General features: G+C 32.0%; 1 protein-coding gene and 1 long non-coding RNA gene across 2 annotated transcripts; one reads left to right on the forward strand and one right to left on the reverse strand.

Moving 5' to 3' along the window:
- Nucleotides 1-28081: 28081 nt before the first annotated feature.
- On the forward strand, nt 28082-28817 carry LOC143051321 (uncharacterized). Its single transcript, XR_012970703.1, has 2 exons — nt 28082-28144; nt 28725-28817. It is a non-coding gene; the product is annotated as an uncharacterized LOC143051321 (long non-coding RNA).
- Nucleotides 28818-52264: 23447 nt separating this feature from the next.
- On the reverse strand, nt 52265-113822 carry LOC143050732 (uncharacterized). Its single transcript, XM_076223854.1, has 3 exons — nt 113705-113822; nt 54093-54264; nt 52265-53199 (listed from the first exon to the last, which is right to left on the reverse strand). The coding sequence occupies exons 1-3, from the start codon at nt 113820-113822 to the stop codon at nt 52728-52730; spliced, it is 762 nt and encodes a 253-aa protein (XP_076079969.1). The 3' UTR covers nt 52265-52727.
- Between the last annotated feature and the right edge of the window lie 30357 nt (nt 113823-144179).

Consider the following 144179-nt stretch of genomic DNA (forward strand, 5'->3'; position numbering starts at 1 on the left):
CCGTAGGTGGCCTGTTGCAAGGCAAAATTTATGTCCCTATCCAATTTACCCTCATTTTCCAGTGGCAGTCCAAATTTTCCCGACCATCATCCCAGATGGCCTCTATTGTATCAGCCTACCTATTGTATTTATTTTGAACTTGTTCTCGTCCTGAATATGCATGAACTATTTGCCACTGGACGTTAAGCAACCAATCAATCAATCAATTCACCATCTCCTGGTGGTGAATAAATAGTTAAAAAATCATCATGCAAATGTAATATGTTTGAAACTTTGTAGTTATGTTTTGCAGTGTGGCAAACAGCTTGTGACACATGATCAAACTTGTTTGGACTGGAACGACAACCAAAAGGTAACCTAAAAAAGAAATAATACATCTCACACCATTTTATACAGAAAAGTGACCATTGATTAGAAGAAATAGGACAAATTTTAAATGCTCGGGTATATCGTTTTTACAAAGCCATGAGTTCCTTCCTAGACCCAAGATGATATCTATGGCATCATCAATCTTGACATAAGACAATGAACAATCATTTTTATCAATTAAATCTTTTATGTTCCTCATCATTGTGAGGGGAAGACAAATCTAAAATTAATCGTTACTATAACACATATCTCAGATTGAGGACAAATAAATTGAAATTATATTTACCCTCATTTGGACATTTCTTTCCTCTCTACGCTGGACAGCTAACTCTTCCCTTGTTGGTAATGCTGGTCCATACACAGGCCTTCTATTTATTCTACGACCAACATTTCATGGACCTCGTCCACGAAACTGGCGACGTCCACGACCACGTCCCCTACCTCTGGTAGGCCTTTCTGGACTTGAGGACGATTCCCGACCATCGCCGTTGTTGGAAGATGGAGATTCAGATCTACTGTTTCCTGACTGTCGTGAAATCTACATTGCAATAAATGAATTTGTTTAGCTAAAATTAATTTTCAACGTACATTGATATATAAAAAAGAAAACAAAAACGAAAGACTAAAAAGATGTAAAAATAGAGCACTAAAAAGTGAAAAAGTATATATATATATATATATAATATATTACGAGAATCGGAGAAAGAGTTTGGTACAGACTAACTTGTACAAAACCTGGTTCAAATTATAACTATTATAAAACTAAATCTTAGTTGTACACAACAAATACATATATTGTTCTTTTCAAAAGCAAATATAAGATAAATATGGGCCGCCTTTTAACACAACCCAAACTCTTTAGTACTTCTACTTTTATATTACAATTATTTAATTGCTTATCGAAAACTCAAATATTACGCAAATTAATGGCAAACCTTATCACATAAAACTGTTCTAAGTTAACATACTAAGCTATTATGTGAATTAGTTGTCGTATAAAACAAATTATCATAAACACAGCCCAAAAAGTATCAAATATCACACTATACATTAGTGGTAAGTTATGTGTTCATGTCAACACACTATATCTGTTCTTTTTTAAATTTTATAAAATAAAGGAAAATGTGGTTATAATGTCAATGAGACAAAACAATTTTTTTAATCACTGTATTGAAACGGGTTTTAAAGGTCATAGAACTATGGACAATATACAAACAGCAGCTTCAAATTTTATTTTATTTTATTCAATGTGTTTAAGCACAATTGATTCATACTACACAATAGTCGGCTAAAACATTTCAATATCTTACTCACATATTTGAAATACTGTAAAATGTTGTCAGCAACTGTGACAACATAGGCTAAATGAAGAAAAAAAGTATCATCCTCATTCCAATAAGGCTATAGAAAAAGCATTAAAAATACAATTTCAATCTGATGATGCAGAAATTACTGTTCTATTTCCGATTGAATCTGGAATGAAATCCTTAATCCAGTGGTAGCACTTCTTTAGTCTTGATGTACAAAGCCTGTAGGTCCACTACGATTCCTTCAAATAATGTCGACCCCAAGGGTGACTGGGGTATAGAAATATGGTCACTTGGTCTTCTCCCGACCGGCAGTAAAACGCTTGCTGAAGTGGGGCGTCCGTTTGGCTGTGCGGGATGTATCAAGTTCGCAGTCACGTCCGTCAGAAGGGGACGTTAAATCCGATGCCTCGTGTAAAGAGAGTGCCACGCTCTTTGCACGTTAAGAACCCTTGCAACAACTCTTTGAGGGGTCCGTAGGTGGCCTGTTGCAAGGCAAAATTTCTGTCCCTATCCAATATACCCTCATTTTCCAGTGGCAGTCCAAATTTCCCCGACCATTACCCTAGATGGCCTCTATTACAACAACCTACCTATTGTATTTATTGTGAACTTGTTCTCGTCCTGAATATGCATGAAATATTTGCCACTGGACGTTAAGCAACCAACAATCAATCAATCAATCAATCAAATAATGTCTCAGAGCTAGTTCTGTATGTCTTTATTTAAATGAGCGCATCTAATAATGTACGTTCCAAAATTAGAGGTGTAAGCATTTACAGGTTGGCTTATAGCATGCTCTGTATCTATTTCTTCCCATGAAAAAGTTCTATTTCACCCGTTTCGCCATCATCGTTAGGTGGGCCAAGATGAATGTTCAAATGACTAAGGTTCACTAATGCCACAATGACAATCGAGTCTAGACTAAACTGATGACAGTCTCTGTATGACATTAACAGGTAATTTGCAATACTCTACTTAAATTTCAAAATCTTCTTTAAAAATATAAGTGAAGAGTTTCAATGCCAAATGCTTTATGTTATCCCAAAACTTCGCTACCATAATTCACTATGCTTGACACATATACATGTATCAAATAAAGACAGAAGTGTTTCTGTATTAAAACAGTTTTCTTGAATTTTACTGAATAAACTAAAAACAGCTTTTTACCTTGATTTGACAATATTTTCTGAGTGTTCGTAAAAATACCATGATTATAATTTAACAGCATACCTAAATATATAAATACATCACATAACTCAATATTCTCTCTATTAATGAACCATTTTCATCTGGTTTGATAACACCTCTGTTTTTAAATACAACAATATTAGTTTTTAGCATATTTATATGTGAATTATACCCTTCACAACATATTAGTACAACATCTTTCATTTATTGAAAGTAACTTTATAAATAACAAAATATACACATACCGCGTTATCGGCAACATGATGAATGTGTATGGCAACATAATAAAAAAAGTATTAATTTGCAAGTTTCATCAGACTTTAACTAGTTTTTCATATATATCTTACTTTCAAGAACTAAAAGATAGCATTACATTCCTTAAAAACAACTCCATTAATTTAAGTTCAAAATTCAAATGGTTGTCTGTTTAATTTTGTTTTACTGTTTCTTGATATTTTATCTACAGCTTTGAAACTAATATAAGGAAATACAAAAAGCATCTTTAAAATGCTGAATATTGATATTATAAGACCATCACAACTACTTAATAATATAATCTTTTATTTGTCATATAAGTAACATTATACTTGTGTCTTAAACAAAATTAACAACAACAATAAAATAACTGAGTTGAACACACGCATATCTATATATATTTAATACAATATATATTTTGAATTTGAATGTTCATAGTTATTTTCTATACTTCTTTTGCACCTCATTATTTACATCCTTTTCTTTCTCCATACATAGTTCGTTTGCCAACTCATATGGGCACATTGTTGTCTTCAGGAGGAAGTATATGATTGCCTCCTTGTGTAGAACAAAGGTCACATAGTTGTCAGCAAAACTAAAATTATAAATAAACAGAATTTAAACTTCAGCTTGTAATGGTTAAACATTTTTATTCCTATGTGTTTGTATGTAAAGTCATTTTAAGACATCGACATATTTATGCATCAGATCTTTTGCTACATCAATAGAAAACGTAACCGTGGCGTTTTCGTCATGAACCTTACCAAATATGAAACTGACTAACGGCTATACGGCTCCATAGGGAGTCACCACGTCACGGTGTTAAACCAATCACAGCGTCATAATTAAATAACCACAATGCGATAAAAATTTTGATGTACCGATTATCAGGTTGTCTGCATGTTTACATTGTAAAATAACATCACAATATGAGGCTTTTTGTCGAGTGAGCGCAGTTTACAAACGACATTTTGGAAGCATGCATTTTGTCAAAACTTTCAAAGCCTGTTAGTGAGATTGAGATATTTTTTTCTGGCAAAAATTGTAATTTACAACATTTTGGAAGCCCAGCGACGATAGGCTTTAATTGTTATAAGAAAATAAGCATCCCTTATAAATCGACAGATGAGCAACAAGATTAAACTTACAATTTATATTTCAAAACAATATTACTATTTCAATATTTTTCAGCTTTCTTATTCTTCTGCCGCCGAATCTGAAGGGAACCTGGTGGTTGTATACAAGTTCTTCTGTCAAATACTTCAACAGAGCACTAATAATCTGCAAAAAAAACATTAAATCACGAACATTCAAGATATATACTGTGAAGACGATTAATGTTTAAGACAGTCTATATATTATAAAAAGTCAAGATACAGTACCGACACATTTGAGTTCAGGTAAGTGAAGTACTAGGAAAAGAGAGAAGCATTCACTGATATGAGGCAGGCATTACCTGTAAATGAGAACGAAGTCTGTATGAATTATTTATTTGTAACTTAAAAATATTTGTCAAAAAAAAAAAAGAAACGGAAATACCGTAACGTTTCCAATTTTGGTTCTGTTGTTAGGGATTTTAGTTGTGACGTTATTTAAGTTATGACGTCATATGCTATGTAAACAAAGAAACGCTATCATCAAGTAACGTTTTTTTCATATGAAGGAATTATTAAAAATGAAATTGGTTTTCCGTTCCTTCCTGTTTATACAGGCTAGAGTGATAAATATATATTTTACTCAAAGAGTCGTACAAACGAGACCGGAAAAAGGAAGTACATAGTAGATTTCTGCGCAGGTCCGGGATTTCAAAACATGACATAAAAAAAATTGAACGATTTTGAGTTCATTAGTACAATGAAAAATTCGGGAAATTTTCCCGATTTTTTTTTATTGAATTTTCTACTGTTATTAGGGACTTCGTCCCCATATTAACGCCGTTTCTATTGATGTGTTCAACTTTCATAGTTTTAACTTAATAGATTTAAGTTGAAATTAATTATCATTACATTGAAACAAAGGTTGAAACGTTTATTCGAAGTATAATTTTTCAATCATTAACGAAAGTGAAAAGTGAAATAATAATTCGCTTTTAGATGACACTATGTTCGAATAAATTAAGCTAAAAAACAAAAACTGTAAACTATTATCTTGCCTGAATTATTCAATTGCAAGTTGTTTAAACTGAATACTGGGGGTTGTCCCTTTTCCGTAAAAGATTTTACTTTTGTTTTTCTCATTGTGTTTTTTTTATATATATATATATATATTGCGTACAGCATATATTAACAATATCAACGTAAAATTGAGAATGGAAATGGGGAATGTGTCAAAGAGACAACAACCCGACCATAGAAAAAAACAACAGCAGAAGGTCACCAACAGGTCTTCAATAAAGCTAGAAATTCCTGTACCTGTTGGCGTCCCTCAGCTGGCACCTAAACAAATATATACTAGTTTAGTAATAATAAAGGTCATACTAATATCCAAATTGTACAGAAGAAACTAAAATTAAAATAATACAAGACTAACAAATTTGTTAAAATAATCTGAGGAGCCATCGTACTATTATGTGTTATGATAACAAAATGTGAAGGTGGTGATCATATTGAGTATAATAGTACATTGGGCAAATTGTTGTTTTACTTTCTCATTGACATTTAACTCTACAAATAATCAAGCAGACCATTTTTCTTAATATCATTTACTACAAACTTTTAATACAATAATATTTCTAAAAAAAATAATTGTGAGCTGCAAAATTTTCAGTAGAACTCGCACTCAGTTTTAGTAAGGTTTATGTTTTTACTTTCTAAAAATGTGTATTTTTAGCCTTGCTAATAACTGATGCGTTTCTTTTTTTAGCATTCTTTTTAATGACATACAAAACAGTTTCATTAAAATGGAGGTTTTCTGATGTTGGACTTAATGTTTGTGCCTTGGCCAAAAGATATATGTGTGCATTCACAACACTTCCTTTTTTTGTCATCAAATAGTTGAATCTACGCCCAATATCTGCAGAGGGTTGACCTGAAATATATAATAAAGAAATCAATAAAGGTGGTAGTTTAAAAAATAATCTTTGATCTTAAAGTTGATTTTAAATCATGTATAAATCTATATATTAATCTATGCTGCATCGTACATGTGCAATGTTTCAGCATTTATCAACTCAGTCAAATGCTTTTTAAATGCAGTCATAGATAGTATCGTTTCTCCTTTCCCCAATAAATGCACTTGTGCACATAGTCACCATGGCTTAAATGTAAAATAGAGTACCTTGCATTGTTTGTCTTGCTTTTGCGAACAGCATTACTATTACATTTTGAATCCACTAATTAATATATATTTAAAAGCAAACATAATCATTGATGAAAGATTTATGCAACACATTGCAGGTGAGCGATTCAAGCTCTTAAGAGCCTCGTGTTCTAGTAGCAGTTAACCTCGAGAAATTTACATGTTTGACTGACGGACTCTGTGCAGGTTGTAACAAAGAATTCTCTGATTTGAAGCAACACCCAAAAAATATTTAGGTTCCTTTGGAGTCATTAATTATTGTCGGTATATAACAAAAACATAACATTGGTGATATCAAGTAAACAATATTAACTAAATCAAAATATCAAATTTTAACAGGTAACTTCATTTCAATTGATTTGTAATCAAAATTTCTTCTTCTTAGTTGTCTGGACTAGTCTCATTTCTTCAAGGGTCATGGTCTCCCTGTAATGATCATGAACGAAAATTAATACGTTTAAAGTGTACAAATCATTTTTTCAATGTGATCACCATCATTACAAGTAAACAAATTAGATCTTTGCATTCAAAGTTCATTATGAACAATTAGAGAAGTATTGTATTTTTTCAAACACGTGCATGTATACATGTATTTTTACCAAGAATCATTAATACATTAAATATTGTTACTAATAAGCTTCTAGATGATTCATAAATAACCACTCTTAGTATTGTGTGTTTGCTGTTTCGAGATATAGAATATTGATAATTAATCATAAAATAACAATCGCTATAAGGCTGAAAATTTTGGTCAATCAACCCCAACCTTTTTAAGATCAGGTCTGTATCTTGTATAAATCAGCTATTCATCGGCTCATGGATAATATTTAGGTTGGTGTGATTCAACTTGAGTGAGTACTTTAATAAGTTGCATGAACTATCCAAAAATCGATAGTAACGATCTGTTTACATACATCTTATTAATAATTACATTTTGCTGTTTCTCAATCGTTCTTTTTTTTTTATGGTCATCCTTCTCAATGCCCTGTTGATATTCGAACAGCTTCCTTCCTACCACTACAAAAGGAATTCGATCAGAAGGAATGCAGTATCATAAATAAATGACAAGAGTGACTATATACATTTGAATAATTGGAAAAGTGATCTAGTTCTTTGACAAAAGAATAAAACTGCGTATAGTTAATGTTGTTATCAGCTTTAACGTCTACTGTTAATCTAACGAAAATATATGTGTCGTTCCAAAGTCAGCTGTTTTTCCCCTTTTTCAAATGCTAGAAGACTTAATTGTATCGTTACACTAGTTAAGTGTGAAATGTAATTTTATGGTTTCATTATTATAAAGTCAACAATCCTAACTCTAAACAGAGAACAACAATGTTCTTAACAATAAAAAGACACTCCACAAGTTCTTTATCATGTGTTTGTAACTTTCCATGGTCTTTGATCAGTCTAGTCTTCTTCATTCTCTGTGTTTTTATTAATCTGTCCTCAGTTTGGTATTTGCTGAAAGTCCCAGCTTTGGGATTTTTATAGGCCATAGCCTCTACTTTGTCCTTCATACGCTTTACTCCAAACATGTCTTCCTCGTTCCCAGAGCTGCAGCTACTTCTACGATCTCCTTCTATCACATATCGTTGTTGTGTGTCCTGAAATTTACCCAAACATTATAAACTGTTTTAACATGTTCAATGATAACTTTGTTACCTACTATTTTTTAATGTTTCTACCCCCAGGGATTTTACATGTTTTATTATACATCATGAAAACATTGTACACAGACATTATCTTTTTGACAAACAGTGGTGCATTTGTGTTTCAAGTTGCTTATGTTCAAGTTGCATGAATTTGATTACTTATAAAATCTTGGATCTTAGAAAAAAACCCATCAAACTAACATTATTTTCCATTAAAAAAAACCAACATTTTATTAAGTCCAAAGTAAGGAATAAGAAATGTATGTCACGGAGCTGTTTTAAGGCACTGGCTTTTAAGACTAATGTTCAGATATACAAATTTATTATAAACAGGTTCAAAAATATTCACTTCAATTAATTACATTGTTAATACAGAGACACGTTCATTCTCTTTCACTAACTATCTTCAATTCTCCCGCATCTACACATTCATTCACTTTTATCATCACCAAAGCCCTGGCTACTTCATGACTTTCTCACACATTAAATCGTTATTCATTTCAAGATCACACAAGCATAGTGACAGAATATAAACAATTAACAGAGACATAAATTATACGGCTTTTTATTAGAAATGATAATCAGTTAAAACACAGCTGCATCATACATTATAAATTTAGCGGTCAATCAGACAGTCTGCTAAAGTTCATGAAAATAATAAATCTATAAATACTTAACACACTTGAGCATAGCAAATTAATGTGGGCAATTAAATACAGATCTGAGATAAGAATTAAATATGCAAAGTTTCACCCTAAGACATGTACACTGAATTTTTTTTTATTGGTGCAATTCTTTTTTCAAATTTCAAATATATATATATATATATATATATATTGCAGAACACATACCTAATTGAAATGTCTAAAACCCGTATTCTGAGTCTGTCAACGTTTTTCAACTTGACAATTGTATGCCGGACAACAAGTGTTAAGATTACAGACAATACTACTGCCAATATTGGAAAGATGACCATTAGAGCTGGAAGGACAATCTCATCCATGCCTAAGCTATAAAAAAAGAAACGTGCATAATATCATTCATGCATTTATTTTGCATTTTTTAATAGTATGCTCATTAGTTCACACAAGACACACACTAAATATAAAAAACGGGGGAGGACATGCTTGCATATTTTATTACATTGGTCATGTTAATTTTCGTTTGATACCAAATTTCATGGGTACAGGAACACCATGTATTTTAAAGTTCAACAAATTACAAACTTTCTATAAGAATAAGTGCAGACTTTTGAAAAAAAAAATATATATATGAATATGCAAGTTTTATTAAACCTTGAAAATTGATACCAATGAAAAAAAAGTGATCTTCAGTAATCATTTTATCTGAATATACACAACAAGCACAATATAAACTTTTCAATCCGACAAAAGTAATACACCTGATCCACAAACCATGCCTCTTTTGGGGAGACATATAATATTCATAGATATTTTGTTATGTTTACAATACTGGTTCCCAGATATGATCTTTAGGTTTTATCTCATTGAGAAATAAGTTGGGAATGTAACCATTATGTATACACACAGTCATAGGGGCATTTTAATTCTGATGGTCACCAAAAGTGAAGGGAGGGGTAGTACAGAATTAAAGTAAAGTTTAAACTCGTGAAGTTTGAACCATTTTGATACTGAAAATATGCAGAACAGTCCTGTGTTGACCTTAGAATAAAATAGTACTGCATAGTTTTTGACGTAAAGGGAGTTCCTACGGGAAATTTCAAGGGTTATACCTCTAATTATAGAAATCTCAACAACAATGCGTTTTACCATATTAAGTACTGAATACAGATCAGGTTGAATATGGGTTGCATGACGACTTTGACTGTTCTAGAGTTATGCCCCTTTATAACAATCTATGCAATCAGGGGCATTACATGTATCCCATTCTCCATTTATCCTGTTTACTAAGTAGTATCTTTCACAAGCATATGCATGCAGACAAGAACCAATAAATATCAATCTACACACATACACAACAGGAGTAATAAGTGGTGCATCGCATACATTCAAATATTATGATGATATACCTCATCAGCATCTTCAGCATCTTCAGCAAGACCACTTTTTATGACATCTCTTATCTAAGCTAAAAAGGACAAATACCTTTGTCATTTTTCCAGCTTTAACTTTCTTAAAGCATATTGTAGAGTAATCAGGTGTTTCTCCTTCTGGTAACATTTCCACACAATAACTTATCTCTTTTGCAATTTAAGAAATAATTCCTTCATGTCATGCTCTATGCTCATTTTGACATGGGTAGGCATTATATTTGTCGATATTTTACACTGAGCATTAAAATGAGCATGGAGCATGACACGAAGGAATTATTTCGATTCTAATAGGACAAATACAGTATTTGTATAGGTCGAAGCGTATGAAAATACCGTAAAAATGTTAAGCTGTTCCCGTTTCCTCCTCGAGGAGTCTGTACATTAAATTACATATAAGTTTGAAAAATACGAGCAGGATAAATATATGTTGTTCGATATAACATATATTATAAAAGTTTATGTAAGCTACTTGAATATATATATTTTATAGGATAACGGTGGAAATAACTTAATACAAACAGTAAAGTGCGCATGTGTCAAACATATGTTGTGCTCATTAGAACAAATGCGTAATAAGGACGTCATACTAGAATTTGGATTTTGTTTGATTGATGTCATCAAATTTGTTTCTCTCTTGAGGGAAACTGGAATTTGGTAGCTCATATTAGTAATATATATGTCGTCATTTAAGTACTGTGTCTTTTAAAGGAACACTCTTTTTTCTGATGCTCTTTCTATTGAATTAACTAAGTCAAAATCCAAAATATGTGTATCTATAGAAAAATGTTCATCTTTATGTTCCCAAAGGTAGTTTTTCTCCCTAATAATCAATCTAAATGCATCTATTGCTGGATATATGTCAAGACCCCTTCAAGATGTATCTGCTGGCAAATTACCTTACAGTGAATAAAGGTTGACTCTTTAAGTCTGTAGTACAGATAACTCGGTTCTGTTGGTAGGACAATAATGTATTTAATTAACCTTCTTTTTCTTTTCTTTGTCAATCAAGAAATACAAAACAGAAAACAACAAAACCAGAAATGACACCAATACCCGTTTCTCCCTCAACATGAAAAAAAAATGCCATTGAAATAGCTGAAAACTTGTATACTTTATTTTGTCGCCATGGATTACCACTGGAAATGATTAGCGATAATGATGGTGAATTTCATTCCAAGTTATTTGGTGTTATATATGACATATATGGATACAAACTTATTATAAAAAAACTTATAATCAACAGGCAAATGGCAAACGTGAAAGCTATAATCAGTCTCTTCAAAACATGTTGAACAAAATCGTTAAGGAGGAAACTAATCTTTGTCTAAGTATTGATATCTGTGGAGATTTTTTTCTTTACCAAATTTGAGATCAGAAAAAAATTAGGGATCTTTTTTAGATGCTTTCATGGGCTCTCCCCGAGAGAAATGATACGTTGTACTTAAAATAACAAAAATATTAAATAGTGATGCAATTGTTAATCTACAGATTTCATCAAAAATATTTTATTATAATAAGCTCTTTGTTTGTGGGTTGAAATGATACGTCCGCTTTTTCGTCCATAATCCTTCTGGCAATTCTTAAATTAAACTTAGAATTCATTCAGTACACTGCGTTTGGTTGATCGAAGTCGGGTCCCTCCACCAAATATTGCGTGGCACCTTTTGGTCATAACTTTGGGACAGCTGTGGTTCCATTAGGAACATAATGAATCCAGACTTTGTAAAGAGACTACATTTTATTGATGTTCTATTATAACTGGGCTGCATTATACAGTACAACACGTGCAAGATTAGAACTATGGGAAAATCCTGACATATTCACATTGCACATGGTTAAACTAAACAAGATACCGGATACATAAATACTTGCGGTCTAGCCACTGGACTGTACAGTTTCGATGACAAACGTTTTTTGAAAAAAAATTAGTACAACGTTATGCTTATGGACATTATAAAATTCCATTTGTACAAAAGTGTTGTAATGTGTACTGTTGATATGTATGAAAAAAAATAATTATATATATTGAATTTGGTTTATTTCTACTATTATGAACTACTGTGAAACGAACTATAAAATGTCACATTAATTGGTTGAAAAATTCCATGGGATCGAAGTTTTCTTCCCCTTTTGTGTTTTTGCTAGGTTGTCCACAACGTGGTAACGTGCTTGGTCTCTTGTTAGACAATCCAAGGACTCTAATGGGTTGTTCCGGATAAGTTGGGGTTGTTGAATTTGAGGTGGCTGAGGCTGCTGAGTTTGAAATTGTTGCAGCTATTGTTCCTTAATACTAGTAAACATTGTTTGCAATTACTCAAAATGTGAATGGTTGTGTAAATGCAAACACAAATAAAAGGTAACATTAACTGACAACAATTAATCTAAAAAATAAACACATTTTAATTTATAAAAAAACTTACCTCAAATTGTTTGAAAAGCTGCCCCAAGCCTTCTTTCATAATGGTGAACTCCAAAATCTCATCCCAGCCAAGAGAACCTATATTGATTTACTTAATTTTTATTTGTTATTTCCTTCTGGCTGACGACCCATGTCCTTTCCTCAGTTTTACTTTTAGGGCATATATAGAATGCAGGCAAATGCAGTAACATCATCTCAAATGACATGTCTCCTAGCAAAGGACTGAATCCTGAGGTGTTAACAGAGACTGTCAGACACAACCTTTCCTTTTCCTGCTTGGTATGCAATCTTTAATTCACATACTTATTTTTGCTCAATAGGGTCCGCCACCTTTTCCACTGAATCTTGAGAAAACTAAACCCCATTTCTGCATCATCCCATTCTGATTGTAAAAGCCTAGCAGGTTGCCCACCTCTTTGGGTATTAAATATTGTTAATCTGCATACAAGTACATCTCTAATCTCAGCATATTCATTAGAAGTTATAAATTGGAATTTGGTTTTAATTTCTTTGATTTTATTTTCCAGCCATTCTTTTAACATCTTAACATCATCCTCATCTGGAAGGCGAGCTGGTATCCTCAATTCTTTCTGTCTTGGTACAGTTATTTTATATTCTGCATCCAAAAATATACCTGGCCAGCAAAATTCCAATAGATCTCCGAAGCGCTTAATCTAATCAAGAGATGAGATATTGATAACTCTTTTTGTTAGCTCTCTTCAATTCAAGTAGATTTTCGTGTAATAAAGGTAATATTAAAGATTTTTCCAGTAGTTTGTTTTATCAAGTCTTTCGAAGATCGAAATTATCTGGCATATTGCAAACAATCATAAGTTTGGTCAATGTTTAATTTTTTCCAAATTTTGTACTAAAATTGTTGCTTATTGTCTGCTTGAGGTTTTTCTCACATATAAGTGTTGCCGTCGTATATGGTCGTTGATACGTGATATTACTTTTTTTAGGTTGTACATGAATAAAGACAGCAGTAGTATACCGCTGTTCAAAACTCGTAAAACTATTGACAAAAAACAAAATTGGGATAACAAACTAAAACTGAGGGAAACGCATAAAATTTAGAACAACGGCACAACATTAAAATGTAACACACACAGAAACGGACTAAGCATTAGACAAAATCCGATGAGAATAACAAAAATAACATGAAAACCAAATACATGAATTTGGGATAGAAAAGTACCATCACACGTCTTATAGTATTGTGGATATACACTCCAATATAAGAGAAAAGAAACGTCACAACGGAAACACAACGTTAAAGTGTTACACTCACAGAAATGAACTATGATATAACAACGGTCATATATGATGAATGAGTTGTTATAGCGTTTCCAATTTCTGCCATCTTTTGTTGATTTAAATCCCATGCATTCTACTTTACTGTATGATACTCTAAAGGTACAATTCCCATCGATGTTGCATGGAATTTCTTCTTGATTTCAATGTCATTATCTTTAGGAAAATGTCAATACCTACTTTTGAAAGGTGGCAGCCGTCATGTCTGAATAAATTGTGCTTTGATAGCTGGATACCTCGAAATATATTGGCCTTCGGTCTTTATAAACGATCTTACGACACACTTGACTCTTTTTCTGGGTATTTCTACTCACTTTGGTCTTAATGTTTCATACCAATGGTAAAAAGTCTGACCATATAATTCTGATGTCAGGTGCAAAAAGCTTTATTCTCAAAATTGAACAGTTGATGTTCTCTTTTAGTTTACCTTAGCCGTATTTGGCACAACTTTTTGGAATTTCGGATCCTCAATGCTCTTTAACTTTGTAATAGTTTGGCTTCATAAATATTTTGATATGAGCGTCACTGATGAGTTTTATGAAGACGAGACGCGCGTCTGGCGTAATAAATTAAAATCCTGGTACCTTTGATAACTATTAGCTCTTTTGATTTCATAAATTTCAAATCATTTGCACCTAGGTGTATAAATAAATAATAAGGGGCTGGCCACTTCTTAATTTCGCTTTTAAAAGATGAATCCAGATCTTTCCATTTCATTCCTGATTTAGTTATCCATTTAACTTGTACTCCTAGCCTATCCAAATTAAGGTTGTTCCCGACAGATCGGCTAGCAGCTGTTATGCCAGCCCAATGGGGAATAGAAGATCCCATTATCCAAACAGATGACTGCAGCTCATGACCTACTAACCAAAAACTATTTAAGGAGTTTGTTAAAATGTTGATTACTAATAATCTATATGTATATATAAAAAAATTGAAAATTTGAAATTATTTTCACCAAGGAATACTTATGTAACTCACAAATGCACTTGACGTCCACCTACCCAAGTTTTAATAGCTTCAGAACTATTTTGTTTCCCCAGCGCCCAACATTTAGGAGTAACAGCGAAAACTCGCTCTAGTTCAAACAGATGTATACAAAGTTGATTATGTTTATATTTTCTTCTGCACTTCAGACATTTAAATAAAATTCCCTCAAATTTGATTTGATTTGTTTTGCTCTACGGCTTCTTCAAATGTGGTCGCTTTACCGGATCGCACGAACAGACGCTTAACGGATGGAATACGTTTTACATTGACAAAACTTTTATCCGTTGGTTGTCTGTTCATGTATGACGTTTGGATTTGACTTCCCGTTCATTTGGTGCATATCTTTCCACGCCTCATTTTCATAGCATTCTTACTTATTTCTTCTATTTCAGAGAGTATTTTATCACACGCATCCTGGATACCTCGAGCTGATGGTGGTGGTAGATTTGTACTTAAGCAAAGTCGGATGTAACCTGCTGCAGCCATTGGTGTTTTACTCAGTTCAACGTTGTTTTTTGCTGATCTCCTGCACGATTTGTTGGTAGCAATTTATCAAATATCCAGGAATTTGTTCTTTCACAGAATAGTCGTTAAAAATACCGACAATATTTACAAAATCAAAACCTTTAATGACATACTTAATTTGATATGATCTTCATAATGTTTTGTCTTCTGCTTTTTTCAAATAAGCGATGAAAATTAAGAAAAAGAGTTTGTAGTACCTAACTCATGTATTCTAATGTTCAATCACTGATTATAGAGAATAATTCAAAACATAAAAAAATTAAATAAATTTATGTATCAACACAACTAATAAAAATAGACAATAACATCCTGGATTACTCACAATAAATGAATTGAAGGTAAACATTGACAGTTTTCTATTCCAAAATATACACCTCTCTATACATTCTGCTTTAACTGGCTGCACTCTGATCGAGGTACTTTACTTCCAATTGCATCTACGTTTTATTGAATATAGTAACTAACAAATCTACTTCTTTCTCCCCACACCGCCCTGTCTGTCTGGAGCCCATTTCAAATAGTGTGCTGCTTTGTCAGAAACCTATAGTTCTGTTACTTCACGGGTCTTTATCTGACATCTACTAAATCAAAGTTTAAAACAGTCAAGTTTAACTCTGTTCAACAAATTTAACTATTATTATAACTTCATAAATATGATAAAAGTATATAAATTATAAGCATCCGAACTGGTGAAAACTGTCATCAAAGTATAAACTTCAAGAAAACCTACAAATTCAGTAAACATTAGCACGTCTTAATTTTTCTAATCGGATTTTAAGTTGAAAATTTTGTAAACCATGAGTTCTACATAAAACTTCTCAAATTATTGTCAATTATTTTGTGAAAAAACGTCTAACTTTAATTATGCTGATAACAAACAAGTTAATTAAATCATAAATAAAGGCAAAAGTTGTATACAGCTGTACAAACTCATAAACCCATGGACGAAAAAAAAAATCGGGGTAACAAACCAAAACCGAAGGAAACGCATTAAATACAAGAAAAGAACAACGACACAACATCAAAATGCAACTCACACAGAAACGGACCAAGCACCAGACAAAATCCAACGAGAACAACAAACATAACATCAAAACCAAACACGTGAATTTGGAATAGTACTGTGACACGTCTTACGGTAATGTGAACCCACACTCGAAAATAAGAGAAAACAAACTACACAACGTTAAAATGTATCACACAATGAAATGATGACTTGGTATAGGACATTTTTAAAGGAAAAAAAATGTGGGTTGAACCTGGTTTAGTGGCATGCGAAACCTCCCTATTTTGAGGCCATGTGAAATAACATTAAAATGACAATACAGTATAATTAAATAGGAGAACACAATTGACAAAGACACATACGAATAATAGTTAACACATGTGAAGAGACATATTATTCATCTCTTTATAAATTCGTGAAAGATATATTCATTTTCATTATACTCCTAACGGCTTCTGTGAAACGGTTAATTAATTTCATATGCTGATGATTAAAACGACGACCTAGATAATTTGAAAAAGGAATAAAACATCTGGTGATTAAAAATACGACATCTTTATATACTGTCTTTCAATAACATGCATGCCAGATATACATTATTTTATCATAATTTAGTGTTTAAAAATAATTGACGTTGAAGAGGCGGAGAAAATTTAAGAAACTGACTGATAGAAAATCCTCTAAAATGATTCATCTAAAAACAATAGCTCTAGAAGATCATCTGTGGGATAAGTTATTAAACTTGTTTCTCCTTTAGCATTCTAAGGGTATATCTTTATTACCAACTATCTGGTTTAGGGAGAGATCTCTCACCCTTCCAGATGCAAGATCTGGTTCAGTTCTTAGGAAAATGTGATGGTACACATGCCAGCCCCCTTTTCAATAAAAAAAACCCCAAAAAAACGGACTAAATCATATTGACATCTACGGATTGACTACGCCAAGTTATCCTTCCGATTGTCTTGCCGGTCAGAGTAGTCAGATTGGTCGTATTAAAATCAAATTTTGGTCTTAAATCATGAAAATGGCAAAAACTGCTAAAATAAAAAAAAAACACGCAGTAATTTCTGAATTTACACCTCTTGACGAGATTATAGCCAGAGAAACATGTCTACCAGTTCCTTGACTCCCACTTTATCCTCAACTATTTGTTTCCTTCTGTAGGAGAATGTCAGGTTCATTTTAGTGTTGATGGTGCTTATATCAATGTCTGAAATTGACTTTTTATGTTCCCTTTTCAACCAGTTGTATATGGGCTTGCTAGGATATAGAATCTTTAGACACTGGTAATGGTTGCAGAAATCTTGCCAACCCCCAATCAAGCACACTTGAATCCTAAGTTTGTGGTTGGGGATTTTTATTGCTTTTTTATACTTCTTGATATCACCTCAGGGTGTTTTTTATCTATTCTTTTTCTTGCATTGCAAAATTTAAATACCAATTTATCTTTCTAAAACTCCCGAAAGTACAAATAGAGCAAAAAAAATTATGGTCAGTTCATTTACACCTGATTGTAGAATCAAAAGTACTTGTAAAACTGGTATGTAATTTTCAAAATGTATTTAGGCCTTATAAAATTGTTAGCTTTCACTTAATAACAAACATTTGACTTCAGTGGATAGATGTCACTAATATGCCACATCCTTGATTCTTATCTACAGCATCAAAATGTCGGTTCATAACTGTCTATATTTTGGTTTAAATATGAACTTTTCATTAAATCCTTACTGTGGCTGACTTTGAAGGAAGCCTGTTTGAGAACTTGGAAACCGATGAGAACCCCACCCCTAAACCATATACATTAATGAATAGGACAATATAACAAATAAAATGAAATTTAGGGGAAGTTCCTAGGGTCAACCTACCCCTTCCTGTTTGAGAACTTGAAAACCGTTGAGATCCCCACCCCTCAACCATATATATTCATGTATGGGACAAAATAACAAATCATTTACATTTATTATGGGCCAGTCAGTCAGACCTCAACTTGTACTACTAGCAGTTAACTAAAACCAATGTTAACTACCAAGTAGAACAACTGCAATCATTGCGAACTTGTATCACCGCAGACTTACCATAAAATATACATTGATACATGCATTGCTTTTGAAACCTAGATTACAAACAAATTTGCCTTAATAATTAACTCATTAGATTAACATATATTTACTATAAATGAATGATTAATGTTGAAGCAACATTGCCATTACATTTGCCTTGGTTTTTGGCTAGCTGCCTTCAGCGCTTACAGTGCTTTGATTTGAGAAGATTAATATTCAACAGCATAGTGAATTGCTCAAAGGCAAAAATTTATTTAATCAAAATCCAAATTCAGAGCTGTATCCAGCTTGAATGTTGTGTCCATACTTGCCCCAACCGTTCAGGGTTCAACCTCTGCGGTCGTATAAAGCTGCGTCCTGCGGAGCATCTGGTTAAAACAAATTTCCCTTTTGATATCCTTCTCTCTACATAAAAATAAATAAATGACAAATGAAATGAAATGTACAATATTCACTTCCCCAGCAGAATATACAGCTTCACCTGGACAGGATGATTGATCAGGGTGATTACTTGCTGTTGATCCTGACGGATAATAAAAAAATATAAACATTGCCATTTTCAAATCGATTCTATCGCTAATACTTTTAAAGAAACATGCAAATAAAAGAAATTGCGTTAAGGGGACATAACTCCTAAACGGGGTAATGAAATCTTACGCAGCCTCATATTGTAATATATCATGATGAGATCCAGATAAGGTCATGGTATCTTTAACAACAAGGGGAAGGGGGTGGTGGTCCTGTCGAAAAAAATCATACAGGGGATGATGAAATCCTACACACCCTCATCTGGTAATACTTCATGATAAGATCTACTGATGGTCCAATTTTTTTCATATTGGTACTGATAACTGCAATAGAAGCAGTAGGAGGGCGTTTAATTGGAAATTGTAATGGATGACTTGTTTACTGAACTATAAACTTTTTATAAATTTAAAATTCTGGAAGGCTATATGGATTTAAAACTGGTGAATTTATATAATTATATTATTTAAACAGAAAAATCAATACAGTTACTCCTCTCAGTCATTTTTTTCTTTGTCATTCTAGTGTTGTTTTTTTTTTGGTTGTGATATTGCAGGCAATATTGAATTAGTCGTATTCCAAATGAGAAAAAAGTTGAATACGATGTTAATATATATCTTTATTGCAAAATTACACCCATTAGCCAGAGCTTGTCTCCGGCAATGACACCCTGGTTGTGGACTGGTCCACGACGGGCTCTGCCACAACCGTGTATTCATCCATGGCAATGGTAATTCGGTTTGCCTGGCTGAGGTGTCTAAGAAGGGATAACATCACCCTCCAATACAGAACAACCACTGGACTGTTGAATGGGTGGATTGTATACACCCTACGCTGTGGCAATTTCATGGCTGAACAGACAGCCTTGAGCGGGGGCATATCAACTCCCTGGATTCTAACTCCTTCTGGGATACAGGCATTTCGCTGGAGCCATAATACAAAATCAGTAGCAGTAACATCCTCTCTCCCCGTCAAACATCTGGCAAGGAGAATGACCATCTGGCCTCTGAAATGTTGGAACTCTCTGTCCTGCAAGATTTGTTGGGAAAACTTACTACCGAACATCCCTGACAAGTGGTCAGCTAGGGCATGCTCTGAAGTCTGGAGCTGGCATGTCAGTTAACTGCTAGTAGTCTGTTGTTATTTATGTATTATTGTCATTTTGTTTATTTTCTGTGGTTACTTCTTCTGACATCAGACTCGGACTTCTCTTGAACTGAATTTTTACAATTTAAAGCATATTTTAAAAATAAGACAATAAGTCCTTTAATATACTAAAATTCTTGACTAAAGCAAATTGATTTTTTTGTTGAAATAGTTAATATTGAAACACAGGACATCTGGTGCCGTCAATTTTGTTTTCTACTAAGATTGGTCCTGATTTTCTTAGATTTGTTATATTTTCACCCTGTCTTGTTTTTGTCTGCATTTTCCGACAATACTGGAGGTATTCGTCTCCATTTGTGTCAACTTTTAGTGATGTATCACCCCAACATAAATTATAATGTTAAGTTACTCCTCTTAAACCAAAATGGTAATTGTTATTAATATATACTGCGTTTGTAAGAGAGCGAGGGCTATTGGACCTCATAACGTTTTTCATGTAAAATGTGTTGAGATCGTCATCTGTCAAAGGGTCTGCAGCATTGGGTTTATTACCAAGACTAAGTGATTTTAAGTTTTTAAATTTTGCGCTCAGAGTATCACATCCACTTTGATTTCACCTAAATTTTACTTCCTAAGAGTTCGGATGACTCAAATGTTATACCTGCAGATGAATACATGAGCTTTTCTGATGAAGATATTGCCGAAATTGTTGTTTTCAAAGATATAGCTTTGTGCATAAATCTTAATCTATTCCTTTAATTAAGTTTTTTTTCTGTTTTATCAACTCATGATTGTTTTGAGTAAACTTCCCATTTCACCAGTACTTCTGTCTTTTGTTTTTCTTCTTCCTTTGTTTTCAATGGTGTAAAGTTCATCTAAGAATAAAAAAGAAAAGAATTTAGTACAGTCAAGCAATAATTCGGAAATACAGGACTTGAATAAGTAAATAACGTATCCATGGGATATATGTATTCATTTGAAAAAGTTATAATTTGGAAACAGTGAAAGTGACACTACCCGCTCGATTATTTGTGTAGTTAAAAGCATAGTGTACAAGTGTCCTAACGTTTAATCAATGCTCACTATGTGAAGTATAAAGTCAGACATCTTATAGCATTGTTACATAGTGGTTGTCCATATTTTTATTTTATTGATTTTCAATTTTAAGATAAAACAATGTACACACGCACGTGATAAATTTACTGACTGAAGGTGTAGGTTGAGATGGCTGTTTTGAAGACTCAATAGAGTCACTCATAACAATACTCAGAGGTATTAATTGTTCGTGGAAAGAATGATTATTGGCATTTATTGTGTTTTGCAGGATGGAATCTGATAAGTGACACGTGCATGTTCAAGGACTGTCGGATCGATTCTATTAGTTTGTTTTTGTGATTGCGATGAGATGGTATGTGATTTTGTTAAACATGAAAAGGCGTGCATATGTTTCTTCTGTGTACAAGGTCTCTCAATTTTAAGTGATCAATCATGCCACTAACACATTAGAAAACATCAACCAGCATCGTTTATCTCAGTGTGTGAGGTCTCTTCAATTTAAGTGATCAATCAGTAAAAGAATAAAAGAAAACAGGACTTTATTCAGATAAAAAAAATTCAAGAGGAAAGGTTAAGTAAGTACGTAAATTACTTGTAGATAAACCCTTCTGTAGGTTCAAACAATCCCTGTTTTGAAGTATCCAATACAAGTTGGCTCTGCAAAGCGATGTCCTCGGAAGATAAGTCTGTGGATGTACGAAAATGAAACTTCAATATTGCAGTAAAAGTAACCGGAAATAAAAAAATGTTTTTAAGTATTTTTCTTCCAGTGTAAAACTATGATTCAGGAATTCACCCTATTTTTAGCACAATAAACGCAATTATTTTTATATGTATAGTGAAAATAAGTAAAAGTCAAAATGTGACATGTCTGGAAAAACTTTAAATAAATGCGTGTTTAACAAAAAATAAGGTGACAAACAATGTAGCATGGATAATTTTTTAGTGGGGTCGGGGTGTCTGTCAAATCCCTAATCAATTTCTGAAAATAATTCAGATGATCCATTTAAATTTCAAAATGGGTCAAACTGTCAATAATTGTTTTTTGTTTTCTTGATGAGTTCAAGGTCAAACGGTACCTGCTAGACAAACATATACAATTCTTTAGTACAAATACATAAGTTGACCTAATGCATATAGTTTAAGAAAAAAACCATACCAAAACGCAAAAAGACAACATTGAGCAGCGAACTGTGAAAATGAGATTAATGTGAAATCAAACATGCGAGACTGATATTAACATCATGAAATTATTTTGCTACACCAAATATAATTGAACAATCCACTTTTTTGTAGATATTTTTCTCTGCCATAAATTCCAGGATATTGCCCGGTGGATTTCTATGAAAAAAAACTTGCTGAAGTTCGTTATATGTAAGCATTTCTTTATTGTGCATCGACTTGTTGCAACTGCAATTTGACCAACCTGATACATTTGTGCACACTCAATGCTTTATACTCCGTCCATAGTTAAGCCCTGTGTTTTTTAGCAGTAAGGGCAAATGCTAATCGGATTGGAAACTGTATTTTGCATATAACATCGATTTTCTTGTTAGCATCATAAACAGTAAAAGAAAAGACTTTAATATCATTCGTGTCATTCGAAATAAACATCAACTGTTTCATGAGTTATGGCTCGTAAGATGCAGAGACCCCAAAGGACTCTCAACTGATGGTAGATACAGTCAAAGATATGGTCAACCGCAAGAGGATTAATAAAGTGCATGTATGGTCTAATAATGCAGACTGCCATAAATGCACATTCACCATTTACGCTCTTTTCTTATTTCTGTATTACAGATCTTATCAATACCGGAGAACTGTCCTCATAGTTCGAAGGGTGAAGGTATGGTGCATCACTCTCCAGTATGATGTCCTCTAGGCTCATCTCGCAAACCTGTGGCCGGAGTTGTTATGTATATTCCATTAATAGTAATGGAGAAATTCCAAATTTGGTGTTCGGAAAGTACCGCTTTATATTTTCGTATGTTCTTTTATCTTGCGAGAAATAGTGCCAGTGAACCCCATGATCCCTGTCATGTATCTCTGACATAATATCCAAGTACCTGGCAGGTTCTGTTTTTTTTTTGTCATTATTTATTTTTTTTCTTACGGAGCAACAAACTGCATGCTTTTCATAACAATAATTTTAATTGTTAAAAACTCTTGTAAATTACCGATAGCAATCTCTGTATTGATGTCAAGTATTGGTCTTGTTCTCTGCTTTCCTTTTTCATAATGAACTTCCCCTGAATTTGATTTTGTTAAGCATTCCACAATCACAAGTTATATAATTTATAGATAACATAGCGCATACTATTTCTGAAACAACTCCAGTAAATCTCAATTCTTCACTGCAAAATTCGCAGCCGTCCATCAATCTCGTGTTGCAGTTCTGCTTGTTCAAAAACGCTCCATTCTCCTGGACTCCACACTTCAGAAATTGTTGTATCTAGCAGTAAACTGTTACGTGATGTTGTAGCAGAATTAAGCTTGTTTCACCTATCACTTTTTCGGCGACGCGATTTTTCGGTATCCTTTACAAAACGTCCTTTGATGCGGGACGCCATTTTGAAATCTGCTAATTTCGCAAAATGGACCGTGATAGTTTGCCGTTTTTGTATAGGGGCCCAAAAGATAACGGCATAGACCTTTTATCTCACAATACCCGATGCGCTAGATAATGCATCTAAACAATAGGCTGTTTGATCTTTTAGGTACATACACATTGTCACATGTAATTAATGTCCAACTTGCCATTATGTCTTCATTCCTTAACAGTCACTAATGGCTTAATTTTGTTTTTTCATCAAGTACACCCAAATATTATCGTATTTAGACAGAAATATGGTCATCCAAATTCATATACTCTTTGTTGACGTTTGAGTCGCACACTTTGTGTTTCAAATTCAAGTTGCTAGGAATATTGCTGATATAATCCTGAAGTACAAGTTTTTGAAAATAAACTCTGAAACAGCTGTCCTCACGAGAGCCCTTTAAAGCCAGATTGATTGACTTATACGGATAAAAGCATGCATGCCATGGGGGAGAATAAAGTGAAGAAAAAGGCAAATAAATGAAACCTATGCATGTATTTTTTTAAGCTTATTAATATGAATGATTCTTTTATTTGATTGATGATGGAAGAAAGCCAAATACACTTTTGTAATCGTCCAAAACTTGGTTCATATTTTGGCATGTGACACATTGCAAAGCGTGAACACGCATGTGACAAAATCTAGCCCAGTCACGTCAGTAGCTTCGAAACAGAGGTGGCTCCAGATATTTTCATAAGTGGGGACCCCTTGACTGCTGAAGAGGGGCCCCCGCACCAGTCACGCTTCAGTAGCAATCATTTTTTTTCCCAAAAAAGGGGGAGGAGGGGCTTGTGGGCCCCCTTAATCCACCTCTGGAACTCTACTTAAAAAAAAAGACCATAAGGGATATGGTTTCGCAGCTAGGAATAAATGTTCTGGTGCATTTGATTTCTTCTTATGCAAATGTATGAATAGTTTGTAATAAAAAATAACGTTATTTTTTAAGACACAGTATGATACTTGCAATAGATTTTGCAGGGAGGGTCTGGACTACTGTTAATTTTCTGATGGGCTTTATAGACTCTGGTTGGTGAATAAGAAATTTAAGATTTATTGCAGTCTGTACTACTGTTTTTTGTTTACTATAATGTCTGAACCAGTGGTTCTCCTGAATGGAGATTCTGTATAGTTTAAAATCTTCACTGGGGATTTGCACTTTGCTGCGGAGTCTATCATGGTTCGTTTTTTTGCATAAAAGTACACCACTCGTTTGTAATTTGACGTATTAGTCTGTAAAGTAAAGTCAAAATACTTCGAATTTGTTCGTGAAATATTTATCGGGGACAATTCATGGATGAAGCCTTGGTATTATTCGCTATCAGTTCCACTCGCTGTTCTTTTACTAGCCATTTTGTTCGTCGATTATGGCGGGAAATTTGTCCAACGAATGCCGAGTCTAAAGTCGGTTGTTTACATACGTGAATCTTTTGAAATATTTGCAAATTAAACTTTGTTTTTCTTCACATTTCGTTGAAGAATACAATAAAATAAAATGTATGTGAAGTTTTCGCCAAAAATATTAATGTAGAAATTAAGTTTTTTGGCACAGTGACTGATGAAGAAGCAATTGTTTATAATAAAACAGTACAAATTTGCTATGGTTAGAACCTACGGGAGCAGTACTAATAAATAGAATAGGTATGTCTTGTCAGAATAGAGGCCATTTGGGATGATGGTCGGGGAAATTGGAAAATGAGAGACGTGACTGCGAAATTGATACATCCCACACAGCCAAACGAATTGGGCTGCACCATTAAAACTGCACGCCAAGAAATAGACTTATGGTTGATTGATTGTTATCCTATTTTGGCTGAAAAAATGTCTGAAATCCAGGATCACTGGTGGTCAGTTGTTAAATTGTATTTATTATATAATCAATTTAAATAAAATTTTATTGGAAAAAAAAACTGTCAAATTAGATTTGGAGTCAGATTGCATTCTGGTTCCCATGAATCATGGTTATGGCTGAATCCATCCCATTGAATCAAGTACTCTCGTGAGCTTCCAACTGTTCTAGTGGCAATGATGCCTTTCATTCCCCATTCTGAAAGAAAAATAAAACATTGTAGTTATATGAAAAATAAACCTCCACGTAAAAGTACTATATACATATTAAAATATATGGTGTATATATTTAAAAGTTAATATCCAACGGTTAAAAGTGTTTCGAACGAGGTGATTAAATTTAGTTGTCCAGTAACTACCAAAGCATATGCTAAACTATTTGATCTTGTGTTAAAAACAGGACACAATTTAACTTCATGGAATTCTGCATACACAACTTCAGTACATAAATCTGGAGACAAATGTAATCCAAGCAATTACAGAGTAATTTCTTTAATCAAATGTATATCCAAACTATTTAGTATTAGTAGTATCTTAAATCAAAGAACGATTAATACTATGGAGAAAAAAAATAACTGATGCCCAGTTTGGGTTTAGAGTTAATCATAGATCTGCAGACAGTGTATTTATCCGTAAAACTTTGATTAATAAATATATTCATAAAAATAAAAGAAACCGTTATGTCTGTTTTGTAGATGTTTTTTAGATCTTAAGGCTTTCGACTTCCTTTGGAGAATTGGAATGCTTTATAAATTAGCTAAAATGGGTGTAGAGAAACATGTGTTTAAAATAACAAATCATCAGTTTATTCTTACTGAAGCATCTTTAAAATATAATGATAAACATTCTAGATTCTTTCTTATTGACCGAGGAGTAAAACAAGGGGACAGTATTAGTCCCACACTCTTCAATTTATTTATTAATGATATAGTTACAAAAATTTACCATAAAGGTTCAAAACCCTTGAGAATATTAAATTCTGATATAGGAAGTCTTTTGTGTGCCGATGACCTTATAATTTTGTCCGAAAGTAAAGAAGGTCTTCAAAAATAACTTATAAAATTACTGTGAAAATTGTCAGTTATGTCTCAATACTAAAAAAAAAAACTAGGGTCATAAATCAGAGAAGATTTTTGTAAAAGTTAACGACGACGGACGCCAAGTGATGAGAAAAGCTCGCTTGGCTCTTCGGGCCAGGTGAGCTAAAATGAAAATAAGTCTATTAAGATTACTGTAGAGCAATATACTTTATCGAGGCTTTATTGCTGACCAATCCCCTTTTTACCCTGAATACATAAGATTACCGGTAAAATGAGGAAATGATTTTGTTTGTATTTGCAATAGCTAGTAGTATCCAAAAAAATCTGAAAAATCATCTTTTTGTAAGGTCAAAATTCCAATAGATATTCAAAGATTCCCTTAAATTAAACTGTTCAGGTCTGGTTTAGCCTTTACTAAATGTACCAAATACAATGTTAGATTTTGCTTGGAATATAAGAACAAATCAATTCTTATACAAACCCTATGAATATAGTTATCAAAGGAACCAGGCTTATAATTTAGGACGTAAGACACGCGTTTCGTCTGAAGACTGACATGAATTTCAAAAAAGAAGCTGTGTATAAACATTAATATATATGTACCTGATCATTACCCTAAAACATCTGGTCTAAAATGCCAAAAACATCTGTCCATCTATCTAGGAGTACATTATTCTTTAGGTGAGGTTTCATCATTTCGAATTCTTTTCCAATCTGTTTAAAAAATCATGGAGTACTATTTCTTAAATGACGTACATATAATAATTAAACAATAGACATATACCTTAGTATTTTACCAGTATTATAATAATCATGATATTTCCTAAGATAAATATAATACTTTTGTACATACATAAAATTGCAACACATACTATATAGCGTGTTATTTTCATGGGGTGAACATTTTTGTTTATTTTTTGCAAATAGAACAAAATTGCCAAAATAAATTCCTTCAATTTAAAAGTGGACATCCAAAACATTTTGTATACTATTAAGTGAAAATTGTGAAATTGTTATAAGAAAACTTTGAAAGTACTTACAAATTCTGGAATCTTTATGATCCGATATTTTCCCACAATGCTTTGCATATTTCCATCATTTTCAACAGTCTGGATGAACTTTCTTCTTTGTTTGAAAGTAGACCGTTGAAGTTTAAGGATTAATGCCTTGTTTTGTTCTTGTTTGGGTTGTGTCAGCTCCTCTGCCAGCATCTTGATCGCTTCTGTTTCTGTTTCAATTGATGTACATTGTTCTAAAAATAATTATAAGAAAAGCAGATTATTATAATAAAATTAAAATTCTGGCTCAATATTGCAAGATGACTAAACTAAAAACAGACAGACAGATGCTTAAAATTAAATTCAAATGTATTGGAAGTGTTCTGGCTCCAAATCCGGAATTGTGGTTACCATTTTTGACTCTAATTTTTGAATCATCACTTTACTTCCTGCTTGTTTTGAAAACAACTTGAGATACACTTTACATGTTATTTCCTTACTGTCTCGTAACGTGGTAAGCTTTTTATATCTATAATATTGTCAAATATATTTTATTCTACCCCCGTAAACATTTTTTATGAGAAATCGTGACTGTTTATTTAACGCATCATGTAAATGTAGCGGAATTTGATGAGACTGTTATTAAAGTGAGAGGGTTAGCGCTATAGAACCAGGTTTAATCCACCATTTTCTACATTTGAAAATGCCTGTACCAAGTCAGGAATATGTCAGTTCTTGTCCATTCGTTTTTGATGCGTTTTGTTTTTTGATTTTGCCATGTGATTATGGACTTTCCAAATTGATTTTCCTCTGAGTTCAGTATTTTTGTGATTTTACTTTTTTCGTAAAGTTAAATTTTTTGATATGACATGTGTGTGTTTAATTTTACACGCCAAATTTTAAATCTATGGAACGCCATTCGGGACATTTATGTATAAGTATACATGTATGGCATGCAATTTGGGATAAAATTTGTAAATGTGTTATATGTTTTTTGGGTTATTTTCATTGTATTTTTGAGCTGATAAACATGTTGTTTATGCTTTATTGATGTTTTGATCATATTGTAAAGTTGTTAATTTTTTTCCTTTCAGTTTTTACCATACTTCTTATTGGAATGATGTACTACGCACCTATTGGATGTCATTTTCGGTGCTTTATGTGAATAAAGTATTAACATTCTATAATTTGTTGGTTATCTGGTTGTTTACCCTAGAAACAGCACAGGAAGATATAAAAAAAAAACAAGAGTTATAAATCCATCTAACATAACTACATGTATGTACCCAAAGTGTCCATGTACAAACCAGGCTACCCACTCAAAATAAGACTAATGAATGCTTAGTCACCCAATGGATTTTGTTTTGCATGTTTTACATTAAAAGTATGTGCTAAGACACAATATTCAAGTGTTAACAACGGTACTACAAAAACTATCTTGACTGCTGTACCTGTGGAATATGGTTCCAAATCATATCGCCTGGGACCTTTCTATTTAGTAGGTGGACCATCATCCGAATGCACACGTTTACTTTTTTTTGTTCCATTTCCAACTTATGTTACGGACTTTTTGTGAAAGTCTTGCTGTTAAATATGCATTAAAGACAAAGCAAAGAAATAAAATTTTATAAATTACAATACAGGAGGTGACTCCCGGCCTCAAAAATTAACAATTACATGTACATGTAACGCAAAAAAACATAATTTTAAAAGGCATGTATCTAAACAGTTTTAAAAAAAAATCCTGCCTACCCACACCTTGCTTGGCAGGATCGGGATTGGGGATTAGTGTATTCCAAACTTTTATTGATGTACATGTATATTCAAGTCATTCAAAACATATACTAGTATGCGGAGGGGATGGACAGAGGTCTCCTTTATTTTTCTCTATTTTGTTTGACAAACGTCCACTAGAAAGTCGGAAAGACTTTGTGATAATGTCACCATTGTATTTTATATGTATTTTGTTTGCTGTCTCATTAACATCATTCCAACAGGTACTGGTATTCTCTAGGAACTCTTAAAAACTATGTAAATATATTTTATTAAAAAATTCTCTATACATATAACAACGAGAAATAAAACGACAAATACAAATAACCTCGGGTATAAAAAGTTTATTTAACAGGTTATCCATAACCAAACATCCAAGGTCAACACTCATACAATCATACCATATTACGCGTGAAATAAAAATGCTCAAGCAGTTATTGCATTCACCATCTATGGTATTTAAATGCTAGTACAGTATAAGAATATAAATACATCCAGCACGCCATATCTCTGGTATTCTTCTATGTTGACGTCTTTTATGTGTGCTGGTCTGAGATGTCTGTTGTTTTTTACAAGTCTCAGCAACTGTTTCATTTTTCTATTCCATACGGGACCGTGAGCGGAATAATCGGACAAACCATGTACAAATAAATAAGCATGAACAAATTCATGGACAATTATTGCAAAAAGTTCTTCCATATCACTTTCATTAATTGTTGCATAAACATCACTCAGTATAATTCAATATACATAAAAAAAATTGTGGTATCGACTATTGTAGTGGCAACAATTGTTTCTTTTTCTTCGTGTAGTCTATTAGACCAAAATAGTCCTCATTTGCTGGCTTTAATTTATCGTCCGTAATTATGTTGTTGAAAAAGTTATACATAATCGACGCTGTCTCATTTAGACGATGAAGTTGATGAGGATCAATGCCTTCCCTGAATTGTTCCAAATAATTCCTTTTTTGTTGGTTTCTCTCTATGATATACTTTATTTTGACCTTCTGCTCAGTGTTTGTTTTTTTCTTTGGTCGGGTTGTTGTCTCTTTAACACATTCTTCATTTCCATTGCCAATTTTACAATGGTACGTAAATTAAGATTTTATCCGAAAGACGGATTTATACAACTATTGAATATTGTAAATGTTCAATGCATAAATGTGCAGATCTAGATCGAACTTGCTTTGCTTGGTGGCGAAAGTACGAATATAGAAAAATCACAGATTTGTATTACAACTAGAAAGTCCTAGAAAAAAGAAATCATCAGAATTTGTATATTGTTAGTTATTCTGTACATGCATAACTATAATGCGAACCCGAAGTTGTGAAATCGCAAATAAGCGTGAATTATTTGGAAAAGCGACGGTTCTATGAAAACCTTTTGTCAATTTCAAGTTATGTTTCAACATCATTGTAATATATGTCACTGGACATTAAAATTCAATCCTTTATTTCGTCTTCGTCAAATAGTGCTGTTGGGTTCTTTTTATAATTATTACATACTAGTATACATGAATACACCACAAGTTATTCCTATGTAATCTCATTTAGATATTTTGTAGTTTAAACATATAATATTGTTCAAACCAAATGGATTAGATATTTAGTGCATGCAAAGTGAAATTTAAAGATGAAAATCGTATTAGTTCGATAATGCTTCAAACTAAATATAAACTGAAAATTTTCCGGAAAAAAAAGTTTACGTTTCCGCAAATAAATATCTTACTTTTCCGAAAAAAAAATAACTATTCCGCAAAAAGATAATTATTACTTTTCCGCAAATAATTAAGAAATAACTGTTGATCGGAAGCAAGCCATAATAAAAAAAATCAGATTGATTGGAATAAGCCCGTTAAATAAATGTGTGCAAATGTAATTAAAAGTTGAGTGAAAACGTAAAACATTTTAGTTCCCAAATGCGTACAAACATAGTGCGCCCATTAATCATGTTAAAAGGAGATGTGGTACTATAGTATATGAGTGTTAATGAGACCGCTCTCCACAAGAGACCAAAGTAAGTCGGCTATTAAAGGCCCCGAGATGAGCATATTATCCTGTCTGAAAAAAAGGATTCATTAATACTTTTATTATTTTGTAGTCATGATGCGAGATCCTAAGTATTTATTACGTACTTCTGGAATATTTGCTGCTGCACAATAAGAGAGGCAACATATAACGTGCAATGGGGATTTCAAACTTATAAGCCGAAAACATACCGACAATGCCAGGCAAAATAAAACGAAAAAGCACCTGAGTTCTTTGAAATGTCAAAATTGTCTTATTTTGAGCAGGGATTTTCTATACTAAGTCCCTGTTTTGAGGAACTTCGTGTAACACAAAGTAGTAGAAGTAGGTCCAACATGGTTGATGGTATAATTTTATATGTTTGCAGTAAACAAAATATAGATTAGGCGTTATAATGGCCATGATAAAATATAATATACTGGGAGTTTTGTACTGTGTAATTCAAGGTTTGTCGTCCTTTACTCTTACGATTGTGAGGTTCTTTATATAAAATTCAGGACTAATAAGAACAATATAAACATCGTTCACTTTTTAGACGAAGAAAATATTTACGAATATAGGAATAAAGTGACTTCCACGAATTGGTCCTGATAAGAATAGTGACATTGAAGAAGTTACTGAACTCACTAACACTAATCAGGTTGAGAGTGCCATTGTCTGTGCTGATGATCTTACTGATCAGGTTAACAAGACTGAGAGTGCCAATGTCAGAACTGCCAATCTTGTGGAGACTACATATCATATTGTATCACTTGATCATCATTCCATGATGACAATAATCAACTGGCCATAATTGAACATAAAAATTCAGAAGAACACATTGACATTATTATTGAAAAGGCAATGGAATACTGTACAGAAAATAATATGCAAGATCAAGTAGAAATACCGAGATATATCTTTAAACGGTGGTTGTAAAAGGAAGACAGCTAGAAATAGCTGATCTGCCACAATGTGACGAAGGAGAAACCAGCTTTATAATGGTTAATAGGAGCAATAAATTACAAACAGGATTTGATGAAATAAATTCCATAACAAATAAAAGTTTAAGATTGACATTGGAAGTGCAGTTTTATAACACTACTCCTTAAAATATTTACTGTGATAATTCTATTCATTGTAAGTATCTTCGCATTATGTTTAAATAGCTTAGTCTGGTAATCGCTGTAGTGATTTTATATATGTCGGTACGACTCCGATAAGAATTTAGATGTATCTAAATTGTACGGAATTTTCATTTGTAGAAATACAGAGAAAATCAAGTTTCAGTTTTTCGTCGTTTGGAGGATATAGGGAGTTTTTTTTCTGTATCGTCCTTAATATGTTGGTTCATCGAAAGAGGCAATTTCTACCACACTGGTACCTATCTGTGATAAGGTGAGACTTTTGGTGCTCTTTCAAATATTTATATTTTCCCGCTATCGTCAGACTTGATATATGTATCTTTAAAATTTCCACATCGTTTGGGAAGACTATCTCTTCCAATATTGGTTGACCATGTACTGGTGTCTTAAACAAATTCCCCCTCTTTTGGCAAGTCCTGTCTTAGTTTCACTTGCCAAATATGTGAGGGTAACTAAAATCTTCTTCAATAGTTTTCACTTGCATAGCATCTTTCCTTTGTAATTTCCAGTAAGTTACATATTTTTTATCTTTCTTAGGTGGTACTAACAATTTTGGTGTTCATTCTTATATGACGTGTTTCTTTAGCTTTGTAAAGAAACCATACTTTATTATCTAATAAAATTAGTTTGCACATGGGTATATTGACTACGGCAGAAAAATGAATTTCATCAAATTGGTATGCATTTAATGTATTCCATTAACTTAAAACACTTTCAAACTCTAAAATGAGTAACTAAACCCCTAGTAGTAGTAGAGGATGACCCACTTACTTCCTTTAGCTTCGTTAAAAGATTTCGTTTGCCATATGGACAAACTCTACGACGTAGTAAAGTGCTTATTGCAAAAGCTAATCCCCGATGCCTATATTTTGTCCCATAGTGTGTCGGGAAAGGCCGCCAACTCTAAAACTGGGAAAAACCTGCATTTGATTCTAGACTTTATAGTGCTTTCGTAACAATGGTTAAAGAAAAGTTTCCGTCAAAAGAAATTACAGAGAAATTACATTCTGTCCAAATATTGGTAAAAAATGGAGAGAAAAAATTGTAGGTGTGGAAAGTTTGAAATGAAATAAAAAGTTGATCAATCTTACTGATTTTTCAAGTTTTTGAGCTTTTGATTGGTAAAAGGGCAAAAATACACTTATTAGTTGCAAGGCCAACTGTGTTCAAGACATCTTTGCAATGTCTGTCCATATCTTGGTCACTCTCTATTTGAGGTACTTGGAACTATCTGAAAGTAAGTTTGATAAGAGGTTTGTCGGTACATCAAAATGCGAACAAATTATACTGTATGTCTAACCGATATTTTTCGATTTTTCACACGACATCTATCCAGTTTATATTTGGTGTGTATTCACCACAGACAGCCATGGTCATACATGGTATATCATGGTTAACCATATTCTACCAGCATATTCAGCTATGTCACTATAAGCAGTGAAAAAACATGGCAAGTCATGGTCAATCATGGTTATTCATGGTAAACTATATTCTAGCAGCATATTCAGCTATGTCACTATAAGCAGTGAAAAAAACATGGTTATTCATGGTCAACCATAATATTTCATTGTTAACCATGGGTGGCGGTGACCCATTGTCAACCATGGTATTCAATGGTTAACCCTGCATAGGTCAACCATGGTTATAAACTGTGGTGCCAATTAACATAACATGGTTTTCAATGGTAGACCATGGTTGTACAGTGATGGGATATCATGGAATAACATGGTTTTCCTTCAGTCTTGGAGATATATGGAATGAGGCTGACAGAAGAAGATTTAAAAAACATTGTCGAACCCTGCTATAGAACATTGAACCATATATATTTAAGTAAAGCTCCACATGTGAATGAGGATCACTTTTTTGTGATCTCTTGCTTATGCATCAGAGACCGTTATTGTGAAATTTGTAGGACAATACCATCTAACTGCAGATAAGATAATCAACATAATACGTTACAACCACTCAGAAGAACCAACACTGAACTTACTTGAGGAACGTGCCAAAAATTACTTTGAACATTCTTCACTGCAATTGAATAAATCTCAGATCAGTGCATTATTGGGATTCTGGACCACAGCAGTGACCCTTTGTTTTCACCAGATGTGAGGTTTCTTTTAATTCGACAGGACTAAAATGAAGACTTAGAGCAAACATTACAATTAAGTAGACTGAACTTTTCTAACAAAGACTCTGATATTTATCTTAGTGATTGATTGAAGTATCTTCTATTTTGATTCTGTGTAAAATGGATAATCAAATTATGTTCATTTATTATTGTATTGTGAAAAAAATAGTTATAAACAGTGTTGTTCGGTAGGGGGGATGTTTACAGAAAAAAAAAATTGAATTGTGCATTAAGTACATACTTTATTCGTAGAAAGTTTTATATTTATAAATAGTTATCAAAGGTAACAGGATTATAATTTATATTTATTATGTCCTTTTAATTAGCTAATCATAAAAAAATCATTTTGCTACCAACGAAACATTTTCATCATATTCTTTCTTTGCTCTGTCAAAAAGGATGATATGACATTCAGAATTTACGACAAGTTAAAGGAAAACTACTTGAACTATCCCGAATTCTGTCGACATAAAGTTTAATGAAATGGGGGACATACCAATTTCAAAACATTATAAGGTTAACCAATGGAGGCCTTAAAGTCAGGGTTCAGACTATCACCACACCAACTTCAGACAGATCTCTGTACGTCATTGACAGACCACAACTACTTTCAGACGACCTACTGGACACAATCACTTGATACAGCATTTATCGGTTCACTTCAAAAAGACCCGAATGCATCCGATGAGTCCAAGCCTTCACCACCAACTAGTCCAGAGAAACCAGACAGTGACCACTTTGATGAATCCCACGAGTCAAATTAGTCAACCTCTTCAGACTCCTCTCATCAAATCATCACAGAACCAAAGTGTACGAGTTTTCAGAGCTCCATGAGGTCATTGCTTACACGAGTCGTATGCACAGAATGTGGAGTTGATAACCTACAATGGAGCATCAATGGAAGTAAACTTTCTCTGAAGGTCATCAGACATTTTGGGAATCCCTGCCATTAGTCAAGAGCAATCCAGCTGGTAATTTCATGGTGGCAACAGCGATAGTCGTAAAAAATATATAAGTATTTTGGTACATGTCATATGGTCAATTGCTTTGGAACAGACTTGAAAATATCCCGGTCGTCAAAAGTCTATAGTTTTTACAAGAAAAACAAAATTCAGAAGGATAGTTTCTTGACACCAAACAAATAGTTTAATTTTACAGAAGGGGCAGGGAAAGATCTTGCTAGAAGAAAGATCTGGGAAATCTGGTATTTAGCAACAGCTTTACACTGCCGGGGTATATCAAGGTAAAACAGTCAGCTTGATAATAAATCTTCAGTAATATATTTTTCACTAAAAACAAACACATGATTTATCCCAAAACACATTGCTTCTAATATTCTATATTTGCCTATGTCATATTTTTTACAAAGGATATGAATTAATGAGGGTTAGTCAATCTTAGAACTATTTCAAGATATAAAAAAATATTTGGAACTCATACATTTTTTTTTATGTTTTACTGAAAAGCAGAAGAGTGTTTACTAAAACAAGATAATTGAAAGACGTTTGATACTCTAAATCACCATTTATTTAAAAAAAAAAAAACAAACTCATTTTCCAATCACAGCAATGTTTTTAATGTTAATGTCACCTCTGTCATTGTCTTGACTACATGAATTTATATTGCAAATAACGACACAATGTTACTTTAATAACAAGTATCAACTTTGAAGATCTGTACGAGGAAAAACAAGGAGAGGAAGAGGAAAAGGAAGAGGTGCCCCAACAAATGTCCGGGGCAGGGGGAGAGAAGGGAAAACAAGACAAAGGGAAGCGTAGATATGGTTTTACTTTATTCATTCATGAAATATTTGCTTATTGTTTAGATTAAAAGATGTTTGGTTAACATAAATGAAAAAGTTTTAAAACAGGTTAACTTAAAACGCCATAGGGCAAAATCAAGGTCTCTTACAATTGAAAAGTGTTTCAAATATGATTGAGATTTAGTATAAAAAGTTTTATTATAATTGTTTGTGTAAACTTAATTAGAGTTTAGATAAATACTTTTTACTATAATTTCATCGCAAGTCTTTGTTTTGAAGGAAAATGTTAATTAACTGCAACTATTTAATTTTAGAATTAGTGAAAGTGAAGAGGATGAGAATATGTCATTTGAATCTGGGTAAGTCAAACTTACTTTAAGATGACCTTATGTTGGAATTGAGACTATTTCAAATATAACTTATAAGAGTTAATTTTACGCCCAACCTACAATAGTAGAGGGGCATTGTGATTTCTTGTCTGTGCATCTGTTCGGATCTCTGTACTTCAAAAAACATGCTACAGAGTTCCTTCCAGACTTCAGAAATGCAAATGAGCTTTTCAAAGAATTTTTTCAAAAGAACCTTAATCTCAATGTTAGAAAAGTCCATGAATATTGGCTAAGCCATATTAGAGACAAGGTCCAAGTTAGAGTTTCATATGAGGATGAAATTCCTCCAACTATAGGTGCATTGTACTATCACTGGAGACGAACATGTCTTATTTCAAAAATGTATGACTTGTCAACAAACACTGTAATGAACTTGCCATCCCTCCAAGATATTGGTTTTTCCATTAAAGATAATATTCTTTTTACTCTTTGAGATGATGAGACTCACATTAAGTCCGTTCAAAAGCATGTCGATTGGCTCTTACGAGGTTGCAAATGCAAGAAAGGTTGCATAAAAAATACATGCAAATGCTAGAAAAGTAATAATGAATGTGGTCCTGGTTGTTCGTGTATGAACTGTAAACATTGCAGTAATAATTATGTTTCAAAAACACTGGAAATAGAACTTGAAGAAGCGGCACTATTTATACAGGATGAGAATGATGATTCTGATGCTGAAAGCATTGCAACTAAATAATTGAGGTTGATACACTTTAATGACTTTTAAATAACTGTTTTTGTAAGGATTTATGTTTAGTAAAGCAAGGCTCTCCCATTGAAGGTGTTTTGAATGAAATTGAAGCCAACTGTATATATCATGTAAGATAGTTTAAATGATTTACACAGTGTAGATACTATTCTGTACGCTATCCGGAAGTCGCGATTTTCGAAGCGAGAACTTTTTGGATCACATTCTAAACTTGATGGATAAACTGAATTAAACGATAAGTTTATCATCTGTACATTGTTTAATGATTAATTCAGTTGACATCAATATTCTCAAATGGTTTAGAACTAAATACAGCAAATTCATTATTCGTATCTTTGCCTTAATCAAGAGATTTTCAGGTGCATCACTGAGAAAAATCAGACGGTGAACCTAAAAACAATCGTTTTACCCTCTTAGTGTAAAAATTAATGTATGAACCAGACTTTATTAACTGAAGTTTGAATTATTAAGGTTCAGACACTTTTATGACTTTTTAATAACTGTTTTTGTGAGGATTTATGTTTTTGTTCAGGAAAGCAAGGCTTTCCAATTGAAGGTTTTGTAACTAAAATTGAAGCCAACTGTATATATCATGAGGAAGAAAAATTCTGCTTTTCGATTTTTGTAATTCATTCATTCTGAAAGTTATTTTGTTGGTTTCTTATATTGTTATTGATAAATTGTTAAATCTAGTTACATAAGATTCATCAAGTAAAAACATTAACCAATATCTAAGGCTCATTTATCAGAGTAAATGATTTTCATTTGTGCCGCATTTACTAATTTGTTGCCTCCACTTCTTAAATAAAACATGAACAAAATGACCTAAATCATGTTCATGTATTTTGCTTGCTAATCATGCCAATTTAACTTCCAAAATTTAAAACTTATTAAGACCAAAATAAAGGATTGATTGATTGATTGTTGGTTGCTTAACGTCCAGTGGCAAACATTTCATGCATATTCAGGACGAGCACAAGTTCACAATAAATACAATAGGTAGGTTGAACAATAGAGATCATCTGGGATGATGGTCGGGGAAATTTGGACTGCAACTGGAAAATAAGGGTATATTGTATAGGGACAGAAATTTTCCCTTGCAACAGGCCACCTACGGACCCCTCAAAGAGTTGTTGAAAGGGTTATTAACGTGCAAAGAGCGTGGCACTCTCTTTACACGAGGCCCCAAGTAATGGAAATTCCAAGATATTCATATATTTCGTATTTTATGGTTGTACATAAACAGTGTTAGGGATGCAACATAATCAGTTGAAAATGTTGTATATTTCTTTGTATGCTTAAAAGCAGAATTGATAGAAAAATATGACTAAAATTATACATATAGTTATTTTCAGTATGTCTGTCATGACTGTCATTAAAAATGAAACATTTTAAATCATGGAAAGAAATAACCTTTAATTTAATTATCAAATGATTATATTATTTAAAAACTTTAACCTACATTTTATAATTCATATAATTTCTTCCAACTGTTGTAAATGGAAAGTGTCAGGAGTGCAACAAAATCTGGTTAAACACGGTGTTCATATACCATTTTTTTTTATTTATTATTATTGATATTTGAATATTTATTTTTTGGTGTACGCCTTCTTTAAGGGTTACTCTTACATGGAAAGTAATTTATCTACATTTTCTTATCATTTGTTATCATTATAAAACCCAAGCCTCCAAAAAAAAATGAGAGAGAAAACGACAAAAGAAAATGTAAAACAAACTGTATTTATGCCAGAAACTAATAACTATAGTTACTGCAATTATTTGCAGAGGAAAAAAACTGTCAATCTCTGTTTTGAATTCTTTTCAAAATTTATCAAGCAATGTATTCATGTTATGTTTTTTTTTTTTTTTATATATCCTGTTAATACAAATGATGAAACTTTTTTAATCATTTCTTGATTATTGCCCTCTTAGATTTTACAAACTTTAATGAAAATACAACCTAAAATTACCAAAGAAAAAGTATTTCAACTCGATTGACAAAAACATTCAGTTCCTGTCTCATTTATTTTGAAATCACTTTCATCCGCCATGTCCATTCTCACCAGATGTTGATTTTGGAGAGAAATTTTAGGTGTAAACAGTTTGTCTGTCCATCTGTCAGTCCGACTTATCAGTTTCTCTCTTTATTATTTATTTGTTCTTGAAGATATTGATTTGATATTTGGTATATAATTTTATAATGACTCCATTCCTATCAATTTCGAATTTTGTATTAAGTCTGATGATTTTGTCCAGAATTGTGGTTTTTGGACTTTTGTTTTGGCACGACTACTTCATTTTTGTCTGTTTTATTTATTTTGTACATTAATCAGGTCATTAGTTTTCTGATTTCAATTGTTTTAATTTTGTCAGTTAGCATGGTTATGGCCTTTTATATCCTACTATGCAATACGTGTTTCACTCACTACTGAAGGTCGAACAGGTCTTTGTAAATTTTTGTGACATTTAAATTTAGTCTCATGTGGAAAATTGTTTCATTGGCAATCATGTACCACATCTTTTTATTAATATTTATTTCATTTATACTAACCATGAAAACTTAACTTTGACTATTGAACCCTAGAACTGAGATGAACCGGCCAGGTAGTCATGTAACATACAACAAATATAACAAGATAAGAAGAGGGGCTAAATAGTATGTACATGTACATTGTACCTTAACAAAGGGATAAGAGGTCAGTCTCATGTGTCTATATCTAGACTCAATGTTCTGATAGGCATACATAATCTGATGTACAGTAGCTGTCGTTTGTTTATGTAATTTATACGTGTAATTAATCCAGACAAGATACTGGATTCTAAGAAAAGCCATCTTTATACAGAAGTGGAAGTCAAAAAAGTGTATGGGCTAAGAAGAAAAAAATATGAAAATAAATTAAGACCATAAAAAAAGATTCAGAGAGATTAAATAGAGCCAATAGCGACATAAAAGTCCAGCTACACAGAATTAAGACGGCAAAGGAAACTTCCTATACAAGTGAACAGGAAAAGTTCTCCAGAATAACCCACAACCACCTAAGAAAATGCCAGTTGTAAAGAGACCAGAAAAACCTCGTACAAGATCACGATCAATGTCAAAAGATAATGACAAAAGTGACAGCAGGAACAAGGCTGACAGACAATGGGAGAGACAGATCATCGTCAAGACCAACTGACAAGGGGAGAGACATATCATCGTAGAGACTGACTGACAATGGTAGAGATGAATCACCGTCAGCACTGATTGACAATGATAGAGACATATCATCGTCAAGACTGACTGACAATGGTAGACATATCATCATCAAGACTGACTGACAATGGTAGACATATCATCAAGACTGACTGACAATGGTAGACATATCATCATCAAGACTGACTGACAATGGTAGACATATCATCATCAAGACTGACTGACAATGGTAGACATATCATCATCAAGACTGACTGACAATGGTAGAGACATATCATCATCAAGACTGACAATGGTAGACATCATCGTCAAGACCAACTGACAATGGTAGACATATCATCGTCAAGACCAACTGACAATGGTAAACATATCATCGTCAAGACTGACTGACTGACAATGGTAGAGACATACCATCGTCAAGACTGACTGACAATGGTAGAGACATATCATCGTCAAGACTGACTGACAATACTAGAGACATATCATCGTCAAGACTGACTGACAATGGTAGAGTCAGATCATCGTCAAGACCATAAAAAAAGATTCAGAGAGATTAAATAGAGCCAATAGCGACATAAAAGTCCAGCTACACAGAATTAAGACGGCAAAGGAAACTTCCTATACAAGTGAACAGGAAAAGTTCTCCAGAATAACCCACAACCACCTAAGAAAATGCCAGTTGTAAAGAGACCAGAAAAACCTCGTACAAGATCACGATCAATGTCAAAAGATAATGACAAAAGTGACAGCAGGAACAAGGCTGACAGACAATGGGAGAGACAGATCATCGTCAAGACCAACTGACAAGGGGAGAGACATATCATCGTAGAGACTGACTGACAATGGTAGAGATGAATCACCGTCAGCACTGATTGACAATGATAGAGACATATCATCGTCAAGACTGACTGACAATGGTAGACATATCATCATCAAGACTGACTGACAATGGTAGACATATCATCAAGACTGACTGACAATGGTAGACATATCATCAAGACTGACTGACAATGGTAGACATATCATCATCAAGACTGACTGACAATGGTAGACATATCATCATCAAGACTGACTGACAATGGTAGAGACATATCATCATCAAGACTGACAATGGTAGACATCATCGTCAAGACCAACTGACAATGGTAGACATATCATCGTCAAGACCAACTGACAATGGTAAACATATCATCGTCAAGACTGACTGACAATGGTAGAGACATACCATCGTCAAGACTGACTGACAATGGTAGAGACATATCATCGTCAAGACTGACTGACAATACTAGAGACATATCATCGTCAAGACTGACTGACAATGGTAGAGTCAGATCATCGTCAAGACTGACTGACAATGGTAGACATATCATCGTCAAGACTGACTGACAATGGTAGACATATCATCGTCAAAACTAAATGACAATGGTAAACGTATTGCCGATAGTCAGTTTCATATTTGGTTCATGACTTCACCACCAAGGTCACGTCTACTATTAATGGGTGCCGTTTTCTATTGTTGTTGTAGTATTTCAATGTTTATTATTCTACAATTTGGCCATGTATATAATGTACATAAACTAGGGCAAAACAAAAGTTTTTGTCTGCTGCTATTATATATAATTCTGGATACTAGTAACTGTTAATTTCTTCAACTGACTTTACAAACACACAAATAGGTATTGAAATGTTTAACCATTACATGCTGAATTTACATGCTGAATTTAAATTATGTTTTTTTTTCAATTATAGTTTTGCTGTCCACTATGTGACCATTGTTTTACATAATGAGGCAATAATATACTTCCACAAGAATACAGGACAATGTGAGTTAGGAAACGAAAATGTATGAAGACAGAAGTAGATGCATATAATGAGGTGCAAAAGAAGTATAGAATATAAATGTGAACATTCAAATTAAAAATATTCTACTTAAATTATATTGTATTAAAGTAGTTATGATGGTCTCATAACATCAAGTTCTTATTTTTCCGTTTCTGTTATTATACCTAATTATATGTATATAACTGTGAAGTAGCGGAAGTTTCATATCTGCAAAATAATGTTTAAATATATCAATGTCTTAAACTGACTTTACAAACAAACAAATTGGAATAAAAATGTTTAACCATTACATGTGAAAGTTTAAATTTTGTTTAGCTCAATTTTAGTTTTGCTGACCACTATGTGACCTTTGTCGTACATAAGAGGGGATGTCAGTCTGGTGTACCATATTGGGGATTGACTGCTTGAGGCCGTCTTTGACCAAACTAGGGACGACGTCATGTGCTCCGGAAAGGTAAGGATATCCTGCTCCACATGTGGCACTCGTCGTGTTGCTTATGTAATTGCAAATCCAGTAAAAAGTCTCAATTCGGTAGGTCACATTAATGAATGGGAAGGGTATTGTAGTTACGACGCAAGGAATATATCCGATATCATTTGTGAAACGGTTATTCTATAACGGTCAACCATAACGGTCAACCAACTCGTGATGGCGTTTGTAAATTTTGCGAAGTGAAAGTGGGTCGACTCACAAGTACACCGTCAAAGAATGCCATGTTCAGGATATCTAATTGGGGATCTGTGTCAACAAGATCTACCACAGGGAAATATCAAGCCAAGGAATGGGTACTGCTACAATACATATTAGGAACAGCCGTATACTAGTAGCAGGATCCGATTTTTGACGTAAAGGTAAAGATTGCATTTGTTTAATTCATCGGTATCACAAAACACTGAGCTTACTTGTTACTCCACTTGCCACTGTGTTTCATGCCAACTGCCCATACAAAAGATATAATCAAAATTTGACAGAGGTCCATGCACTGATTTCTAGACTACTGGACAAATTTCAAAGAAAAAAATCCCAGAAAATTTTATGGACTTGACAGAAAATTTTAGCACTAGATAGCAAGATGAATGCTAGAGTGCTCATTGATGTTGTGATCAAATAACAATACATCCAAGTGTGTGCTACTACAGTGATGATTTAGGAATAACAGCTACACACGACATTGTATACATATCGAATGACCTCACCCACGATGCAAATTTTGTAGATCATTGTATTAAAAACTGTGTGAATTTCTTGCGAAGAAAAAGATTTCCATATCGATCTTCTCAGATTTCTGAATGGTCTGTTACTTGAGTGTCAGGTTTCAGCCAAAGGCTTCTGTGAAACACTGAAGGCTAGACAACTTAAGCTGTATAAATTCCTTGTGACTAAGGAAGTATGTAATTCATATTTTATAGAATAGTAAATTGATTACATCTTAGTTCACCCAGTACTGTGGATTCGTTATTATTCATTAAGTACCAATTTTTGTGGATTTTGTGGGCGAAAGTAAACCACTAAATCAAATGTACAACGAATGAAAAAATTACTATAGATTTGTTTACAAACTGCCCCAAAAGCACGAAATATAATGTCCACGAATATGTTAGTTTTCGTTTTATAGAAATGAGCGTGCCCTGGTATCCCATGACTAAGGTACAAACTAAGTACAAACGGGTGTATAAGTTGTTTTTCTTCTTTTTTTACATGTTTAATAAATACATAAAATAAATACAAACACTAAGGTGACTTCCGACACTAACAGAAGTAACTATATCTTATCGGTTCGTATTTTCTCCCTTACAAAACCACTAAGCGGGAACAGTCTGTCGTCTGGTAAACAACTTCTTCACAATGACGTTTCGTTCGCAAAATCGTGGAAAGTTTACCAACAAAGTAAGTTATTTTAGATCATTCTTTTTGAAAAAAGAAACATCGTTAAAACAGAAATTTCAGAACATAAGTATGCAAAGAAAGACGACGATTTATACACAATATCAATGTTCGCAGATATCAATATCGGAGCAGACGTTATTTTACCATCAGACCCGTCTCACAATGATAGCTGGAAGGAGGGGAGGCGTGTTATTGAACTGTTTGAGCCGACTTGAAATTTGGTGGGCCAATTATATAATTGCAATTGCCCTTTGAACCTTATTGACACTGGGAGTGAATTTCTTTTCGTCTGCTGTGGTGCTTTTTCTATGGTTTTTATGTATGACGTCATTTATCATTAATCTCAATTTAGCATTTTTTATTGATTGTTGGTTGCTTAACGTCCAGTGGCAAATATTTCAAGCATATTTAGGACGAGAACAAGTTCACAATAAATACAATAGATAGGTAGATACAAAAGAGGCCATCTGGGATGATGGTCAAGGAAATTTGGACTGCCACTAGAAAATGAGGGTATGTGGATAGGGACAGAAATTTACAACAGGCCACCTACGGACCCCTCAAAGAGTTGTTGCAAGGGTTCTTAACGTGCAAAGAGCGTGGCACTCTCTTTACACGAGGCATCGGATTTAACGTCCCTCTTCTGACCGGACGTGACTGCGAACTTGATAATCCCGCACAGCCAAACGGACGCCCCACTGCGGCAAGCGTTTTAATGCCGGTCGGGAGAAGACCAAATGACCATATTTCTATACCCCAGTCACCCTTGGGGTCAGCATTTTTTATATGATCCACCAATATACATATGAATAGAAACATAGCGTCAATGGTAAATACATGTTAGGATAATAATTTATGACCTTCTTTGAGCCTTCATTTCATATGGTTGATTAATTGATTGTTGGTTGCTTAACGTCCAGTGGCAAATATTTCATGCATATTCAGGACGAGAACAAGTTCTCAATAAATACAAAGGTAGGTTGATACAATAGAGGCCATCTCGGATGATGGTCGGAGAGATTTGGACTGCCACCGGAAAAAGAGGGTATATTGGATAGGGACAGAAATGTGGCCTTGCAACAGGCCACCTACGGACCCCTCAAAGAGTTGTTGCAAGGGTTCTTAACGTGTAAAGAGCGTGGCAGGGGGGTATAAATATGGTCACTATTAATCTTCCTTCCAACGGCAAACATCATATTCTTTAGTTAAAGTTAATTTTAATTTTAGTGGTGTACATAGTACCAGACCATTAAATAGTAATCGATATTTGTATTAATCCTTTTATTCTTTTCTGTCAAGAAAATAATTAAATAAACTATGTCCTTTTACCATTTACTAGTGAATCTATTTCATTCCTTTTAATCTGTGCGTTTTAAGATATTTTGATTAACATTATTATATGCTAAATTTACATTAAATAGAAGGTGTAAATTTTTATGATAGATTTTACACTAATACATGGTTTTAAGACAACAATATTCTTTAAGGATTGTACAATATTAACAGTATTAAATAAAAATAAGAGTTTTTTTGGGTTTGTTTACCGTGTGACACTGGTGCTCCGATGCGGAGGAATTTTAATACTTAGAGAAGAAGAATGACAAAATTATTTTAAGTCTACCTGTGCGAAATTTGAAACGCGCTATTTAACACCATTGGATTATACATAGACAAAAACATAAATGCCAAATGAGGATGATAAAATTGATGTATACTACCGTGTGACACGGGTGCTCCGCTGCGGAGGAATTTACGAAGAAAAGAAGTATCATATGGCTTTATAGTGCTTCTTCGTTACATTTATTGTCTTTATAGTGAGTAAAATGTTACAATGTTGAAAATTTGTTCAGTATTATTGTGTGTTTACTTTTCATATAAAAATTTCAGTTTTTTATATTAAAAAGGAAGTAAAATTGTTACCAGGCATTATTAGTTATCAAAGGTACCAGGTATATAAGGGATTAACCTAATGTAATATATAACGGGAGTTTCGGCCAGGTCAAGGTTTAGTGTAACCATCCCACTCTGATTGTAAAAAAATAATCAGAAATACTATTGTCGTTCTATGTATTTAATTTAACAAAAATATGCGAGACCCAAAAATGTCTTCCTGGTTTCCTGTATGGTGAAGCGAAAATTCATTACAATAATACATATTGGTTATACGAAGCACATTTTTTTTTACATAGATTAGAAAATACATATGAGGCTTTAATATAAAACCGACCGTACAGCGGTTGCCAAGGTTGAGCGTCCATTTGGCATTGCGGGATGGTGGGATGTTTCAAAGGTAAACGGACAGAAAGTTACAGGACATAAGGCAGCAACCATTTGATTTTGGGGGGGGGGGGGCTATGGTTTTTTTTGGAAAAAAAAGTTTGTTTCCAGGTTTTGGTGAGAAAAAAAAATTGTTTTGGACACTGAGAAAAACAAATTGTTTGTTTCACCCTCAGCTGCCACTATATGTAATGCTAAAATTGAAAGAAAAAAAATGTTTTCGGTTTGTCGCTAAAAAAATTAAAAAAAGTTTGCATAGAAAAAAACCCATACCCCCCCCCCCCCCAGAAAATCAAATGGTTGCTGCCTAAAGTAAAAGGACATTAAGGTAGCACTACAGTCAGAATTTTCTGACTCCAATCAACAGTCTTTAAAGATTAATTTCTCCAAAACTACTCAATGGATTTATAAATTTTTTAACTCATTTTAAAGCTGAAATATAACTCTTACTTAATCTATATATAAATTAATGATTGGTTTGATTAATCTCAAAATATAGCTCCTTAATTGCCAAAAAAGTGGTCTTCCAACTTGGATGAAAATGGCTCATTCATGTTAAATGGTAGTAAAAATTTGTTTTCATCCCTTTAATCAACCATATACAATCTCCAAAACCATGTCTTAGATTTTTGATATATGCCTCCAGTAAGAAGATATATTGATTTAACTGCTGGGTGCCAAACCTCATTTCACCTTTCATCTTTGGAGACCTATACATTCATTTAGAAACAAATTATCCAAAAACTGGGACATGGTATTGTAGAAAATACACCCTATAATCATATATATCAAAGTCAAGCCAAAGGGGGTACCCATAAAGTTTCTATTTTCATTTTTTCCTTACAATTCTCATGAAAAATTGTTCTAAAAATGACCTAAAAACTGAATTTCCCCCCTCAGAACCCCTATAAAGTCAATATAAATACAAACATTCCACTGGGAACACCACAGGAGTGTTCTGGTACCATTACTATATCAATAAAACCACACACTTTGTGTCTTTAACGCTCTAATGCTGTAAATTTTGCATTATATGTAAACTATATCGTATGTTTTTCTTTGTTGTGATGTTATGCTATTGTTTCAGAAAAAGGGAGAAGGTTTGGATCCATTAAAACGTTTAATCCCGCTGCAAATGTTTGCACCTGTCCTAAGTCAGGAATCTGATGTACAGTAGTTGTCGTTTGTTTATGTAATATATACGTGTTTCTCGTTTCTCGTTTTGTTTATATAGATTAGACCGTTGGTTTTCCCGTTTGAATGGTTTTACACTAGTAATTTTGGGGCCCTTTATAGCTTGTTGTTCGGTGTGAGCTAAGGCTCCGTGTTGAAGGCCGTACTTTAACCTATAATGGTTTACTTTTTAAATTGTTATTTGTATGGAGAGTTGTCTCATTGGCACTCACACCACATCTTCCTATATCTATGTCCAACACTAACTCAGCATTTGGCGGGAGTTTGACGTCACAGATTTGACCAACATCTGTGATGTAGTAATTAAATATAGACAAAGCTCCGCCTCTTTCCAGACAGTCTAAGATAACAGAATAACATGTTTGACCAGCTGCATTATTAATGTTTAACACCATTATTCTCTATATATAAAGAATAATTTTCATTTGAAATTTAAAAAAGAAATAAACTTTGTCTGAAATTAGCTAGACCATTAAAAGTGTGTTTCAAAAAAACATGTTCATAAAAAGATCAAGACAACCCTCTTCTTGAAAATACACTTTCGAACATGATTTTTTTTAATTTAATGGAACTGAAAAATGACACTTAAACTGAAAATAAGTTAAAATGCATTAAGCTGTTCATAAAGAAAACTAAAGAGAAGAAATTTATACAGACAGTCAGAGATTTCAAAAATACTTTCCCACTCTTTTCCATAGTATTTTTTTTTCATTTTTGGAAGATTTTTTTCCTTTAGATTTTTTCTTTTTCTCTGTTCACTGCCATGTTATACATATAAGGCATAAAATGTGCACCTGAATATCGGTATCTTGTTTTGTAACCCCCATTGACATAATGGTTACATTGGTTACATTGGTTACACTGGTTACACCCATGCAATCCCCGTTACCATGACAACCCTTTGCATGGAGAAACAGGGGTCAATCTGATTATAATGGTTACATACATGGGAAATCAGGTTACAATGGTTACATACATGGGAAATCAGGTTACAATGGTTACATACCTGGGAAATCAGGTTACAATGGTTACATGCATGGAAAAATCAGGTTACAATGGTTACATGCATGGGGAATCCTGGTTTCAATGGTTACATATACGGGGTATCTGGTTACAATGGTTACATGCATGGGGAATCTGGTTACAATGGTTACATACATGGGAAATCAGGTTACAATGGTTACATGCATGGGAAATCTGGTTACAATGGTTACATACCTGGGAAATCAGGTTACAATGGTTACATGCATGGGGAATCTGGTTTCAATGGTTACATATACGGGGTATCTGGTTACAATGGTTACATGCATGGGGAATCTGGTTACAATGGTTACATACATGGGAAATCAGGTTACAATGGTTACATGCATGGGAAATCTGGTTACAATGGTTACATACATGGGGAATCAGGTTACATGCATGGAAAATCTGGTTACATGCACGGAGAATCTGGTTTACAATAGTAACATGCATGTGGAATCTGGTTACATTGGGTTACGTGTACGAAAAAACTGGTTACAATGGTTACACGCATGGGGAATCTGGTTACAATGGTTACATATACGGGGTATCAGGTTACAATAGAAACATGCATGGGGAAGCTAGTTACAATGGTGAAGGGTAGGAAACCCTAACATATTTTGGGAAGTCGGAACGGCATTTACTTGCAAATGCATCGGAAGTGTGTGTACGGGGATTTCGACAACAGCTAGTTGCAGTCGGAAGATTTTTGACATACAAACGAAGACAGAACGTACCAAGGACCTACAATTTGTTTTTAATCGATTAAAAATGGATGGTAAACGACGAATCTGTTGAATGTTTTTATTTTTTTAAGTAACCTCTCCATGTGACTAATTAACCTTGAACAGATCATGCGCAATGTACGCCGTTTCAATCTGAATGCGTGCGCAGGTTTCTAAATAGAAATCGGTTACGTGGTAAATCGGTAAAAGTTCCGTAGAAACGCAAATTTCGATATTAAGTATCCGATCGAGTCTTCAATAATTATTATGACGGCATGAGAGTAACAGCGGATGAATTGTAAATGAAACAACTACATTATTTTGGCAGCTCATTAAAATGTTTTACTGATTCTAACATAGATTAAAATCATTTTGACCATTACAACACAAGATGTTGATAACTATTGTGGGTAGTAGACTTAAAATAACAGATTCCAATGTCGATTCTTCTCATTATGTTACATGTATTATTATTATATGAGATTGACTTTAAACAATTGGTAGAATAATATATGCATGTATAGTGTATTATAACTGCAGATCAAGAATGATTAAATCATAGATCTATACAATAGGCATTATTTATGAATATTTAGGTATTAAAAGTGCTTAAACTTGATACACAAAATTAACAAATATTTTTTTTTATCAATAATGCCGTTAGTTATCTCTTTTGAATTGTTTTTCATTGTCATATTGGGTCCTTTACAGCTGGTGATGTGGTATGGGATTTGCTCATTGTTGAAAGACTGTACAGTGACCTATATTTGTTAATGTCTGCAGTGTCATTTCGGTCTCTTGTGGACAGTTGTCTCATTGGCAATCGTAACACATCTTCATTTTATAAGAACCAAAAATGAAAAAAGTTAAAACACTGCTTTTTTAAATATAGAAATGGGGTGATATTTAAGAATTTAACTTACAATTCCAAGATAACAACTCTCTTTGAAAATTTGCACCGAAGTAAAGAAACTAATCAACATTTTTGTCAAGCCTTCCAGCCAGTTTTAAACAGTGTTGTGTCCAGAAATTTTCATGAGTATGGAGGGACCGACTGACTGCCTAAAAGGGGGCTGCTGCGGTCAAGTTTCAGTGATTCCCTATATAATGAAGGAAATGTTTTCCTCTTTGTTGTGATTTTATACTATTGCTTTAGAAAAGGTTTGGTTCCCTTAAATTTTAAAATCTTATTGGTATTTTCATATGACCTTAAAAGTGAAAAGGTCATTTTAATTAAATCAATTCGACTAAACCGGTGGAACAACTGATAACCTTAAACCAAGCTGTCTGTCCTTAAGGATTACCAAAACAATTGATTATGAGATGTAAATTGGATCTCAATTCTCAATCTAATACCAAACATAAAAACAATAATCTTATGAGAAGATGGTAAGCTGCAAACTTGAGGAGCAAAAACTGTGCACACCAGTAGGATTTGATTTGGACTCTAAATGTCTCTTGAAAGACATTAGATTTTCGTGTAGGCCATAAATATATAGAAATAAAATAAAAACTATAACACAATTTTCCATAATGATCTTCTTCATTGTAGTAATAAATTACATATATATATATACATACATACATACATAAAAAATACATGCATTCAGCAAAATACATAAGGAGAATAAATTATAACAATAATAAAACATACAGTGGATATCTACATTGAAGAAGAATGTTAATTGTATTTACAGATTAAAGCTATTTAAGGTGGTTGCCTAACACTACAGGGAGATAATTCTGTAAAGTCAGCTAAACGTTTTAAATATATGTCGTGTTGTAAAAGGAATATTAAGCTTCTCAATGATCAAATTGGTGTTTTTTAATTTTCTGCATAACCAGTGTAATGGTTGGTTCAAAACTTTTTTAAATTTAAATTTTTCTGTTAAATTATTTACTTTGAATTTACTTGACCAAATTTTATGAAAATTAACAAGCCAAATCAATTTCAGTGAAAGTGTTGGATACCACCTTAACTAAAAACAAGACACATATTGTTATAATTTTGACACAAATCTGCATATTAGAATTGCTTCTTATATATGGTAATTAAATAATAAAATATTTAAAAAACATTCAATAGTTTAGATAGAATATTGTTCATTCCTTCATCAAAACTTATCTTCAGTTAATTAAAACTTTCATGTTAGCACCTACACTTCATCTTGGAAACTACCAGTAGCTCCTTCAAAAATTTACAGCAACAAAACAAAATGTATACAACTTCCTTCTATATCAGTGTGATTATATCAATTTCAGATCTCATATATATGAGTATCATATTTTGAATGAACCTGCAGATAGGAATAGCCTTGTCTAAAAATTTTAATGCATTAAGGAATACGATTGAGATGTACTGGGATTTAGTCATATCTTCAATACCTATCAAAATAACTATGTAGAGCACCCAACTGCAAAGACAAACACTTTCCTTCAATTAAAGCAAGGCTTACAAGTAAATTCAAGAATGAATACAATGACTAGAATATAATATATTAAAATACAAGGACAATAACTTTTTCTATAACTGCACAAGGGACATTGATGTACCACTTATATAATTCTTTTGCATAGTATATTGAGATATACAAATATATATATATATATATACATCTTTTAAATTAGTGGCACACAGTTCTTAACAATAAATGGATAACAACAATTGCCATTGTATATTTAGACCTTCATATATGCAAGAGGAGACAGTCTTTGATTAGTAACCTAAGTGAATTAGTAGTCAAGTTACCATAACATGCTGAATTAATAAGGGACAAAATCAAAAGTTCAATGCAGGAAAAAAACTTTTTTTTTTTTTGCTGACCCTCCCCTACCCCCATTCTTAACTTAATTTGGGATAAATAGATTTACCTATATGGCTATATGTAAAATTGATCTTCAATTAATAAAACTTTCAGCAATGTGGACCCCCTCCCTCACCCCAAAACTATTTGAATTAAGTTTTTTAGCCTACGTCGACCTTTTATGTTGTCCGTAAAGTGTTCAACTAACTGATACTATCTACACAATAATTTTATAACATAGTTCAGTCTTTAACCGCTTTCTTCTGTAATGTTATATTGATACCAGGCAAGGGTGGTGATTTCCCACGTAGACGACATGAACCCGAGTACTTATTCCGCCTTTGTATTTGTCTGTGGATATAAAACAGATGGTGCGTTTGTGTCATTGAATTTGCAATTTTCTTAAACCTTGAAAACCAGGAAAAGGTCTGCTCTGCGATCATGGTGTTATAACTTTCTGGTATTGTTGACGGATCATAAGTGACTTTACATCGGGCATCCTTGTGGTTTTGCAGATCTAATCTGTCAACACTCTTTTTAATCGTCTTCCACAGTTTGTTTAGAGGTGCTTTAATACAATCAAGGTGGCACATGTTGTCATAGGCTAAAATCAGTGATTTCATCCTTGCCTCAAGCTGGTCGTCTGGCACTTTACTCAGCTCCAGTAACAAACTGCGAATGGTTATCATGAATACCTGGCAAGGTCCTTCTGACCTAGAAATAAGTTAAATAAATTACATAACATAATGTACATACTGTAAACATTATTGTGTAATACAAATGTTCATGCCTTGTTCAAATAAAACAAAAGGAATCAAAATATTATATACGTCTCCAGAAAACCAAATGATAGTGCTTAGTCCAAGACATTTAAATTCATATTTTTTAACAAATTGCACTTACGTTTTGCTATCCAATACCAATCTAACAATTTTTTAATACTGTAAATCAATAAACTATGTCCTGCGTTTCTCCTAAATGACCAGACCAAAGTGCAAATTTTAATTTTTGACTATTTCCTTCCAAATGATGTTTAAATTATATTATAAATTTCAAAATGTAAGTTTTTTTAAATGTAAATTTTCCAATAAAATAAAAATCATTCTTATTTTTACATTTACAGTACAACAATTTACATGATTTATATTGAATTCAAGGTTCAGGGCAAACATGTGAAATGTTAAATATGTTCTTACATACCATAGAATTTCCACTCATAGGTATATTTAATAGTTGGGAGTTATAATTCATACATTTCTTTTACTTTAATAGTTAGTCCTGGGAACTGCCTTGCCAATGTCGACCATAAACAATTACTTTCTTAAATATATGGGTTGAGAAAAACTGTCTTACTAGCATTTATAAATTTTATAAATTATTTATAATTGCAACATGTTACAATGCCAAATGTTTCTATTGTGTAAAAAAAAATCGCTCCTGAAATAAGTCAGTGGCTGGAAATTGCATTCTCATCCTCCGGTTTCTCTTAAGGCTCAATATATCATTGAGGTCTATCTTCACCATAAAAAATGGAATTGTGTGCAATGTTATAGTTTTTGAATTTCTGTACTGATTACAATAATTAACTTTTAATGTTGTTAACTTACTTGAATAAAGGTTCAAAATATTGAATGTGCCCTCCTCCAGTGACACATACAAAATGGCCACGGCTCCTTTGTCTTAGTCGTGCATTCTCACCAGTGTCTTTGTTGCATATGGTGTATGTGGAGGTTGATTGCCAGTCGGAAGGGCTCACTTGGCTAACAATTTGTTCTGTGTCTAAAAGAAATACAATAGGTATAACTTATAAAATTAAAATAATACAATACTAACATAGGCCAGAGGCTTCTGACAGGTGCAAAAATGCCGCAGGGTTAAACATGTTTGTAAGATCTCAACCCTCCTCCTATACCTCTAGCCAATGTAAAAAAATTCTTAAATGTTCATGGTGAATAATATTCCATTAAATGTTCATGGTGAAATTATAATCCGGGTACCTTTGATAAATATTTACATTTCAAATTAATATACATTTAACCCAGGCCAATTGTTATTACTTGTATAATATAGAAATGTTCAAATCACAATATATGTATAAATGAAATTGTATATGACTTTATGACATGAGATTCCTTGCTTTTGTACAGGAATCTGATGGCATATGTATGTATGTAGGTGTAAATAACTCTATAACATCAGATTCTATGCTTATATACAGGAATCTGATGTCATATGTATAAATATAAATGTTTATGACTCTATGACATGAGATTCCTTGCTTATATACAGGAATCTGATGTCATATGTATATATGTAGATGTAAATAACTCTTATGATATGAGATTCCTTGCTTATATACAAGAATCTGATGTTATATGTATATAGGTAGGTGTATATAACTCTATGACATGCGATTCCTTGCTTATGTACAGGAATCTGATGTCAAATGTATATATGTAGGTGTTTATAACTCTATCACATCATATCCCTTCCTTATATACAGAAATCTGATGTCATATGTATATATGTAGATGTATATTACTGTATAACATCAGATTCCATGCTTATAAAGAGGAATCTGATGTCATATGTATAAATGAAATTGTATATGACTTTATGACATGAGACTCCTTGCTTTTGTACAGGAATCTGATGGCATATGTATATATGTAGGTGTAAATAACTCTATAACATCAGATTCTATGCTTATATACAGGAATCTGATGTCATAAGTGTAAATATAAATGTTTATGAATCTATGACATGAGATTCCTTGCTTATGTACAGGAATCTGATGTCATGTGTATATATGTAGATGTAATTAACTCTTATGACATGAGATTCCTTGCTTATATACAGGAATCTGATGTCATATGTATAAATATAATTGTATATGACTTTATGACATGAGATTCCTTGCTTATGTACAGGAATCTGATGTCATATGTATATATGTAGGTGTATATGACTCTATGATATCATATCCCTTGCTTATATACAGGAATCTGGTGTTATATGTAGATATGTAGGTGTATATAGCTCTATGACATCATACCCCTTGCTTATGTACAGGAATCTGATGTCAAATGTATATATGTAGGTGTTTAAAACTCTATCACATCATATCCTTTGCTTATATACAGTAATCTGATGTCATATGTATATAGGTAGGTGTATATAACTCTAATACTTCAGATTCCTTGCTTATATACAAGAATATGATGTCATATGTATACATATAATTGTATATGACTTTATGACATGAGATTCATTGCTTATGTACAGGAATCTGATGTCATATGTATATATGTAGGTGTAAATAACTCTATAACATCAGATTCTTTGCTTATATACAGGAATCTGATGTCATATGTAAAAATCTAATTGTATATGACTCTATGACATAAGAAACCTTGCTTATGTACAGGAATCTGATGTCATATGTATATATGTAGATGTGTATAAGTGAATGACATCAGATCCCTTGCTTATATACCGGAATCTGATGTCATATGTATATATGTAGGTGTGTATAACTCTATGACATCATATCCCTTGCTTATATACCGGAATTTGATGTCATATGTATATATGTAGATGTATATAACTGTATAACATCAGATTCCATGCTTATATACAGGAATCTGATGTCATATGTATAAATATAATTGTTAATGACTCTATGACATCAGATTCCTTGCTTATGTACAGGAATCTGATGTCATATGTATATATGTAGGTGTAAGTGACTATATAACATCAGATCCCTTGCTTATTAACAGGAATCTGATGTCATATGTATATATGTAGATGTATAAAACTGTATAACATCAGATCCCTTGCTTATATACAGGAATCTGATGTCATATGTATATATGTAGATGTATATAACTGTATAACATCATATCCCTTGCTTATATAACGGAATCTGATGTCATATGTATATATGTAGTATTTATAACTGTATAACATCAGATTCCATGCTTATATACAGGAATCTGATGCCATATGTATACATATAAGTGTATATGACTCTATGACATAAGACTTCTTGCTTATGTACAGGAATCTGATGTCATATGTATAAATATAATTGTATTTGACTGTATGACATGAGATTCCTTGCTTGTATACAGAAATTTGATGTCATATGTATATATGTAGATGTATATAACTGTATAACATCAGATTCCATACTTATATACAGGAATCTGATGTCATATGTAGAAATATAATTATTTATGACTCTCTGACATGAGATTCCTTGCTTATGTACAGGAATCTGATGTCATATGTATATATGTAGGTGTATATGACTCTATGACATCATATCCCTTGCTTATATACAGGAATCTGATGTTATATGTATATATGTAAGTGTATATAGCTCTATGACATCATACCCCTTGCTTATGTACAGGAATCTGATGTCATCTGTATAAATGTAGTATTTATAACTGTATAACATCAGATTCTATGCTTATATACAGGAATCTGATGTCATATGTATAAATATAATTGTATATGACTTTATGACATGACATCTCTTGCTTATGTACAGGAATCTGATGTCATATGTATAAATATAATTGTATTTGACTGTATGACATGATATTCCTTGCTGATATACAGAAACTTGATGTCATATATATATGTAGATGTATATAACTGTATAACATCAGATCATTTACTTAAATACAGGAATCTGATGTGAAATGTAAAAAGTAAGATGTATATAACTCTATGACATCAGATCCCTTGCTTATGTACAAGAATCTGATGATATATGTAGGTGTATATAACTCTATGACATCACATCCCTTTCTTATATACAGGAATCTGATGTCATATGTATATATGTAGATGTATATAACTGTATAACATCATATCCCTTGCTTATATACCAGAATCTGATGTCATATGTATATATGTAGGTGTATATAACTCTATGACATCATATCCCTTGCTTATATGCAGAAATTTGATGTCATATGTATATATGTTGATGTATATAACTGTATAACATCAGATTCCATGCTTATATACAGGAATCTGATGTCATATGTATAAATATAATTGTATATGACTTTTTGAAATGAGATTCCTTGTGTATGTACAGGAATCTGATGGCATGTGTATATATGTAAGTGTAAATAACTCTATAACATCATCTCCCTTGCTTATATACAGGAATCTGATGTCATATGTATAAATATAATTGTATATGACTCTATGACATTAGAAACCTTGCTTATATACGGGAATCTGATGTCATATGTATATATGTAGATGGATATAATTGTATGACATCACATCCCTTTCATATATACCGGAATCTAATATCATATGTATATATGTAGGTGTATATAACTCTATGACATCAGATCCCTTGCTTATATACCGTAATCTGATGTCATATGTATCAATATAATTGTTTATGACTCTATGATATCCGATTCCTTGCTTATTTACAGGAATCTGATGTCATATGTATATGTAGGTGTAAGTGACTGTATAACATCAGATCCCTTGCTGATATACAGAAATTTGATGTCATATATATATATGTAGATGTATATAACTGTATACCGGAATCTAATATCATATGTATATATGTAGGTGGATATAACTCTATGACATCATATCCCTTGCTTATATACCGGAATCTGATGTCATATGTATAAATATAATTGTATATGACTCTATGACATGAGATCTCTTGCTTATGTACAGGAATCTGATGTCATATGTATAAGTATAATTGTATTTGACTGTATGACATTAGATTCCTTGCTGATATACAGAAATTTAATGTCATATATATATATATGTAGATGTATATAACTGTATAACATCAGATCATTTGCTTAAATACAGGAATCTGATGTCAAATGTAAAAAGTAAGATGTATATAACTCTATGACATCAGATCCCTTGCTTATGAACAGGAATCGATGTCATATGTATATATGTAGATGTATATAACTATACAACATCATATCCCTTGCTTATATACAGGAATCTGATGTCATATGTATATATGTAGATGCATATAACTGTATAACATCAGATTCCATGCTTATATACAAGAATCTGTCATATGTATAAATATAATTGTAGATGACTTTTTGAAATGAGATTCCTTATTTATGTACAGGAATCCGATGGCATGTGTATATATGTAGGTGTAAATAACTCTATAACATCAGATTCTATGCTGATATACAGGAATCTGATGTCATATGTATATATATAATTGTATATGACTCTATGACATTAGAAACCTTGCTTATATACGGGAATATGATGTCATATGTATATATGTAGATGTATATAACTGTATGACATCACATCCCTTGCTTATATACCGGAATCTGATATCATATGTATATATGTAGGTGTATAACTCTATGACATTAGATCCATAGCTTATATACGGGAATCCGATGTCATATGTATAAATATAATTGTTTATGACTCTATGACATCAGATTCCTTGCTTATGTACAGGAATCTGATGTCATATGTATATATGTAGGTGTAAGTCACTGTATAACATCAGATCCTTTGCTTATATACAGGAATCTGATGTCATATTTATATATGTAGGTGTATATAACTGTTTAACATCATATCCCTTGCTTATATACAGGAATCTGATGTCATATGTGTATATGTAGATGTATATAGCTGTATAACATCAGATTCCATACTTATATACAGGAATCTGATGTCATATGTATATATGTAGTATTTATAACTGTATAATATCAGATTCTATGCTTATATACAGGAATCTGATGTCATATTTATAAACATATAATTGTATATGACTCTATGACATGAGATTTCTTGCTTATGTACAGGAATCTGATGTCATATGTATAAATATAATTGTATTTGACTGTATGACATGAGATTCCTTGCTTATATACAGAAATTTGATGTCATATATATATATATGTAGATGTATATAAATGTATAACATCAGATCATTTGCTTAAATACAGGAATCTGATGTCAAATGTAAATAATAAGATGTATATCACTCTATGACATCAGATCCCTTGCTTATGTACAAGAATCTGATGTCATATGTATATATGTAGGTGTATTTAACTCTATGACATCATATCCCTTGTTTATATACAGGAATCTGATGTCATCTGTATATATGTAGATGTATATAACTGTATAACATCATATCCCTTGCTTATATACAGGAATCTGATGTCATATGTATACATCAAGGTGTATATAACTCTATGATATCATATCCCTTGCTTATATACAGGAATCTGATGTCATATGTATATATGTAGATGTATATGACTGTATAACATCAGATTCCATGCTTATATACATGAATCTGATGTCATATGTATCAATATAATTGTATATGACTTTTTGAAATGAGATTCCTTGTTTATGTACATGAATCTGATGGGATGTGTATAAATAAAATTGTATATGACTTTATGACATTAGAGACCTTGCTTATATACGGGAATCTGATGTCATATGTATATATGTAGATGTATATAACTGTATGACATCAGATTCTATGCTTATATACAGGAATCTGATGTCATATTTATAAATATAATTGTATATGACTCTATGACATTAGAGACCTTGCTTATATACGGGAATCTGATGTCATATGTATATATGTAGATGTATATAACTGTATGACATCCCATCCCTTGCTTATATACCGGAATCTGATGTCATATGTATATATGTAGGTGTAGGTGACTGTTTAACATCAGATCCCTTGCTTATATACAGGAATCTGATGTCATATTTATATATGTAGATGTATATAACTGTTTAACATCATATCCCTTGCTTATATACCAGAATCTGATGTCATATGTGTATATGTAGATGTATATAACTGTATAACATCAGATTCCATGCTTATGTACAAGAATCTGATGTCATATGTATATATGTAGGTGTATATAACTCTATGATATCATATCCCTTGCATATGTACAGGAATCTGATGTCATATTTATATATGTAGATGTATATAACTGTTTAACATCATATCCCTTGCTTATATACCAGAATCTGATGTCATATGTGTATATGTAGATGTATATAACTGTATAACATCAGATTCCATGCTTATGTACAAGAATCTGATGTCATATGTATATATCTAGTTGTATATAACTCTATGACATCATATCCGTTGCTTATATACCAGAATATGATGTCATGTGTAAAAATAAAATTGTATATGACTTTATGACATGAGATTCCATGCTTATGTACAGGAATCTAGTATCATATGTATATATGTAGATGTATATAACTGTATAACATGAGATACCATGTATATATTCAGGAATCTGATGTCATATGTATAAATAAAATTGTATATGACTTGATGACATGAGATTCCTTCCTGATGTCATATGTATATATGTAGATGTATATAACTGTATAAGACCAGAATCCATGCTTATGTACAGGAATCTGATGGCATGTGTATATATGTAGGTGTAAATAACTCTTGAACATCAGATTCTATGTTTATATACAGGAATCTGATGTCATATGTATAAATATAATTGTATATGACTCTATGACATTAGAAACCTTGCATATATACGGGCATTTAATGACATATGTATATATGTAGATGTATATAACTGTATGACATCAGATCCCTTGCTTATATACCGGAATCTGTTGTCATATGTATATATGTAGGTGTATATAACTCTATGACATCAGATCCCTTGCTTATATTGCGGAATCTGATTTTATATATATAAATATAATTGTATATCACTCTATGACATGAGATTCCTTGCTTTAATACAGGAATCTGATGTCAAAGGTAAATAGTAAGATGTATATAACTCTATGACACCAGATCCCTTGCCTATGTACAAGAATCTGATGTCATATGTATATATGTAGGTGTATATAACTCTATGACATCATATCCCTTGCTTATATACAGGAATTTGATGTCATATGTATATATGTAGATGTATATAACTGTATAACATCAGATTCCATGCTTATATACAGGAATCTGATGTCAAATGTATAAATAAAATTGTATATGACTTTATGACATGCGATTCCTTGCTTATGTACAGGAATGTGATGGCATATGTATATTTATAGGTGTAAATAACTCTATAACATCAGATTCTATGCTTATAAACAGGAATTTGATGCCATATGTGTAAGTATAATTGTATATGACTCTATGACATTAGAGACCTTGCTTATATACAGAAATATGATGTCATATGTATATATGTAGATGTATATAACTGTATGACATCAGATCCCTTGCTTATATACCGGAATCTGATGTCATATGTATATATGTAGGTGTATATAACTCTATGACATCAGATTCCTTGCTTATATACCGGAATCTGATGTCATATGTATATATGTAGATGCATATAACTCTATAACATCAGATTCCATGCTTATATACAGGAATCTGATTTTTTATGTATATATGTAGGTGTATATAACTCTTTGACATCATATCCCTTGCTTATGTACAGGAATCTGATGTCAAAAGTATATATGTAGGTGTTTGTAACTGTATGACTTCATATCCCTTGCTTATATACAGGAATCTGATGTCATATGTATATAGGTAGGTGTATATAACTCTAATACATCAGATTCCTTGCTTATATACAGGAATCTGCTGTCAAATGTATAAATATAATTATATATGACTTTATGACATGAGATTCATTGCTTATGTACAGGAGCTGATGTCATATGTATATATGGAGGTGTAAATAACTCTATAACATCAGATTCTTTGCTTATATACCGGAATCTGATGTCATATGTATAAATATAATTGTATATGACTCTATGACATGAGATTCCTTGCTTAAATACAGGAATCTGATGTCAAATGTAAATAGTAAGATGTATATAACTCTATGACATCATATCCCTTGCTTATATACAGGAATCTGATGTCATATGTGTATGTGTAGATGTATATAACTGTATAACATCATATCCCTTGCTAATATACCAGAATCTGGTGTCATATGTATATATGTAGGTGTATATGACTCTATGACATCATATGCCTTGCTTATATACAGGAATCTGATGTCATATGTATATATGTAGATGTATATAACTGTATAACACCAGATTCCATGCTTATGTACAGGAATCTGATGGTATGTGTATATATGTAGGTGTAAATAACTCTTTAACATCAGATTCTATGTTTATATACAGGAATCTGATGTCATATGTATAAATATAATTGTATATGACTCTATGACATTAGAAACCTTGCATATATACGGGCATTTGATGACATATGTATATATGTAGATGTATATAACTGTATGACATCAAATCCCTTACTTATATACCGGAATCTGTTGTCATATGTATATATGTAGGTGTATATAACTCTATGACATCAGATCCCTTGCTTATATACCGGAATCTGATTTCATATATATAAATATAATTGTATATCACTCTATGACATGAGATTCCTTGCTTTTATACAGGAATCTGATGTCAAATGTAAATAGTAAGATGTATATAACTCTATGACATCATATCCCTTGCTTATATACAGGAATCTGATGTCATTTGTATACATGTAGATGTATATAACTGTATAACATCAGATTCCGTGCTTATATACAGGAATCTGATGTCAAATGTATAAATAAAATTGTATATGACTTTATGACATGAGATTCCTTGCTTATGTACAGGAATGTGATGGCATATGTATATTTATAGGTGTAAATAACTCTATAACATCAGATTATATGCTTATAAACAGGAATTTGATGTCATATGTGTAAATATAATTGTATATGACTTTATGACATTAGAAACCTTGCTTATATACAGGTATATGATGTCATATGTATATATGTAGATGTATATAACTGTATGACATCAGATCCCTTGCTTATATACCGGAATCTGATGTCATATGTATATATGTAGGTGTATATTACTCTATGACATCAGATTCCTTGCTTATATACCGGAATCTGATGTCATATGTATATATGTATATGCATATAACTGTATAATATCAGATTACATGCTTATATACAGGAATCTGATTTTATATGTATATATGTAGGTGTATATACCTCTATGACATCATATCCCTTGCTTATGTACAGGAATCTGATGTCAAATGTATATATGTAGGTGTTTATAACTGTATGACATCATATCCCTTGCTTATATACAGAAATCTGATGTCATATGTATATAGGTAGGTGTATATAACTCTAATACATCAGATCCCCTGCTTATATACAGGAATATGATGTCATATGTATTAATATAATTGTATATGACTTTATGACATGAGACTCATTGCTTATGTACAGGAATATGATGTCATATATACAAATATAATTGTATATGACTCTCTGACATAAGAAACCTTGCTTATGTACAGGAATATGATGTCATATGTATATATCTAGATGTATATAACTGTATGACATCAGATCCCTTGCTTATATACCGGAATCTGATGTCATATGTATATATGTAGATGTATAAAACTGTATAACATCAGATTCCATGCTTATATACAGGAATCTGATGTCATTTGTATAAATATAATTGTTTATGACTCTATGACATGAGATTCCTTGCGTATGTACAGGAATCTGATGTCATCTGTATATATGTAAGGATAAATAACTGTTATGACATGAGATTCCTTGCTTATATACAGGAATCTGAAATCATATGTATAAATATAATTGTATATGACTTTATTACATGAGATTCCTTGCTTAGTTACAGGAATCTGATGTCATATGTATATATGTAGGTGTATATGACTCTATGACATCATATTCCTTGCTTATATAGGAATTTGATGTTATATTTATATATGTAGGTGTATATAACTCTATGACATCAGATCCCTTGCTTATATACCGGAATCTGATGTCATATGTATATATGTAGATGTATATAACTCTATGACATCAGATCCCTTGCTTATATACCGGAATCTGATGTCATATGTATATATGTAGGTGTTTATAACTCTATGACATCATATCCCTTACTTTTGTACAGGAATATGATGTCATATGTATATGTGTAGGTGTATATAACTCTAATACATCAGATTCCTTACTTATATACAGGAATCTGATGTCATATGTATAGATATAATTGTATATGACTTTATGACATGAGATTCCTTGCTTATGTACATAAATCTGAAGTCATATGTATATATGTAGGTGTAATTAACTCTATAACATCAGATTCTATGCTTATATACCGGAATCTGATGTCATATGTATATATGTAGATGTATATAACTGTATAACATCAGATTCCATGCTTATATACAGGAATCTTATGTCATATGTCTAAATATAATTGTATATGACTCTATGACATGATATTCCTTGCTTATGTATAGGAATCTGATGTCATATGTATATATGTAGGTGTATGTAACTCTTAGACATCATATCCCTTGCTTATATACAGGAATCTGATGTTATTTGTATATATGTAGATGTATATAATTCTATGACATCATATCCCTTGCTTATGTACAGGAATCTGATGTCATATGTATATATGTAGGTGTATATAACTGTATAACATCAGATTCCGTGCTTATATACAGAAATCTGATGTCATATGTATAAATATAATAGTATATGACTTTATGACATGAGATTCCTTGCTTTTGTACAGGAATCTGATGTCATATGTATATATGTAGGTGTATATGACTCAATGACATCATATCCCTTGCTTATGTACAGGAATCTGATGTTATATGTATATATGTATGTGTGTATAACTCTATGACATCATATCCCTTGCTTAAGTACAGGAATCTGATGTCATATGTATATATGTAGATGTTTATAACTCTATGACATCATATCCCTTGCTTATATACAGGAATCTGATGTCATATGTAAATAGGTAGGTGTATATAACTCTAATACATCAGATCCCTTGCTTATATACAGGAATCTGATGTCATATGTATAAATATAATTGTATATGACTTTATGACATGAGATTTCTTGCTTATGTACATAAATCTGAAGTCATATGTATATATGTAGGTGGAAATAACTCTATAACATCAGATTCTATGCTTATATACAGGAATCTGATGTCATATGTATAAATATAATTGCATATGACTCTATGACATTAGAAACCTTGCTTATATACAGGAATCTGATGTCATATGTATATATGTAGATGTATATAACTGTATGACATCAGATCCCTTGCTTATATACCGAAATCTGATGTCATATGTATATATGTAGATGTATATAACTCTATGACATCAGATCCCTTGCTTATATACCGGAATCTGATGTCATATGTATATATGTAGATATATATAACTGTATAACATCATATTCCATGCTTATATACAGGATTCTGATGTCATATGTATAAATATAATTGTCTATGACTATGACATGAGATTCCTTGCTTATGTACAGGAATCTGATGTCATATGTATATATGTAGGTGTAAATAACTCTTATGACATGAGATTCCTTGCTTATATACAGGAATCTGATGTCATATGTTTAAATTTAATTGTATATGACTTGATGACATAAGATTCCTTGCTTATGTACAGGAATCTGAAGTCATATGTATATAAGTAGGTGTAAATAACTATATAACATCAGATTCCATGCTGATATACAGGAATCTGATGTCATATATATAGATATAGTTGTATATGACTCTATGACATTAAAAACCTTGCTTATATACAGGAATCTGATGTCATATGTATATATGTAGATATATATAACTGTATGACATCAAATCCCTTACTTATATACCGGAAATTGATGTCATATGTATATATGTAGATGTATATAACTGTATAACATCATATCCCATGCTTATATAGAGGAATCTGATGTCATATGTATAATTATAATTGTATATGACTCTATGACATGAGATTCCTTGCTTATGTACAGGAATCTGATGTCACATGTATATATGTAGGTGTAAATAACTCTTATGACATGAGATTCCTTGCTTATATACAGAAATCTGATGTCATATGTATAAATATAATTGTATATGACTTTATGACATAAGATTCCTTGCTTATGTACAGGTATCTGATGTCATATGTATATATGTAGATGTATTTAACTGTATAACATCAGCTTCTATGCTTATATACAGGAATCTCATGGCATATGTGTAAATATAATTGTATATGACTTTATGACATGAGATTCCTTGCTTATGTATAGGAATATGATGTCATATGTATATATGTAGGTGTATATAACTCTGTGACATCCTATCCCTTGCTTATATACAGGAATCTGATGTTATATGTATATATGTAGGTGTATATAACTTTATGACATCATATCCCTTGCTTATGTACAGAAATCTGATGTCATATGTATATATGCAGGTGTATATAACTGTACAACTTCATATTCCATGCTTATATACAGGAATCTCATGTCATATGTATAAATATAATTGTATATGACTTGATGACATGATATTCCTTGCTTATGTAGAGGAATCTGATGTCATATGTATATATGTAGGTGTATATGACTCAATGACATCATATCCCTTGCTTATATACAGGAATCTGATGTTTTATGTATATATGTAGGTGTTTATAACTCTGTGACATCATATCCCTTGCTTATATACAGGAATCTGATGTTATATGTATATATGTAGGTGTTTATAACTCTGTGACATCATATCCCTTGCATATATACAGGAATCTGATGTCATATGTAAATAGGTAGGTGTATATAACTCTAATACATCAGATTCCTTGCTTATATACAGGAATCTGATGTCATATGTATCAATATAATTGTATATGACTTTATGACATGAGATTCCTTGCTTATGTACATGAATCTGAAGTCATATGTATATATTTAGGTGTAAATAACTCTATAACATCAGATTCTATGCTTATATACAGGAATCTGATGTCATATAAATAAATATAATTGTATATGACTCTATGACATTAGAAACCTTGCTTATATACAGTAATCTGATGTCATATGTATATAGGTAGATGTGTATAACTGTATGAAATCAGATCCCTTGCTTATATACCGGAATCTGATGTCATATGTATATATGTAGATGTATATAACTGTATAACATCAGATTCCATGCTTATATACAGGAATCTGATGTCATATGTATAAATATAATTGTATATGACTATGACATGAGATTCCTTGCTTATGTACAGGAATCTGATGTCATATGTATATATGTAGGTGTAAATAACTCTTATGACATGAGATTCCTTGCTTATATACAGGAATATGATGTCATATGTTTAAATATATTTGTATGTGACTTTATGACATGAGATTCCTTGCTTATGTACATGAATCTGAAATCATATGTATATAAGTAGGTGTAAATAACTCTATAACATCAGATTCTATGTTTATATACAGGAATCTGATGTCATATGTATAAATATAATTGTATATGACTCTATGACATTAAAAACCTTGCTTATATACAGGAATCTGATGTCATATGTATATATGTAGATGTATATAACTATATAAGATCAGATTCCATGCTTATATACAGGAATCTGATGTCATATGTCTAAATATAATTGTATATGACTCTATGACATGAGATTCCTTGCTTTTGTATAGGAATCTGATGTCATATGTATATATGTAGATATATATAACTGTATGACTTCAAATCCCTTACTTATATACCGGAAATTGATGTCATATGTATATATGTAGATGTATATAACTGTATAACATCATATCCCATGCTTATATAGAGGAATCTGATGTCATATGTATAATTATAATTGTATATGACTCTATGACATGAGATTCCTTGCTTATGTACAGGAATCTGATGTCACATGTATATATGTAGGTGTAAATAACTCTTATGACATGAGATTCCTTGCTTATATACAGAAATCTGATGTCATATGTATAAATATAATTGTATATGACTTTATGACATAAGATTCCTTGCTTATGTACAGGTATCTGATGTCATATGTATATATGTAGATGTATTTAACTGTATAACATCAGCTTCTATGCTTATATACAGGAATCTCATGTCATATGTATAAATATAATTGTATATGACTTTATGACATGAGATTCCTTGCTTATGTATAGGAATATGATGTCATATGTATATATGTAGGTGTATATAACTCTGTGACATCCTATCCCTTGCTTATATACATGAATCTGATGTTATATGTATATATGTAGGTGTATATAACTTTATGACATCATATCCCTTGCTTATGTACAGAAATCTGATGTCATATGTATATATGTAGGTGTATATAACTGTACAACTTCATATTCCATGCTTATATACAGGAATCTGATGTCATATGTATAAATATAATTGTATATGACTTGATGACATGATATTCCTTGCTTATGTAGAGGAATCTGATGTCATATGTATATATGTAGGTGTATATGACTCAATGACATCATATCCCTTGCTTATATACAGGAATCTGATGTTTTATGTATATATTAAGGTGTTTATAACTCTGTGACATCATATCCCTTGCTTATATACAGGAATCTGATGTCATATGTAAATAGGTAGGTGTATATAACTCTAATACATCAGATTCCTTGCTTATATACAGGAATCTGATGTCATATGTATCAATATAATTGTATATGACTTTATGACATGAGATTCCTTGCTTATGTACATGAATCTGAAGTCATATGTATATATGTAGGTGTAAATAACTCTATAACATCAGATTCTATGCTTATATACAGGAATCTGATGTCATATAAATAAATATAATTGTATATGACTCTATGACATTAGAAACATTGCTTATATACAGTAATCTGATGTCATATGTATATAGGTAGATGTATATAACTGTATGAAATCAGATCCCTTGCTTATATACCGGAATCTGATGTCATATGTATATATGTAGATGTATATAACTGTATAACATCAGATTCCATGCTTATATACAGGAATCTGATGTCATATGTATAAATATAATTGTAAATGACTATGACATGAGATTCCTTGCTTATGTACAGGAATCTGATGTCATATGTATATATGTAGGTGTAAATAACTCTTATGACATGAGATTCCTTGCTTATATACAGGAATATGATGTCATATGTTTAAATATATTTGTATGTGACTTTATGACATGAGATTCCTTGCTTATGTACATGAATCTGAAATCATATGTATATAAGTAGGTGTAAATAACTCTATAACATCAGATTCTATGTTTAAATACAGGAATCTGATGTCATATGTATAAATATTATTGTATATGACTCTATGACATTAAAAACCTTGCTTATATACAGGAATCTGATGTCATATGTATATATGTAGATGTATATAACTATATAAGATCAGATTCCATGCTTATATACAGGAATCTGATGTCATATGTCTAAATATAATTGTATATGACTCTATGACATGAGATTCCTTGCTGATGTATAGGAATCTGATGTCATATGTATATATGTAGGGGTATATAACTCTTAGACATCATATCCCTTGCTTTTATACAGCAATCTGATGTTACATGTATATATGTAGATGTATATAATTCTATGACATCATATCCCTTGCTTATGTACAGGAATCTGATGTCATATGTATATATGTAGGTGTATATAACTGTATAACATCAGATTCTGTGCTTATATACAGAAATCTGATGTCATATGTCTAAATATAATTGTATATGACTCTATGACATGAGACTCCTTGCTTATGTATAGGAATCTGATGTCATATGTATATATGTAGGTGTATATAACTCTTAGACATCATATCCTTTGCTTATATACAGCAATCTGATGTTATATGTATATATGTAGATGTATATAATTCTATGACATCATATCCCTTGCTTATGTACAAGAATCTGATGTCATATGTATATATGTAGGTGTATATAACTGTATAACATCAGATTCTGTGCTTATATACAGAAATCCGATGTCATATGTATAAATATAATTGTATATGACTTTATGACATGAGATTCCTTGCTTTTGTATAGGAATCTGATGTCATATGTATATATGTAGGTGTATATGACTCAATGACATCATATCCCTTGCTTATGTACAGGAATCTGATGTTATATGTATATATGTATGTGTGTATAACTCTATGACATCATATCCCTTGCTTAAGTACAGGAATCTGATGTCATATGTATATATGTAGATCTTTATAACTCTATGACATCATATCCCTTGCTTATATACAGGAATCTGATGTCATATGTAAATAGGTAGGTGTATATAACTCTAATACATCAGATCCCTTGCTTATATACAGGAATCTGATGTCATATGTATAAATATAATTGTATATGACTTTATGACATGAGATTCCTTGCTTATGTACATAAATATGAAGTCATATGTATATATGTAGGTGGAAATAACTCTATAACATCAGATTCTATGCTTATATACAGGAATCTGATGTCATATGTATAAATATAATTGTATATGACTCTATGACATTAGAAACCTTGCTTATATACAGGAATCTGATGTCATATGTATATATGTAGATGTATATAACTGTATGACATCAGATCCCTTGCTTATATACCGAAATCTGATGTTTAATGTATATATGTAGATGTATATAACTGTATGACATCAGATCCCTTGCTTATATACCGGAATCTGATGTCATATGTATATATGTAGATATATATAACTGTATAACATCAGATTCCATGCTTATATACAGGATTCTGATGTCATATGTATAAATATAATTGTCTATGACTATGACATGAGATTCCTTGCTTATGTACAGGAATCTGATGTCATATGTATATATGTAGGTGTAAATAACTCTTATGACATGAGATTCCTTGCTTATATACAGGAATCTGATGTCATATGTTTAAATTTAATTGTATATGACTTTATGACATAAGATTCCTTGCTTATGTACATGAATCTGAAGTCATATGTATATAAGTATGTGCAAATAACTATATAACATCAGATTCCATGCTGATATACAGGAATCTGATGTCATATATATAAATATAGTTGTATATGACTCTATGACATTAAAAACCTTGCTTATATACAGGAATCTGATGTCATATGTATATATGTAGATATATATAACTGTATGACATCAGATCCCTTACTTATATACTGGAATCTGATGTCATATGTATATATGTAGATGTATATAACTGTATAACATCATCTGCCATGCTTATATAGAGGAATCTGATGTCATATGTATAATTATAATTGTATATGACTCTATGACATGAGATTCATTGCTTATGTACAGGAATCTGATGTCATATGTATATATGTAGGTGTAAATAACTCTTATGACATGAGATTCCTTGCTTATATACAGAAATCTGATGTCATATGTATAAATATAATTGTATATGACTTTATGACACAAGATTCCTTGCTTATGTACAGGTATCTGATGTCATATGTATATATGTAGATGTATTTAACTGTATAACATCAGCTTCTATGCTTATATACAGGAATCTGATGTCATATGTATAAATATAATTGTATATGACTTTATGACATGAGATTCCTTGCTTATGTTTAGGAATATGATGTCATATGTATATATGTAGGTGTATATAACTCTGTGACATCATATCCCTTGCTTATATACAGGAATCTGATGTTCTATGTATATATGTAGGTGTATAAAACTTTATGACATCATATCCCTTGCTTATGTACAGAAATCTGATGTCATATGTATATATGTAGGTGTATATAACTGTACAACTTCATATTCTATGCTTATATACAGGAATCTGATGTCATATGTAAATAGGTAGGTGTATATAACTGTAATACATCAGATCCCGTGCTTATATACAGGAATCTGATGTCATATGTATAAATATAATTGTATATGACTTGATGACATGAGATTCCTTGCTTATGTAGAGGAATCTAATGTCATATGTATATATGTAGGTGTATAAGACTCCATGACATCATATCCCTTGCTTATATACAGGAATCTGATGTTTTATGTATATATTAAGGTGTTTATAACTCTGTGACATCATATCCCTTGCTTATATACAGGAATCTGATGTCATATGTAAAAAGGTAGGTGTATATAACTCTAATACATCAGATTCCTTGCTTATATACAGGAATCTGATGTCATATGCATCAATATAATTGTATATGACTTTATGACATGAGATTCCTGGCTTATGTACATTAATCTGAAGTCATATGTATATATGTAGGTGTAAATAACTCTATAACATCAGATTCTATGCTTATATACAGGAATCTGATGTCATTTGAATAAATATAATTGTATATGACTCTATGACATTAGAAACCTTGCTTATATACAGTAATCTGATGTCATATGTAATTAGGTAGATGTATATAACTGTATGAAATCAGATCCCTTGCTTATATACCGGAATCTGATGTCATATGTATATAGGTAGATGTATATAACTGTATGAAATCAGATCCCTTGCTTATATAGCGGAATCTGATGTCATATGTATATATGTAGATGTATATAACTGTATAACATCAGATTCCATGCTTATATATAGGAATCTGATGTCATATGTATAAATATAATTGTATATGACTATGACATGAGATTCCTTGCTTATGTACAGGAATCTGATGTCATATGTATATATGTAGGTGTAAATAACTCTTATGACATTAAAAACCTTGCATATATACAGGAATCTGATGTCATATGTATATATGTAGATGTATATAACTGTATGACATCAGATCCCTTGCTTATATACCGGAATCTGATGTCATATGTATATATGTAGATGTATATAACTGTATAACATCAGATTCCATGCTTATATACAGGAATCTGATGTCATATGCATAAATATAATCGTATATGACTCTATGACATGAGATTCCTTGCTTATGTACAGGAACCTGATGTCATATGTATATATGTAGGTGTAAATAACTCTTATGACATGAGATTCCTTGCTTATATACATGAATCTGATGTCATATGTATAAATATAATTGTATATGACTTTATGACATGAGATTCCTTGCTTATGTACAGAAATCTGATGTCATATGTATATATGTAGATGTATTTAACTGTATAACATCAGATTCTATGCTTATATACAGGAATCTGATGTCATATGTATAAATATAATTGTATATGACTCTATGACATGAGATTCCTTGCTTATGTACAGGAATCTGATGTCATATGTATATATGTAAGTGTAAATAACTCTTATGACATGAGATTCCTTGCTTATAGACAGGAATCTGATGTCATATGTATAAATATAATTGTATATGACTCTATGACATGAGATTCCTTGCTTATGTACAGGAATCTGATGTCATATGTATATATGTAAGTGTAAATAACTCTTATGACATGAGATTCCTTGCTTATATACAGGAATATGATGTCATATGTATAAATATAATTGTATATGACTTGATGACATGAGATTCCTTGCTTATGTACAGGAATCTGATGTCATATGTATATATGTAGATGTATTTAACTGTATAACATTAGATTTTATGCTTATATACAGGAATCTGATGTCATATGTATATATGTAGGTGTATATAACTCTGTGACATCATATTCCTTGCTTATATACAGGAATCTGATGCTATATGTATATATTTAGGTGTATATAACTTTAAGACATCATATCCCTTGCTTATGTACGGGAATATGATGTCATATGTATATATGTAGGTGTATATAACTGTATAATCATATTCCATGCTTATATACAGGAATCTGATGTCATATGTATAAATATAATTGTATATGACTCTATGACATTAAAAACATTGCTTATATATAGGAATCTGATGTCATATGTCTATATGTAGGTGTATATGACTCAACGACATCATAACCCTTGCTTATATACAGGAATCTGATGTTATATGTATATATTAAGGTGTTTATAACTCGGTGATATCATATCCCTTGCTTATATACCGGAATCTGATGTCATATGTATATATGTAGATGTATATAACTGTATAACATCAGATTCCATGATTATATACAGGAATCTGATGTCATATGTATAAATATAATTGTATATGACTATGACATGAGATTCCTTGCTTATGTACAGGAATCTGATGTCATATGTATATATGTAGGTGTAAATAACTCTTATGACTTGAGATTCCTGGCTTAAATACAGGAGTCTGATGTCATATGTTTAAATATATTTGTATGTGACTTTATGACATGAGATTGCTTGCTTATGTACATGAATCTGAAGTCATATGTATATAAGTAGGTGTAAATAACTCTATAACATCAGATTCTATGTTTATATACAGGAATCTGATGTCATGTAAATAAATATAATTGTATATGACTCTATGACATTAGAAACCTTGCTTATATACAGGAATCTGATGTCATATGTATATAGGTAGATGTATATAACTGTATGAAATCAGATCCCTTGCTTATATAGCGGAATCTGATGTCATATGTATATATGTAGATGTATATAACTGTATAACATCAGATTCCATGCTTATATACAGGAATCTGATGTCATATGTATATATGTAGATGTATATAACTGTATAACATCAGATTCCATGCTTATATATAGGAATCTGATGTCATATGTATAAATATAATTGTATATGACTATGACATGAGATTCCTTGCTTATGTACAGGAATCTGATGTCATATGTATATATGTAGGTGTAAATAACTCTTATGACATGAGAATCCTTGCTTATGTACAGAAATCTGATGTCATATGTATATATGTAGATGTATTTAACTGTATAACATCAGATTCTATGCTTATATACAGGAATCTGATGTCATATGTATAAATATAATTGTATATGACTCTATGATATGAGATTCCTTGCTTATGTACAGGAATCTGATGTCATATGTATATATGTAGGTGTAAATAACTCTTATGACATGAGATTCCTTGCTTATATACAGGAATCTGATGTCACATGTATAAATATAATTGTATATGACTTTATGACATGAGATTCCTTGCTTATGTACAGGAATCTGATGTCATATGTATATATGTAGATGTATTTAACTGTATAACATTAGATTTTATGCTTATATACAGGAATCTGATGTCATATGTACAAATATAATTGTATATGAATCTATGACATGAGATTTCTTGCTTATGTATAGGAATCTGATGTCATATGTATATATGTAGGTGTGTATAACTCTGTGACATCATATCCCTTGCTTATATACAGGAATCTGATGCTATATGTATATATTTAGGTGTATATAACTTTAAGACATCATATCCCTTGCTTATGTACGGGAATATGATGTCATATGTATATATGTAGATGTATATAACTGTATAACATCATATTCCATGCTTATATACAGGAATCTGATGTCATATGTATAAATATAATTGTATATGACTTGATGACATGAGATTCCTTGCTTATGTACAGGAATCTGATGTCATATGTCTATATGTAGGTGTATATGACTCAACGACATCATATCCCTTGCTTATATACAGGAATCTGATGTTATATGTATATATTCAGGTGTTTATAACTCTGTGATATCATATCTCTTGCTTATATACAGGAATCTGATGGCATATGTAAATAGGTAGGTGTATATAACTCTAATACATCAGATCCCTTGCTTATATACAGGAATGTGATGTCATATGTATAAATATAATTGTATATGACTTTATGACATGAGATATCTTGCTGATGTACATGAATCTGCTGTCATGTGTATATATGTAGATGTATATCACTCTATAACATCAGATTCTATGTTTATATACAGGAATCTGATGTCATATGTATAAATATAATTGTATATGACTCTATGACATTAGAAACCTTGCTTATATACAGGAATCTGCTTTCATATGTATATATGTAGATGTATAGAACTGTATGACATCAGATCCCTTGCTTATATACCGGAATCTGATGTCATATGTATATATGTAGATGTATATAACTGTATAACATCAGATTCCATGATTATATACAGGAATCTGATGTCATATGTATAAATATAATTGTATATGACTATGACATGAGATTCCTTGCTTATGTACAGGAATCTGATGTCATATGTATATATGTAGGTGTAAATAACTCTTATGACTTGAGATTCCTTGCTTATATACAGGAATCTGATGTCATATGTTTAAATATATTTGTATGTGACTTTATGACATGAGATTGCTTGCTTATGTACATGAATCTGAAGTCATATGTATATAAGTAGGTGTAAATAACTCTATAACATCAGATTCTATGTTTATATACAGGAATCTGATGTCATATGTATATATGTAGATGTATATCACTCTATAACATCAGATTCTATGTTTATATACAGGAATCTGATGTCATATGTATAAATATAATTGTATATGACTCTATGACATTAGAAACCTTGCTTATATACAGGAATCTGATGTCATATGTATATAGGTAGATGTATATAACTGTATGAAATCAGATCCCTTGCTTATATAGCGGAATCTGATGTCATATGTATATATGTAGATGTATATAACTGTATAACATCAGATTCCATGCTTATATATAGGAATCTGATGTCATATGTATAAATATAATTGTATATGACTATGACATGAGATCCCTTGCTTATGTACAGGAATCTGATGTCATATGTATATATGTAGGTGTAAATAACTCTTATGACATGAGATTCCTTGCTTATGTACAGAAATCTGATGTCATATGTATATATGTAGATGTATTTAACTGTATAACATCAGATTCTATGCTTATATACAGGAATCTGATGTCATATGTATAAATATAATTGTATATGACTCTATGACATTAGAAACCTTGCTTATATACAGGAATCTGCTTTCATATGTATATATGTAGATGTATAGAACTGTATGACATCAGATCCCTTGCTTATATACCGGAATCTGATGTCATATGTATATATGTAGATGTATATAACTGTATAACATCAGATTCCATGATTATATACAGGAATCTGATGTCATATGTATAAATATAATTGTATATGACTATGACATGAGATTCCTTGCTTATGTACAGGAATCTGATGTCATATGTATATATGTAGGTGTAAATAACTCTTATGACTTGAGATTCCTTGCTTATATACAGGAATCTGATGTCATATGTTTAAATATATTTGTATGTGACTTTATGACATGAGATTGCTTGCTTATGTACATGAATCTGAAGTCATATGTATATAAGTAGGTGTAAATAACTCTATAACATCAGATTCTATGTTTATATACAGGAATCTGATGTCATATGTATATATGTAGATGTATATCACTCTATAACATCAGATTCTATGTTTATATACAGGAATCTGATGTCATATGTATAAATATAATTGTATATGACTCTATGACATTAGAAACCTTGCTTATATACAGGAATCTGATGTCATATGTATATAGGTAGATGTATATAACTGTATGAAATCAGATCCCTTGCTTATATAGCGGAATCTGATGTCATATGTATATATGTAGATGTATATAACTGTATAACATCAGATTCCATGCTTATATATAGGAATCTGATGTCATATGTATTAATATAATTGTATATGACTTTATGACATGAGATATCTTGCTGATGTACATGAATCTGCTGTCATGTGTATATATGTAGATGTATATCACTCTATAACATCAGATTCTATGTTTATATACAGGAATCTGATGTCATATGTATAAATATAATTGTATATGACTCTATGACATTAGAAACCTTGCTTATATACAGGAATCTGCTTTCATATGTATATATGTAGATGTATAGAACTGTATGACATCAGATCCCTTGCTTATATACCGGAATCTGATGTCATATGTATATATGTAGATGTATATAACTGTATAACATCAGATTCCATGATTATATACAGGAATCTGATGTCATATGTATAAATATAATTGTATATGACTATGACATGAGATTCCTTGCTTATGTACAGGAATCTGATGTCATATGTATAAATATAATTGTATATGACTCTATGACATGAGATTGCTTGCTTATGTACATGAATCTGAAATCATATGTATATAAGTAGGTGTAAATAACTCTTATGACTTGAGATTCCTTGCTTATATACAGGAATCTGATGTCATATGTTTAAATATATTTGTATGTGACTTTATGACATGAGATTGCTTGCTTATGTACATGAATCTGAAATCATATGTATATAAGTAGGTGTAAATAACTCTATAACATCAGATTCTATGTTTATATACAGGAATCTGATGTCAAATAAATAAATATAATTGTATATGACTCTATGACATTAGAAACCTTGCTTATATACAGGAATCTGATGTCATATGTATATATGTAGATGTATATAACTGTATAACATCAGATTCCATGCTTATATACAGGAATCTGATGTCATATGTATAAATATAATTGTATATGACTATGACATGAGATTCCTTGCTTATGTACAGGAATCTGATGTCATATGTATATATGTAGGTGTAAATAACTCTTATGACATGAGATTCCTTGCTTATATACAGGAATATGATGTCATATGTTTAAATATATTTGTATGTGACTTTATGACATGAGATTCCTTGCTTATGTACATGAATCTGAAATCATATGTATATAAGTAGGTGTAAATAACTCTATAACATCAGATTCTATGTTTATATACAGGAATCTGATGTCATATGTATAAATATAATTGTATATGACTCTATGACATTAAAAACCTTGCTTATGTACATGAATCTGAAATCATATGTATATAAGTAGGTGTAAATAACTCTATAACATCAGATTCTATGTTTATATACAGGAATCTGATGTCATATGTATAAATATAATTGTATATGACTCTATGACATTAAAAACCTTGCTTATTTACAGGAATCTGATGTCATATGTATATATGTAGATGTATATAACTGTATGATATCAGATCCCTTGCTTATATACCGGAATCTGATGTCATATGTATAAATATAATTGTATATGACTTTATGACATGAGATTCCTTGCTTATGTACAGGAATCTGATGTCATATGTATATATGTAGATGTATTTAACTGTATAACATCAGATTCTATGCTTATATACAGGAATCTGATGTCATATGTATAAATATAATTGTATATGACTCTATGACATGAGATTCCTTGCTTATGTACAGGAATCTGATGTCATATGTATATATGTAGGTGTAAATAACTCTTATGACATGAGATTCCTTGCTTATATACAGGAATCTGATGTCACAGGTATAAATATAATTGTATATGACTTTATGACATGAGATTCCTTGCTTATGTACAGGAATCTGATGTCATATGTATATATGTAGATGTATTTAACTGTATAACATTAGATTTTATGCTTATATACAGAAATCTGATGTCATATGTACAAATATAATTGTATATGACTCTATGACATGAGATTCCTTGCTTATGTATAGGAATCTGATGTCATATGTATATATGTAGGTGTATATAACTCTGTGACATCATATCCCTTGCTTATATACAGGAATCTGATGTTATATGTATATATTTAGGTGTATATAACTTTAAGACATCATATCCCTTCCTTATGTACGGGAATATGATGTCATATGTATATATGTAGGTGTATATAACTGTATAACATCATATTCCATGCTTATATACAGGAATCTGATGTCATATGTATAAATATAATTGTATATGACTTGATGACATGAGATTCCTTGCTTATGTACAGGAATCTGATGTCATATGTCTATATGTAGGTGTATATGACTCAACGACATCATATCCCTTGCTTATATACAGGAATCTGATGATATATGTATATATTAAGGTGTTTATAACTCTGTGACATAATATCTCTTGCTGATATACAGGAATCTGACGGCATATATAAAAAGGTAGGTGTATATAACTCTAATACATCAGATCCCTTGCTTATATACAGGAATCTGATGTCATATGTATAAATATAATTGTAAATGACTTTATGACATGAGATTTCTTGCTGATGTACATGAATCTGCTGTCATATGTATATATGTAGATGTATATCACTCTATAACATCAGATTCTATGTTTATATACAGGAATCTGATGTCATATGTATAAATATAATTGTATATGACTCTATGACATTAGAAACCTTGCTTATATACAGGAATCTGCTGTCATATGTATATATGTAGATGTATATAACTCTATGCCATCAGATCCCTTGCTTATATACCGGAATCTGATGTCATATGTATAAATATAATTGTATATGACTCTATGACATGAGATTCCTTGCTTATGTACATGAATCTGATGTCATATGTATATATGTAGGTGTAAATAACTCTTATGACATGAGATTCCTTGCTTATATAAAGGAATCTGAAGTCACATGTATAAATATAATTGTATATGACTTTATGACATGAGATTCCTTGCTTATGTACAGGAATCTGATGTCATATGTATATATGTAGATGTATATAACTGTATAACATCAGATTCCATGCGTATATAGAGGAATCTGATGTCATATGTATAAATATAATTGTATATGACTATGACATGAGATTCCTTGCTTATGTACAGGAATCAGATGTCATATGTATATATGTAGGTGTAAATAACTCTTATGACATGAGATTCCTTGCTTATATACAGGAATCTGATGTCATATGTTTAAATATATTTGTATGTGACTTTATGACATGAGATTGCTTGCTTATGTACATGAATCTGAAGTCATATGTATATAAGTAGGTGTAAATAACTCTATAACATCAGATTCTATGTTTATATACAAGAATCTGATGTCATATGTATAAATATAATTGTATATGACTCTATGACATGAAAAACCTTGCTTATATACAGGAATCTGATGTCATATGTATATATGTAGATGTATATAACTGTATGACATCAGATCCCTTGCTTATATACCAGAATCTGATGTCATATGTATATATGTAGATGTATATAACTGTATAACATCAGATTCCATGCTTATATACAGGAATCTGATGTCATATGTATAAATATAATTGTATATGACTTTATGACATGAGATTCCTTGCTGATGTACATGAATCTGAAGTCATATGTATATATGTAAATGTAAATAACTCTATAACATCAGATTCTATGCTTATATACAGGAATCTGATGTCATATGTATAAATATAATTGTATATGACTCTATGACATTAAAAACCTTGCTTATATACAGGAATCTGATGTCATATGTATATATGTAGATGTATATAACTGTATGCCATGAGATTCCTTGCTTATGTACAGGAATCTGATGTCATATGTATATATGTAGGTGTAAATAACTCTTATGACATGAGATTCCTTGCTTATATACAGGAATCTGATGTCATATGTATATATGTAGATGTATTTAACTGTATAACATCAGATTCTATGCTTATATACAGGAATATGATGTCATATGTATAAATATAATTCTATATGACTCTATGACATGAGATTCCTTGCTTATGTATAGGAATCTGATGTCATATGTATATATGTAGTTGTATATAACTCTGTGACATCATATCCCTTGCTTATATACAGGAATCTGATGTTATATGTATATATGTAGGTGTATATAACTTTATGACATCAAATCCCTTGCTTATGTACAGGAATCTGATGTCATGTGTATATATAGGTGTATATAACTGTATAACATCATATTCCATGCTTATATATAGGAATCTGTTGTCATATGTATGAATATAATTGTATATGACTTGATGACATGAGATTCCTTGCTTATGTACAGGAATCTTGTGTCATATGTATATATGTAGGTGTATGTGACTCAACGACATCATATACCTTGCTTATATACAGGAATCTGATGTCATATGTAAATAGGTAGGTGTATATAACTCTAATACATCAGATCCCTTGCTTATATACAGGAATCTGATGTCATATGTATAAATATAATTGTATATGACTTTATGACATGAGATTCCTTGCTGATGTACATGAATCTGAAGTCATATGTATAAATGTAGGTGTAAATAACTCTATAACATCAGATTCTATGTTTATATACAGGAATCTGATGTCATATGCATCAATATAATTGTGTATGACTCTATGACATTAGAAACCTTGCTTATATACCGGAATTTGCTGTCATATGTATGTATGTAGATGTAAATAACTGTATGACATCAGATCCCTTGCTTATATACCGGAATCTGATGTCATATGTATATATGTAGATGTATATAACTCTATGACATCAGATCCCTTGCTTATATACCAGAATCTGATGTTATATGTATAGATGTAGATGTATATAACTGTATAACATCAGATTCCATGCGTATATACAGGAATCTGATGTCATATGTATAAATATAATTGTATATGACTTTATGACATGAGATTCCTTGCTGATGTACATGAATCTGAAGTCATATGTATATATGTAGGTGTAAATAACTCTATATCAGATTCTATGCTTATATACAGGAATCTGATGTCATATGTATAAATATAATTGTATATGACTTTATGACATAAGATTCCTTGCTTATGTACAGGAATCTGATGTCATATGTATATATGTAGATGTATTTAACTGTATAACATCAGATTCTATGCTTATATACAGAAATCTGATGTCATATGTATAAATATAATTGTATATTACTCTATGACATGAGATTCCTTGATTATGTACAGGAATCTGATGTAATATGTATATATGTAGGTGTATTTAACTCTATGACATCATATCCCTTGCTTATGTACAGGAAGCTGATGTCATATGTATATATGTGTGTGTATATAACTGTATAACATCAGATTCCATGCTTATATACAGGAATCTGATGTCATATGTATAAATATAATTGTATATGACTTGATGACATGAGATTCCTTGCTTATGTACAGGAATCTGATGTCATATGTATATATGTATGTGTATATGACTCAATGACATCATATCCCTTGCTTATATACAGGAATCTGATGTTATATGTATATATGTAGGTGTTTATATCTCTATGACATCATATCCCTTGTTTATATACTTGAATCTGATGTCATATGTAAATAGGTAGGTGTATATAACTCTAATACATCAGATCCCTTGCTTATATACAGGAATATGATGTCATATGTATAAATATAATTGTATATGACTTTATGACATGAAATTCCTTGCTGATGTAAATGAATCTGAAGTCATATGTATATATGTAGGTGTAAATAACTCTATAACATCAGATTCTATGCTTATATACAGGAATCTGATGTCATATGTATATATGTAGGTGTATATGACTCTATGACATTAGAAACCTTGCTTATATACAGGAATCTGATGTCATATGTATATATGTAGGTGTATTTAACTGTATAACATCAGATTCCATGCTTATATACAGGAATCTGATGTCATATGTATAAATATAATTGTATATGACTTGATGACATGAGATTCCTTGCTTATGTACAGGAATCTGATGTCATATGTATATATGTAGATGTATATAACTGCATTACATCAGATTCCTTGCTTATATACAGGAATCTGATGGCATATGGCATATGTATAAATATAATTGTATATGAATCTATGACATGAGATTCCTTGCTTATGTATAGGAATCTGATGTCATATGTATATATGTAGGTGTATATAACTGTATGACATCAGGTCCCTTGCTTATATACAGGAATCTGATGTCATATGTATATATGTAGATGTATATAACTCTATGACATCAGATCCCTTGCTTATATACCGGAATCTGATGTCATATGTTTATATGTAAATGTATATAACTGTATCACATCAGATTCCATGCTTATATACAGGAATCTGATGTCATATGTATAAATATAATTGTATATGACTGTATGACATTAGAAACCTTGCTTATATACAGGAATCTGATGTCATATGTATAAATGTAGATGTATATAACTCTATGACATCAGATCCCTTGCTTATATACCGGAATTTGATGTTTTATGTATAAATATAATTGTATATGACTATGACATTAGATTCCTTTCTTATGTACAGGAATCTGATGTCATATGCATATATGTAGGTGTAAATAACTCTTATGACATGAGATTCCTTGCTTATATACAGGAATCTGGAGTCATATGTATAATTATAATTGTATATGACTATGACATTAGATTCCTTTCTTATGTACAGGAATCTGATGTCATATGCATATATGTAGGTGTAAATAACTCTTATGACATGAGATTCCTTGCTTATATACAGGAATCTGGAGTCATATGTATAATTATAATTGTATATGACTATGACATGAGATTCCTTTCTTTTGTACAGGAATCTGATGGCATATGTATATATGTAGGTGTAAATAACTCTTATGACATGAGATTTATTGCTTATGTATAGGAATCTGATGTCATATGTATATATGTAGATGTATATAACTGTATAACATCAGATTCCATGCTTATATACAGGAATCCGATGTCATATGTATATATGTAGATGTATATAACTGTATAACATCAGATTCCATGCTTATATACAGGAATCGGATGTCATATGTATAAATATAATTGTATATGATTCTATGACTTGAGATTCCTTGCTTATGTACAGGAATCTGATGTCATATGTATATATGTAGGTGTAAATAACTCTTATCACATGCTATTCCTTGCTTATATACAGAAATCTGATGTCATATGTATAAATATAATTGTATATGACATTATGACATGAGATTCCTTGCTTATGTACAGGAATCTGATGTCATATGTATAAATATAATTGTATATGACTCTATGACATGGGATTCCTTGCTTATGTATAGGAATCTGATGTCATATGTATATATGTAGGTGTATATAACTCTGTGACATCATATCCCTTGCTTATATACAGGAATCTGATGTTATATGTATAAATATAATTGTATATGACTATGACATGAGATTCCTTGCTTATGTACTGGAATCTGATGTCATATGTATAAATATAATTGTATATTACTTTATGACATGAGATTCCTTGATTATGTACAGGAATCTGATGTTACATGTATATATGTAGGTGTATTTAACTCTATGACATCATATCCCTTGCTTATGTACAGGAAGCTGATGTCATATGTATATATGTAGGTGTATATGACTTGATGACATGAGATTCCATGCTTATATACCGGAATCTGATGTCATATGTATAAATATAATTGTATATGACTTTATGACATGAGATTCCTTGCTGATGTACATGAATCTGAAGTCATATGTATATATGTAGGTGTAAATAACTCTATAACATCAGATTCTATGCTTATATACAGGAATCTGATGTCGTATGTATAAATATAATTGTATATGACTTTATGACATGAGATTCCTTGCTTATGTACAGGAATCTGATGTCATATGTATATATGTAGATGTATTTAACTGTATAACATCAGATTCTATGCTTATATAAAGGAATCTGATGTCATATGTATAAATATAATTGTATATGACTCTATGACATGAGATTGCTTGCTTATGTATAGGAATCTGATATCTTATGTAAATCTGTAGGTGTATATAACTCTGTGACATCATATCCCTTGCTTATGTACAGGAATCTGATGTCATATGTATATATGTAGGTGTTGATAACTCTATGACATCATATCCCTTGCTTCTATACAGGAATCTGATGTCATTAATATATAGGCAGGTGTATATAACTCTAATACATGAGATCCCTTGCTTTTATACAGGAATCTGATGTCATATGTATAAATAGAGTTGTATATGACTTTATGACATGAGATTCCTTGCTTATGTACAGGAATCTGATGTCATATGTATATTTGTAGGTGTAAATAACTCTTATGACATGAGATTCCTTGCTTATATACAGAAGTCTGATGTCATATGTATATATGTAGGTGTAAATAACTCTTATGACATGAGATTCCTTGCTTATATACAGGAATCTGAAGTCACATGTATAAATATAATTGTATATGACTTTATGACATGAGATTCCTTGCTTATGTACAGGAATCTGATGTCATATGTATATATGTAGATGTATATAACTGTATAACATCAGATTCCATGCTTATATACAGGAATCTGATGTCATATGTATAAATATAATTGTATATGACTATGACATGAGATTCCTTGCTTATGTACAGGAATCTGATGTCATATGTATATATGTAGGTGTAAATAACTCTTATGACATGAGATTCCTTGCTTATATACAGGAATCTGATGTCATATGTTTAAATATATTTGTATGTGACTTTATGACATGAGATTGCTTGCTTATGTACATGAATCTGTAGTCATATGCATATAAGTAGGTGTAAATAACTCTATAACATCAGATTCTTTGTTTATATACAGGAATCTGATGTCATATGTATAAATATAATTGTATATGACTCTATGACATTAAAAACCTTGCTTATATACAGGAATCTGATGTTATATGTATATATTAAGGTGTTTATAACTCTGTGACATCATATCCCTTGCTTATATACAGGAATCTGATGGCATATGTAAATAGGTAGGTGTATATAACTCTAATACATCGGATCCCTTGCTTATATACAGGAATCTGATGTCATATAAATATAATTGTATATGACTTTATGACATGAGATTTCTTGCTGATGTACATGAATCTGCTGTCATAGGTATATATGTAGGTGTAAATAACTCTTATGACATGAGATTCCTTGCTTATATACAGGAATCTGATGTCATATGTATATATGTAGATGTATTTAACTGTATAACATCAGATTCTATGCTTATATACAGGAATATGATGTCATATGTATAAATATAATTCTATATGACTCTATGACATGAGATTCCTTGCTTATGTATAGGAATCTGATGTCATATGTATATATGTAGTTGTATATAACTCTGTGACATCATATCCCTTGCTTATATACAGGAATATGATGTTATATGTATATATGTAGGTGTATATAACTTTATGACATCAAATCCCTTGCTTATGTACAGGAATCTGATGTCATGTGTATATATAGGTGTATATAACTGTATAACATCATATTCCATGCTTATATATAGGAATCTGTTGTCATATGTATGAATATAATTGTATATGACTTGATGACATGAGATTCCTTGCTTATGTACAAGAATCTTGTGTCATATGTATATATGTAGGTGTATCTGACTCAACGACATCATATCCCTTGCTTATATACAGGAATCTGATGTCATATGTAAATAGGTAGGTGTATATAACTCTAATACATCAGATCCCTTGCTTATATACAGGAATCTGATGTCATATGTATAAATATAATTGTATATGACTTTATGACATGAGATTCCTTGCTGATGTACATGAATCTGAAGTCATATGTATAAATGTAGGTGTAAATAACTCTATAACATCAGATTCTATGTTTATATACAGGAATCTGATGTCATATGCATAAATATAATTGTGTATGACTCTATGACATTAGAAACCTTGCTTATATACCGGAATTTGCTGTCATATGTATGTATGTAGATGTAAATAACTGTATGACATCAGATCCCTTGCTTATATACCGGAATCTGATGTCATATGTATATATGTAGATGTATATAACTCTATGACATCAGATCCCTTGCTTATATACCAGAATCTGATGTTATATGTATAGATGTAGATGTATATAACTGTATAACATCAGATTGCATGCGTATATACAGGAATCAGATGTCATATGTATAAATATAATTGTATATGACTTTATGACATGAGATTCCTTGCTGATGTACATGAATCTGAAGTCATATGTATATATGTAGGTGTAAATAACTCTATAACATCAGATTCTATGCTTATATACAGGAATCTGATGTCATATGTATAAATATAATTGTATATGTTTTTATGACATGAGATTCCTTGCTTATGCACAGGAATCTGATGTCATATGTATATATGTAGATGTATTTAACTGTATAACATCAGATTCTATGCTTATATAGAGGAATCTGATGTCATATGTATAAATATAATTGTATATGACTCTATGACATGAGATTGCTTGCTTATGTATAGGAATCTGATATCTTATGTAAATCTGTAGGTGTATATAACTCTGTGACATCATATCCCTTGCTTATGTACAGGAATCTGATGTCTTATGTATATATGTAGGTGTTGATAACTCTATGACATCATATCCCTTGCTTCTATACAGGAATCTGATGTCATTAATATATAGGTAGGTGTATATAACTCTAATACATGAGATCCCTTGCTTTTATACAGGAATCTGATGTCATATGTATAAATAGAGTTGTATATGACTTTATGACACGAGATTCCTTGCTTATGTACAGGAATCTGATGTCATATGTATATTTGTAGGTGTAAATAACTCTTATGACATGAGATTCCTTGCTTATATACAGGAGTCTGATGTCATATGTATAAATATAATTGTATATGACTTTATGACATGAGATTCCTTGCTTATGTACAGGAATCTGATGTCATATGTATATATGTAGATGTATTTAACTGTATAACATCAGATTCTATGCTTATATACAGAAATCTGATGTCATATGTATAAATATAATTGTATATTACTCTATGACATGAGATTCCTTGATTATGTACAGGAATCTGATGTAATATGTATATATGTAGGTGTATTTAACTCTATGACATCATATCCCTTGCTTATGTACAGGAAGCTGATGTCATATGTATATATGTGTGTGTATATAACTGTATAACATCAGATTCCATGCTTATATACAGGAATCTGATGTCATATGTATAAATATAATTGTATATGACTTGATGACATGAGATTCCTTGCTTATGTACAGGAATCTGATGTCATATGTATATATGTATGTGTATATGACTCAATGACATCATATCCCTTGCTTATATACAGGAATCTGATGTTATATGTATATATGTAGGTGTTTATATCTCTATGACATCATATCCCTTGTTTATATACTTGAATCTGATGTCATATGTAAATAGGTAGGTGTATATAACTCTAATACATCAGATCCCTTGCTTATATACAGGAATATGATGTCATATGTATAAATATAATTGTATATGACTTTATGACATGAAATTCCTTGCTGATGTACATGAATCTGAAGTCATATGTATATATGTAGGCGTAAATAACTCTATAACATCAGATTCTATGCTTATATACAGGAATCTGATGTCATATGTATATATGTAGGTGTATATGACTCTATGACATTAGAAACCTTGCTTATATACAGGAATCTGATGTCATATGTATATATGTAGGTGTATTTAACTGTATAACATCAGATTCCATGCTTATATACAGGAATCTGATGTCATATGTATAAATATAATTGTATATGACTTGATGACATGAGATTCCTTGCTTATGTACAGGAATCTGATGTCATATGTATATATGTAGATGTATATAACTGCATTACATCAGATTCCTTGCTTATATACAGGAATCTGATGGCATATGGCATATGTATAAATATAATTGTATATGACTCTATGACATGAGATTCCTTGCTTATGTATAGGAATCTGATGTCATATGTATATATGTAGGTGTATATAACTGTATGACATCAGATCCCTTGCTTATATACAGGAATCTGATGTCATATGTATATGTAGGTGTATATAACTGTATGACATCAGGTCCCTTGCTTATATACAGGAATCTGATGTCATATGTATATTTGTAGATGTATATAACTCTATGACATCAGATCCCTTGCTTATATACCGGAATCTGATGTCATATGTTTATATGTAAATGTATATAACTGTATAACATCAGATTCCATGCTTATATACAGGAATCTGATGTCATATGTATAAGTATAATTGTATATGACTGTATGACATTAGAAACCTTGCTTATATACAGGAATCTGATGTCATATGTATATATGTAGATGTATATAACTCTATGACATCAGATCCCTTGCTTATATACCGGAATTTGATGTTTTATGTATATATGTAAATGTATACAACTGTATAACATCAGATTCCATGCTTATATACAAGATTCTGATGTCATATGTTTAAATGTAATTGTATATGACTATGACATTAGATTCCTTTCTTATGTACAGGAATCTGATGTCATATGCATATATGTAGGTGTAAATAACTCTTATGACATGAGATTCCTTGCTTATATACAGGAATCTGGAGTCATATGTATAATTATAATTGTATATGACTATGACATGAGATTCCTTTCTTTTGTACAGGAATCTGATGGCATATGTATATATGTAGGTGTAAATAACTCTTATGACAGGAGATTTATTGCTTATGTATAGGAATCTGATGTCATATGTATATATGTAGATGTATATAACTGTATAACATCAGATTCCATGCTTATATACAGGAATCCGATGTCATATGTATATATGTAGATGTATATAACTGTATAACATCAGATTCCATGCTTATATACAGAAATCTGATGTCATATGTATAAATATAATTGTATATGATTCTATGACTTGAGATTCCTTGCTTATGTACAGGAATCTGATGTCATATGTATATATGTAGGTGTAAATAACTCTTATCACATGCTATTCCTTGCTTATATACAGAAATCTGATGTCATATGTATAAATATAATTGTATATGACATTATGACATGAGATTCCTTGCTTATGTACAGGAATCTGATGTCATATGTATAAATATAATTGTATATGACTCTATGACATGAGATTCCTTGCTTATGTATAGGAATCTGATGTCATATGTATATATGTAGGTGTATATAACTCTGTGACATCATATCCCTTGCTTATATACAGGAATCTGATGTCATATGTATAAATATAATTGTATATGACTATGACATGAGATTCCTTGCGTATGTACTGGAATCTGATGTCATATGTATAAATATAATTGTATATTACTTTATGACAGGAGATTCCTTGATTATGTACAGGAATCTGATGTTACATGTATATATGTAGGTGTATTTAACTCTATGACATCATATCCCTTGCTTATGTACAGGAAGCTGATGTCATATGTATATATGTAGGTGTATATGACTTGATGACATGAGATTCCATGCTTATATACAGGAATCTGATGTCATATGTATAAATATAATTGTATAAGACTTGATGACATGAGATTCCTTGCTTATGTACAGGAATCTGATGTCATATGTATAAATATAATTGTATATGACTTTATGACATGAGATTCCTTGCTGATGTACATGAACCTGAAGTCATATGTATATATGTAGGTGTAAATAACTCTATAACATCAGATTCTATGCTTATATACAGGAATCTGATGTCATATGTATATATGTAGGTGTATATGACTCTATGACATTAGAAACCTTGCTTATATACAGGAATCTGATGTCATATGTATATATGTAGGTGTAAATAACTCTATAAGATCAGATTCTATGCTTATATACAGGAATCTGATGTCATATGTATATATGTAGGTGTATATGACTCTATGACATGAGATTCCTTGCTTATATACAGGAATCAGATGTCATATGTATATATGTAGGTGTATATAACTGTATAACATCAGATTCCATGCTTATATACAGGAATCTGATGTCATATGTATAAATATAATTGTATAAGACTTGATGACATGAGATTCCTTGCTTATGTACAGGAATCTGATGTCATATGTATTTATGTAGATGTATATAACTGTATTACATCAGATTCCTTGCTTATATACAGGAATATGATGTCATATGTATAAATATAATTGTATATGACTTTATGACATGAGATTCCTTGCTTATGTATAGGAATCTGATGTCATATGTATATATGTAGGTGTATATAACTGTATGACATCAGATCCCTTGCTTATATACAGGAATCTGATGTCATATGTATATATGTAGATGTATATAACTCTATGACATCAGATCCCTTGCTTATATACCGGAATCTGATGTCATATGTTTATAACTGTATAACATCAGATTCCATGCTTATATAGAGGAATCTGATGTCATATATATATATATGTAGGTGTATATAACTGTATAACATCAGATTCCATGCTGATATAGAGGAATCTGATGTCATATGTATAAATATAATTGTATATGACTCTATGACATGAGATTCCTTGCTTATGTATAGGAATCTGATGTCATATGTATATATGTAGGTGTATATAACTCTGTGACATCATATCCCTTGCTTATATACAGGAATCTGATGTCATATGTATAAATATAATTGTATATGACTATGACATGAGATTCATTGCTTATGTACAGGAATCTGATGTCATATGTATATTTGTAGGTGTAAATAACTCTTATGACATGAGATTTTTTTGCTTATATACAGGAATCTGATGTCATATGTTTAAATATTATTGTATATGACTTTATGAAATGAGATTCCTTGCTTATGTACTCGAATCTGAAGTCATATGTATATATGTAGGTGTAAATAACTCTATAACATCAGATTCTTTGCTTATATACAGGAATCTGATGTCATATGTATAAACATAATTGTATATGACTCTATGACATTAAAAACCTTGCTTATATACAGGAATCTGAATTTTCTTGCACCAGATGCGCATTTCGACAATACATGTCTCTTCAGTGATGCTCGTGACCAAAATATTTGAAATCCAAAGCTTATATAAAAGATGAAGAGCTATAATCCAAAAGGTCCAAAAATAGTAGCCAAATCGGTGAAAGAAATCAGAGCTTTGCATGAGGGAGATACATTCCTCAATTTAAAATAATTTCTAATATTTTTTAACAGCAAATTTTAATAACACAAAAAGAAACGTATTCTCATGCCAGTTCCGAAGTACTGGCTACTGGGCTGGTGATACCCTCGGGGACTAATAGTCCACCAGCAGAGGCATCGACCCAGTGGTAGTAATAAAATTAACGGAACCAATTTTCTTGCACCAGATGCGCATTTCGACAATACATGTCTCTTCAGTGATGCTCGTGACCAAAATATTTGAACTCCAAAGCTTATATAAAAGATGAAGAGCTATAATCCAAAAGGTCCAAAAATAGTAGCCAAATCCGTGAAAGGAATCAGAGCTTTGCATGTGGGAGATACATTTCTCAATTAAAAATAATTTCAAATATTTTGTAACAGCAAATTTTAATAACACAAAAAATCCGTATTCTCATGCCAGTTCCGAAGTACTGGCTACTGGGCTGGTGATACCCTCCGGGACTTATAGTCCACCAGCAGAGCATCGACCCAGTGGTAGTTATAAAATTAACGGAACAAATTTTCTTGCACCAGATGTACTGGCTACTGGGCTGGTGATACCCTCTTTATTAACTTTATTTCCTTCTTATCGAAGATTTTGCATGTTTAAAGCATATTTGTAAAATAATACTATTTACATATTGGTCAAGACATCAGAGTGATTGAATGATTTAAATGTCATATATTGATAAGAGTGATTGAATCAGTTGAATAAAACTTTAAAGTAAATGATAATACTAAATCAGTTGAATGTCACTTTAAAGAAAATGATAATACTAAATCAGTTGAATGTCACTTTAAAGAAAATGATAATACTAAATCAGTTGAATGTCACTTTAAAGAAAATGATAATACTAAATCAGTTGAATGTCACTGTAAAGTAAATGATAATACTAAATCAGTTGAATGTCACTTTAAAGTAAATGATAATACTGAATCAGTTGAATGTCACTTTAAAGTAAATGATAATACTGAATCAGTTGAATGTCACTTTAAACTAAAAGATAATACTAAATAAGTTGAATGTCACTTTAAAGTAAATGATAATATTTCTGAAGGTAAGTTAACTGTTATAAAAAAAAAAACGCTGCACATCCGTTGAACATGTGTAATACAAGTTTTTGAGAAATAAATTCTGTTTTCATTATTCAGATCATACCTTATAACATGACAAAAGTATTGCTGTGAATGTGGATGACGTTAGATTGTCTAGATACACACTGAATACAATCGGATTAATGCTTATTAAGTCCTCCCAAAGCTTCGCTCTAAAGTCTGATAGACGATCGCACACGCAAATGATATGTTCAATAACGTTATAGAAAAACTGTCTACATTTATCGCATAAGAGAGGTGACTCTTCTGATCGGATGACGGAGCATAGGTCATCAATATACTTAGCTCCTTTTCTGAAGTTAGGATTAGTTTTAGCAATAACCGAAGCTCTGTGTGGTACAATGTGTTTGTGAATTTAACGGAAAACTTCAAAGTCACTGTCAACTGATATTCTTTGTTGCCATCTGTTGTTTTCAGAATTCGTTATTGAAGTGGAAATATATCTGTTCTATACAGTTTTACTTGGGAAGCTGCCTGATTTCACGAAATCTTCAACAAAGTTTATCAAATCATATTTAACGGCTATTTTAATTAGATCTGGTACAAAACCATCTTGCTTTTTGGAACATTTGTTTCTATATTCTAAAAGTCGTAGTAGTAGTAGTATACGTTTTGGTAATAAGTTATTGTCCATTCTTCATAATCTCCCCAAAAATTGTAACTTACACTTGTCAAATATAGCACTTCACAGGAAGCCAACCTAGTAGGTTTGTGCACTTGTCGAATCGTGTTCGTGCAGGAAGCCCTTGAATTGTTTTACATATATATTGAGAACATTGTTAATTCAGTATTTGAAAGACCATACCAAAGCTCGCAAGCAAACGTTGCCTTTGGATAACACATCTGAAATACTATTTTGGAGCACGTTAGTGGATAAAGGAAGGATTGGTGTATTCCGGATTTCATTAATACGGATAACGCAGTTGCACGAAAAATTCGGCATGCATTTGAAGTTCTTGACATGCTCTTAAATTCAGAATTTAATAAAATTCCAACATGATTGGTTGATATTACTACTGGAATGTCCGTTCCGTTAAGTTTCAATGGTTGACTTATGGTAGCACATACTGATTAACAAAATTTCAGCACTTCACTTTTTGCTGATGAGAATATAAAGCCCCTATTTTCGCTATATGTTTGGCAAATGTCTATTTAAGTTTGCATACCTTTTGGTGTTGTAGATATAAGAGCAATGTCGTCCGTTTGTACGGTACTGCTTACGCGAAGACTAAATAGCATACTTCCATAAGGACGTTCTTCTAATTGCCTAAGAAGATCATTAATGAACACTAAATAAAAAACAGCAGACATCACCCCACCTTGACTTACTCCTCTTTTGAGGTTGAACCATTTTGAACTTTCCTTTAAATTGCACACAGCTTCGCATTTTCTGGTACATTTTATAGATCAACAGCCAAGTTAAACCCCGAACTCCATATATATACAACTTAACTAATAGTCCTTTGTGCCAAAGAGTATCGAATGGTTTCATGCTGTCCAGAAGTGTGACGATAATATTGCTTTGACGCTTTAAGTAATGGTGTACGACTTCTTGCGTGTTAAAACTTGCATGTGTGCTAGATAATGTATTCTGGTAGGCAACTTGTGATTGGTGTGGAAAGTTGTGATAAAGCGATGGTAAACGAGTATATAATGCTTTTTCAAACAGTTTTGATATGCTATACAGAAAAGAATTCCCCGATATGAATTCGGATTAGACTTTGATTTGTTTCCACCTTTAAATTGAGGTATGATACAACTGTCTTTCCAGCTTATCGGTGTGTAGCATGTTTTCAATACAAGATTAAACAAACTACAAATATGACGCTGAGGTAGCCTTCCGCTGTTTTTCAAATGTTCGTAACAGATTCCATCTAACCCTGGAGATTTGTTACACGGTAAATTGTCACAAAGTGTATATAGTTCGTCGAAAGTAAGTTCCTCGATATTTTCATTTGTGTTTGTACGGGCAGTTTCTAACAAGTCGTTGATAGTATTATCGATAGCTTTTTCGTTCACAGGGTTGATCAAGTTGCTATCGAAGCTGAATACAGATTGGAAATGAGTCACCCAACCGTCACGTATTTCGTATAAGGTTAGTTTCCTAAATCAAATAATCCCTTTTATAGATGTATATAAATTTGTAGCAAATTCCTATATGGGGAAATACTAGTTTTAATCTTTAAAATTGCCTGTTCACTACATTCCTCCCCGCTGAAGATCAGTATTACAGGTAAAATTTATCAAACTAAAAGTTAATAAAAATTACCATATAATTGATATTCATGTCAACACCGAAGTGCTGACTACTGGGCTGGTGATACCCTCAGGGACGAAACGTCCACCAGCAGTGGCATCGACCCAGTGATGTAAATAGTAATCAAAAGTACCAGAATTATAATTTTATACGCCAGACGCGCGTTTTGTCTACATGAGACTCATCAGTGACGATCAGATCAAAATATTTAAAAAGCTAAATAAATACAAAGTTGAAGAGCATTGAGGATCCAAAAATTCCAAAGTTTCCTAAAAAAACGATCTCAAACTTATTTCCATCATTACTATTCATGACAGCGATGTTCAATTTGTTTTAATAATCTTATCTGTGAAATGTGAACCAGTTTCAGCATCAACACACATAATAACGCATGAAAACACTTGTTAAAAGACAAAAGAATTGATATAATTCACAAGTAAGTTTCTTTTTCAGCTTTATATCAAAGCTATATAAATATGTATTAACGTGTAGATCATATCTGCTAGAATAATCTGTCCGTTTTCACAAAAACTGATTGGGGTTAATTACTATTGAAAATCATATACATGATATTTAAGCATTTTTGTTTTATTTTATTATATACATATGTACATTGTATAAATTCTTTTTAACTTGTGTTTTTTATTAAGAATACAGAATTATTAATTACAGATCCAGAATTAAAAAGGGTTATATATGGGGACATAATAAGAAATATTGGAAATGTCGATGCATTTGATACTGTGCATGCTGTTGGCGAGACCCAAGCAGTTCCACCTGTGAACCAGGACACAACTGTTCAGCCTGAGCAGTTGAACCTGAAAACCCTCCAGTTATTTTCATATCACGCTATTTTACTGTTGATTTTTATTTGTTTATAATCAATTTTCTTAAGTCAAGAATTTAAGTATATTGAAGGACTTCTGTCTTATTTTAAAAATATGCTTTAAATTGTAAAAATATTCGAATTAGCGATATAGCCTTTTGTGCAACCAATCAGAACTACCTACATCTCTTCAAGAGTGACAATTCCAGGAAAGAAATGACTAGATTGGTTGAATAAGTGTCAAAGGGGGACATACACAAGCTGGACCTATAACATCAGCCTGGTCACAGCTGACAAAAAGGTAATACAAAACACCACAAGTTACTTCAATATATCGTTCTCTATTAAAAGCAACTGTTTTTATTAGTTTTTTTTTATTATTGTTGAAATACAAGTTATCATATTTTAAGAATACCAATAACATTTGCCTACCTTTGAAATCCTGAGTGATTGTTTTATTTTAGTGAAAGTAATATGTGCAAAACGGTAGAATTATCAAGTTAGAAGAGACATGTATTGCGGAAATCAGGTGCCAAAAAAAAAAGGTACCGTTAATGTTATAGAGATTCCACCTTGTCTTTTCAAACTCTATACTGATTTCCTTCAATTGAACAAAGACAAAGACACTGGTGTGAACGTTTTTTTTCTTTCTCACTTTGAGGCTATTTCGCGTTGGCCTATTTGACTAAATGTATCGCCATTTCTGATTGGCAGTATTATTTGCTACTGTTATTTTTTATTCATTTTAGGAGATGTCCAGTATTAAATAAACCTGTGGAGAAGATTGGACAAAATGAAAGGTGGGAAAAAAATCAGAAAGAGGCGGCAGTTGAAAACAACAAGTATATTATTCATGTTTATTATGTTATAATGTACATAATTTTATAACTCTAAAAAAAAAAACGTTGATAAGATATAATCAGACAAACATTCATGTGAATGACCAAAAAATCCTTGAATTTTGGCCAAATACAGCTAACGTATATATTTCAGAAGTAGCAAAGCCATTAAGTATTTCAAATGTTTACTACAAGGCCTTCAACAATGAGCAACATTTTACTGTGTACTAAAGCTAAAATTGAGTTTTCAAGCAAAAAATCAAAACCATTCACAGATAAATGTTATTGTGGAAATAAAGAAATTTTTTATTATAATTATTACATGTTTCTAGCTATTCCTGTGTTATAAAGTAGATATTAAGAGTATTAGGAAATTCATGTAGAAGCCCATAATTATTTTTATTATTATTTTGTAGGTTACATCATCTGCTTTGGATGATACTGAAAGTGAATTTCAGGTCAGCAAGGAAACAGTATCTCAGTTGTCACAGTCATCAGAAGCCTCTGTGTCAAATTCCCTTAAACTTGAGTCCCTTAACAAGTTTCTTTCTATCTCGGGTATTAGTCCTGTTAAAGAATTTAATGTTTACATAAGAGATTCCAGCACCAAAACCCACCAAACGATATGTCATCACGGCCAAACAATGCATGGAACTGATGCTTTCCACAATATGTCCTGGGGAAGAGGATTTCATAAGAAAAGCAGTTTCCAAAATACAGTGGAGGAAAATGCTACACTCGAAACACTGTTAAAACATGGAATTACAAGATGTACAAAAGGTTAGATTTTAAAATATTTAATAGTAGAATAAACTTATAAATTATTGCAATATTTTTATCTTTTGAACAGAATGAGTATCATCTATTAGAGACTTTCCATTCTGAATTTGATACACTTAAATATATATATATTAGTATCCAGATTTTCAAAAACAAAAATGATTTATCTAAAAAAAATAAAGACACTTTATGTTTGTGGCATAACATCGTGGCCACTAGTAAAAACAAAATTATGTTTAGTATTAAATTTACATTAAAATCCATTTTGTTATATTTTGTGATCAATTTTATGTGGCAATTGCCAATGGCTGTCAACAGGGATAATGAAAATCAGTTGGTCGACCTGTTAGTCAAATGCGTTTTGTTAAATATACTTTTTTTTGTTTTGGTTTGTGCTGTTTTTAGACCCTTCTACAACGAAATTTGTTTTACATGCACACGTATAAAATCCCCAAAGGATGACTGGGGTATAGAAACATGGTCACTTGGTCTTCTCCCGACCGGCAGTAAAACGCTTGGCGAAGTGGGACGTCCGTTTGGCAGTGCGGGATGTATAAGTTTGCAGTCACGTCCGGTCAGAAGGGGGACGTTAAATCCGATGACTTGTATAAAGAGAGTGCCATGCTCTTTGCACGTTAAGAACTCTTGCAACAACTCTTTGAGAGGTCCGTAGGTGGCCTTTTGCAAGGCAAAATTTCTGTCTCTATCCAATATACCCTCACTTTCCAGTGACAGTCCAAATTTCCCCCGACCATCATCCTCTAATATATCAACCTACCTATTGTATTTATTGTGAACTTGTTCTCGTCCTGAATATGCATGAACTATTTGCCACTGGATGTTAAGCAACAAACAATCAATCAATTAATCACACGTATCAAAAGTGCAGCTTTTATCCAACGCAATCATAGGTTTGAACGTAGTTTTCAATTTAGACTCGTGTGTATATATATATATATATATAAGTTTATTGACGAGAAAATACAACCCAAAACTGATTTTTTCACACGCTGCACGGTTTTTGAAAATGCAATATTCAATTGACCGGTCTTTCTCCAGCGTTGATAGTAGATTGAGAAAACATGTGATTGTATACATGTACTAAATAGACAACACCAATTTGCACACACCTGCTATTAGTTTCGCGTATGTGTAGAACGTAATCGAGCTCATTTATGAATTGACATTAACTTACCAATACAAAACGCCCTGTTTTTGGAACCCGCCTCTTGTTCCGTCGGCGTTGGTAGAGTATTACCATCTGCAATTAAAGAGATATCTATGTTATTATTGAAATATTGATAAATAATACAAATCTACAATTAAAGCCGTGACGTGATCGTCAACATATATTACAGTGATAACAAATTTTTGGCAGAGGAAGGGTTATAAAATATCATTGACTTGCCGAGATCAGTATCCCTGTCTGCAGCATTAGGAGTATTGTCTGCAATTAGAGATATATTTGTGTTATTATTGAAATACTGATGATTTGTACAAATACAAAGTGCAAGCGGTGACCTGTTGTCAATTGCGACGACAGACTACTGTCAACAATCGAGACTTGTATTGAAATGTGTTGGTCTATAGTTGAAAGAAGGATGCTGTAACATGTGATCGCATACATATAATACATTGATAACACCTTCTGTAGAGGATTGCCTTCAGAGGTCCAACGCCCAATTGGGAAGCTCTTTTATAAAGGACCCTTCCCAATTACTTGATCCCCGACTGTAGATTTATGAACATCAAAATGGTGCGCCGTTTTTCTTACAGACATTTCCCCCCATTTTACATTTTCTAAAGGTAAATATCGTAGTACTAGAGAGTTAGTGATCAATATTTTCTCATCTCTTGAATGTTTTCTCATGATTATCGTCCAATTGAAACGTAAATCCTTTTTTCAGTAAATTCCTCTATACTGCTGTGTTTGGTACGTATAAATTAGCTTTATACGTCAAGCCTAAACAAATATGTATTTCCTGTAATCCGACCGATCCTAGATTGTGCCCCCAGCCCTAATGTTTAATGCATCGGCAAAAAAAAAATCCGGAATTTCCGCGTTTTCCGTCACCTTAACATTTTAATGTATTTAAAACCGGCGTGGAGGCCAACGCCGATGCGAGTTCAGTATTTGCAATCAAAATTGCGAAATGTTCGCACTAAAAACCTACTGAAATGTTTGGAGCATCGATGGACTTTGATGAAAGTTTTAGAGGAATAACACGGAGAGTCTATAACAATTGAGTGCATTTTGAAACGTGCCAGTGAGAAAGTTTAACAAGTAACACACAATAAGAGAGTAGGCCACATTAAATACATTACAATGCATTTAGATTTCCAATGCACTTAAAGTGATATCGACCAGGCCATCAATTTATTGAACCAGGCAGCTATCGTCGCTACAATTGATTGATTGTTGGTTGCTCAATATAATGTCCAGTGCCAAATATTTCATGCATATTCATGACGAGAACATATTCATGACGAGAACAAGTTCACAATAAATACAATAGCAATGTCTCGTCATAATAGAGGCTATTTGGGATAATGGTCTTTGAAATTTGGACACCCACTGGAAAATAAGTGTAAATTGGATAACTTTTGTAGGGTCAATTTATATAATTTACTATTAAAGTATAAATTATTCTAAATAATAGGGATGTTCTGGTAACTAACAGAAAACCTTTGCCGTTTTTGGCACAATTTTTTTTTATCTTTTGGTTCTCGATGCTGTTCAACTTTGTACTTATTTCGGCTTTCAAACTTTTGTATCTGGCCGTCACTAGTAGGTCTTGTGTGGACAAAATACACTTCTTGCGTATTAAGATTTTAAACGTGTTGCCTTTTGTTCGTGTGATTCTTTGTCAATTGTGTTCTCCAATTAATTTATATTGTAGTTATGTGGTGTTGTTTTAAGCTCTCACTCATCATTTCTTTTTGTTATTACTACGCCTCCTCAGTACGAATCATTTTTTTTATTGTCAAATAGACAATTGACGGTGACAACTCTTCATTTACAGTACAGTTATTTTAATAATTCATATAAATGCATATATCAACGCTTTGATAGGTATGCACATGCTATATACTCAGTAAATACATTAGCAAGAATGTAAATGTTTTTCATTTCAGAGTTATGCAGTAAACAAAGATATGACGTCACATATTGTTACATTTGTTAAAGGCTGGAATACAGCATACAATGACATCACCGTATTGAATTGTAAGTGGATATGAATTTCAAAAGATTACAGTAACTCTTTACCTTTTCTTTTTACTTCATTAAATTGTTAATGAGAAAATATTATTTACAGTCTGATCATTCTGTCTCTCTTTATATACAAATAAAATATTACAATGGGGTTAATGGGCTAAGCGCGAGAAGGTAGACGTAGACACTCTTTCCGAATGGATTAAGGCAGTGAGGTCGCTGATACAAATCAGAATTAAGAAACTGAATGGGTCCATCAATGCCCGAGTGTTCTCATAAAAAACTATATAAAATCTTCAAAAATGCATCTGATATAATTCTGACACAGGTCATGACACCAGAAGTAAAGATCAGGATAACGATTAATCAACATTAGCAAACAGCCTACAAAAGTGGTGAACAAAGTATTCAAAATTCCTCGCAGTCAAATGAACAAAATAATTGAATTATGTTCAAGAAGTAAAAGTTATCACATATTCACCTAAACAAATACTGTAACAGTCTAGCAAATAATAAAAGCCATCGTATCAATTCTGACACAAATATTTCAAATCCTAATGATGATTTACCAACTCAAGAACATAGATTTCGGCACCCTAACAGAAAGCATAAACAGAGCAGAAAACCCCCATCCGCCAGTAAAATACCAGTATAAATGCATTCAAAGCTCATCTTTTGATGAACCAGTGACGAAAAGGCCACAATACCAACTATACTCAGGACACAATGTAGATTATGAGGCAGTAACCGAAGTAGTAGATATACAACCATGGAATATAAATGTAACAGAATTTTCAAAATAGAATTATAAAGCAGACGGCCAGAGAATGCACTGTTCATAAGATGGGAAGCCTTGGGAAAGATATAGCAATTCTTACACTATCAATTTCTCAAAGAAAAGAGATGCTGTAGTCGTCCCGGCGTGGGATTAAGAAATCAAAACAGGTACCGTGTCCAATATGGGCGTTGTCTAGTTGCAGTCTATGTTTTTTAATTGGATGTAACATTTAAAACTGTTGTCAAAAATGGTGGATTGTTTTTGACTACTGAATAAGCTGTAATAAAGATATTGCCATACCTATCAACCTAAGAATAATTGACCTTATTTAATCCTTGTCCATTTCCCGAGAAACCTGTGTTATTAATTCGTTTCTTTTATTACTGACATGCTTGGTTTTTTTCTAAAAGTTGATTGACAGTTTATTTGTCCTTTCTTTCTTTTACTACTTTTAAAATCTGTGTATTACAGTATTATAGTTTGGAAAACTAATATTTAACTGTAGATGTAGAGGTATCTATTTCTACTGGAACAGACACAACTTAAAAAGGGACGAAAGATACCAAATTGACACTCAAACTCATAAATCGAAAACAAACTGATAAAGCAATGGCTAAAAACGATGATTTCGCTAATGAGGGAGACCCTATCTTAGACGATTAACTGTTCATCCACCCGAGTAGCAGAAGCCAAGCTGGATGAAAGATTACGATTGAAAGTTTATACTTTAACGGTTGAATATTGTAAATAATAGTTAGAGACTAGAAGTTAGGTTTAGTTAAATAAGTATTTGAACTTTAAATGACAGTGCCTTAAAAAAAATCATTTTGATTCGTGAACATATAAATGGACAGTTAAATGTAGAAGTTAAAGAATTTTGTAATTTTGTTCAGTAATTATCTTGAGTTTAGATTTTCTGATAATTATATTAGCTTCAAGTTGAAAAAAGAAACGATGTAACATGTATAGTATGTCAGTACTTTGATAATGCACGTGTAATAACTCATGCGCACTGGCACCTCCGCCCAACTGTGTCACACATGTTATTTCTTGTTAACACTGTACACTTACCATGATCTATATTAAACGTAGTTCACTATAACTTGGTTCTCTCTTACTATGGGACATAAACAGTTTATTGACAAATAATTTACAGGAAGCTTAATTTAAAAGTATTCATTACGTTTAATATTGTTTTCTTTTTGTTAATATTTATTTGTTATAAAGAATGGCTGACGAATTTGAGATGGATATAGAGGAAAATGACAAAGATATAATGAAGATTGCCGGAAAATTCAAACCTATATGGGACCCTTTGGCCGTCAAAGAATGCATTGTACCTTATTATAATGTTCAAATTAGTAACTTCGCTAAAATTGTGAAACATTGGTGTAAAATACATGTGGATAAGATAGTGGTATGTGCGTGCAAAGCATGTACAATTTAGACCTTCTCTATTTCCCAGATGCACAGTTTGTCTGTACTGTTCATCATGTAACGGTCACGACAAATATATATTTTACGTCACGCAGGTAAAAAAATAGATTTGTCGTTTAAAGTACTAACAAACAAATATTTTATCAAAGTGTCCATCAGGCAGCCGAAAGAATTAAAAACTCATAACGTGCTTTTATTTTGCTCTGTGAATAAATATCAATCCAATACAATTTGTTTGAACATGCACCTTCAAGTAATTTTATTCCCCATGAAATCTGGAAAAGAAGTCGTACTCAATAGTTCATTCTTAGCAAATTAAATGCGTAACTTAGCGGACAAATTCATGACTGTAATGTTAAACGCTAAGTCGATAGTTGCTTTAATCAAGGATTTGTATAGTTAGAAGGATTGGAATCTCGTGAGCTTTTGCATAGACTGTAGTATAACATCTTATGCGACGCGAGATTTTGTGAGATTACCCGAGATGCATCTGGAAAATGATAAACTAGCTCTGATTAATGGCTGACATTTGCATCACCTAAACAAACTGACACCCGATATGTAAGTATTTCAATCCATATTTATCAAATTTTATGCTTAAAACAAGAAGTTTATAATGGTTCTGGTAAAATAAATAACTTTTACGATCGCAGTCAGAGTACACGGCTCCATAGAATGAATTTGCATAATGACCGAAGTGACCTCACCCTATCCCGCCTATTGGGCGGTCCTAACATCATTTTCTATTTTTATACTCCTTCCTCAAAATACGGAGATGAGTGAAAAAATTTACATTTTCTGAAAGGTATATGATTTGTTCGTGTATTGAGTAAATTTCGTAGTGATTGATGCATTAGTTTTCCTAATTTTTCCGTTTCTTTGAGCTGATTACAACAAAAATGGCGTTCTGGAGCGAAAATGGGGGTGGCTTAGGAAAAATGAATAAAGTTCTTCAATTGGCCTAGATTGATGTTCAAACTAGTTTATAAACGTAAAACATTAGTGATAAAGTGTATAGAAGAAAGCTCAAATCGCAAAATAAGGTAATTGTGATACTTTTCTGTCTTGAAAAATCAATGTGGTTCTCAGATGAATCGCAATTTACCAGGCCTAAATTGGGAGGGGATCCAGTTGTCATAATCAGCTGATACTTTCTGCTTCAACCGAAATGAAACCGTTAAACCATGTCTTTTGAAGTAGTTGAACGTTAATTTTAACAAGCCATGTTCCATGGAAAACACCTGCATGGATGGTAAGCTTTTCAAATGTTCATCCCAATGCCGGCAACTGACCTCCCTATAGTAAATCAAGTTGACGTTGTGTACAAATGAATTAGTCCAAATAAAAAAAATAAAATAGCCTTGCCAGACGTCATAATTATTTGGACTACAAATGAATGTACTTTTTTACTGACGTTAATACACCAACAGAGCTCATCTGCTTAAATAATGCATAGGTAGTGCTGTTTTTGTCTTCATTATAAATCATTACCACCCAGCTTTATTATGCATGGTACATGTAATATTGTTATGGACTCCCTTCATCTCTATCTGTGTATACCACATACATGTACATATCACATGCATTACAGGTTAAACATTTTGTACAAGACTACGTTATTTTTTTCCTTCAACAGCGTCAAATTATTCATTAAAAAGACCTTGCAAGATGTTTTCGTGCGACTGTGTGGAATAAAAAATAGCCTTGCAAGGTGTCTTCCTGCGTAGCCGTCAAGCAAAAAAAATGTACCCTTTTAAATTTAGACTGGTTATTTATTATATTTTGTAGTGTACTGTATCTTAATTTTATGATCCATTGCATGCCCCGTAAGATAAATCGTTGGCTATTATTCAGTTATTTAATATAGATATATTTAGAAAGACCCAAATAGTTCCATTTTTTTCTTAAATCACTCTATATTAAATTTTCCCATATTATTGTATTGTTTAGTTTCAATATTGTGAAGATATTAAAATATCAATTTGACGTTTGAACACCAACATGCATGTTATGACAATGTGCTACATGATAAATGATTCATGTAGGTCCTGCAAAATTAACTATTATGATATGTAAATGTGTATATACATAGGTTTGTAGTTGAGCAAGCACCATTAATTTAAAGTATGATTTTTGGAAAGATTAGAACTTGTTCTAAATCTTTACTTAGGCACCAGCCTCCCTAACAACAGGACAGGTTAGCTACTGTTACTAAATGTATTCACACTGAAATATAGTTCCCTATGGTTCTGATGTATGTGCACATAATACACATATAAACTGAAAAAACTGGGTATGTTATTGTAGCAGTCCATTCAAGAATGTATATCATTAAGGTGTGTTGATGTGCAGGCTTTTAAAAAACATTTTGATTAGGTAACTGGGTATTGATTCAACTAGTATGATTGACAACTGTCATTATCACTAAACAATCAGAGACAAGGTGACCCTTTAATTACAATGCCCCACCTCCTAAACTGCCAATCAAATTGACCACATTACCTATCAACCTCAGTCTTACATAATTATACAGACCACTCAGTATAATTCTTAATACACAAGTATTTGACCTCATAATTGAATACACAAATGTGTATATTAGATGTTTGATATTTATAAGGATGATAGATTTATTTATTGCCAATTACTTTTGATCTACATTTATTTTACATAAAAAGTAAAATCACAAAAATACTGAACTTAGAGGAAGATCAATTGGGAAAGTCCATAATCACATGGCAAAATCAAATAACAAAACGCATCAAAAACGAATGGACAAGAACTGTCATATTCCTGACTTGGTACAGGCATAAAGTGATTCTGTAAATTATATCTGAAAGATAAATGATTAATGGATTAACAAGATCTTAAAAAAATGAAATATGAATATAAAAATGAATAAATAAAAGGTATACAAGTAAGGCCTATAATTTACATGATAAATTTCCAATAATCATCTGTAATTAATCAACAATTAAATTAGTACACTTTTTTTTATTAGGAATTGGCTTGAAACAGTTCAAAAACTTTTAATTATAACAAACCATTGTTTATTAGTTTATTTCACATCAATCATGATGTCTATTTTTGTCATTTGAATTTTTATCAGAAGTGAATATATATTTTTGCAATCAAGAAAGAATCCACATTTTAATAAGATAAGTTTTTTAATTGGTTTACGTTGAAAAAGTACATTTTCAATGCCCTGTGTTGAAAAAATACTTTAAAAAATTGATCAAAAGTCACTCTAAAACTTTTAATCTTTAATGCCCTATAACCTCTGTTTCAACTTACAAAATGCCCCATGACATTTTTCATTTTTTTTTGTTGACACTTTAAAGTTTTAAGCTGTTGGTCCAGATTTATGTATTACAAGGATAGTTGGTAACATTTACTAGAAGAATTTTTGCATTTTTTTGTGTTTTTGAAACATGTTCAGAACCGGCAACATAATTTCGATAAGATATAAACTGCAGTTTAAATAAAATTGTGCAAATTAAGAGACCCATATTATTTAATTTGAGCTCATTTTATCCTCATACTGGAAAAGCAAGTTTCCTTCTAAAGACCTGCTGTAAATGCAATTTTCAGCAATAGTGCTTTATAAATGTTCATTTTTCCCCACCATACCTTAATATGAAATAATTCAAACTACTCTTCTAATCTTTCCATGAGTGATTTCCATCACTTTGATTTTTTTGGTTGCGACATCAAAATAAATGATCCTACAATATTGAAAATATAAAATTTTTTTAGAAACATTGCTACATGTAGATAATTCCTGAATTTGCACAAGCTGGCATATATGTAGCATAAACCCATAGATTACAAAACTGACATAAATCTTGCAAATACAATTGTTCGAGCAGAGATATTGAGGTAATATTACTATTGATAAGACAGATTTGATATTGGAATAATTTAAGCCATATGCTATTGTATTGTTTGTGCCACATGTAACTATTTTTCACATTTTTTTCCAGTATTTTCCAAAATGCCCAAACTGGTGAATGTTAAGATGAAAAGGCCAGACACAAGACAAGTCCCCAAAAAGTCTTAAACAGTTGACCATTCATGCACTAATCATGTGGACAGACATATGGCATGCCTTCAAATAGAAATACTTGAGTATTGGTACAACTTAATGTGACTATTGACTAGAAGGTTCCTCCAAATATCACCTATGGAAAGATATACGAACAGTATTTTATTGGATCATTAACATTCAATCTCTTTTAGCAAAACATGGAGAGCTACACTCTGTGTGTAGGGGAATTGATAGTGACTTAATAGATAATCACGTGCACATGATACCAGCTGAACTAGATTATATCTATATTTTACATAAAAATAAATCATAGAATAATTTAAATTCCTTTACATGCCAGAATCATATAATATTTGCCTAATCTGGTTGGTGTTGAGGGTATATTGACTATTCTCTCTCTTGTCACAGACCATATTTATCCAGTTTTTCATATAAATCTGTGTGATTAATGTCTATGAGGATATGTAGTAAGATAAGCAAGGACACAAAGGATATAATTGAAATGAGGCAGCTATCCATCTAATATCAAAATGAAATGAAGATTTTAAAAACTATATTTGTCTGCATATATAATAGATGAATGAAACCATCAGTCCATACATAATACATGTAAAAAAAAAGTTTGTATACCAAATTTAAAATTAAGACAAAAGTTTAGAGGTGTGGTATGATTGTCAATCGAATGAGACAGCTCAGTTCACCAAAGTTCAAATGATGTTGATGTCCCAGTAAGCAATTATTCAATTGATCTTTATTTCTTATCTCGATAGACAGAAGTTATTGTTTTACATGAATATTTGTAATTGTGCCTATAAAGTCAATACAGGCCAAAATTGTACAAAAAGTATCTACTGTTGGACATTAAACATTTTTGTCATGTTTACAAAGACATTTATTGATAAATATCTAGTCGCCACATTTAAGAACTAGCAAGCATTAAAGTTACTAACAGAAAAGTAAGACTTTTATTTTAATTCTTGATGTAATCTGCTGTTACTTACCTCCTATGTACAGTCAGAAAAAGATGAAAGAACTCTTCTTTGATATATGACAAGTCGCCCTTTTCAAGTTAACTTCTGTATTTTACTACATGATAAAGGCATAACCAGGAATAATTTCATGATTGACTACTTGAGTGGCCGTTATGACAGAGACTGACACTATAAGGTTGTCCTATTTAATTCATGCACAAATGAGTTAAGTACTCTGACAAGAAAGAAAAGTTCATTTAAAGGTGTAATGTTATTTATTTAATAGTAGAATTAAAAACATTGCCTGCAGTACACACTGGCTAACATGTCTTTAATGCCTTTATCATGGTTAGGCAGCAACCATTTGATTTTCTGTGGTGGGGCTATGGTTTTTTTTTCTTTTTTTTTTATCAATCTATTTTTTTCGCGACAAGTCGAAAACATTTTTTTTATTTCAATTTTAGCGTTACATATTGTGGCAGCTGAGGGGATGAAACAAACAATTTTTTTTCTCAGAATCAAAAACAAATTATTTTTCTCTCCACCAACTGGAAACTTCAATTTTTTTTCCAAAAAAAAACATAGCCCCCCCCCCAGAAAATCAAATGGTTGCTGCCTTATGATGATTGAAACCGGCTAGCTATATAAATAGTAACATGCAGATCGAGGCAGTTTGATAGGGTTTAGCACTGGGCCCTCTTTTTAACATTACATGTCCCAACCTTATGAAAATGATCAGCAACTGATATGTATATAAAACCCAAATCATACAATAAATCGTCCTGAAATGTGTGGTCAATTCTTTTTTGCCACAAATATGGTTTTGCACCTATTTCCCACAGATTGATAGTTTCCTAAGTTGAATATAGCTACCATGACATCATTTACAAGAATGAGATTTTGTTTTCTCAATATTCCCTTAACAACACAATGTAATTAAAATGTTTTGCTGATTTTTCAGAGTTATATCCCTGTTTTATAAGGTACCACCTAAAATCATATCCAGGTTAAATTATATACAGAATTGTAATATGAGGAAAGCTCTACCTTAAATGACAGCTTTATACTAGGACAATGTCCTATATATTGATTGGTTGTTGGTTGTTTAACGTTCAGTATTTTTTTAGGTGATAATAAGGCCGTATTAGCCAATTTGTTATAATAAACCTTAATACTAGTGTTAAATTTTGACTAAATAATTTTAAATGACAGCGCTGAAGGGCTTCGGTAAAAAAAATCTGACTCGAATAAAAAAAACATTTGTATTTCTGATCATCTTCTGTTTGTGAGTTCTACATTAATATCATGTACTATTAAATTTGAAGCTGCAAACATAGGTTGTTAACCGATTCCAGAGATCCAAGATGGAGATCTAAGCTTATGGTAATTATTACATTGTACATATATTAATGTATGATACAATGTATGTATATTATTTTATAATCCTGATGATAAAGATAAAAACATTTCTGCTGGTCAGATTTTTGATGTATTGTCTATATTTCTTTCATTTATATTTAATTTTTCTCTCAAATACATGTTGTATATACTAAAAATTATGTATAACAATATAAAATGTGATTTGCATCAATGATGCACAGAATAATTAAATCATTTCTGTGATAAATTATGATTTATAGTTTGATGAGCTGAAAGTAAACACGGCCATAAATCATTCTCAGGATGGTTATTCAGTTGTCAAACTGCTTCTTTGTAATCAGTTTGCAATTGTAGTTAATTATTTTGAATGAGTTAATTTACATCATGTACTGCTGCTGGACAGATAGATGCTGGATCATCATAGTACTACGGTATGGGAAAATAAAAATCTGTTGTTACACATCTGCTGGTCAGTTGGAGTCTTCAATAGAATCAAGGTATATTATGTATATATATAGTACTTTCCAATACTATCTCAAGAAAGTTCTCAAACATGTGTTTTGATGATTCTTTAAATTTATATGCAGTCTCCAATTATAAATTTCAAGTATGATACACTTGATGTGTCACCTTCAGAAATTTTAGCAGACACTCAGCATTGTTATGCAAATTCAGTGGTTGTTCTGTGAAACCATGTTGTAACATATATTGTTTCAAATAATATATCAATAAATCGAATACAGAACTCGTGATCATCTAAATACAAAGACATCACCAAAAATATTCATTTTAATCAAATTTCATCACCAATTAATTACAATATTTATGGGAATAACACTGTTGCTTAGCCATTAACGTACATAATATACTTATAAATATATATATGTGATACTTTAATGTTCATTGATGTCAATTGTTCTGCAGTGCATTTGATTAAATTTCTTCACCAAGAGTTATTAAACTGGAAAATAAATTACAGGAAAAAATAAAGCGGCTACAGGAGAAATTGCAAATTGAAAGATTTGGCATTTTCAGATTTCCCAAAGAGGACTCACTGATTTTGTTTTATACTCGATTTGTATCCATATCAATGTTCACTTCATTTTTTAATTTCATTTAACCTGCTGTTAATTCCATGACAAGCTACTATCATAAATCATACCAGCATTTGTGGGTATTTTTTACAATTTCAGTTCACCACAAAGAGACAAAATACAAGAACTAGAGGCATTTGTTAAAAGCAGAGATCAGAAATACAGATTGCAGGAAAAAATTGAAATAGAAAGATTTGGGATCAACAGATTTTCAACTGATAATTCCATGATTTTTTTCAACACAGGCTTTGTGTCTGTCAACGTTTTCTGTATTTTTCAATTTTATAAAACCAGTCGCAAACTCAATGACCAGCTATTACTACAAATCAAGCGATAATGCCAAACAAAATATATTAGCAGGTAAAGGAGAAACATGCTATTAATAGATGGGCTATTCACGTTTTTGTGTAGACTCAAATGTGGTTAAATGGAACAGGATTTAGTTGTAAGGTTTGATTGCCATGTTTCAACTGTTAGTCGCAAGATGATAACTTGGGCAAACTTTTTACATTTTGTTTTAGGAAGCTTCAACATATGGCCTAGTAAACAACACATAGATGATAAAATGCCTGATAGATTACGAACTTAATAACCCGCCCAGCCAAACGGACGCCCAACTTTGGTAAGTGTTTTACTGCTGGTCGGAAGAAGACCAAGTGACCATACTTCTATTCCCTAGTCAAAACAGTCGAAACATAATATTATCGTTAATATGCCAGCAGTGTTCAAACAGTCCACTCTAAGTGTCTCAGTAGAATAGATAGTTATGAGGTGTATAAACAAAATCCAATTATTTAACTGCACAAACATGGTAGGACGTCCATATGTTCAGAGCAATAGATAAAATATTCATTTTACAATAAAATTTGTTGAAATCGATTTCATTATAACGTATCCGTCTTGTTTTCATAAACCCTAAGGGTGACTGGGGTATACTGCTTGACTTACAATTTCTAACAGTGCACCACTAAAGCATTTGGTATTGTTTCTGTTTTACGCCATGATACTTCTGTGCTAGGTGTACCGTTAGACAAGTTGAAAATGGAAAATGGATCTGTTTCAACAAGTATCAGTAGTGTTGTAGGAAGTGGTGCTGACGTTCCTGCATCTGGCTTATTGACACTGTGGTCAGTTGAAACAATCGACTCTGATGATGATCGTTGCATGAATAATGTTGTAGTTGGTATCACAGTTTTATAGGCGAAGTTTATATGGCTTGTGTGTCGAAGACAATATGTCATCTGGTCCAAAATTTTGTTGATCTGGCTCATTGATATCTATAAGGTCCGGTATACTGTTAGTCAGATTAAGAACGACACTGATATTCCAATCATTATGTCTTCTTAACATTTGGAGAATGAGATACAGAAAACACTTAACTTTTTTTCAATTGTAGATGTGGACTCTAGTATGTCTGGTGTCTTGGTAGACATTTCTTTTGTTCCTTTACTTAGCTGACTACAAATAATAGACGGTTGTGTCTGGGTTGTTCCACACGTTTTATTAAGTTTATTGGCGTCAGATGGTATTTCTGCTGATGTGGTGTTTAGTGTTGGCTGTTCTTTCATTGCCTGTGAATAGTAGGATAGGAGGAATTCCTGAGTGTTGTTGAAGAGTAAAAGCAGAGGTTTGATTGGTACTTTTTACTTGGTTTGGAATTATATATGTTTGGGGAAAGAGTTTTTCCTTGTATTAAGTCAAAACTATTTATAAAGTATTAAGAATTAAATGCATAAAATCTGAACTGTACTTTTATGAATATCACCATTTAAGTTCATGTGACACTACACTAAAATGTTTTCTCTTACATATATATTTAATGACACTTAAACACATTATAAATGGTTTATTTAGATAGGACAAATATATTCAAGTTTAACTTTTTATATATTTTGAAGGGATACTGTTTATAAAGTAAAACCTGTCTTACTTGTACAAGGGTATGGTGAAATGTTCCTCTTTTGAAGTAAACCTTGTTGTCTGATTGCTTTTGTGTTAGGAAGTCCAAACCTTCTGTCTGGGATGATGCATCTGACTTTAGGGTATTGGCTTGACGAACACAAGGTGTACCTCTCTGTGAGTTCTTTAACATGGCACTCCATTGGGGTATTTGGTCTGGTGTAAGTTGGTTGGTTACTATTTGGCATCACATACTGGTTAGGGGTCCACATACCCTGCTGATTCCAAAACATTTTTTTTACAGATAATAATTATTCACAGATACTTATTGACGCCATAACGATAAGTGAAGGGCAGTTTTGTTATTTTTCTCAACAAAATCGTTTCTGATGTCCGATTTTATGTGAAGAGAGAAACATATCGGACCAAAAGTAAAAAAATACTTACATTTCGATAACCTCTTCCCTCCTTCTTTTGGCACGAATATTTGTGTTGTTAATAAATATCCCACAAGGAAACACTGCCATTAACATTGTGTGTGGGATGTTTAAGTACTCATCCTGTACTTCTGTTATATTGCTGCAATTCAAAAACAAGACCTATATTAATATATATGAAATGGTATGTGCTAAACATTGCCTTTTATATTTCCTTTTTCAAACTATTACATTTATTTTACTCCCATCGAGCTATATCACGTCTATCTTAAACTTGATTTAAAAAAAACATTATAGTTTCATAAACTTTACGTAGGAGTTTTATTGTCATTGCGGACGGCTCTTTCTTGATACTTGGAAATGCCATTTGTGTATTAAGATAAAGTAAATATTTAACATTTTGCCTATATTATTGGTAGTCTTCATCTTCAAAGAATGCCCAACTTTTTAATGTTTCTCTTACAAATATTGGTTACCTTGAAGAAAACATTTAGGACAAATACTTTTGACATGTGTTGTACAAATGTAAATGATATTTTAGAAGTTCAAAACCTTCCATCAATAGATATACACAAAATATTGTATGCAAAATTTTAAACAGTAGGTCTTTGGTTTTTCTTACTATATTTTAAATTATTTTTTTCATTTTACGGATATATTTTTTCTAGTGTTTCCGAAAAATTGTTTAAAAAAAACTTCCGCTTAACTCGAAAACTTCCTCCGCATTCATTAAATTACACACTAATATTTTACGACGATGCGAAAGAAATGGTAACTACCTTGAAAATTAGCACAAAATGAAATGTACCAGGGGAATTTCAGTTTGGAAACTTGAAATATTCCTGTAAAAACAAATAATTAATTTATCAAATTGTAAGCACAATTGTTTTGTACTAGATGCAAGCTTCAAACTCAAATTATCAAAAATTTTTAGCTACAATTGAAATTAAAACCAATCAAACGCTCAAGCATCTCAAAAATTCTTCAAAGGGTCTACACAAATGTGCAAGTTGGTTACTATGTTATTCGAATTATAACAAGTTTGGTTAACATATAATTTAAAATGTTATTTTCTGTGGATAATACTCTAAAATAGTCGGTTTATATTGCGACTTAAGTAAAGATATATCGACTTTTAATACATACACTTGTAATGCCAACTTTCTCCATGGATGCCGCTTGGTTCATTGTATAAACTGGGTGGTTGAAAAATTGTCCTTTCAAACCACCACTCATTTTCATTATCTGAAATAAGGAATTCGTGATGCAGTTTGTTACTATTTCATGGATATTAAAACTAGTTTATCAAACAAATAGGTACAAACAATGTAAAAGAGATGTGTAATTTAGATAAATTCTTTTTTGGATATTTTAATTTGAACACCGAAATGCTAAAATAATGTATATGTATTACTACAACACCTGCCGCTATGCTGTCATATAGTTTGTGTTATATTTGTAATTATGTATTCTAATATGACGTGCTTCTTTCGCTTTGTAAACAACACCGTGTGAAAATTCTCGATATATCTATACTTAGCGCAGACTAGGAAATATTCAAAATAATGGATGTTACAATATACCTCCCACGTCAATCCACATGTATTTGAAAAAATTTATACTAGATAATCTGAAACTCTGAAACTCATTTAGCCTAAGTTTGGTTGAAATTGATACAGCAGTTTCAAAGGAGAAGATTTTTTAAAGTAAGTCAACATGATGAACAAATTGTGAAAAAAGTCTTTAAAGGGCAATAACTCCTTAAGAGGTCAATTGACAATTTTGGGCAAATTCACTTATTTGCAGATCTTACTTTGCTTAACATTTTTGCCATTAACAGTTTATCTGTATCTATAATAATATTCAAGATAATGACCAAAAACTGCGAAATTTCCTTAAAATTACCAATTAAGTGGCAGCATGAATGAACATTTTTACCCCTTGTCAGATTTGCTCTAAATGCTTTGGTTTTTGAGATATAAGCCAAAAACTGCATTTGACCCCTATGTTCTATTTTAAGTAACGGCGGCCATGTTTTTTGACGGATCAAAAATCGAAGCACACACTTTGTGCAAGATAATCTAAATCCGTTCAGTAGTTTCAGAGGAGAAGATTTTTTAAATATAGCAAATATGATGAACAAATTGTGAAAAATTGTCATTAAAGGACAATAACCCCTCAAGGGGTCAATTGACAATTTTGATCATTAAACTTATTTGTAGATCTTACTTTGCTGATCATTTTTGCTGTTTTCAGTTTATCTTTATCTATAATAATATTAAAGATAATGACCAAAAACTGCAAAATTTCCTTAAAATTACCAATTAAGTGGCAGCAACCCAACAATGGTTTGTTTGATTTATCTGAAAATTTCAGGGCTGATAGATCTTGAGCTAATGAACATTTTACTTCATGTCAGATTTGCTCTAAATGCTTTGGTTTTCGAGATATAAGCCAAAAACTGCATTTGACCCCTATGTTCTATTTTAAGTAACGGCGGCCATATTTTTTGACGGATCAAAAATCGAAGCACACACTTTGTGCAGGATACTCTAAGGAACAATCATATAAAGTTTCATCCAAATCCATTCAGTAGTTTCAGAGGAGAAGATGTTTGAAAAATTGTTAACGACGACAGACGACGACGGACGCCAAGTGATAAGAAAAGCTCACATGGCCTTTTAGGCCAGGTGAGCTAAAAAAGGGGGAAACTAATCAAAGTGCTGGTAACTATCGCTGCCGTAAAACTGAAGGGGAAATAAGGGTGTTCGATTTTAGTAATCCTTGAAATTTTTAGTCCTTATTTATGAAATCGGATATTGAGTTAAATGAGTGGCTCCGAGAAGAGAACTTTCTGTTACCTTCCTATGATTGTTCAAAATGTGTCAAAGTATGTAGGATAGGGGTAAGGAAAGACAAACTAGGAAGTCAAACTTTCCGATGCACGGCAAATAAAAATCACGAATATTCCATTTATACAAATTCATGCTTTTGCCGGATGCCATGCTGACATAAGGGATGCATTTCAATTTATAAGAAGTTATTTACAGAAGAACACTTTACGTCTGTGCTCCATCATAAGTTCTCGAATTGCTTATAAAAGTACCGCCGTCTACTGGGCCCAGGATGCAAGAGAAGTTTGTGTGCAGTTCGTGTGGGACAATATGTTTTCTTCAAAGTTCTCAGGGGAGATGGAATTAGACGAGTACCTGTTCGGAAGAAAATGCAAATACGATAAGGGGAAAGACAGTGAGACAACAGTTTGGGTGTATGGGATAATAAGAGAAATCTTGAAACAGAATAGTGCTATACCCGGTGGACAAGAGGTCGAGGGAGATGTTGCTACCCTTGATTAAAAGACATGTAGAAGTCTGTAGCACCATCTTTTCGGATGGTTGGGCGGATTACCTGACCCTGAACCAGGAAGGATACAGGCATTTTGCTGTTTCACATGCCTCATTATCAAACAGGTATGTCATTTTAACATTCTCCTTTTGTAATATTTGAATATTAATGCAATGTCCTACTAAAAGTTGATATACATAAAAAAGAAGATGTGGTATAAGTGACAACTCTCTCTCTAAGTAACAAATAATAAACATTACATTCTGAACAAAAAGTACAAGGTTCAGTTTCTTTAAATTTACATTTCAATAAAAAGTTATCAAAGGTACCAGGACTATAATTCAGTACGCCAGACGCGCGTTTCGTCTACATAAGACTCATCACTGACGCTCATATCAAAATATTTAAAAAAACAAACTAGTACAAAGTTGAAGAGCATTGAGGATCAAACATTCAAGAAAGTTGAGCCAAATACGGCTAAGGTAATCTATGCCTGAAATTAGAAAATCCTAAGTTTTTCGAAAGATTCAAAGTTTTGTAAACAGGAAATTTATAAAAGTGACCAAATTATTGATATTCATGTCAACACCGAAGTGTTGACTACTGGGCTGGTGATACCTTCGTGGACGAAACGTCCACCAGCAGTGGCATCGACCCAGTGGTGAAAATAGTTATCAAAGGTACCAGGATTATAATTTAGTACGCCAGACGCGCGTTTCTTCTACATAAGACTCATCAGTTACGCTCATATCAAAATATTTAAAAAGCCAAAGTAGTACAAAGTTGAAGGGCATTGAGGATAAAAAATTCCAAAAAGTTGAGCCAAATACGGCTATTAAGGTAATCTATGTCTGGAATAAGACAAACTTAGTTTTTCAAAACACTCAAAGTTTTGTTAACAGGAAATTTATAAAAATGACCAAATTATTGATATTTAAATCTCTTTCCCATTTTTCACGGGAAGATAAAGATTGATTGTAGGTTGCTAAACGTTCAGTGGCAAATATTTCATGCATATTCAGGACGAGAACAACTTCACAATAAATACAATAGGTAGGTTGATACAACAGAGGCCATCTGGGATTATGACCTGGGAAATTTGGACTGCCACTGGAAAATGAGGGTATATTAAATAGACACAGAAAGTTTGCCTTGCAACAGGCAACCTACGGACCCCTCAAAGGATTGTTGCAAGGTTCTCACCGTGCAAAGAGCGTGGCACTCTCTTTACACGAGGCATCGGATTTAACGTCCCCATTTTGACCAGACGTGACTGGGTTTGCATTAACTTGGTCCAGTTTCCTGTAAATCATAGAAGAAAAAATAAATATCATACAATTTTATCCACCTTAGCTTCTCAAATTCCCAAATCGCTTTTAAAATTTGTAATCCATACATTTTAAAGTGGTTCTGTTTTTTGAGTTTCATACATATAACTAATTGTGAAAGATCTTGGTATACAAGCAAACAACTGTCAAATATATATTCACTTCAAACAGGTTTTAATACACACTTGTATAGGTATCGATTATTTCTGAAAGCCTGGCTTGGGAGAAACAAGGCAGCGAGAAATTCAAAATTCACGTTTGCTATCTCATTTTGTTGTTTCAAACTGCTGGTAACTTGTCCAATCGGCGAGCTGTTCATTCAAATCCAAATTTTGCACACATGTGGTTTCACTATTGAGGGCATCTCTTAGATATGAAATCATAAATATAGTGTTAAAGCATATACTGTGCAATAGAGAATTAGTTGCGGTTGCACGATACTGTGCAATAGAGAATTTATTGCGGTTGCGCAATACTGTGCTATTGAAGATTTTTTGCTATTGCGCAATTCTGTGCAATTAAAAATTCTTGCTTTTGCACAAGACTTTAAATAATAATTTTTGACCCCAATTTGGACCAACTTTAAAACTGGGCCCATAATCAAAATCATGTTTAGATATCTGGTTGGTAGAGATCGACGGCACCCGACCTACCCCGCGAAGATGACGGTAACAGATAGGAAGTATGGCAGGATTTACGACCATAAGCATTACTTGGTTCCGAAGGAGAAAGACAGTAGGGATCCAAGACATGTACGCCTTCAAGACATGTACGCCTTCATCTAATTGTCTGGCGGAAGAGGCCGCATTGCATATGCGCCTTAAAGAGGGAACAAGACGGAAGGGGGTTACTTGAGAACTCTACAGAAACAGTCGATGTCATTCCCTGCAGGTTTCATCGAAAGAGACACAATTGTATAATATATATTTTGGATAAGTTTCAATGTTATTTTAAATTAACACAAATGTTTGGATAGAAAGGTTGTAAAATCGAATACCAATTATTTATATTTATAGGGATACCTTTTATCACATTGTATTATGGGAATATTTTAAATTAGTATGTTTGTTTTGAGCTTCGGCTATTTTGGAACAGTTTGCGGACAAACTTTTTGTAAACGGGGCATTGTAATGCCCGCGGGGGAGATTCAGGTGTAGGCGGGATATTCATATTTAACAATATTGTCATTGTCAAGTACAGAAATAATGAATGTAATCACTAGTGAAATGGCACTGGACCCACAATATCTTTTTTATGTTATTAGTTATAAATAAAGGCAACAGTAGTATTCCGCTGTTAAAAACTCATAAATCTAAAAACAAAATCGGGGTAACAAACTGAAACCGAGGGAAACGCTTAAAATATAAGAGGAAACAACGACACAACACTAAAATGTAACACACACAGAAACGGACGAGCATCAAACAAAATCCCACGAGAAAAACAAATATAACTTCTAAACCAAATACATGAATTTGGGATGGACAAGTACCGTGACACGTCTTATCGCAATGTGAATTTACACTGAAAAATACGAGAAAACAAACGACACAACGTTAAAATGCAATACACAATGCAACGAACTATATTATAATAATGGCCATATTTCGGACTTGGTACAGGGCATTTTTAAAGGAAAAAGAGGTTGGTTGAAGCTGGTTTTGAGGCATGCCAAACCTCGCACTCTTATGGCCATGTGAAATATAACATCAAAATGACAACACAACAGGACTACTCTATATATAAATTGGAGAACACAATTGACAAAGAATCACACGAACAACAGCCAACAAAAGGCAACAAGTTCAAAATTTTAATACGCCAGAAGTGCATTTTGTCCACACAAGACCTACTAGTGACGCCCAGATATAAAAGCCGAAACAAGTACAAATTTGAACAGCATCGAGGACCAAAAGATCAAAAAAAAGTTGTGCATCAAACGGCAAGGGTTTTCTGTTAGTTACCAGAACATCCCTATTATTTTGAATAGTTTATACTTTTGTATGAGGGGGGGGACAGTGGGGTACCCTTCTCCCTTCTCCCACCCCTCTTCTCCTTTCTCCTACCCCTGTTCTCCTTTCTCCCATTAGAATAAAACATCTCCTTTTGAGATATTTTTTCTTGAAATATTAGAAATTTTTTTAAAAGGAGATATTTTATTTTTTCTCCTTTCTCCAACTTTTTCTCCTTTCTCCCAGCCTTCCTCTCCTTTCTCCCTACCCCTTTCTCCTACCCCTTTCTCCCTGTCTCCCTTACCCCTGTCCTCCCCCTCTTGTATAATACAGTAAATTTTATAAGATGACATATAAAATTCTATATAAACGTATTGAATTATTATAAAATGTGCTTCTTACCTTTACTTAGCTAATATGTATGGGTAAATGTATTAAACGTTCATTTAAACCACAATCAATCATTAAATCAACTATATGTAATGGATGATTGTAAAGAATGTAAAACTAAATCTTGCATTTGTTTATTAATAATTTTTCTACATTTTACTGTAAAGTTGACTATATTTTAGATAACTGTATTTGATGTTGCCTTAAATCGTTCAATTATTTCAGATTATAGATGGTAAGCAAGCTATAAAAAATGAAGATCGCTGAAGATGTTCACCAGATACAGTATGCAGTCCTTGAGAAGCAATTGGAAAAACATACCCTGCAAATCAAACTGTTGGAAAAATTAATTTCAAAATATGAAAATGATGACACTTTGGCTATTTTATCAGTTTTTGAACCATTAGTATAGATTATCAGACATAAATAAGTTGTTTTAATGCATAGCAATATATTTACCACAGAAAGAATTAGAAGTTAGTGTGCAATTACTTCTATAATTGCACTAGTGCAAAAATCTTCAAAATTCAGTGAGTTAACAGTCGAATTTGTTTCATGATGAATATATAAGATACTGTAAGCATAATTTTGTTAAAATTTTGACATGCTCTCAAATTCATTGCTCCTGTCATTGTATGTTTTAAATGATGTGTGCACATTCACATATATATATATACTTTTTCTCCAGGTAATATGACTGCACATTTGAAAGGAGTTGGTCCCAGAATTCAAAGGATATACCCAAAGGCATTACACTTTTGGTGTACAGCTCACCTGCTAAACAGATGTATAGTTGACACTGCTAACATTCCATGTGTCAGGAATATGATGGGAACTGCAGATAAGGTAATCAAGTATTGCATTTCTTTTAATTCTTCATATGATAATACTATAATTTTGTTTTGGTCATAAACCAGTTATTAAATTTGCAACACACATATTGCTTAATTATTTTGATAAACCTATAAGTCTTTATCTTTGATAGGTAGTCAAGTTCTTCAATTGGTCTCCTAAAAGGCAATCATTTCTAGAGGACCAGCTCCAACATTATAGAAATGAAACCAAAAGAATGAAATTGAAGGAGTTATGCAGAACCAGATGGGTGGAGAGATATGATGCTTTGGAGATTTTTTGGGATTTCCTTCCAGCAATAATAGAAACCATGGAAACGATCAAATCAGTGGACAAAAGTGACACACAAATTCTAGAAAACAACATAACATCCTTTCAATTTCTAGTCTCCCTGCTTGTGACAATGAGATGTATTGGATACCTGAAACAACTTAGTACATCACTTCAAGGTAACTGTCTAAGGGAAACAACTCTTAATAAATATTAAATTTAATATTATAAAGAAGCAAAACAAAAACAGAAACTTTTTTTTATAAATTTATTTACATTACAAAATGAACGTTTTACCAACAACATCATATTGTTATTAGAATTCAAATCATAAACACAAAATTAAACATGCTGATTGATTTTGTAAATAACTACTAGAAAAAAGGAAGATAACTCAAATACTTAAATTAGTAAATTAACCATTTTGTTTTTCTTTAGATAGAGCTGTTGATGTAGTGAGTGCCCTTGAGTCAGTGAGCCTTGTCAAGGAAGCTTTACAGGATGTGAGAGACAATATTAGTGAATTTCATGCTAAGTGGTATTCAGAAATATTGAAGATGGCAGATGATCTAGATGTAACCCCATCTAAACCAAGAACATGTGGTAGTCCTATAACATATGACCTCTGGGGCATTATTTACTATTTCTATTTGCTGTTCTGATATTTTTCTTTTTACTATCAATGTGCCACCCGAGGTCATATCGCTATAGGCAAAATTCGCTTGGCAAAAAAAAAAATTCTCAAATAAACATGTGTACCTTGTTTTTAAGTGTGTCCAATCATACTAAGAAGCAAAATATCACATTATATTGCTTTAAATCCGACGAAAATGTGTCATAATATAACAATTCAACATTTTTCAACATTCATCAACATCAGGTTCAAACTTTCAAAACGGCTAATACAAAAACGGATTCCTTCGTGAAACGAAACGAAATTTTATTCTTCTGTGTGTAAACCTCCTTTGAACAGGAGCACATGGTGATAAACCCTCACTACAAGATAACGTATAGACATAACAGAAGTTATTTTGTTATATGATAAATTTACATGAAGATTTTCTTTGTATCTAAAATAAAAACTAGATAGAATATAAAAAAAAACTGTAAATGATCGGTATACTCAAAGCCATTCAATTAACGGTCTCCCTGTACAGCTGAACTATCTCAGTCATTTTCTTCTAAGTCAGGAATGATTTTATATTTAGTTTACAGTTTGATACCATTGCATTGGCTCAATTGAATAATTTTATAATTATGGTTTATGCTTGGTTTTTAAATAAAAATTGAAGTGAAACACCGATGATAGTATCATTATTTAATGTACAGTCTAGTTTGAACCGAACAACTCCTTGGACGAGCTAAGCAATCTTCATTCACCCATTAGTCGGATTGACAGTATTGAAATTTATTATACAATTCAGTTTTAACCAGGCAAGTCTCTATGTACAACTCCATGGGTGAGCAAAGAAATCTTCATTCACCTATTAGTTGTAAATGCAACAAGAAACTTTTAACTTAGTTTGTCATCAACACATTCTTGGTTAAGGAAAGTCTGTACATTGCAAAATTATCTCTTTTGGCATGGACACTGTTTAATGCGCACAGAACAAGATCTACAGGAAGAACAATCACAATGTTCCAAGTCGCATCCACTGCATATATTACTTTCCGACAGACTTGCAACTGTTTTCTTGTCTGAAATAAGTGACAGTACTTGCGTACGGACACACATGCTATCTTTGTTTTGTACGATTATCTCTAGCGGTATTTTTCAAAGACATGTAGTGAACATGTCGTAAATGAGACTTAGCTCTTGTCGGCCATCTCTCGCACAACGGCCTGCCTCTTGCCACTAAAAGAGTACAGATTTAGGGCATCAAATATGTACATGTACTAACAAGTCTACGTCCAATATGTTTAGACCCATACCAAAAATAACTATAGCAATCACACATCGGGTCCTTCTTTTTTTCAGTTTGAAATTCTTTTAAAATTCTATCTTTTGAGTCTTGGTGTGTACTTTTATGGAACATTTCTATGAATGTATAATGTGGGTTATATGCCTTTACTCCAAGACAGAGCAAAAACAAATTATATTTAATTTGAATTTTTCATTTTTTTGGCATTAAGTTTTAATTGTCTGACCGGACTTTAACAAACATCTATTTTTGGTTATCTTTATTTGAATAATTGTAGACATCAAACATGTATAATTAAATACCTGCTACTTCGTGTATGATATGCAAGAAATATTTCAGACTTTACCATGTTTTATAATTGAGCAAATCAATCTATTCGCGAGAATACGTGTCTATGATATCAACATGGTCATCCGCGGGAAATTACTTGTGACATTCTTTTTACACAAAATGCATCAACACGCAGTGCGTAAGCAATAAGACATGTTTGGTGGCTATAAGTAGGAGCACCAAATTTGTAGAAGATATAAAAAAGAAGATGTGGTATTATGCCAATGAAACAACTATCCACAAAACACAAACATCAAAAATTATAGGAAACCGTACGGCCTTTAACAATGAGCAAAGCCCATACCGCATAGTCAGCTATAAAAGGCCCCGATAAGACAATGTTAAAAAATTCAGACGAAAAAACTAAGTGCCTCATTTATGTAAAAAAAAATAACGAAATACAAATATGTAACACATAAACAAACGACAACCACTGAATTACAGGCTCCTGACTTGGGACAGGCACATTCATAAAAATTGTGGCGTGGTTAAACATGTTAGAGGGATTTCAACCCTCTTCCTAACCTGGGACATTGGGATAACAACATAAGAACGAACTATAAAAATCAGTTGAAAAAGGCTTAACTCATCAGATAGACAAAAAACACAAGTGGACGTGGCCGGGTACTTATACATCCCGACACATAGAACAGATCTGAGAGTACTCGCAGTTATCTGACCGCTAACAACTAATAAAATAATCATGCATCTAAGACTAAACAATCAATCCGTACACATCCAACATCCTATGGATTTAGTGTAAAGACGTCATAAACAGCCAGAGAAAAACATGACCTTGTGCAAACTTGTAGGTCGTATTGCAAGTTGTGAGACGGAAAAGCCTGAGGTAATGGTTTGGCTTGGAAAGGAGAGACGAAATATACTAAAGGGACAGTCAAACTCATTAATCTAAAATAAACTGACAACGCCATGGCTAATAGTTATCAAAAGTACCAGGATTATAATTTTATAAATTTTATAAAAATGAAAAAGACAAACACACAAACAACAGTACACATGACACATCATAAAAAACTAAAGAATAAGCAACACGAAACCCACCAAAACCTAGGGTGATCTCAGGTGCCTCGGAAGGGTAAGCATATCCTGTTCCACATGTGGCATCCGTTGTGTTGCTTATATGATAACAAATGTAAATAGTCAAATTCGGTAGGTCACATCATTAAAGGGAAGGAGATTGTAGTTACGACATAAGGAACATATCCGGTATCATTTGTGCAACAGTCTGGAATGTTGCTACTTAGAAATGGAAAGTTCACAATTTGAAAGCAGAAATCATCTCTTGTCGTAAAGGTTTGTTTTCAACCGACCCTCATTGTCAATTTCTAGATCTAAGTAAATCAAGATATGAGGCCTACTTAACTGTATCTGTTATATCCTTTATCTCCAGTTCGGTGGGATAGATGCGTTTAACATAGTCACCAAATTTTGAATTATTTATTGAAAGAACATCATTTATATAGCGGGAAGTAGAGTTAAAGGATATTGCTAACTTCTTATCTTTCTTTCTAAGAAGTTCCTGTATGAAGTCAGCCTCATAATAATAAAGAACCAAGTCGGCAAGAAGAGGGGCACAATTTATTCACATTGGAATACCGATCTGTTGAAAAACACGTCCTCCGAACGTAACAAATATGTTATCAATTAAGAAATCAAGCATCTTGTCGATAATTTCAGTATCGGAGAATTTTTTTTTGAATCAGAGTGGTCCTTAACAAAGTAGGATTTATCCCTCCCTAAGACAAGATACTTGTATCTACGTTGGCCATTCATTTTTATGAAACAAAGCAATACCAACTCTTTCAATTTGGAACTTGGGAGTTCACTAAAAAGGTGAGCTCAACGATATTTTTCGATCAATTCGTCTGAAACTAAAGATGGCGTAAATAAATAGTATCTATAAAGGCAAAAATATAAAAGGTTTTTTTTTTTATCGTGTCCAATCTTTTCTACCAGACACTGGAATTAATACCAAGGACATGCTATTCAATTAATGTTTGCAGACGAGGACATCTAGCTTCAGAAAATAATTGAAATTTTCAGGAACGGGTCCACGCAAGGGAGTAAAAGGGCGTCCCCCCCCCCTTTCCACAAAAATAACCCGTATCATTATTTGCTTTATTAAATAATTAAACACATACTCTGAATTCTTTTTATACTAATTCCCTTTCCGATGGGGACTTGGACACCTTTTTTATACAACAAAAACGGTAAGTAAATCCATACATGAAATGATTGTTTTGTGTGAAACTTCTCCAATTGCCATTTTACTTGTACATGTACCTGGTGGATACTTGCTAGATAAATATGACACCGAGACGGGTATGTTCCGACGTACAGGGTTGCATTTTTAGCTCATTTGTCTAAATCGGGGTATGTTTTTTCTCCTTGTATTTGAAAGGGTCAGGTTTGACTATCTAAAACGGGGTATTATAAATACAATGTTACACCATTATTTCAGATAAAGGCGAGTGTTTGATACAATTAAAATGTTTAAACTCGTTGCAATTGTTTGCACCTGTCCTAAGTTAGGAGTCTGATGTTCAGTAGTTTTAGTTTGTTGATGTGGTTCATAAGTTTTTCTCGTTTTTATATAGATTAGACCGCGTCGATTTTCCCGTTTGAGTGGTTTTACACTAGTTATGTTTGAGCCATGTATATCTTGCTGATCGGTGTCAGCCAAGACTCCGTGTTGAAGACAGTCACTTTTTTTTTCATCTATAATGGTTTACTTTTATAAATTGTGACTTGGCTGGAGAGTTGTCTCATTGACAAAAGACTGACAAAAATTAGTTGAAATTTCTAAGGTATACATAATAATTATAAAACGCAAGAAAAACATTTTTATTTTTATTTTTCAACATTTCCCTTTATCAAGGTTCTGAAACACAATTCTGGAAAAAGGGGGGGGGGATAGGGGGGTTTTGATTTTAGTAAAACACAATGGTTCTCTTAGGGAAAATGTGTGAGTTTTTGCGATTGAGATTTAAAAAAAAACTTTTCACAATGCATGATCGTGTGGTGTGACAAATTAACTCCCTTCTTTCGAGGATAGATTATCGTTTCATAAAACGCTGATAAGAATTTCCTTTTTGTCTTTTTGAAACAAACTTTATGTATCTTGAAGCTATAAACTACGTTTAAACAACATTGAAACCGATCGTCGTTAAACGATGCCATAAGTTCGTTTTTTTTTATTTGGATTTTATATTTTGAAAATTAATCAAATCTGGGCGCCATATTTAAACTGGTGTTATTGAGCTCCGACTCGAGAATAAAATTTTCTTAAAGTGATGGATTAACTATTTCTTTAGCACAAGTAAGTAATTTTTTTAATAGTTTTTGTGCTCAAGTTATTTAAAATGATATTTGGCCCGTTAAATATTTGACCTAGAAAGAAGATTGAAGCAAATTTGTTCCGACCTGAAATCATGTCGGAAAGTGCTAAAGGAATTTAACGTATCTCGATATGACTTCGCATTCAAAAAAAATAAAAAAATGAAAATATCAGTATAAAAACGTTAAAAATTGAATAAGAATGCGAAGTCATATGTTATAGGACTACTTCCCTCATCATAATGTATGCCCATAGGAACATGACTGTAAATCCAAAGGAGGTGGTGATGCAGTGTGCAAGGAGAAATCCAAAGAGAATAGTGCTTCCAGACATTCTTGTTGATTAACTTTATTGAACATACTTTATTGTACACATGCTTATTATGCCTCTTGTTTGAATTAACATATATAAATATCATAACAACTCTTTAAAAATATTTTCATGGTGCCCCAAAGTCATCAAGGTTCTTGATCCGCCCCTGAAGAGAGTACCACGCTCTTTCCACGCTAAGAACCCTTTCAACAACTCTTTTAGGGGTCCGTAGGTGGCCTGTTGCAAGGCAAAATTTCTGTCCCTATCCATTATACCCTCATTTTCCAGTGGCAGTCCAAATTTCCTCCGTGTAGGACACCGGGAAGTCTGTTATTATGGTGGAGGAAGCCGAAGTACTCGGAGAGAACCACCGGGCCACTCGGTGGAAACAGACAAACCAGAGAGATATCAGAAGATTGATCTCCAGGTCAAAGTAGGGGACAACTTTGACCAACCGAGGCCCCCAAAGTACCCATTCTAGTTTAAACTCCGGTGTGGGTACCAGAGATGTGTGTGAGAGGGTGAAAATTACCCTTCTGATGTACTGATATTTTTAGCACCCCGAGTGAGAATCGAACTCGGGACCTTCAGCACTGTAGCCATCGGTCTTAACCACTAGACCACGAACTCACACAATGAAATTGCTACTATACAGATTACACCAAAAACATTTTATGATAATAAACTGTGTGTCAGCCAGCAGCAATGAACACACCAGAAATATATCAATATTCTTTATTTGAAAAAGGGTTTCATAATAAAAATCAACCCAATAAAATCAGTACAACCATAATCATTACTATTTTCGGCAAGGAAACAGCAATAGTTTTTACATATTCAAAGGAATGTATATGATGTACATCAAATAACAAACATATTTAATAATGATAGAATTGCTCCTATACAGATCGCATCAACATTATTTTATGATCATGAGCACTTTGTTATGGGATGTGTGATGGGATCAACAGACAACAATTAATATTTTGACACGAAAAAGTACACGAACATGTGATATTGCAGGCAATATTGAATTAGTCGTATTCCAAATGAGACCAGATGCTCCGCAGGGCGTAGCTTTATACGACCGCAGAGGTTGAACCCTGAACGGTTTGGGCAAGTATGGACACAACATTCAAGCTGGATTCAGCTCTAAATTTGGATTGTGATTAAATAGTTGACACAGCATAGGTTTCTGACACAGAATGAATGTGTTCTAATGAACTTAAAATTTTTGTTTTCTGTTAGAGCAATTCACTATGCTGTTGAATATTAATCCTCTCAAAAAAATGTTTGAAGAAATTTTCTTTTTATTTATGAAATTTCAAATGAGAAAAATTGAACCCAATTTTTTAATCACATCCCCCTTTCCCTTATTCCAAAACTAATCTCAATTAAAATATTCTAATGGAGTTTGCAACAATAACTACTCATTTAAATACATCATAAAATATTAAGATGTAAAAAAAAACTGCTTGTTATCACTGAATGGTAAAGATCATTTAAATTTATCAGTTGGTAGTAAGAAGTGAATATACATTGTATATTGTATATAACAAAGATTTAAGTTAATTCTGGACAAAGAAAGATAACTCCAATTAAAAAAAATTCTTGCAATAAGATATTTCTTGCTTACTATTCTAGACAAAGAAAGATAACTCAAATTTAAAAAAAAATTTGCTATTTCACAATATTGTGAAATTAGATATTTCTTGCCATTGCACAATACTGTGCAATTGAAAAGACTTGCTATTGCACAATACTTAATATAATAATTTTAGATCCTGATTTGGACCAACTTGAAAACTGGGCCCATAGTCAAAAATCTAAGTACATGTTTAGATTCAGCATATCAAAGAGGCCCAAGAATTTAATTTTTGTTAAAATCAAACTTAGTTTAATTATGGACCCTTTGGACCTTAATGTAGGCCAATTTGAAAACGGGACCAAAAATGAAGAATCTACATACACAGTTAGATTTGGCATATCAACGAACCCCATTTATTCAATTTTTGATGAAATCAAATAAAGTTTAATTTTGGACCCAGATTTGGACCAACTTGATAACTGGGCCAATAATCAAGAATCTAAGTACATTTCTAGATTCAACATATCAAAGAACCCAACCGATTCATTTTTTGTCAAAATCAAACTAAGTTTAATTTTGGACCCTTTGGACCTTACTGTAGACCAATTTGAAAACATGACTAAAAGTTAAGAATCTACATACACAGTTAGATTCGGCATATCAAAGAACCCCAATTATTCAATTTTGATGAAATCAAACAAAGTTTAATTTTGGACCCTTTGGGCCCCTTTTTCCTAAACTGTTGGGACCAAAACTCCCAAAATCAATATAACCTTCCTTTTATGGTCATAAACATTGTGTTTAAATTTCATTGATTTCTATTTACTTAAACCAAAGTTATTGTGCGAAAACCAAGAATAATGCTTATTTGGGCCCTTTTTTGGGCCCTAATTCCTAAACTGTTGAAACCAAAACTCCCAAAATCAATCCCAACCTTTTTTTTGTGGTCATAAACCTTGTGTCAATATTTCATAGATTTCTATTAACTTAAACTAAAGTTATAGTGCGAAAACCAAGAAAATGCTTATTTGGGCCCTTTTTGGCCCCTAATTCCTAAAATGTTGGGACCAAAACTCCCAAAATCAATACCAACCTTCCTTTTATGGTCATATACCTTATGTTAAAATTTCATAGATTTCTATTTACTTATACTAACGTTATGGTGCGAAAACCAAGAAAAATGCTTATTTGGGTCCCTTTTTGGCCCCTAATTCCTAAACTGTTGGGACCGTAACTCCCAAAATCAATACCAACCTTCCTTTTGTGGTCATAAACATTGTGTTTAAATTTCATTGATTTCTATTTACTTAAACCAAAGTTATTGTGCGAAAACCAAGAATAATGCTTATTTGGGCCCTTTTTTGGGCCCTAATTCCTAAACTGTTGAAACCAAAACTCCCAAAATCAATCCCAACCTTTTTTTTGTGGTCATAAACCTTGTGTCAATATTTCATAGATTTCTATTAACTTAAACTAAAGTTATAGTGCGAAAACCAAGAAAATGCTTATTTGGGCCCTTTTTGGCCCCTAATTCCTAAAATGTTGGGACCAAAACTCCCAAAATCAATACCAACCTTCCTTTTATGGTCATATACCTTATGTTAAAATTTCATAGATTTCTATTCACTTTTACTAAAGTTAGAGTGCGAATACTGAACGCCGACGACGACAACGACGACGCAGACGACGACGCCAACGTGATAGCAATATACGACGAAAAATTTTGCGGTCGTATAAAAAAGTTGAATACGATGGTAATAAGAACGGAATCATTGATTTAGTTATGTTCGTCATCACATCTCCTTATATGGACATTCGCTAGCTAGTCATCTAGAAGGTTTGTGTCATCTCCAATTGTTGAGACCGAATTATTATGGTTGCTGTGTACTTCTCATGTGTATCAGTTGTTATGTTGGGACTATGGATGTCTTTGATGATATTTTATATTGATAAACATGATGGTTATTTCCATCTTCTTATATTGTGTTGATGTTTTGTGGTGTTGTGTCCAACAATTGTAAAACGCTATGGCATAATCTAGGGGGAGGCTGACGGTAGAAGGCCGGAACCAGCAACGAGAAAGAAAACCAAACTAGAATATCAATATAATTTCAAAGTACACATTTTGAAGTCAAAGTAAGTTAAAAACAATGATAAAATAGTACAACAATTGAGGGTTATTAATAAATTATAGCAATAATAATAACTGTTTAAATAAACCTCTGAATTAAAATATTAGTTACTTAAAAACTTATTTTTTTCAAAAATCAGTACAACAAGAAACATTACTATTGTTGTCAAGGAAAAACCAATAGTTTTTACATTCTCAAAGGAATGTATATGATGTACATCAAATAACAAACATATTTAATAATGACGGAATTGCTCCTATACAGATCGCATCAACATTATTTATGATCATGAGCACTTTGTTATGGGATGTGTGATGAAATCAACAGACAACAATGAATACTTTGACACGAAAAAGTACACGAACATATGATATTGCAGGCAATATTGAATTAGTCGTATACCAAATGAGAGAAAGTTGAAACCGATGTTAACAAGAACGGAATCATTGATTTAGTTATGTTCGTCATCACATCTCCTTATATGGACATTCGCTAGCTAGTCATCTAGAAGGTTCGTGTCATTTCCAATTGTTGAGACAGAATTATTATGGTTGCTGTGTACTTCTCATGTGTATCAGTTGTTATGTTGGGACTATGGATGTCTTTGATGATATTTTATATGGATAAATATGATGGTTATTTCCATCTTCTTATATTGTGTTGATGTTTTGTGGTGTTGTGTCCAACAATTGTAAAACGCTATGGCATAATCTAGGGGGAGGCTGACGGTAGGAGGCCGGAACCAGCAACGAGAAAGAAAACCAAACTAGAATATCAATATAATTTCAAAGTACACATTTTGAAGTCAAAGTAAGTTAAAAACAATGATAAAATAGTACAACAATTGAGGATTCATTTTAAATTATAGCAATAATAATTACTGTTTAAATAAACCTCTGAATTAAAATATTAGTTACTTAAAAACTTATTTTTTTCAAAAATCAGTACAACAAGAAACATTACTATTGTTGTCAAGGAAAAACCAATAGTTTTTACATTCTCAAAGGAATGTATATGATGTACATCAAATAACAAACATATTTAATAATGATGGAATTGCTTCTATACAGATCGCATCAACATTATTTTATGATCATGAGCACTTTGTTATGGGATGTGTGATGAAATCAACAGACAACAATGAATATTTTGACACGAAAAAGTACACGAACATGTGATATTGCAGGCAATATTGAATGAGTCGTATTCCAATTGAGAAAAAAGTTGTATACGATGTTAATAAGAACGGAATCATTGATTTAGTTATGTTCGTCATCACATCTCCTTATATGGACATTCGCTAGCTAGTCATCTAGAAGGTTCGTGTCATTTCCAATTGTTGAGACCGAATTATTATGGTTGCTGTGTACTTCTCATGTGTATCAGTTATGTTGGGACTATGGATGTCTTTGATGATATTTTATATTGATTAACATGATGGTTATTTCCATCCTCTAGTTCGTTAAGTTCTCTAACGGTTCTTGTAGGTAGAAATATGTCTTGACATCTTGGAACTACATGTCGTTGTTATGGATTGGATTGGCAGCGAGAGTGGGACTTGCGCCCTGCGAACCCCTTTTAATGAAATAAATAAGAAACTACATTTGCTGGTAGAATCAAGTATTGTGTTGATGTTTGTTGTGTTTTTGTATCCCAACAATTGTAAAGCGCTATTGCACAATCTAGGACGAGGCTTACGGTAGGAGGCCGAAACAAGCAACGAGACAGAAAACCAAACTAGAATATCAAGAAAATCGCTTTTAATTTAACAATGAAAACATGAAGATAAATACAATATAATTTCAAAGTACACATTTTTGAAGTCAAAGTTAGTTAAAAACAATGATAACATAGTACAACAATTCAGGTTTCATATTAAAAAAAACCAATATTAAATACTGTTTAAATAAACCTCTGAATTAAAATAATAGTTGCTTAAAAACATATTTTTTTCAAAGTAAATAGTGCTAGGTTGGAATCTGCCTAACGACCTTTGTAAAAGAATAAACAACGAGAACTCAGTTTTGCTAGGAGGAAAATGATGTTTTAATTATTCTTTCTGCTCTTTTCTTTTTGATCAAAATAATTTACAATACATTAATTATACACAACAACAACAAATAACATGGTCTCTTGACAAATTACAAGTATTCCTGTTTCGTAAATTGCTGAATTAAACTCGTGAATTCCATGTCAATTAACTATGCTATTTATATACATTTATGCAGTATGTATAAAGCATCTGCTTTTTAACTTATTTATGATCATCCTATTTATTGTTGTGGATTGAATAACCTCATGATTTTATTTATTATAATGATTTTACCGGAAAACAACAAAGTGTTAATAATTAATTAGATTAATTATTAAATAAAGAATCAAATTGATATATTATATTTCTTGAATTATATAAATAATTATTCTCTTTTATTATTACTTATCAATTATTTCTTATTTCATATAAAATTTACAAAGATTACACATACAGGTTAGCACGCGTTTGTTTTTATAATCGTGCATATACATATGTTGTATATGCACGTCACTATTCATGGAAAAAAATTATAATCTTGTAAGACCAAATTTACGGCAATCCTACTTTGGATAATATTATATTTTACACTTGTGCCTAACTCTGGGTAACCTCTTAAATTAAAATGTACAATAAGATTAATGTGATTTCTTGCATTTTCATAATTTATGTTAAATTTGTTAATTAGCCACATCATACATGTGCATTAATATTTAAAAATGAAGATAAATGAATTAGATCAATTATCTCCTTGACAGAAAGCAATTTGGTCTGACCTGAATGAAATATGTTATTCATATATATAAAAGCGTAAAAAGAAAACTCTGATAACTTTATTTCGTTTTCACGAAACCGCTGTAGACCTTGGAATATCGGCGCTTTGGTGATTAGAGCTGGGGTTACTTTCAGTTGAGAAGTTTTAAATGAGCACGTTATTTTCATCTCTGAAAAAGAAGATGATACATTATTACTTGTTGTGGAGAAGTCGCAATTTATTTTATGAACTCCATGTTATATAAATAAAGAAATAATACAAAATATTTATTTAAAATTTTTAAAGAATTAATTTCTTATTTTACTTAAATAATGAAAACGAATTTGTCTCAAACATTTGCATCTAATACATCTACACGTCAGTTTTCTAATTCTATGGTCGAATTGATATGTAGATACAGTATGTACTTTTCTACTCAATGTAAATATGATTTTTGAATCAAAAAGTAAAAAAATACACTTATCCTGGCATTTGTAATATCAAATAAAACAAAATCACTCATCTCTGAATAACCACTTGATTTCATATGCACAATCGGACGTATAAAATAAAATGCATGTTCATAGGTAATACTAAACTTTCAAAAAATGTACATCAAATTTGAAGAATTGATATTCAAAAAGGCGGTTAATTTTATTATATCTTTGATTTCCTTAATATTTGGCCATCTAGTGTCCAAGGCGTTAACCAGTCTGTTGATGAAACAGAAGGCCTCCAAAGAAAAATCTGTTAAACTCATATGTGTCCCCCCAAAACGAATTAATCCCTGCAAAGTTGGACAAATCTGTGTGCAACCCGCCGTTGCACACACTGTTTTCTCTCCGAAATTTCATGTAATCTTCATTTCTGAAAGTAAAACACTATATTTTAAATTTCAATCATGTTCAAAACTTCATCAAAAGGTCAAACAGATTACGTTTAATCGAAAAACGTCCCCCTGGCATAAGGCAAGTTGATTGTATTATACATAGAAAAATGAGCAGAGCAAACCAGTGAATCTTTCTACATGCAATTTGCAAAATATCCAATAACGTTGTAAGAGTCATAGTACACATGCACTTAATCATCAAATATATATTAAATAATATTACTTGATATGACTGTCCATATGTTTTGTAATAATTCATATAACATAACTTTTAGTAGTCAAACATTCTCTTTTATTGCACTCGTTAGGAAAAATTGAGAAAACATGGATTCTGTTTGCCTTTTGGTCAGATATGTAATTGTATGTCCCTTTTATCTACAATAGGTCTACCATTTAGCAAATTATCATTATAGGCTCCTTAACCATCTTTCTTTATAGTTTGGCGTTGTTGTGTCAAATCGAAACACATGAACGCAAATGTCACATTTTTAAAATGTATCAATTCTTTTAGTCTTTTGAATTGTTGTTTGATACCACGCAAAGCAGTCAACCTCAGTTGCTGCTGTTCTAGTCCATTTGTAATGTTCAACTATACCAACCTTATTAGAAGCTGTTTACCCTCTGTCTGTTATACACAAAATGGTTATGAAATATTTGGGTAGAATATAAGTCTGACAATTCCTTTTCATTTTCTGCGTCTTGTATATATTGTAAAATCTGAAAGAGACCGGTTTCTTGATAGTCTGATATGAGATTGGTAATTTTATACTTCCTTAGATGAAGAACAGGAAAAGCTGCGAAATACTAAAGTCCATTAGTTTAAATATATTCAAATGATATTTCAATAACGCTCTCTTTTCACATTTTTTTATCAAAGGAATTATCAATACATTAGTTATACATACAACCAATGAATAATATGACCATTTGACAAAATCACGGTTCATATGTTGTTTAATTGAAAGAAAGAAAAAGTCTCAAATTCAAAGGCAATCATACAAAATCTCTACAACTGCAAATAATATATTACCTGTTCTAAACGAAATGTTTTACTATCCTTTGCAATAGCAGGAAAAGACCGTTCCAATTATATTATAAATGGTCAAGGGAAGGTGCATATAGCTGTAATGGTTGCCTTTCATTTTCATTTGCTTCCTATCCATCTGAAAAATAATTCAACTGATAATTAAGTAAATTTCATTCTTAATAAGATTTACTATAAACATGGCCATTGTCGGCTATTATTTATTTTACATTCTACATGAGATAAGAGAAGAAATGGAAATAAAAACAAAAAAGTTATCAATTGAGTGTGTATACACAAAAAAAAAACGGTTTTCAATACAAAATCAATAATTTCTTCAGACACTTCGGACTTTCAAACGAACACTATATTTGAATTTTCAATCATGTTCAAAATTTCATCAAAAGGTCAAAAACATTTCTTTTAACAAAAAGTTGTCAAAATATAGGGCTTTTCTTTGAATATTCAAGATATCTCCAAAAGAGGCGTGTTTTGAAAAACAGCTGTATTTACAAAGTGCAACCAATAAGCACAATAGTTGAGGCTAGGTGTTGAGCATCATGGCTCAACTCAAACCTGGCCAAGCACTGGATGTTAGATAGATGTCGCTCAACTTGCCCTCAAACGAAGCTGGACATTAAGTTGAGGAAAAGTTGAGCAATTGGTCTTTGGTTTTCATATATTTTTACATATGATGTCTAATCCTGCATGCAAAGCTTCATCAAAATAAATGTGAACTGATTTTGAGTAACCACAGAGTTCATGGATAGAATGAATGACAAGACTGATTTCATGAAGGAGGGGAGTTATTATAAAAACTGTTATAACAATATCACATACAAAAATCAACTATACATCTTTGCTAGCCTAGGGTTATGATTATTGTACAATGTACTTACCACTGTCTTTACATTGCAGAGCTTTCCCAACAGATGTTGTTATCCTTACGGATTCAGGGCAACGTTATACATCTCTATGCATATCCGCACTATGCTCCATGCGTAAATAAATAATCGGCGCTCTTTTTCTGGGATGTCCATTGCAGAATATAAAGTTGCAACCCTGTGTCGCATATCAGTTGCAGTGATGTCCTTGCTAAGTCTGGCTTTTTTACACAACTCCACACAATTACATGCTCATCTTTACCTGCAGTTGTGGGAAATATAAAATTATTTCCTTTCCCAATGCCTGCATCTACTCGAACATTTTCATCTGTAATGATTCTAATAGCATCCCAACAATACTGTTGTATTAACAGAGACACAAGCTTTCTTTGTCCTGCTTGGTATGCAATCTTTAATTCACATAATATTTGCATCACCAATTTCATTTTCAACTTTAATTTTCTTTGTATTCGATTTCAATCCAACAACAACAACTTCATACTGCACTGACTTGTGTTTTTTAGCTTAACCACACCTATCAATGAATGTCTTTAAAAACAACTCCTTCTGTTTCAAAGCTTTTCTTTCCACTCTTATATATACATTCGACGCTGACACTCACTACAATTAAAAGAAACCTATGTTATCTCTCTAACAGTTTCAATTAACTTTTCTGTTGCTGCATGTATATCCATAATTCCTGTAATATAAAAACAAAATCCTCATATTAACTATAATATTCATAATACTAAAAATATAACACTAACATTTTATAAAATTGGAAATAGAGGATGTGTTCCAAAATAAATAAACATGACCATAGAGAAGACAGCAGCTAAAGGTTACCAATAACTCCTCAATATTTTGTAAGCAGGACGTATTTTTAACCATGATACCATATATCCTGTTCGGCAAATGAATGCTTTAAAAACTACAATATTGATTAGAATTAGTTAACCAAGTCTCAGGATTTTGAGTATTATCCCTCTTGAATTTTTGAATTTTCAAAATTGAAGACATATTAAAAATGTTTGTAGAAGGTTGTACTGTCCTACCTGATGAATTTATTGATGGTAATGTTGTTTGTCCTGCTCCTGTTCCTGACGTTGCTGTTGTTGTAACTGACGATGTGGTAGTTAAGGCACTTGTTTCAGCAGTAGCGATAGCTGTTGTGGCAGTTGTTGTCAAACTGGGATATAACGCATCAAAATACTGTGGTGACTGTAACCGTGAATTTCCTGCAACATATGTCGGTATTTTCCTGCAACAGATGTCGGTAATTTGGAAAGCGTGGAAGGAATAATTGGCCAGTGTATGATAGATGATCGTACCGGCGTGATACTTGATGGAAGAGTTGGCGGTCCTGTCCACGATGAAAAGAAAGGATTGGATTTTATAGGCGAAGACTGAGAAAAAGGCTGGTCGTCTCCATAAGGGATTGTTGTATCGTTGTCACAATCGGCAACTTGGTGTTCAATCGGATAGCCCTTTTTGAAACTAATAATGTCGTCCTGTTGGTCTGCAAATATATTATGTAGACGAAACGCGCGTCTGACGTACTAAATTAGAATCCTGGTACCTTTGATAACTATATCAAGGCCTTCAAATGCAGAGTCTAGTTTGTAGTGAACCTGATGTTTTTAGTTATCAGGGGTCTTTCCGGGTTTCGCTGTCTTCTTTTCGTTGCTAAACAAGGTCCTCTGCCATTATATTGTGTTGATGTTTTGTCGTGTTGTTAGTCCAACAATTGTAAAACGCTATGGCACAATCTAGGGGAGGCTGACGGTAGGAGGCCGGAACCAGCAACGAGAAAGAACACCAAACTAGAATATCAATATAATTTCAAAGTACACATTTTGAAGTCAAAGTAAGTTAAAAACAATGAAAATATAGTACAACTAGTATCTCAATTGTTTGTAAAACAATTGAAAGGTCTTTCCTGTAAAAGTGATGTTTTCGTAATGTACCTTGTACGACCTTTCGTTTGATATACGACAAGCATATCTTCTGAAACTTTCCACTTTACACTTAATGACCTCATCTGCCTACATTTAGATCGGAATTATGATATAAATAACATAGAGAAGATGAGCTTTCATTTGATATGCAAGAACTCTATGTTCTAGAAAGTTTGATTTTTGCACTTAATAACCCTATCCAACTAATTTTTGGAGGTCAGGATTTGATATTTCCAATGCACACATCATGACCTTTCATTTAATATACAACAAACCTATCTTAAAAGAAAATTTATTTTTTGCACTCAATGACCCCATCCAACCCATTTTTGGGAGACGTCAATTTTAAATTTGAAATGTACGCTTTATGTTCTTTCATTTGATATGCTACAACCTTACCATCTGAGAAATTTGAATGTTTGCACTAAATGACCCCACCCGTCCTCCTGGGATGAAAAAGAGGTTTAAAATTTTCTTTTTTAAGTAGAGTTTATTGAGACCTTCAATTTGATATATCAGATGACCCCATTTGACAAAGTGCCAAAAATGATGCAATATCAACGATATAAATAGAAGTTATGAAACTTACAAAGTCAATGCAAAATATGAAAATTTCAAAATAATTTTTTGTTTTTTTTTAAATGGAATGTTTTTGGTATTTAGTCAAACATATAACTATATTAACCTCTTCAATTTCTCAAACATTTTAAGTGGTCAGCTGTTGTTGATTCAGAAATACATGCCGCCGCTCGCAAAATTTCAAACTGCATTATGTCTTAAACGACAATAGATATCTCAAATCTGTTAAATGATAAATGATTTACAGTTAAAGGACAACATTATAGAAAAAGAATTGGTACAATTTCAAAGTTCACCAAGGTCACAATTAATCATCAAATATATGATCCAATGCCAAACTTGAGAACCGGAAGTCATAGAGACATGGGACTATCACCATTCAACTCAGGACCACCTGACCTTTCAAATATCACAAGGTCAAGGTCATAGTATAATGTGAAGGTCATGGTGAAATTTCATCATGACCTGACATTGACCTTGAAGGTCTTGAATTACTGATCATCTTTGCAGTTTATAGTAGGTTGGTATCTGTTACCTTTAAAAAGATATACACACAATACTATACTTTTAAGAATCATCCCGTTGTAACTTTTAACAGACGGTCGGACATGTTTAGGCTTATTGCATAAAATGTTGAGCTCGTCCAGAGGAACAATTTACTCGCTGTATGTATGCAGCAAAGTCTTATCGTTTACACACTTTATAAAAATCACAATTAAAAACATTAACACACAAACATACTAAACTATTTTATCAATTTTTAATATTTTTTATTTTTTGTCTTTTTCTTTCTCAGCTTTTCCACACTCTGAAATTAAAGAACATGTATGAGAATAATTTTAATCATACAAAATGAAGCAACTTTGTTAATTATTGTTTATAATAAGGTGCTAGTATGACTGCATTATCACTGAACTAGATTTTTAGGGGTCAGCTGCTGATGTAAGTCTCCGGGTGTCAAATGTTCTCGCTGTATTGAAAACCCATTTTTGGCCTTCTGCTGTTTTTTGCTATTTAATCGGGTTGTTCTCTCTTTGAGACATTCCCCAATTCTATTCTTAATTTTATTATAATGTAAAATGTTATCTATCAATTGAAAAAAGAATACTTTTGTAAAATAAATATTGGCCTTTTTTGACAATTAAATAGACATGTATTTCACATCCAATTGTGTATGGCAATATTCTTTAGAAAGCACAAAGATGTCATTATTCACCTCAGAAATTAACAAAACCGTTGAATAGATTTATTAAGAAGGGATATAGTTACGATACTGTTATCAGGTCATTAAAAATTGCATATTTTGGAATTAATAATGATTCACTTATAGGGTCTTTGCATCGGAACTAAACACATTTATTCAAAAACCAGTTGTTGGCATGACACGGGTTATATTCTTCTCATATATGTTATTATAGTATGATACTCATCCCCTAACGGAAAGGATTGTGCCTGATGTTCATATGATGAAATCGTAATCTTTCAGTCAGTGTAATTGAAGTCTGGAGCTTGCATGTTAATTAACTGCTAGTAGTCTGTTGTTATTTATGTATTATTGTCATTTTGTTTATTTTCTTTGATTACATCTTCTGACATCAGACTCGGACTTCGCTTGAACTGAATTTTAATGTGCATATTTTTATGGGTTTACTTTTCTACATTGGCTTGAGGTGTAGGGGGAGGGTTAAGATCTCACAAACATGTTTAACCCAGCCGCATTTTTGCGCCTGTCCCAAGTCAGGAGCCTCTGGCCTTTGTTAGTCTTGTATTATTTTAATTTCAATTTCTTGTGTACAATTTGGAAATTAGTATGGCGTTCATTATCACTGAACTAGCCAGATGAAGGACGCCTCCTGGTGCGGGAATTTGTCTCTACGTTGAAGACCTGTTTCTAACCTTCTGCTGTTTTTTTCTACGGTGAGATTATTGTCTCTTTGACACATTCCCCATTTTCATTCTCAATTTTGTATATCGGGTTGTAGCATCATTAAGACATGATAAATAAGACATTTTGGAGTTATATTATAGTTATTACCTTGGAGCTGAATAGTATTGCCAATGGATGAAAAAATATTGGCGTTTATATTTATATTAATCTGTAAATAGAAAAACAAAAATTAACAAGCATTTTGCACTTCTGGTTAAAATTTAATTGTACTGGAAAGTACTAACTTTCATTGTTTAAATTCATTAACAAATATTTTCTTCACTCGTGACAAGTGTGTAAAAAAGCAAACATAATATGTTAAAGCGTCAAAAATTGAAAAACAGCATTCATTTTTGCCGAACCTTCTACTTTAGTCGAAAAATCGAGACTTAGCGATCATTTATTTTCCTCATTTTTATTAAGCCTCAAATTAACAGCAAAAGTAAGCAAAACACTGGGTTCCGTGGAACGTTTACGAATTTGTTATCATAATGGAATTAATTTGAAGTTCATATTGATGAGAGATTTTGGTAGCTGTAAATTGAAGTCTAGTCCACTATCTTTTCATACATTAATTTTTGTTATATATTGTGTGAATATCACAATTGTTTTCCATTCTTTGATCTTTATATTTTTCTTTTTTATAAAGCCTTTTCAGTTCTGTGTGGTTTTTTTAGTTCGTTTTAGTAGCTGCAAAACCAAGTTTACTCCACTATCTCATACATAAGTAAATGCTTTGTGTCAGGAATAAAACAGTTTTTTTTATTCTCATTTCTTGTTATTTAGGGGTCTCTTATAGTTGACTAGAAGTATTGATTTGCTTGTTGTTAAACATTTTTATATGTATTAGGTGACCTATTATTAATATACATGTATATTATATAATTCTCATTTGCAATCGTCTCACATTTCTGATTTTTAAAAAAGAAATAAAGTGAATATTTATTGAAAACTAGTTTAATACTTACTGGAGATTGTTCTGTATTCATTAGTTTGATAGCTGCTACAGCAGCTATCAAACTTAGTGAATGGTACACTATTGTAATCTAAAATGAGATTTAAAATAAAAATAATAATGTGATTAATTAGGTTACATCATGATTTTTATCTACCAATGGTACTTAAAGAAAGTAGAGTGTAAATGGTTAAATATCATCAGGTTTTTTTCTTACCAATGATATTATGTTTTAATATCATGTTAATAGTTTTAAATATAAAGTTTAAGTACAACTATCACACCTATTCAATGATTTACTTTGGTGAGGATAGGTAAAAGTTAACCGATTACAAAATTAAAATTTATTCTATAAACTGGTAGAGCATCAATTAAAGGATTAAGTTTAGATAAAAATATTGACAGATCAGGGATCTCCTTTGCGAGATATTTAAGATTTGAAATATGGTGGGAAAAGGCTAACTCTGACTTTTACCTGATTGATATTATTTGGGTCTCAAAACAAAAGAAAGAAAATCAAGATTCTTCTAAAATTTGAATTAAAAACATTTCATAAGCTATTAAGTCTTATATGAAAACAAATAAATGGGTGTTATGGATCAAAATATTTTACATTGTATTGTATGAAAAAAACTAAGGTGCAAACATTTGACACAAATTTTAAAACCTCATCTTAGTACATCCTTAACATGATTAAAGAAACTGAGGTCAAGGTCAAATAACCAAATTGGAAATATGAGTTCATCTTTCAATCATTGAAATTAAAATTGCTTTTTATATAGATAACCTATTGCATGTTTTAGAAACA

Source organism: Mytilus galloprovincialis, chromosome 11 (genome assembly GCF_965363235.1).
Source record: "Mytilus galloprovincialis chromosome 11, xbMytGall1.hap1.1, whole genome shotgun sequence".
Lineage (NCBI taxonomy): Eukaryota > Metazoa > Mollusca > Bivalvia > Mytilida > Mytilidae > Mytilus > Mytilus galloprovincialis.

Coding starts and splice junctions, on each gene's coding strand:
- LOC143050732 (XM_076223854.1), bottom strand. CDS start 113,822: ATGAAAGAACAGCCAACACTAAACACCACATCAGCAGAAATACCATCT. Junction 54,265..113,704: donor TATTATTTGTAGTCAGCTAA/GTAAAGGAACAA, acceptor TATTTCTTTTAG/ACACAGAACAAATTGTTAGC. Junction 53,200..54,092: donor TATTTTGAACCTTTATTCAA/GTAAGTTAACAA, acceptor ACTTATTTCTAG/GTCAGAAGGACCTTGCCAGG.